The sequence below is a fragment of the Oreochromis niloticus genome, linkage group LG4 (assembly GCF_001858045.2).
Source record: "Oreochromis niloticus isolate F11D_XX linkage group LG4, O_niloticus_UMD_NMBU, whole genome shotgun sequence".
Classification (NCBI taxonomy): Eukaryota; Metazoa; Chordata; class Actinopteri; order Cichliformes; family Cichlidae; genus Oreochromis; species Oreochromis niloticus.
Window position 1 is genome coordinate 34,214,448 of NC_031969.2, and position 142,782 is coordinate 34,357,229.

The window sequence follows — 142,782 nt, forward strand, 5'->3', positions numbered from 1 at the left end:
GGAGAGACAGTAAACATCACCTGCTGCTGGACAGGAATGTTTGAAAGAGCTGGAGTGGCCTGGTTGAAAAATCAAACAGTCATTAAGAGAGAGGCCAAATTCTTTCAGTCTCACGGGTCTCTGAAAAAGGAGGCGAAGAACTGCTCATCTTTGAACATTTCAAACATCAGAACAGAGGATTCAGGAACATACATCTGTAAAGTGACTGTGGAGATTCCATCTTTATTTGAGTCTAAAGGAAGTGGGACCATCATCACAGTCAGAGAGAAGACCAATGACACTGACTACAACAACCACACAGACTCCAGTAAGTGAACAGCTGATACACAAAGTTCAGTTTGGTGACCAACACGCCTCCAAAATATATGAACGTGTCACCTTTTACAGATTAAACACTGTCACATAAAAGTTTAGTCTGTTACGTGTCTGTGCTGTTACCGTACATGTGGCAGCCTTTGGTCGTCTGACTGGACGATTAATAAACCTTGGCCCTTTCTCAATTCTAAGTACGCGAGTCCGTGCTCGCGTTCTCAGCGAGACCGGACTTGCCAAGAACGCGAGCACGGACTCCCGATTTGTACAATTGGAACACCAGCATACTTGATGATGTCACAGGTCCGGAGTTTTTACTGCCGTCCCCTCCTAATTTAACTGTGAGTAACATGTTATGAAGCTTAACTGTAATCACAGCCAAACCGGTTTACTCAGGAACAAATAAAACACTGAAATAAACCAAACATTAACATTTAGAAGTGATCTAAGTGACTTATATATCATTTTTAACCTCAGTAGTGAAACCTCTATTAATAAAAATAGTGTACATGTACATACGTGTACATACCTTAATAAAAACAAGCAGGTGAGATGTTAGAACGCTTTTATTTTTATTCTAGTGGACACTCAATACTATAGACAGCTGCTGGGGTTTCTTTAACCTGAGTAGTGAGAAGACCGCGGGGGGTTGAAAACGATGTGCCAGGAGTCCGCTGTTCTCGCCGGCTCTAGTAATCCTTGACCTCGCTGTCTGCTATGGAGCTGGCGGGTCACAGACGTCTCCGAAAACATCGGAGCGCATTTGGAAATATATGATATCTTGATAAATCGAGCAGATATTTGAAGTTTACACAGCTACATTCTCACTTGAAAATAACTTAAAAGTTTATTTTGTGACCCAGAAAGAGTAATATTTAAAAGTCTTTAGCCGTGCTCCTCCGTCTTTGCTGCGTTTGAGTTTTGGACGAAATGCATTCTGGGATATTTAGCTGTACCAAGTCCACACAAGTCACCACCAATGCATGCTCGATAAAACAGGCGGAGCGAGAACACCTCTGGGACTTTTTCGCGTTCTCGGCTTGATGCGTACTTCGAATTGGAACAGTACTTGGTCTCCGACTGATGACGTATCACGAGTACACGAGAACGCAAGTACGCACAAGTACACATATTGAGAAACGCCCATAGAATCATTGAAACCGGAGCGATTAAACTACCTGAATCTCTGTCAGCTGAAAGCCTTCAAACTTACAGACGTCTGTGACGACTGGCTTAGAAACATGTGAGCCTGTGAATCTACTACTAAAAAAGCTTTTGTTGTAGTGAAACTTTGATGGTGATGATAAAGAACGAATGAAGAGCTGAGCTTTGTTTTGTGTGAATTTCAGCTCCTTCATCATCGACTGTCATCTTCATCCTGAGGAGTCTGCCCTTCATTCTTCTTGTTCTCATCTTCTGCTGCTTTAGAAACAAGTGGACCACATCACAGCGTCACGACACAGGTGCACTACAACACATCTTAACCAGACTCTGTTACAGTTCATGTGTTTTGTGGTTCTTGTAGTTTGTAGGTGTGAGTTGTTGTTTGTTGGCGTGTGGCTTTGGTGCAGAGTGAGGTACCAACGATGGGATTTTATATTCATGCTCCTCAGAGGATAACCCTGTCCCTGAGGTTTGGGGGGTTTTAGTGACAACTACAACTTTTACTACTGAAAACTACGGATTATGTTCCCAATGAGATCGTCTGAAACTTTTCTTCATAGAGAAACGTTTGACTAAATATCTTAAAGGTACCATCAAACTTTAATTTATTCATGTTTAAAGCTAATTACTAAAGACAAGACAGATGTTACCAAGGTAACTGTTAGGATGCCTGGGTCGTTGACCCAGGGTTTTTGAGTTTATTATATGATTTATCATTTCTGGGTTTCTTTGAGTTCTGTCTTTTGGTTTATGTCTCGGTGTGATCCTTAGTTGCTGTCTCCCCTGTCGGCTCTATCCCCTTGTCTAGTTCGCGTCTTTGTAAATGGACTGCATTTGTATAGCGCTTTACTCAGTCCCTAAGGACCCCAAAGCGCTTTACACTACATTCAGTCATCCACCCATTCACGCACACATTCACACACTGGCAATGGCAAGCTACATTGTAGCCACAGCCACCCTGGGGCGCACTGACAGAGGCGAGGCTGCCGGACACTCGCGCCACCGGGCCCTCTGACCACCACCAGTAGGCAAACATGGGGCTAGTATCTTGCCCAAGGATATTTGGCATGCAGCCAGGAGGCAGCCTGGGATCGAACCACCGACCTTCTGATTAGTGACTTCTTTGTGTATCCTTAGTTACTATGTCCCCGTGTCCAGTCAGTGTCTGTCTGCCCTGGTCCCATGTCTCTGTTCCCTCTGTTGCAGTGCCTGCGTGTGAGTCTGTGTCTTCAGTCTGTGTTATGTTTCCTGTTTTACTTTGAAAGTCCGTGTCTCATGTATATGCGTCTGGTTTTGCTTCCTTTGTCTCGTTAGGCCTTGATTTGTCCCAGCTGTGTTTCCCTCCTGTTACCCATTCCCTGATTGCTCCCTCTGTGTATTTAAGCCCTGTGTTTCTCTGTGTCTGTGTTGTGGTCTACTGTTCATTTTGCTGTGTGTTCCGGCTACCTGTCTGTGTAAGTTTATTTTGTATTTTTGGGGGGGGTTGTTACTTTTTGCCTTCCAGCATTAAAGCTGAGTTTTGAAATACACCTTTGCCTCCGAGCGTCTGCACTTTGGGTCCTCCTTACCACCACTCCTGCCTGCACACAGCCTTAACCTGACAGTAACAGGCTAGCTTAAGGTGGCTAACATTAGTAGTTGTACTAATGGTGTTTTTTGTATTGTAAGGTAAAGATCTTTGGTTAGTATGTTTCCTTATTTTATTTTAAAATATATCATTTTTTAAGACCATTGTTGGTTTTAATCTAGTTTAAACCAAACCACTCCAATGGATTTAGCTACATTCTGGACCGTGTTTGCGGAATGCAGTAGCTAGCAAGCTGATTGGAGACTGTAACAGCCAATCAGAATTCTTGCATTCAAGTCTGTGATTGGTTGGTTCTGTGGCACATTTATTAAGTGTGCAGGGAGCAGAGATGTTGTGAGTGCGAACGACGCACTGAGAGCAGGTCGGCAGATGTCTGTGAGCACACAGAGTAGAGACCTGAGTGAGAGGGGCTGTTATAGTGTGTGTGTGTGTGTGTGTGTGTGTGTGTGTATGGATAACAGCAAACACTGAAATGCTTGCACGCAGAAATTTTTTTTTTTTTTTTCACTCAAAATAATTTTCTCCTCAAAATTCAACATTTGCGCTTGCAAATTTTTTTTACATGCGCTCAGAATAGAGGCACAAAAATAACGCCATATAGACACAAGGACAGCTCAACAGATGCTCTGACGAGGAACAGAGGAAAACAGGCAGTGGAGACACACTGGAACACAGCTGAACTGATTAAGAGACAAAGGAAGTAAAACTTAAGACACTACACAAGGAGCACAAGCTCACCAAAGTAAAACAGGAAGCAGCAGTGCACAAAGACCAGGAGTCGACCTGCAGGAGTTCCAGAATAATCCGTGAGACGTAAACTTAACGACTCAAAGAACTTAAACACTCATGAATTACAGGACGGTGACTCATCGTAGCAAACAGCGCTGTGAATGTGTTTCATTTACACTGTAACGCTGTTACTGTTTATAACATTCAGTTATAAACTTCTAGCTTTAAAATACGTGTTTTTATTGTTCTGTGGTGAAGTTATTTTGCAACAACAGAACATGTTGTCACACCATCAGTTATAATCTTGTAAGATTACAAACAGGTGCATCACTGTGAACATGCAAAGTGTAGCTCATGGCCTCATTCATGTTTCAGCTGCTGGAAGTGAAAGCATGTCTGCCCAGAGAGGAGAAGAAGAAGGAAGAAGTGAGAGAGGAAAAGTGGAAACATGGCTGTAGAAACTTTACAGACTTGTTCAGTGTTTTTGGTTTTGTTTTAAATTGATTCCAAAAAGGTTGCTAATTAAAAATGACTGACTTTTGAGTGATTGTCTCATTTAATAAATGAATACTTATCATATTAAACTCCTCTGGGTTACCATAGCAACATGACCAGCAAAAATGCTTTGGCATGGAGCAGCCAGGGATCAAACCACCAACCTTTCTGTTGTCAGGTGACCTGCTCCACCTCCTGAGCCCCACTTCTCATGACAAATGATGTATTTTTCCCTTTCTTTTATTCTCACTGACTCTTGAGGATTCATCATGTTTGATCAGAGGTTTTCTTATCACGTCTCTGTTCTGTGTTAGGCACAGATTACACAACACTGACAAAATGTTGGGGAGTCTGTGTAAACAGTGTTTCTGTGATGACCGCAGCTCACTGTCCTGATCATTCCCTCTGTTACCGTCCTCCCTGTTAAACATGTGCTCTTTGCTGTGTGTGATATTAGCATGACCTTTGCCCCAGTGTATCACCGGGTCCTATCATGCTCTGCAGCTCTGTGGGTAAAACTGAAAACACTTTGTAGGTGTTGTTTCCTGAGCTGCTGCTTATTCTGCAGCCACAGGATGTGCCGTCCAAGCCTCAGGGAGGGGCAGCCATGTGAGCAGTTCAGGTGAGAGAAAGAAGACATCAGAGACGTGCTGTGGAAGAGACAGATATGAATAATAACTAATGATTAAACACCTAGAGGTATATTAACACAGTGAGTGAAGAATAAACACCCAGTGCATCATGGGAGGCCCCCAGCAGCCTACACCTATTACAGCATACACTCAAAAAAATGAAATTGGGTGGTTGTTACATGCACAAGATTCAAACTTGTAATTTGATCTAAATAATTTCATGTTTCTATGGTGAACATAATTAAATCATGTAGCATCTGCATGAAATTCAGCAACTTAATTTGTTCTTGTTGAGGTGACAGGATACAATCTAGTAACAGTGGTTAGTTGCCTGGACTCACGAAATTCACAAGATCACATTAGAATTGCAGGAAAATCGCTGGAGTTATAAGAGGCAGACAGCTACACCCACACCACATGTTTGCTATCACTATTTATTGTGGTTTAACCTGTCAAGGACAAAAATGTACAGAAAATTCTGCATCAAGCCTTAAAATCATAGCTTTCCTAGTTTTGTTAAGCCTGCAGTGACAGCGTGGTGGTGTGATGGTTGGAGCTGTTGCTTCACAGCAAGAAGGGTCTGGGTTCAAATCCACAACCTGGCTGGTTTGCAGTGTGTAATTAGAGTTGGGTTAATTGGTGATTCTAAACTACCCATGAATGTAAGTGCAAATGAAAACTGAAGGCTCTGCCTCCCATTCTACTTTTAAATACTCTAGGAACAACAAGTAGGCCTGCAGTGTGAGAGCGAAGTGCTCTAATAGGGTGATATGGTACTACAACAGGGGTCCCCAACTCCTGGACTCCGGTCCAAATCGGGGATTTTGTCCGGACCACAAAGCAGTTTCTCATTTACTGTGTAGTTGGATATTTTATTCCTGCCGGCTGCCGTGGCTGACTTTTGAACTGGCGTGACATGCAGCTATGCAGGTTAGCGACATGCTGGTCCACTCTCCCAGCCAGCTGTTGGCGGTAATGCACCACCCACTGCCAATAAAACGACAAAGAAGAACAAGCTATGTGGGTATGCGGGTTGATAGGTTACTAGCGTGGGAGCTTGCGCTTGCTGAGTGGATGGATTTGTCAAAAATACTTATAAAGTTATGAAGAGTGGAAATCTGAAGAGCTGTTATGAAACCAAACATAAGAACTTCAACCAAAGCTGTCCGCCTGGGTCTGACGGTAGAACAAGAAGAATAAATGAACTGAGGGGACAGTATGAGCGAGCTGTAACACAGTCTGTTACAGCACAACAGCGAGCATACGAGTGTTCACTGTGAGTACGGTGGATTTTAGGAGAACACAAAAAGACTTTCACTGACTCGAAAATGATAAAGAGTGAATGGAAGCTGCAGCAGAAACACTTTTAGATGGAAAAGTAAGAAAACAACTTTAGGAAAAGGTGAAGCAAATTCCCGTGTCTGCCACAAACACAAAATGGCGAGCAGAACTGTCATCCCAAAATGAACAGACCCAGCTGGACTGTGCTATTCAAAGTGCTCCATGCACAGCGTTAGCAGCTGATGAATCAACAGATGTGAATGCCCAGCTTTTGGTATATGTCGGATTAAAGAGAGTAAAGCTTTTGTGGAGGATGTTTTAAGCGTCACATCACTCAGCAGAGGAGAGGACATTTACTCAGCCACAAAACAAATGTTAACTGAAAGAGAGATCAATCTGAAAAATGTTGTCTCTATTACCACTGATGGGGCAAAGGAGCAGTTACTCGACTAAAAGAGGACAACCCGAACCTGTTACCATATCACTGTGTTATCTTTCTCTGTGCTTCTTCATCCAATCAGCTTCGCCTGCTTCGTGAATTTTTAGCACAGGTACAGACTTACTCTTGCACTGCAATGTCAGGTAACTAAGCAAAGGCCGAGTGCTGGGGCTACAACCAGTGTTGGTCAAGTTACTTGAAAAAAGTAATTAGTTAGTAATTACTGATTACTTCTCCAAAAAAGTAATCCCATTACTTTACTGATTACTTATTTTCAAAAGTAATTAGTTACTTAGTTACTTTTTAAAACCATGATACACAACCCTTTTTAGCAGGAGTGGGGCGGGTGGAGGTTTCCAACGCAGGGACTCCAGCAACACTTAAAAGTAAAGAGGACCAACGCGTTTCAGCTTGTGGCCTTGTGACGTTGGCTTGTGTTCGGTGGCTGAGAGGAGGCGGTAGAAACTTCAGCAGGATAGTAGGAAGAATACACGATCAGAATCAGAATACTTTATTGATCCCCAGGGGAAATTATTTTTGGTTACAGTGCTCCATTATAAACAAACATTAACAAAGACAGACAATACACTAACTAAGAATAGCACAATATATACAGGCATATATATACATAAAAGTCACTTATTAATAAATAGCTGAAAAAGAACATGTGCAAGAAGGGTGTAGCTGTTGCAGTAAACAGTGTGTTAAGTGGATGAGTTGTACAGGGAGATGGCCACAGGCAGGAATGATTTCCTGTGTCGTTCAGTGGTGCATTATGGGTAATTTCAGTCTCTCACTCACCGTGCTCCTGTGACTGACCAGCATGTCATGGAGTGGGTGGGAGGTGTTATCCAACATTGTCTTTATCTTGGACAACATCCGCCTCTCCGACACCACCTTGAGGGAGTCCAGCTCCATCCCCACAACATTAGAATCAGAATCAGAATCAGAATCAGAATCAGAATCAGAATCAGAAAGGGTTTTATTGCCAAATGTTGAGCAGATTTACAACATTAGGTGTCAAGGGATTTCAGGATTTTGGGATTTTTATTATGTTATGCTTAAAAGTACATTTCATTATCTAGATGTGTTTGCTCTTTCAGTATTCAGCTTAAATGGGGAAGTTACGCTCTGTGCAGACTCCACAGGAAGCCTGCACGCAGCACAGTTCTATTTTATCTCTTCCTGTACGTGCTATGAAAAAGCTATGAATAAAGGCTGCTTTTATTGCAGGGTGCGAGTCTCCCTGAGTCTCACCCATGTACACGTTAAACCTGTCTGAGCGTTTTTATTCTGACCTGAGTTGCAAAACAGGAAATCTCCTGACAATAGGAAATTGCTGGCCTTACGGATCAGTTTATCGAGTCTGTTGGCATCTGCGACCTTCAGCCTGCTCCCCCAGCATGCAACAGCAGAGAGGATCGCACTGGCCACAACAGACTCATAGAAAATCCTGAGCAAGATCCCACTGGTATTGGGAATTCTCCGCGTATCCTTTAATGCACCTTCTCTTCGTCAACCATACAAGGCCCAGTTGAACAACTGCTGCTTATCAAACATGACACACAGTGTTCACACAACCCGTAACGTTGCAAACGTTTACTAAAGAGGTAAAACATGTAAAGTCCATGTTTGTCACAACAACAAAGTCACAAGGCCAGTGTGCTCGTGCGGTTTCTGGAGGACAAGAAGAACATGGATAGAATTTTCTTGTTGTTGACATCACACCTCAGTGATTTCCATTTGTGACTATCATGAAAGAACAGCTCTGTGGGTGATAACAGCTGTCCAGTCTTCTCAGAGAAAACTTGACATTTTAAAACAGGATCTTCAGCAGGACTGTGCACGTTTTCCCTCAGTGAAAGAAATCCAGGGTGCTAACATTACCTCACATGCTGCATTTGTACAAAAACTGACTGAAAACTTTAAGGATCACTTTGATGGCTTCGCTCTGGAAGGTCAGCTCCACCTTTTCATGAAGAATCCCTTTTTATCACTGCATTGTCACAGGAGGATGTGCATGTCTGGGTGGATGAAGGTTCTCTGCAAATGGAACTTGTGTATTTACAAGCTGATATACAGGAGCAATGTGTAGCGTCTGATCCTTCTGGATGCAGACTGTGCCAAAGACTACGTTTCCAGGACTTACCAAAGTTGCAGTGTAAACCTTGATCCACATGCAGTTGTGAATCAGCCTTCTCAACTGTTAGGATGATCTAAAAACAAACTTCGCTCACAACTGACTAACGAACATTTGCATGCATGCGTAAGAACTGCATGGACCCCATTTCACCCAGAGTTTAAAATGCTGGCTGCAAATTTCCCTCAGTGAGAGCCAGCACTGTGCTCTAAGTTACACTGTGATGAGTTTGTCAAACATTTTTCTGCACAGTTTAAAGCACTTCTTCATTTTCCTGAATATTGAGGCTTTTGTTAGGAGACTCTATTGCACCATAATGTTAGTTTATATAGATGTTGCAAAAATTATTGGATAATTTCAGTGTTAAACTGTTTTTGTTTAATATTGATGGTTGAACTGGGCTGCACTTTTCTATTCAGCAGGTGATTTAATGGGCAATGAACAAAGAATAATTGATCAGTAGTTAAAAGAAAAAATCTGTTAAATGTCAAACTGACTTTTACACTAAACTGCAGAACTCTGAGCTGTTTGTCTGAAGTCTGCAGCTTCTCTGCTGCTCTCATGGATTTATTCAGTCTAAAATAGCACCAGTGCCGCCACAGCACCATCTAGTGGTGGGTAGAGCTGGGCGATATAAGATTTTTTCATATCACGATATGTTTTTTTCATTTCAGGCGATAACGATATATATCACGATATAAGCCAAATAACTATATTTGTAAGATTTAAATGTGCCGTTGCTCACAAGTAAAATGTGAAATAATCAGCAGCTTGTTTTAATTTAAATATTTATTTCCCATAATAAGTTCAACAGGACAGATGTACTTAAGGAACATGAGACTTCAGTTTCAGATAAATAAAGGCAAATATTGCAAACTACACAAAAGGCAGCCGCTAAAGAGTTTAAGTTTCAAAACAGAACAAACAAAACAGACTAAATTGTCAATTCCACTTAGAAACAAAATATTAATTCTAAAAATAAATCTTAGTTTGTTTTACAGAAGAACAGACAAAATTGACTAACTTTTGTCAATATCAAATAAACTGAGAACTAAAAGGAAATTCTCAATCTCTCCTTGTTGTATAGCTTAGCTTTTCAAACAGTTTTAACAGTTACTTTAGTCTGACAAAAGCCGAATGACGAATCAGCGCTTTCAGTCAGAGATTGAGCATGCACCGCTTTATTGTATTTCCAGACTTGCTTTCGGCACAATTTACAGTGCGCGCTACTCTGTTTTTTGTCAGACTTGAAACAGCCGAAATACCTTCACACTACGGAACTTCTGTGGCCCTTCCGTTCGACAAGCTCTCCGGCATTGGACCCATCATCGGTTTTTTTCTTCGGTAACCTTCGCTCACGCTCTCGGCTGATTTTTCTCTATCAGGCAAACTCATTTCCTCCATTACCCGGGCTGCACGGTGGCTGGCTGCTTCCCAAACAAATACACATGTGCGCCTTGGCGCTTGTGCTGTACGTAACAAGTCACGTGACGTGACACTGCGGCTGTGATTGGTTCGGCTCTGTGCTACTTAATTTGGATTGGCTGTTCTTCTTCTGTTTTTAAGAGGACAAGAGAGATGAGGCCTATCGCAATAGTTTAATTTTTCTATCGAGAAAAAGTTATTTTGCAACACATATCGTTATCGTTCTATCACCCAGCTCTAGTGGTGGGTGACCAAAATTAAGTGTCACGTCTTTGTGTGCTCCTGTTCTTCAGGTTCAGGGGAACAAACCTGTAAAAGTCCTGTTTCACTATCACCTGGTTTGTTTTTCATCTTTATGGTTAATATTTATTATATTTTTTGCTGAACTACATCAGAACTGTGCGTTTCCAAAGATGAGCTTCAGTGAGTCAGTGACAGAAATTTGTTGATATTATATTATTATATTTAGAACAATTTCAGCACATTTACTAAGTGAAGTTTTTATAAAGTATTTTTACACTGTTACATAACAAAGCACTGTACAAAGAAATAAAGGCTAGGAATAATCACAGTAAAAGATCATAAAACATGAAAATACAATCGATAGCAATACAAACTGAGTTTAAACACGCAAGAAAACAATGAAAGAACAGATGGTAAAAAGAAAGAAAGTTATAATCAATAAGAATATCAACGGGAAGCCTCGTTAAACAGAAACATTTTCAAGTCCACAGCCTTGGTGCCACAGACTGAAACACTCTGAACCCCACAGGTCGTATAAATACAGGCGTGGATGTCCGGCACAGGGACATTTGATATTTTGATGATTTGAACTGCTCTGAATGAGCTGCTTGTTTTTTTCTCATCATGCATTTGTCTTAATACAGTTTCATAAAACAGAAAGTTATATTGCATTCAGAATAAAGCGTTATAATTTCAGCACCATGGACAGCGCATAAGCTCCACGCTCTGTGACCACATCAGATCAGTCAGACAAACACACAGCTTTGTCTTATTACTGTTAAGATGTATCACAACCTTCAGCTTTGTTGTTCGGGAACCTTTTCAGAGCCACGTGAAAAGCACAAAGCTGATGTATTTGTGATTGTAGAGTGAAATATTTTACACTGTAACCCATGTAGTGCTTTACATAAGCATGAGAATGTTTAAATGAATATATATTTAGGAGAATATAAAATATTAGCAATGTGCACTCCCTTATTACAGTCCAGTACTGATTAGAAGAAGAAACACGGAGCTCAGCATTGACGTCAGACGAAAACTGAAAATAATTGAGAAGAAAATGACAAATACAAAGTTGAGAAAAAGACTGAGTCATGGTCACTGAAGATGGGAGAGATCATGCGCAAAAATAAAGTCTCCAGGACATAAAAAGGTGTGAATATTTTTACATATTAATGCTTCAGATCATCAAACAAATTCTCTAAAAGATGTGAAACTTTATTCTCACCCTGCCAAGTTTTAAGCATGAAATCCAGTTTCTCACAATAGAACAAGTTATTTAAAAGAAAGTCTTATTCAGCAACAGTGAGGCCATTAATCAGCATCACTTCAGCACAGACCAAAATAATAACCTGACTGGGTCCAATTTGGATGCTAAGTTAAACCAAGACAAAGAAAATTAGAAGTGTGGTTAAAGTCAAAGTCTCTGCTGAGAGCAGGAGGGCAGACACCCATAAGGGGGTGATTACAGGAGTACACATGAGTGTAACCCTAACAGCAGTCCGTCCATTTAAGAGGCTGATTAATATTTAACATGAAAATAGCACATAAGCTAACCAGCTCTGGTCTGGTTCTGCTGGCAGCTGCTGAGGTGAGCTGGCTGTTAGGCTAACAGGACCTGACTCATCTGAAAACATCAGCTCGATGTTACAAAGAGGCTTTTTGATATTGAACAGACCAGAAATTTGACTTAAGCCACAACATTCACACACACGAGCACGTCAGAACTGTTTGTACAGTTTGGACTGTCGAGTCATGAAACAGTGAAATCATTAAAATGAATCATTATTTTAAATGATGACACATTTACATCATTATGTAATAACATATAGGATGTTTATCTGTAATCAGGTATGAGAGATTTACTGTCAGTGAGGTCAACAATCAGACCTTCAGGTGTAACAGATGCAGTGATGTGAACGTTATCCAAAGCCTATATTTACACACACAGACTCAGCTGACCTGTGATCAGTGCTGTATCAGTCCTGGATATGATGATGGAGAGGAAAGAAGGAGGGAACGAGAGCAGCAGCTCCTCCTCTGTGAGTCTGACTCAGCAGCTGAAACCTCTGAGTCCACATCGAGGATCCTGATAAACACCGAGCAGCAGTCTGCTCATCCTCTCAGGTAATATTGATAATCTGATCGAAGCTCTGTGTATTTTACTCAGATGAAAATGAGCAGAGAAGCAGCAAGCCGTCTCTAACGACCTTTTTCAAAGATGGATCATGTTTCAGACTCGCAGTAGACAAAGATCCGCAGGAAGCCGAGAGCACAAAGCTGCTGCAGCTTTATTTGTTGTTTAAGGTGAAGCTAAATCTAAAAAACAACCACCTGAGCTTCATGGATCAGGCAGCTCATTATGACAGGACAGCGTACGGCTAGCCAAAAGATTTTTATCAAACAGCACATTAGCTCACGACACAGAGCTCCTGTGTTTGCTGTTAGAGGTCAAATCCTGCAGAGGCCCAGGGACGACCCAGAAGCCTCCAGGGTTCAGACATTTCACAGATGTTTCACCAGTCTCACTTTTTGCATGTTTCAGAGCGAAGCAGCAGAATGGATCTGAGAATGTCTAGAGAGATGAAGAAGAAGAATACAGAGGAGGCTCTGAGAAAAATGATGAAGACGTGCGTGAAATGTCCAGATTTGACGGTGAATGAAGCCATAGTGAAGCTCTGCAGCACCTCAGCAAGACCAAACAGCAGAGCTATCCCGTTGATGATTGGCTCAAGGATCTCGCTGAGAAGCTGGCTAATCTGTCAGGTAGTGTCAAGCTGGCGGGGCTTGGAGCGCTGGCCTTCACCATCTTCATCGACATCATTTCAAGCTCAGAGAGCACAAAGGAGGCTCTGCGGTGCGTCTTTGCAGAGCAGAAGGCCTCTGAGGTGTGGCATCAGATTGACGAGTGTCTGAAGAGATGCATGATGCACACAAATGATGATGCAGAGCTCATAAACAACATCAGATGGATCGAGCACCAGCTGAGCATCGTGCTCACCAGGCTGAAGAGCTCCATGATGAGGGACGGACAGATGTCGTCACGAGCTCTGAGGGCCTGGGTGAACGGAGCCGCCTTCCACATCCAGGTGCGGATCCACCTGGTGAGACTGGGAGGGCTACAGACCTGCGGACCTGTGGACACTCTCATCTCTGTGTATGAACGCGAGCTTGAGCTGCTGTTCGAAAAGCACAAGATGGAGAATAAATACGAACTGGACAAAGAACGTTTTAACAAATTTATTTCAGAAGAGGGTTCACGTACAGCTATTGCTGTTAGCCTTGTCCCACTTTCTAAAAGGTTAAAGATTTATTATGAGGAAAATTACGACAGCCAGAAGAAGCAGATTGAGCAGCACTTCAGCAAAGTCAGAGAGGATCTGCCACAGCTGGTCAGTCAGAGGGGTCACCTGAGTGTGTCGGAGTTCACCTGATTCGTGATTTCACTTAGTTTGTCTGTTAAAGAACAAATAACTGCTGCTTAGGTCATCATCTCCTCTGTCTCCCTCTGATTGGTTGATAGTTTTCATGTGTTTTCAGGAACGTGTCTCTTTCTCAGATATGTGGTTAATTATGATTATCAGACTGAAGTTAACTCGCTCACATTTAAAGCCAGTTATCCACGAGTCTGTCAGTGTCTGTGTATCTGTCTGTGGGCACACCAGGTGATAAACACCAACATGTATTCTGGGGTCACTGAAAGGCCAATTATTTTCTTAATTGAGGAACAGAGTGTCAGGAAATTCCTAATTTTCAAAGTAAAGGTTCTGTTACATATGGGGAAAAGGCAATTATAGGAAATGGTCAGGATCCTTTAACGCTACACTTTTGCAAAACAATAGCCTTCGATTACCTGTTGGATGTTATCAGTGATCTAAAGCTGTGAAAATGTTGTCTCCCTTCAGCTTATTAGCATGATGATAAATGTGTTTACTCTCCTAATAAACTCAACTATAGGAACAACAGCAGAAGTGTCCTACATGTGGAGAAATGTGCATCACAGGGATAACAGCAGGGCTCTAGAGTGCGACCAATTTGGTTGCAAATGCGACCAAATTTTTCAGTGGTGCGACCAAAAAAAAATATTTGGTCGCACCGGTGTGACCAAATATTTTCGGGTAACAAAAAAAAAAAAAAATCTCTGCAACTGTCCGTGTGGTCAACAACAGACACACATTATGCCCCTATCGTGGACTAAACCAATCAGAGATAGTCAGGGGCGGGACCTCTCTGATTGGCCGTGGTCCAGTTGAAAGTGCAGGTGGAAGAGAGAGGTGAGTAGCTTGAATAAAGTGATATCATTTCATTAAGGATTCCACACAAAGACGTAAACACAGACCCGACGCATCAGAATCAGCTTTGTCTTTCTCGGCTTTCTCACCCCACGGCCCGAACACGGACACGCTGTCGGAGCTTAGTGATTCTGATGCGTCGGGTCTGCGCTGTGTTTCCTCTTTTTTGCGCTGATTCTGAGCTGCAGGTTTTGTCTCTCCAACCAAAATTCGCCGAGCCAGCAGCAAAAGAAGCAGCAAACTACGCTTCACATTTGATCAATGTCGTCATGAATTCCCTCTGACTTTTGCTGTTTTGCTTCCACCACGATAAAAATCACACTTCATGCACAGCTCTCCCTCTCTCTCTCTCTCTCTCTGTACTTCAAGAACAGTTTCCCGTCTCAAATCTCTGTTTTCTGCATTATTTATTCGCTTATTACCCACCAGTCTACCGTTGTTTACAGCGCTGTCGGCCGCTGTCTTTTTCTTTTCTTTTTCTTTTTTCACTTAAATGACCTCGGACAAGAAAGCCTAATTTCTGCTGTTCAGTACTGAAGAAATTTAAACTTCTTAAAATTATGCAAAATTGCAGAATATTTTTAAGGTTATCTGCTATAAAACGCCAGACCAGGAAAATCTCCTTCATGTTTTTCTGTGTTTTATTCTCAGTTACTTTGACACAAAGGCATCTGCTGTGATGTTCACAATTCTGATGAAGTCTCATGTGTATCAGTGCTGATAAATGATCAGAATTATAATATTTCTGACTGTCTGAGGCTAAATTGAATCGAATCAGGACTTTGAGAACCGGAATCGAATGGATTATAGAAATCAGTGATGATACTCAGCCCTAGTGAGCAGCCTAGGCCTGACAGAAGTGGATGTAGCTGTGGGTAATAAGAAAAGATGAAAAGAACTATTGATAACTTTTGTGTTAAGTTAAGGACTGATCCGTCTGAAATTCATAGCCAGCTCTGACACGGTGCCATCAATCTTTGAATGCTGAAAAAGCAGCAGTGCATCCAGAAAACACATTATATGCTGCAATAAATGCACTGCCCAAGTGTCCCCTCTCCCCACTGCCTTTCAGCAGCAGGCAGCAGCAAACAGGTCGTCAGAGGAGGCCGAGGTGATGATTAAGTTTAACATTTTCTACAATATTGACAAAGCACTTTAAGCACAAGTTTGTTAGTTAATAATTTAGAAATTAATATTGTCTGTATGGACTTCCCCCCAAAGAAAGTGCACATGTAAAACTGCGGTGTTAAGCGATGCGGTTGAAAAATTTGAGTGCGCCTAAATTTTGTGCCGGTGCGCCTAAATTTTTAAAGTTAGGCGTACCGGTGCGCCCATGTGAAAAAGTTAGTTTAGAGCCCTGATAACAGAGAGTACAACAAGGAGTGAGGCCAGGACACACTGACAGGGATGAAGGGAACTCAGGTCTGTGTAAACAGTGGGAACTAACTGGGGATAGGAAACAGACAGGGAACAGCACGCAGGTGAAGACATACAGGAAGTCAAACTAAAACAAACTTAAAGCTGCTGTCTGGTACAGGCAGATCCTTAAAAAGCACAGATGCAGTGCTGGGCTCTTCAGAGAGCGACGTGGTGGAGGGTTTAACCGATGGTGCTCACCTGAGGCCTCAGACTCACTGTGGAGACAGGTTATTCTGCTCTGAGCTCGGCATCTCTGCAGCTCTGAATGTAGTCAGCAGCGCCGTCTAGTGGTGACCGACGGAAATGCGCTACTCTGACGTCTTACCTGTTCCTCAGGTTCAGGTACATACCTGTAAAATATCACCTTTTTCTCGTCACCTGTTGCTGTGTCGAACTACAAACATGTAGCTTTTACTGCAATACAACAACACTGAAACTCAGAGCTCAGTATTAATCCAAACGTAATGTAAGCTTGACCAAAACGTTAAAATAAAATAAAATAAAAACAGACTTCTTTGTTGGTTTGGAGGGAGACGCTCACGTTTCAGATCCACCGCCTGTCTGCAGAAACATGCTGCTGAAGCTTTGGTGCATCATCCATCAGCTGCACATCCAGATACTTTAAATACTTTAAGTACTTTTACCTGAATACATTCTGCATGTCAGGACATTTACTTTACTAAAGTCAGACCTGCAGAACTCTGTTTATTGTTTCTGTTTTGATTTTTATTACCCAGTTTGTTTCGTTTCTGTTGTACAAGTTATGTTTTATTTTCTATTTATTTATTTTGTCGCATTTTCAAGCGTGTTAGTAAAAGTTTACAAACAGTAGATGGCGGTAGAGAGAAAAAGGTGCTCTTAATTATCTCACTGAAGAAGAACTCGGATACCCATAATCCTCTGCTTCTTCCGTTTCCAACCATTCGAGTCCTAAGATGGCGGACCGGCGGCGAAGGAGGAGGCGCGCGTCCCAGGACAGCGAGGATGACGATGAGTCCGGGTCGGGTTCGGACAGCGGGAGGTCCGGGTCCCCGTCCTCGAAGCCCCGGGGACGGGAGCCCGACCCGGCGGAACCGACCGCGAGCCGGGTCCCGGCGAAGAGCGACGTGGAGTCCGAGTGTGTGAGTACCAGCTAGCAGCTAACGTTAGCTCCCAGAGCTCACCCGGTCCCGGGCGGGAGATCAGAGCCGAGCTTTCGGGCGTTAGAGCATTTACTCCGGGCCCGAGACCCGCTCCGGGCTCGGGTCACTGTGGAAAATGAACCCTGGATAAAACAGCGGGTGACGTGTTCGAGTCCCACAGACAGCTCGGTGTTTGTTCGGCGTTAGCTCGAAGGTAACGGCTCCGCTCTGTAACCGCTCCGTCGGACGGTTCTGGTCCATGACCCCGGCCAGCCTGGCGGTTCGAGCTGGAACAGACCGAGTAGCTCGCTGTAGCGCTTGTGTCCGAGCCGGAAAGGCTCAAACTAACACGGACACCAAACGTGACACAACACCGAGGCGTGAGAGTGATGTCCGGGACCCCCGGGCTGGCTGCATCACGCACCTCCGCGTGACCCGAGGTCTGAGAGAGGCTCTGGGCTGAGCCTCCATTTTGTGGCCGTGGATCTGTCTGAGATCATCCTGGGCCCCTGTGGTGGTGTTTAGCTGCCGTTTTTGGTCCCCGCAGCGGGGGGAAACATGACTGATTCGGTCCGACCGCAGTGCAGGCTGAGGCGGGTTTATTGGCTCCAGGCTGTTTACATGACAACAAACATGAAACGACAGATTAGTAAGAACCAATCAGCAGCAGGCTTGTTGATAAGTGTGCTGAAGTGAAATGTGAGTCCTGCCTGTGATTTCAGACGTTTGCTGTGTTTAAGCTCTGTTACTTTGGTTCCCAGTTTACAGGCTTCTGCTTCATCTGATCTCTGCTCTTGTTTGGGTCGTCACGGCAGCTCATCTGCCTCCACCTCCTCCTGTCCCAGCATCCTCCTCTGTCACTCCACCCCTCTGTATGTCCTCCTTCACAACATCCATGAACCTCCTCTGAGGTCCTCTTTGTCTCCCCCTGCCTGGCAGCTCACTTTTTTTATCATCCGCCCTCCCTCCTCTGCACATGCTCAGACCCTCTGTGACTCAGAGTTGTCACTCATTTCTGACGCTCAGTCGCTGTCCACAAATCAAACATCACAGCAGGTCTCACGACCTTCTCATAAACCTTCCTTTTCACTCTTGTAAATTCTGTTTTTAATCCAGATGCACTTCCTGACACGACCCTTCCCATGTGTCTGTGCTTGGGACGGCACTTGGAGGGCAGTGGCCTGTGGCTGGTCTTCACTGTGAGGAAGACGCTGATCTTTCTTGGTCTGTGAGAGTCTTTCGGTCTCAGTCGCTCACTCACACAGGCGAGCTGACGGCACCTCGTCATGATTTCTTCACATATTTTAAATATTGGTTCTTTGCGCTGGTATAAACTCACTCGACCGTTTGCAGGTAAATTAACTGTTCAAACTCCCAGAGGAGCTGTGCTGGTGTTACAGGTGAGAACGCTCCACCCTGCTGTATCAGCGCTGCTGCTGAAAAACACAGACACAAAGTGAATCCAGCTGTTAGCGTGAGATCAGACCGAGCTCATCTGTAAAGAGGTTTAAAGAGACTGACTCTGTGAGACGTGCGATATGACCAAAATCTCATATCCCGATATTAAGACATCTATCGTCCGATAACGATATAAAATCACAAAAATGTAACATTTTCTGTAAATTCTGTGAATGTCGGGCAGCTCGACTTGCGTGAAGTGTTTCCAGCTGGGCGTCGCGTACCTGGAGTCGAGTGTTTTAACTGATGCATGAAACGATACATTTGTAGACATAGGTTGTAACGGCCGCCGTTTTCTTTGTGAGTATTTATTACACGGCGTGCTGCGGGGAAAAGCCTGTTCTAACGTTTGAGTATAAGGTTTATTTTTTAGCACCTGACGGCTCTTTTTTGCTTCTCATCCGTAAACACTCTGCATCTTTCACGTGATTCAGTTTATTTTGAAAAGCCTCAACAGGATCTTGAGCTTTATTGTGAAAGGTTTATGTGGAAAATAAACAAGCGGACACGAGGTGGTTTTACCGTCGTTGTTGCTAACGAAAACGCATAAAAACAGGCGCTTGTCCGTCTGTAGTGTGGTTATATTAAATATAAGAGAAAGAGAGAACTTTAGGAAATTCATATAGCCACTACAGTGACCATCAAAATAATGAAAAAATATTGCCGTAAACAGTTTATTTTGCGACACCACGAAACAAACGATAGCGTAAAATGAAACGATAGACGTTTTTCTATCGTCATCCGATATATATCGTTATATCGAACAGCCCTAGTGAGACGTTTGATAAACTCGGATCTTTGAGCTGCGTTCAGACTCTGCTGAAGTAATCCGAGCTGTGCTGTTGGTGGTCTGTACAGTTAAAGGTGGAAGCTGAATAATGTGCACGGCGCTCTGTGACATACTCGCAGCAGAGCTCAGGCTCTGACACACAGACGCGTCTGATCCTCGGCGCTTTGGAGCTGCAGGAGCTTAACGCTGGTTTTCTTCTTTGTTGTTGCAGGAGAGCGAAGACGGCGTTGGAGAAGGTAAGCGACTTCTTCGTGAGCACCACACTGAAGTCACAATCTGGGAAATCAGGCTGCTGTTGGGTGATTTCACTCCTCCTCTTTGTTTTTCAGCCGTCCTCTCAGATTACGACAGCGCCGACCCCGAGGACAACGGATCGCATTCAGAGGTACGACCGCCGACTCGCTGCTTTCTCTCGGCTGTGACGTCTTGTTTAGCCTCTTTAGGGAGTGTTTCTCCTAAAACTGTGTCCTCCTCAGGGAGTGGAGGAGGAAGAGGAAGCAGAGCAGTACAGCGACGAGGAAGCTCCGGCAGCAGCCAGCGAGCCCCAGCCCCCCACTACAGATGGCCCTGTGGAGGGAGCGCAGGGAGAGGAGGAGGAGGGCGGAGAAGCTGAGGAGGAAGAAGAGGCTGTAGGGCGGAGCAAAGAGGAGAGCAAAGCAGAGGAGAAGGGAAACCTAGCAGGAGAGCGACAGAGCGGAGACGGACAGGTGAGACAGGCACAGGAAGTGAGTCGTCCGTGTGCCACAGTGAGCCTCTGCTCAGACATGTGACGGAGCTGACACAGGTGATCAGAGCAGGTGGATGAGTTTGAATACCTGAGGTCAACCATCCAAAGCAACGAGGGGAGTGCAGACAGGGTTTAAAGATGGTACCTGCTGCCATCTGATTGGTCTGATCTGAACTTTCATACAGGAGTCGACGGACGACCCGGAGACGAAGGCGGGGGGCAAACCGGGGCAGCAGCTGGACGACGACGAGGACAGGAAGAACCCGGCGTACATCCCAAGGAAGGGTCTGTTCTTCGAACACGACGTCAGGGGGCATGCTCAGGAGGAGGAGAGGTAACCGTCACAGCACCGCCTCCAGATCAGCTCCAAGTCGTTTAAACGGAGACATTTAAAGTAAAGTGAAGGAAGGTGTCTGCTACGTGCTGCACGCTGACAAACTGAAGCGATAAGAGTTTAGGGAGGAGTTAGACGGGCTGAAACGATGCGCCCACAGATTTGCGTCACTGCTTGCACGGGTCAGTCATAAACTCTGAGCAGGTTAGAGCTCGTTTTTAAAGCCTCTCTGCTCTTACCTCATCGATGTGATGCGCACGTGCCTGTCGTTATGACCTTGAATTTCCTCTCCGTCTGTGTCTTCAGGCCAAAAGGCAGAAACAGGAAGTTGTGGAAAGACGAGGGCCGCTGGGAGCACGACAAGTTCAGGGAGGAGGAGCAGGCGCCGAAGAGCCGCGAGGAGCTGATCGCAATCTATGGTTACGACATCCGAAATGGCGGCGGCCCCGGAGACCGAGGGTACAGACAGCGGAGGCCCAGGTGAGCGGCGTGTCAGCTGAACGTTGAACGTCTCCGGAGCTGCGAGCTTTGGGATACCTGCGGGTCACCACGCTAAATAAAGTCACTTTGAGTGAGGTCATCGTACTTCCTGTAACGAGCGTAGCCGCTGTTGGTTTGATGTTTAACCTTCGTCTCTGTGTCTCCTGCAGACCGACTTCGTCTCCCAGCAGAGACAAACGGTGGAGAGATGGAGGAGGAGAGCGGCCCGTCCGGTCCTGGCAGAACAGGGGAGGAGGGGGAGGAGGTCTGAACCGAGGAGGAGCTCCTCCACCTTCATCTGTCCACCCCTCCTCTTCGTCGTCATCCTCTGCACAGCGAAGCGGCATCCCCTCCAGACCTCCTCCCTCCCGTACCAGACCACCCCAGAGTAACCTGCACCCCCCACCTCCGTCTCACTACAGGAACAATGAATCAAACGCACCCCTGGTGCACCACCGAGAGCGGACGGGTCCTCGGGCTCAGGCGGAGCCTACAGGGGAAAAGGGAGGTGTCAGAGGAGGGCGAGGAGGAAGGGCACCCTCTGTGGTCATTGAGGACATTACAGTCAGTCAGGGAGGGGTCACGGAGCAGGAATTGAGCGTTGGCGCCGTGACGCCGGCAGCGTCGCCACAGCCGGGCGGTTACCAGTCCACTTCACCGAGACGCCAGCAGGAGCAGCGAGGTGGCATGGACAGATCTGCGTCAGGACTGGCCGCTTCCTCTTCCGGCTCCGACCCTTCCCTTCAGTCGTCAGCAGCAGCGACCAATCGGGAAGCTTCCCCTCCCGCCGAGCGGCCAGTGGAGCGCAAGTCTTACTCACTGGCTCGCAGGACTCGCTCGCGTCCCGCAGACCTGGGCAGTAAACAGGCGTCTGTGGAGGAGTCCGTTGCCGGGGGCAACAACTCTTCTCCTAGCAATGTGGGGGGAAAGAGCTGGTCGGGTGGAGGCGACGCACCGAGCCAGGCGGGAGGAGGCGTGACGGAGCTGGACCAGGACGTGGCCCGGCTCAATCTGGCCAGGCAGAGCTGGAGCCCGACCTCGTACATGCGGTCTGAGATGAGAGGTGAGGGCTTTTACAAAATCACCTCACAGGTGGCGCTCACGAGCAGAGTCAGGTGGTTCATGCTAAATGTCGACTGAACAGGTTCACCTGAGGCGGAGCTAAAACTGAGGCTGTAAAGCGCAGCTACACCCAAATATCTACAGCGTTATTACCACCTCAGTGATCTTTGGTCCTTGTGAGGCTTTAACACATGCAGTCCAGTTTGTTTGTGTGTAGAGGGGCCTAAACCTGTTAAGCTTCCTAATGTGACGTCTCATATGAATGAAGCCTGCTCTCTGCAGATGTTTTGCTTTTTCTAACTTTTTCATTGTTCATTCTCATGCAGACTAAATCTTACGCGTTCCATAAAAATCAACATTTGAATGTTGTTGATGATAAATGTGGCTCCTGTTATTTGGCCCCTGTGATTGTCTGTCGTTAAACCAGTCTCTCTGTGCACAGGCCTTCCTAACCCCCTGCACATGCCCAGCGGCCCGCCACAGTTCTCCGGCATCGAGGAGATGGGTGTCGGCAACAACCGGGCCAAACGCTACTCCTCCCAGCGACAGAGAGCCGTGCCCGAGCCGGCGCCGCCTATGCACCTGGGAGTGATGGAGGGACACTACTATGAGCCCAGTAAGCCTAAGATCACATGACCAGCACCACATGGCTACATCACATCAGTTAGACACGGTTTGGGACGAAGTCGCCGGGCTCAATGAGCTCTCGTGACTGAAACGTTTCCAGCTGTTCTGGAACACCGCAGCGTCCTTTTATGAAAACGAGCTGCTGGAGAAGAAAACGTCACCTCTCTGTGATTAACCTGCTGTCATTTTCTGTCTCAGTGTCGTACCAGGGACCAATCTATGCCCACGGGGATAGCCCCGCCCCCATGCCACCACAGGGCATGCTGGTGCAGCCTGAGATGCACATCCCGCATCCTGGTGGGTGGAGTTTGGTTTTAATTTTGGAGTTTAATGGATGTTTTCATGCAGTGACCTCATGTCTTCGTCTCTGTTAAGGTCTTCATCCCCACCAATCAGGAGGCCCCATCGCTAACCCCGCCCTATACGGAGGCCCACCAGTGTCTCTGTCACCAGGGCAACCACAGCAACTGCTGCCACCGCCTTTCTACCCTCCACCGGGGGTCATGACCTTCCCCTACCCCACCATGTACCCAAACCCACAGGTACTGATGTCAGTTTAAAAGGTCAAAAGGTCACGTGAAATTCACTCTGATTGGTTCTGTTGTTTGTTTTCCTGTCTTTGAGCCTCAGTTTGTGGACAGTGTCGTATTCTGTGCAGGAACAATAGAGTGACAGTTTGAAAGTGTGTGATCCAGGAGCTTTCTGATTGGTTGCAGGGTCAGACTCAGGTGACCTACGGAGGCGTGACGTACTACGACACGGTGCAGCAGCAGGCCCAGCCCAAGCCTTCGCCCCCCCGCCGCACATCCCAGCCCGTCACCGTCAAGCCCCCCCTCCAGAGGTGCCCTTTGCCTCAGAGTGACTCCGCCCCTCACCCCTCCCTGCCACTCCATCTCAGCCTCACTCTGGTCCAAAAACTGTAGGTGAGTAACAGCTGAGGGGGGAGTGATAGGATTGTAGTGGGTGTTTTTAGGAGGCTAATGCGAACGAGGAACGCCGCCCCCTACAGGTGGACGCAGGAAGTGCACAGGTCGTTCTTTGTAGGCTCAGGCTACGTCCACACAGGTATTTCTGAAAACAAAGCGTTTTCTATGCATTTGGGCCTTTCGTCCACACGTAAACGGCATTTTGGAGTCTTCAAAACTGCTGCCAGTTTTTACGTTTACGTGTTGACGAGGAAAATGTAGATTTAGTCACACATCGTCAAACATGTGCGCCACTGATTCAGATCAAATTTACATAGACTTCTGATTGGCCAACATTTCGACACGGTTTGCATTATATCGCCACCTGTTGCTGTGGCGTGTTCTTCACAGCGTTTGACTTCGTTTTTTGTGTTTAGATGTGGACGCAGATCTTTTTGTTCCCCAAACTGTACGTGTGGACGTAGCCTCAGTAAGAACTCTGTGGCTGATGGAGGAGAAACGAGCGAAACGATCTGCAGGCACAGAACTGATCCAGGACTCATAATTAAAGTTTCATACTTGAAACTAATGAAGTCGTTTAAAAAAAAAAAAACCAAACATGATTTTTGTTTCTCAAAAACTGGACTCGCTGTTCTTTGATGTTCCGTGTGTCCCTCTGTCCGCAGGAGCGGGGTGGGCGGGTCGGTGAGGAGCTGCGGTCCAAAAACAACCACCATGGTAAAGGAGGGAGGGTGGGATGGAGACAGGCTCCGCCCACAGCATCACTGGTGGATTCAGACTTTCTCCCCCTTCCTTTTTTTTTTTTCTTTTCTTTTCTTTGTTTAGCCCGTGTAGCAGTCGGGCGGGTCGGCGGGTCGATGCTGTATCTTTGAGCAAAATGGGACTGACAAGTTCACGAGGAGTCGACCTCTGCACCGTCGGTGCTCTCAGAGTATTTTTATTTGTTTTCACATTTTCTGTTGAATCCTGGAAACGGTTTTCTGCGTCAGGCGCTCTTCCTGCAGGAGGACACGTCGTCATCCATCCGTCGCAGTTACAGAGTTTGAATGCAGCTCGGCTTGTTTTGGCTTCTGCTCAGTGCTCATTCCTCTAACTCTAAATGTGTAATCAGCAGATAAACATGTAATAAACGGTTAATAACACTTTATAAAGGTGCGGTAACTCCTGTGGGCGCTCAGAGGTGCAGGTAGAGCAAAAATCGCTTCCTTCGTGTTCGGGTGGCCGTAGTTTAGCGAGACGACACGTTTGTTTCAGCGTTCAGTTAAACTGCAGTTCAAACTTTAAAGATGAAACAAGACTTAAAACCTGGAGGAAACAAAAACAACTAAAATAAAATCCAGAGCGAGTACTTCTCTCTGACAGCATCACTGCAGCTAAACGCACTCAAACATTCCTGAATGTTCCTAATCTGGAATATTTTGCTGTGTTGTTTCATCAGAAGAACCGTCTCACACGTGCGACACACACAAACAGACGTGTGAAACTCGTGAACAAACTGAGTGTAACGACTTGTTTCTGTTTAAACAGATTGTTTTGACATTTCTGAGTGTTTTTGAGCAACTTCAGGAAAAAATTTCCAGCTTCTCGGTTTTCCTTATAATCATAAAGATTCAAACTGCAGACCTGTGACAGGGGGCGGGGTTTAGGGTTCAGCATTAAAAGAAGAGTTTTATGTATTTTGTGATAAATGAAGAGAATAATTAGCAGATTAAACATCAGATAGTTTAAGTTGAATTAAGCTGAACAGCCACGTCCCTTTAACGTGCGGCTGTCTGCCCTCCTGAGTGTACACGTGTCACTTCCTGTTGAGATGGGGAGTTGGGGCAGGTGGAGGCGGTTCGTGTTGCTGTACAGGCGTATGTGTAAATAGAAGCTGCAGAGTAGAAACATATTCTAATAGGCATAGAGGAGCTTCGGCAGGGACCTCGAGCGAATCGATGGATGGATGATGGAGAGCGGCCGTGTGGGTTTGGTTTCCTCTGTTCTCACGTCTGTTTCTTTATCATTGTTGTTGTTGGTGCGTGCCGCCTCGTGTCTTTGTTTTCTGCACGCAGGAAGCTCGAACTAAAACTTGATGAAGAACACCAGACTGTCATGTTTGTTTGTTTGTTTGCGCTCTGTGTTCTGGGAGCTCGTGGTTGGACGTTAGCGTTCCTCCTCCTCTCGTTAAAGTCGGGGAGTTGTTTGACTGATGGGTGAGGACAGAAGCGTGTTGCCGTTAGAAACGCCTGCCGTTCAGCCCGTTAGCAGAATCATTAGGAGAAAACAGGTTGAATTTAACAGGAACATTAATCGTTCCTGATCCCCGTGCTGATGTTTGATTGGGGGGATTCCTCTGATGGTGGGGCTCGTCTTCAGTGGGAGGAGGTTGGGGTTTTGGTGCTCGCCATCAGAAACGACACCGCTCTGATCTTCGGTCACCTTTATCAGAGGAGGCCTTCAGCTGTGACGGTAGCTTCAGCTCACTTCAGCTCCAACCGTTAATGTCCACTGATGTTTCAATAAAGTTTAAAGACGTTTCCTGTTCTCTGGGTCTTCCTCTTTGTTTTCTTCTCTCAAATAAATCCTGCAGAGCTGGAGTTGGGCTGACTACTGTGTGACCTTTGACCCGAGCCGCCCACACTGTTCACTGTAGCTATGTCCCAATTCATAGGCTGCATCCTTCGGAGGAGGCCGGAAGTGAGCACTGTGAAATGGGACGGTCTAACCTTCAGATTTGCGTCACCGCTGTCTTGGTGGAGTTTAATAGACTCAGCCGTCTGCTCCTTGCTATCTAAATATAACAGGACACTGGTGTAAACTCTCGACCGTCTCACACTTCTGTTTAATCAGTTCTCTGACGTTGATTCAGCTGTGTGAAAACTATAACTTTAATCTCAGCCAAGCCGATTTACTCAGGAACAAATAAAACACTGAAAAAAGCCGAGCTGGTGGGTAACAGACGTCTCCGAAAACGTGGGAGCACTTTTACAAATATGTGATATCTTGATAAACCGAGCAGATATTTGATGTTTACACAGCTACATTCTCGCCTGAAAATATGTTAAAAGTTTATTTTGTGACCCAGAAAGAGTAATAAGAGTAATATTAATGCTAAAGGCTGCCGCCATTGTTGGAAACTGGAATTGGCTGGGCCACGCTATGAATTCTGGGATATGGTGGGCCACAAAGGATACACCCGACCCATCCTTCAAATCTGGGGAAAAGGAGGACGCATTTGGAGGGGTCTTCGAATCGGGACAGCCTTCGTCACCTGGCTGTGATGTAATCGGCCTACAAATGCAGCCTATGAATGGGGACATGCCTTGTGACCGCAGGGCTGTTATTTTACAGTGATGATGATGATGACTGCATTGATTTGGTTCTGTTTCTATGTGGAGAACATCGTCCACGCAGAGGGTCAATAAAGAACCTAAAACATGTTTTTGCTCACTATTTAGTTTTTTTTTTCCCCCTTAAATCAAGCAGAAGCTTCAGGAGGAATTTGGGTTCAGCACCAACAGCTCTTCAGGTGTATTGAAACCACATCATTTAGCATCTGAGCAGGACGCCTCCTGGGCGAGCTCGGTGGATCCTGAACTGTCTGCTCACATCCCGTTGCTCCACTCTGGTGTCACCAGGTGTCACTGAGGTGTTCAGGACACTGAGTGACTGATGGGCGGAGCCACAATGAGGCAGACAGAATCATAAAATCACAGACTATAAAAATTACCCAGCATGCTGTCAGTTTTTGACTCTAATTATTCTGAAGCCTCAGTGTTTGTCTTTTGTTTGCTGCAGCCAACATTCACATATTTTGTTTCATTTAATTAGATTTTTGTTTTCCATGAATAACAATGATGATGATGATGAGAGCAATACAGTGAGTCAGGTGTCAATCAGCACCTGTAAAGAGGTAAACATCTCAGAAGCAAAAGAATGTGAAAAATGATGAAGACAAAATGACAAATGATCAAAATGGACATCACAGCAGTCCCTCTGCAGTCTGGGGTTCAGGCACCTCAGTGGGAGTTTGGGGGTTCTCGTTGGGCTCTTTGTGTCCTCGTGGCCGCCCCAGTTTTCCTCGGTGCAGTAACCATTCCGTCCAGCAGGCGGCGGCAGCGCGTATTGACTCAAGCCGCCATTATCCCGTAGCAGAAGGAGGAAGAACAGAGGGGAAGCATCCAGGAATTCTGCCACAGTTCTCCTGAAAAACCTCCTCTGCGCCATGGAAATGTCGGGAGCGGACAGCGACTGGAGGAGCCCGCAGTTCCGACAGAAAGTCGTGGCTCAGATGTGAGAATGTCTCTGTTTTTCTGTTTAAAGTCACTGTTTTGGTTTGTGTTAGCCGCTCAGGCTAAGCTAAAGGCGGCGCTGTTAGAAAATGCGTCATGTCTGAGCGAGCGTTTAAAAAACGTTAAATTAAGAAAAACCGGTAAAAAAGCAAAGCGAGCTCGGATCTGATGACACGATGGGACACAGAGAACGAAAGGTCCGGATGGTGGCTTCTATTCGGCGAAGAGAAAATGGACAAAATGACGTTAACAGAGAATTTCTGTCAACTTTCATTGTTAGCACCATTAGCTGCTGAAGCTAATGAGTTACAGTTATCTGCGCTGTGAGAACGTTAACCTGCATGACTGAAAGTCAGGCTGTCTAGTGTGAGTAAGCGGATACAGTCAGCGTGAGTTCACATGATGCTCCCGCTCTTCTGCCCGTACACAGTCAGGAAAGTAAACGGTTTATATTGAAAAAAATGAGCTCAGTGCTGCTTTGGTTTAACACGGGAAAGGTCGTTGGTTCGAAACCGGAGGATTTCTTCAGGAGGGTCGTGAATATGTCATATCAAATGTGCGGATTAATCCCTGAAAGCGGCATATTACAGCAGTGAGGTCCTTTAATAAAGATTAAACTCTTCCCGTCTTTATAGAGAGAAATGCTGCTCATCAGGCTGAATGGGTTTAAATCCACTGTCACAAGGTTCCATTCAGTTCATCAGGGACGCTGAAAAAAGGCAGACCTGAATCTAAATAATCTGAAAGAGGTGTTATGATCAGTTTGAATCCGGATACTCTGCTGATCCTGGGTTCAGATTAGGGTTTAAAGTGGGCACACTGTTTGAACTGTCCTCCAAAGGCTTCTGATACAGTGCATCAATGTACTGTCCAAGTAAAACCAGAAGCAATAGAGCTCAGCAGAGCGGCTCTGTAAGTAAAGATCACATCATAGTCTTCATCCAAACTCAGTGCTGTGGAGTCTGTGAGGTCGTTCATGTCACTTCTGGTGGAAAGAAATCTGTATGTCGATGTAAACAACAGCTCCTCGTGGTGTACCACAAGGCTCTGCTTTAGGTCCACTGCTGTTTTCCACCTGTGCCGTTTTTCCTTTATGCAGAGCAGGGAACGTTATTGTTGACGGTGGGAAAGATCTGAAAGCTTTTGTTGCATTTAGGAAAGACGTGACATCTCCTTTCTGCCAATAATCAAAAAGTTAGTGAGGTCTTAAACAAGTAACATTGGACCAAAATATACGAGCATGGGAACCTCCACCTGTCCTACAGCAGCAGAATTAACAGTTAACATGTCATTTATAGAAGCTATGTTGTTATTTTTCATCAAGATTTGAACTAAAATAATAAAAAGGATTGAAGATGAAGTTTTAGTTTTAGAAATGATTTTGATTTTTTTTTTTCATTATTAGGTATTAGAATCCTGTAATATACAAAGATTCCAGCAAACAGCTGACACGTGTGACTAATTTAACTGTTGTAGAAGAAGATCCCTATTTGGATAACAAGTGCTTTTATTTAAATAAAGAAGATCTAAAACCTGACCTCACAGCTGTAACAAAATAAACACATTTTAATACGTTAATAACTTATTGTAAAACACCTGTCCCGTTCAGCTACGTTTCCCCCGGCTCAGTGATCCTGACGGTCCCCATACAGTCTTTATCTGTCATGATCCTTATCCACATCCACATTGTGGTGTTCCAGGATTCCCGGAGGTTAAAATGGTTCAGCGTTGCAGAAAACATTTGATTTGAGCCGTGTTAATTTAACGTGTTCGCTGCTTAGAGTCATTTCTGTCGTGTCTTTCCAGAGGTTCGGTTCATGTGCAGCGTCGTGGTTTTAAATTATGTATGTGATGCTCACGGTGAATGAATGAATGTAACTGGGGAGGTGGGGGTGGATGCAGAGACCAATGAAGATATCAGTGTGTTTGTGACAATGAGTGTGATTCCTGCAGCGAAGAAGCCATAAGGAAGGCAGGAACCTCGAACACCACGCACAAGTCGGGCACGGACATGGAGAACCACGTCTACGTCAAAGCCAAATCCAGGGTGAGTCCCGCCCACCGCCGCGGCGTCTGGATTCACTGCAGTTGCTGCTGACGCTGCTTTCTGAAAATGATTGGCTTACAAAAGAAGTGAAAGTTGTTGTTACTGATCAGTGATAGCGCCACCTGCTGGAGAGGTTTGAGGGGCCAAAACAAACACAGGAAAGCTAGATTGCACCAGCAGACTGGTTATTAAACTACAAACTGGGACAGTTTATGAGTTATTTGATCAGCCTGTGACAAAATGATCTGCTTCCACACTGGTTTTAGAGGTTGTTTGAAGCTAGAGAGCTGCATTTTTATATCACGATAAAATGCATAATAACAGAAGCACAAAGAGGTTTAATGCAGACACTGAAGTATTTAAATGAAGCCGTGAATGTGTCGCCGTTCTCCTGAAATGTCCTCGAACGTCATTCAGGGAATGCAGCAGAAACTGCGATGTAAAATCTGCACCATGTGTCTGGTTTTTCCTCAGGAGGAGTATTTATCTCTGGTGGCCCGGCTGATCATTCACTTCCGAGACATCCGTGAGTATCCGAGGAGCGCATTGTGCCTTATTGATCTCAGATCAATGACCTGTCGCCGATCTTATGGGTGAAGCTGGCGTTGGACTGCAGGTCACAGTCACGCCCTAATCTGGTCATTTGTTGCTTTTGATTCATTTGAGCATCAAATTCAGGAAAAACAAGAAACGCAATTTTATATTTCATGTTAGAAAGAAAATGTGCTCAGCAGTCGGTCTGAGAGCAGAACACTCCCACTGCTTTACCTGCCGGCAGGCAGGAAGTGAGTCTTTACAGATTCCATTCACAAAAACAGAGTGAGCAGGAAGTTTCGTTCCTGTGGGTACAAACAATTTTTCAAATCAGCAAACGTGACTTTGACTCAGATCACTCATACAGTAACCTGTAAATGTCTGCTTTTTATTCAGACCTGTTCTGTTCAGAGAGGGGGCGGAGCTTGTCTCCACATTCATATAAATGAGATGCTTGTGTATTTTGCTGAGTGGATCTGCTGCTCAGCCCTGTTGTGAATCCTTGATCAGAGTTATTGACGACTGTGTCCTCTCTGCAGATAAGAAGGCTCTTGGAGGTTCAGGTAGGTGGGCTTCATGTCTCTCTGGTCTCCCCTCCCCCACCCCATTTGTTTTCTTTGCTGTGTTCTGTCCTCTGCTGGACCGGTCTGTACCGGGCTCATGGCGTTCATGATTTCTGCTGTGCATGTTGGAGCTGCTTAATATGGTCTGTTGTCTACCCTTCTGCTAGATCCCATGAATGCCCTGAATACCCTGACAGGGGTTGGAGGGGGTCCTGGCGCCATTGGCATGGGGCCTCGCCCCGCCGGTGCTCCAGTGGGTGGCATGGGGGCCATGGGGCCGATGCAGATAGGCCAGCATGCCATGGCAGGGGTGGCTGGAAACCCACAAGCCAGTGAGTGTTTCCTCCATGTGGTGTTTGCTGTAAATGCACATCTTCCGAGTGTTCGGTGGAGGCTGGCTGCGTCTACATGCCACGTTTCGGCGTCAGAGCCGGCCTGATTTTCAGTCTCTGCTTTAGCACGGTGTGTGTCTGAGAGTCCAGAGCTGGCCTCGGACGCTGGCCCGCTGCTTCATCTCCCCCTCTTTCCCCCTGCAGTCGGCGGACCGGGACCTATGCCCATGCAGCAGTTGGTGCAGCAGCAGCAACAGCAGCAGCAGAACGCCATGCAGTTCCAGCAGTTCCAGCAACAGCAGCAGAACGCCATGCAGCAGCAGCAGAACGCCATCCAACAGCAGCAGCAGCAGCAGCAGAACGCCATCCAGCAGCAGCAGCAGTTCCAGGTGCAGCAACAGCTGAGGGCACAGCAGCAACAGATGCAGCAGCAGCTCCAACAGCAGCAGCAGCAGGCCCAGAACCAGCAGCAGCAGAACCAGGTGAGACCAGGTCATACACCCTGCAGGCAGAGTGAATGCTGCGTAGGTGCGGGGATTAAAGTCTGATCCTCTCTGCAGTAATTCAGCGGCAGCATTTGTTCTGATGTGAGGCGTGTGCACGATCTCTGCATAAATCAGCTCTATCCAGAGATGGGATGAGTTATTGTAAACTGTAAGAGCAAATAAACAGCTAACAGATCATCTGCAGAGGAATGGCTTATTTGAAGAGTTTCAGTCAGGTTTCAGAGCTCATCACAGCACAGAAACAGCTTTAGTGAAGGTTACAAATGATCTTCTTATGGCCTCTGACAGTGGACTCATCTCTGTGCTTGTCCTGCTAGACCTCAGTGCTGCGTTCGATACTGTCGACCATAATATCCTATTAGAGCGATTAGAACATGCTGTAGGTATTACAGGTACTGTGCTGCAGTGGTTTGTATCATATCTATCTAATAGACTCCAATTTGTACATGTAAATGGAGAGTCCTCTTCACACACTAAGGTCAATTATGGTGTTCCACAGGGTTCAGTGCTAGGACCAATTCTGTTTACATTATACATGCTTCCCTTAGGCAGCATCATTAGAAGACATAGCATACATTTTCACTGCTATGCAGATGACACGCAGCTCTATCTATCCATGAAGCCAGGTAACACACACCAATTAGTTAAACTGCAGGAATGTCTTAAAGACAAAAGAAATAATCTGACTTTCAGTGATCAACAGTTTCTGCAAAATCGACTTAAAGCTAACCTTCCAGCAGTGCCTTAACTTGCCTTACAGAGGATAAGTTTAATGCCCCGAGCTCACAGCTGCGATCTGTCCACCCTGAAACCACCGCTCTGATCGCTGATGGCTGTGAGGGGAGACGAGTGGCTTTCCTCTCATTACTCATTAGCTGTGTTTGTCTGATGTTTACAGATGCACCAGTCCAGGCTGCAGCTTATGCAGCTCCAGCAGCACGCTCAGGCTCAGGCCCAGGCCCAGGCCCAGGCTCAGGCCCAGGCCCAGGCCCAGGCCCAAGCCCAGGCCCAGGCCCAGGCCCAGGCCCAGGCCCAGTCCATCCAGCAGATGGTGCAGCAGCAGCAGCAGCAGGTCCAGGCTCAGACGCAGCCAGTTCAGATGCCTCCTCACTCCCAGCAGCAGCAGCAGCAGCAGCAGCAGTCGGGCATGGTGCCTCAGTCTCTGACCGGACAGATCCCATCCCAGCACGTCTCTCTGAACCAGCAGCAGCAGCAGCAGAGGCTGCAGGCCTTCCAGGTGAGACAGAGCTGCAGGTTTGGGTCTGTAACTGCGACTGAATCACAGCCAGACAGTCGGTGCATCTCAGCGTTCCTGCACGAAAGTCCAAATTGAGTCAGAGAAATTGTTTTTAAGATTGTAATTCATAACATAAGTCAGCACAGTTTCACTCAGTGCTGTCATTTAAAGGACTGGACTGACACGCTGACGTCTGAAAAAGCAGCGAATCAGATTTTCAAAATAAAACAGGAAGTCTGCAATGAAAATCCGACCAGAGGCTGTGATCAGTCTGCAGTTCCTGCTCCAGTGGTCTGAGATTTCACAGCTCAGTGCTCCCTCCCTCTGCTTGCATGCTTTGCTCTGTGTGTGTGTGTGTGTGTGAGAACAGGCCCGTGCAGCCTTGCAGCAGCAGCAGCAGCAGGCAGCGCAGCAAGCTCAGCAGGCCGCAGCGCAAGCACAGCTCAACGCAGCTGCCGCTGCAGCCACCGTGCCTGGACAGGTGAGGACGCCGCCACAAACTCAGGTTCATCAGCTCTGAGTTATTTAGACAATCAGACAAACGGCAGGAAATTGTAGAGCAGGTGTCGGAGTACACTTCACTGCAGCAGAAACAGGAAACTTAAACTGACAGGTTGGCCTGCTCCAGGGCGACCGCTTCCACCTTCTGTGTGGAAACTGGTTAAAATATTAACTGTAGGTTAAACTGTCCACACCTGACATTCTCACTGCTCAAGTCACAAAACTGAACCTGCAGGAACATCTGACCTGGTCCTCACAGGTGTAGACAGACGGATGTCTCACCTGTCCTGTCTGCTCACCTGTGCTTTATTTCTTCTGAAGCTGGTTCGTCCTGGGATGCAGATTCCAGCCCGCCTACCTCGAGCACCTCTGAACCCCATCCCTCCTCAAAACGCCACCACTGCTGCAGCTGGCGTGGTGGGAGTGCAGGCCATGACACCGCAGGTATTTATCCCCAGTGTGACCTCTGACCTTCACCTGCTTGTCCTCCTGCTTCTTCAGCCATTCAGTCTGAAGCAGCTTCATGAGGTGGAGACAGTTTCTAACGACCTCATGGAGCTGCTTCACACACACAAACATCGTGCCTTCCTCTCTGTGCTCTGATTGGCTAGTTTGCCTTCCCTTGTCTGTCCAATCACCTCCAGCAGATGTCATCGCCCTCACCGGTGCAGGTCCCGACTCCTCAGTCGATGCCGCCTCCTCCGCAGCCGTCACCCCAACCCCCGACCTCACAGCCCAACTCAGCCAGGTACGTCCAGTAAATAGACTGCACCGCTGACCTTTCAGGACAGCAGTGGGTCGGCCAGTCGTCAGCCTCTGGGTGAGGCGAGTTCAGATTCACGTCTGCGTCTGGTCTCTAACCCGCTCAGTTTCACAGGACAGAATCAGCGCTGTTTACATGTCTGTGAGCGAGTCTAACTCCTTCTGGCTCCTCCCACAGCTCCGGTCCCACTCCGTCTCCGGGGGGTTTCCAGCCGAGCCCGTCTCCTCAGCCCTCGCCGAGCCCCGCCAACTCCAGAACCCCCCAGAACTACGGCGTGCCCTCCCCCGGGCCACTCAGTACTCCAGGTAACCTCACAAACATCTGAAACTTTTCACAGAGCTCAGAATAACGTGAACACAGCAGCTCCGTCACACTCACTGACTACACCGCTGAGCGGCACAGTCATGTGCACCTCGATCACAGCTTACAGCTACACACACACACACGCTGAGGTGAAGGTGAAACACATGTCTGTTTTCCCTCCTCAGTTTCACCGGCTTTTATTGTGAAAGTGTTTCAGCTTTTATTGTGAAACTGTTTCAGTGAACCCGAACTCGGTGATGAGTCCGGCGGGGCCCACGTCTCTGGAGGACCAGCAGTACATGGAGAAGCTCAAACAGCTCTCCAAGTACATCGAGCCGCTGCGCCGCATGATCAACAAGATCGACAAAAACGAAGGTGAGACGCTGACATCACAACCTCCTTACGAGACGCCACAGCACACACGTGCACAGGTTCCCAAACTGAGGCTCGTGGAGTTAATCTTTGGTCGTCTTTTATTGATAATGGTACAATTGGCGATTTAAAGGATAATTCCTCTTCTTACTAAAGAAACAAAAGCACGATGATCATGGCTGAAAGAGTCAGAAAGGAAAAATGTTCTGATAGGAAACATAAACAGGAAGACGACGTCGAGGTGGGGGGGGGGTGTGATGAGCTCATGATTACAGACAACTAACACAGGAACGGCAGTCATGTGACAGGAAGTGAGGACAAGACGAGACACATGATCAAGTCATTCATGTTGATGACGTTCAAACACGAGTCCACTTCAAAGTCACCGAATCAGCAGATCGCTTGAAAGAATAAAAACCGCTTCTGCTCCTGAACACATCGAAGCGTCCGCGGGGTTAAAGTTCAGCTGCTTTCTTCTGTGTTTTCAGACAGGAAGAAGGACCTGAGTAAGATGAAGAGCTTGCTGAACATCCTGACCGACCCCAGCACCAGGTGGGATTGATTTAAGCCTTTCAGTTTCGATTTTTGCGTGAAACAATCCAAACTCAGCTGACGTGGTTAGCCAACTCCACCCAGAGCCTGCTCCACGTCTTCACATCAGACACGAGGAGTCCGGCATTTTCCAGCTGTGGTCACATGATCACAGCTGGAAAACACAAACACTGTAGATACGGGAAGTGATGTCAGCCACATGGACATGATGCACGCCTCCAAGCTCACAGCTGAAGCTGCTGCTGCTCCTCGCTACACTTCCTGACCTCCTTTTCCTGACCTTTGACCTATAGGTGTCCCCTGAAGACGCTGCAGAAATGTGAGATCGCTTTGGAGAAGCTGAAGAACGACATGGCGGTGGTAAGGCGAGCTTCTCCTCCCCCTGCTCTCTCATTTCTAATCTTCAGAGGGTCGACGCCGGTCTGAGCGTCTGTTTGTGTTTCCTGTCCTTTCAGCCAACGCCCCCTCCCCGCCCGTGGCCACCAACAAACAGTACCTGTGTCAGCCGCTGCTGGACGCCGTCATGGCCAACATCCGCTCGCCCGTCTTCAACCACTCTCTCTACCGATCCTTCGCCCCGCCATGAGTGCCATCCACGGGCCACCCATCATGTAGGTACCACACACACGTCACGCTACACTTTACAGGTCAGAGGTCATATTCACAGCCTCACGTCCTCCTCAGGGGCCCGAACATCTCCGGGCGCAAGAGGAAGCACGAAGAGGACGAGCGGCAGACGATCCCCAACATCCTGCAGGGCGAGGTGGCACGCCTCGACGTCAAGTTCCTCGTCAACCTCGACCCCTCGTACTGCAGCAACAACGGCACCGTGCACCTCATCTGCAAGCTGGGTGAGAGCGCCGCTGCCCACTACTCCGCCCACAGCTCCGCCCACTTCAGATCACACAGCGAAACTTGATTGGTGTTTGATTTTTCTCTTTCAGACGATAAAAACCTTCCCAGCGTTCCTCCGCTGCAGCTCAGTGTTCCCGCTGATTATCCCGACCAGAGTCCGCACTGGGCCGACGACGGAGAGCAGTACGGTAAGACGCGCCCACCACCGCCGTCTTTTATCACCCAATAGAGCTGCGCATCCACCGGGGACGTCCACAAGCTCAATAAAAATATTAATAAACAAAATGCACAGATGAGTCGGTGAAAACACTCATAAGCATAAATAAACATAAACAAGCATAAATTCATAAAAGTTTCAGTTCAGTTTTCAGTTTTATTTGTCATATGCAAGTTAGCACAGGGTCAACATCGCAATGAAATGTGTTTGACGAGCAGCGGTCTCTCAGCAGCATGGTACAGTAGGAAAAAATATAATAAAATATAATATAATAAATAAAATAACAAATAGAAAATAGTAAAGAACAAAATATTAGAGAGACGTGGTAAAAGAGAAAAGATGACTAAATATATATGTATCTATAAATATAAATATATGTACACTAGTGATTAAATAAGAAAATCTTGAAAAGAAATATGACGGGGGGGCGCGATGGGATATTGCACAGGAATGAGCAGCAGAAAATTACAGTATTGCACTTTTTAAATATAAATATCAATAACAATAAAGTGAAGTGACCAGTGCAGATTAAACAGAGTACTTGTGAAGCTGCAGGGTAGCTTCTGAGTCCTGTGTTGTGTGTGTTTAAGTGTTGTGGTTGAGGTGTCGTATGGCTTGATGGTAGAAACTGTTTTTAAGTCTTGTAGTCCGAGCAGACAGACTCCTGTAACGTCTGCCAGATGGTAACAAGGAGAAGAGCTGATGTGCTGGGTGGCTGTGGTCCTTGATGATGCTGTGTGCTTTACGGAGGCATCGCTGGTGATAAATGTCCTGAATGGCAGGAAGCCTCATGCCAGTGATGTGCTCTGCTGCCTTCACCACCCTCTGTAGTGATTTACGGCTGCTGGCAGAGCAGCTTCCGTACCAAACTGTGATGCAGCTCGTCAGCAAGCTCTCGATTGCACACCTGTAGAAATTTGAGATGATGCTGGCGTTCATGCCAAACTTCCTCAGCCTCCTCAGGAAGTAAAGCCGCTGGCGAGCTTTCCTGATAGCAGTGTCTGTGTGAAGGGTCCAGGAGAAGTCCTCGGTGATGTTGACTCCAAGGAACTTGAAGCTGCTGACCCTTTCGACCTTGACACCGTTGATGTGGATGGGCTGGTGTTCCCTGACTGGTCGTTTCCGGTAGTCCACTATCATTTCTCTAGTTTTGCTGATGTTGAGAGTCAGGTTATTTTCCAGGCACCACTCGTACAGTGCCATCACCTCCTCTCTATAGGCCGTCTCATCATTACCTATGATGAGGCCTATGATGGTTGTGTCATCAGCAAACTTGATGATGATGTTGGACTCGTGTTTAGCAACACAGTCGTGTGTGAACAGGGAATATAGGAGGGGGCTAAGCACACAACCCTGTGGCGTACCTGTGTTAAGGATGAGTGATGAGGAAGTGTGCCAATCAGGATGCCACACGCAGGCGTGGCCTTGAAGAGGGAGGATGGAGTCAGAGTAGAAACGTTTCCATCAGATGGCCGTCGGACATTTTGTCTTCAAACGTAAATCTGGGAACTGTGACTTCTTTTGTAAGAGGAAACGATAAGGGGGCGTGTAGTGATGACATCATCGACTGTGTGTGTTTCAGGTGCGAACAGCTTCCTTCAGACGGTTCACAGGAACATGACGTCCAAACTGCTGCAGCTGCCCGACAAACACTCGGTGACCGAGCTGCTCAACACCTGGGCTCGCAGCGTCCAGCAGGCCTGCCTGTCTGCGGCCTGAGACCCCGCCCACTGCTCCCCTCTCAGACATGTGGGACTGTACTCCTTGTGCATGCTGGGTAAAACCTGCAGATGGGCATCATCGGAGCCGAAACCCATTACCGATTTCTCTGCTGCTCCTTGAATGCGTCATGAGTCTGTTTCTGTTAGTTTAAATAAAGTTTTAGTTCCTGTTTTGTATGACGTCTTTTTGTATTAAATAAAATGTGTTCACTTCAGTCCGATCAGCTGTTTCCTGTTTACCTGCTGCAGGTGTTAACACACACCTGTCAATCAGCCGTTTACTTCCTGTTCAGGAGTCTGTCTCACTCACAGGTTCATCTCTGTGTCAGTGAAAGAGGCGGAGTTTCCAGCATGTGACCAATCAGAAACACAAACAGGTGAAATGACAGCAATGTGTGTGTTTCACTCAGACTGGAGAACAGCTGCTGTGTTAATAAAGTTTATTTGAAAGCTGTCATAGGAGCGTCACAGTGCTGTTTAGCACCAACAAATCCTCAAATGATAAAAATCATCGTTTCATGTCAAAATCATCTCAAGTCATTAAAATCAGCTGATTTCAGTTTCAGTTGGGAACACTTTCATGAGCACACACCTGTGATCAGAACATCAAAGTTCACCACAGGGCGGGCACTTTGCTGGTTGGTTTAACCCAGGGGTCGGCAACCTGCGGCTCCGGAGCCGCATGCGGCTCTTTAGTCCTTGTACTGCGGCTCCGGGTGGTTTGGGAAAATAAATTAGAAGTATTTAGCTGAAGTGTATTTTATTTGTGTTTAGTCCTTTTTTTTAACTTGTAGTTTAAATTGGAAAGTTATTGTGATATTAAAATATATAAATAAAATTATACTTTATTTTCCATCGTTCAAAATAAGCGTCACACTCGTGGAAGCTGGTGTACCCGCCTAAACGCCGTGCATCTATCGAGACTTTCAACCCCAGATATGCCAGTTATGGATCTTCGGATCCACATTATGTCAGCAGCTGTTCTCCACCGTGAACACGCCTCACAGACGACAGCTTACAGTCCTGCGTAAAGATGAAAGTGACTTCATACCACGGCAGACCCGCTGCTTTTCAGCATCTCTTTATTGACCACTTGTCACACACGGTTGCTGTACGCATACAGCCGGCTGTAGCTTTTCAGCTCACAGCCCGACAACACAACAGCAGAGAGAGCACAGACTTTAAGGGCGCGACGCGTGATTGCGGGTGCCGCTCAGGTGCGTCCGACTCCCCTGCAGCGGCGCTGCAAACCACGCCCCGCCACACACATTAACCAGGTAAAATACATATTTAGGCAGAATTTTGCAAATATCTATTTTTCATCTTTTAGCAGCATAGTGCTTTTTTTCCAATTACTTTTTAAAAGTCAGGTCAAGGCTCCAAAAGCCCAAAGGCGATATAAGGGTGGCGGCTCACAACAGTTTTTGTTTGCTACATGGATCATTTTAGTTCAGCTGGGTGTCTTTCCTTTTGTTATATTTCTTTAAGAGTTCAAAATGTGTTAATTAAATAAATAGATGTAATAAATGTAATTTTCTCTGTAGCACTTCATGGATTTCATAAGCAACACACTTTAGTTGCTCTGTGGATTCTTTTAAAAAGCAGTTAAAAAGTTTTCTGTTCAAACAAGCCTTTTGTTGATCTACGTATTTTATATTCTTTACATTATTTACATTTGATCTTTTACATTGTGTATAATGTCTATTGATTGTATTGTTTATTATAATATTTGTGTACAGCGCTTTGTGACTGCCTGTCTGTGAAAAGCTCTTAATAAATAAACTTTACTTACTTACTTTAGTTGTTCACACAAAGCACAAAAACAGTATATACAGTGTTATCTTCATTTTAGATTTCAAAAAGTATTTGCGGCTCCCAGTGTTTTCTTTTGCTTGGAAACCGGGTCCAAGTGGCTCTTTGGGTGTTAAAGGTTGCAGACCCCTGGTTTAACCAATCAGAGCTCAGCTGGTGAAGAACAGTGAAGACGCAACGTGGCGTGCTTTTATTTTCATATGTTTATTCTTTAAAGAAGCTCACAGACAGCAGATACAAAATCCCCAAAAATGTCAGAAATGAATAAAAATATGGAAAATGTGAACAGACAGTTCAGTGTGTGTGTGTGTGTGTGTGTGGGGGGGGGGGTCTCATGAAGTTCAGAATCTGAGGGAGAAGGCTCTGTAGGAGAGGTTGGTGAACACGTCGATGTGGTCGCTGCTGCCGCCGACTGTCAGCACCTGAAACACGACACGTTCACTAACACACTGGAAAAAAGAAACCTGATGTTGCTCTGTTGTCATTCACATCCTCTCTCTTCTGGCCACACCCCTTTCTGACTTTACTTTTAATCTGTTGATTGTTCTGGTTGTTTTCTCCAGCTTCAACAATCAGCACTGAGCCATATTGTACTGTCCCGCCGTGTTTGCACACGCTCGGTTTATCCAGCGATCTGTGAAACGCGTTTAACTTCACTCGTGAACCTATCGTGTCATGTGACCTCCGTGTTTGCGTGAGGATGTGCGTGCTGCATTCAGGGTCTCACCCGGTGCTCGGTGCTGTTGTTGTTGAGCTGCAGCGTGTTCAGGCTCTGTGGCGTGCAGGGAATCTGAGCTTTGACCTCGCCGCCCAGCAGGCAGTGCGACACGAACGCACCTTCACCCACCGTTAGGATCTACAGCAAATGCATCACAGGAAGTGAACCAGAGTGAGCACCAGCACGGATGGACAAATGCTGACTGAAGTGTCTTACTCACCAAGTCCTGGTGGAAGGCGGCCTGTCGTTGGCACCCGCTCAGGTTAAAGATGGAGGTCGGTGACAGCGAGCGAAGGTGCCACAGAGACAGAGACGGTCCGCCACCACACAGCTGTGGGGACAGGAAGTCAGACATGTTCAGAATCCTGCACATCTGGAATCAAAGGAAACATCTGCAAAACAACACACCTCAGAACCAGAACGAAGGAGAACGTTTCATCTCGCAGTTTAACGTCACCTGAACTCACCTGGAGTCCATCACCTGTTTCTAACACAGCAACACGACTCCTCGCAGACTAAAGTCAGAGTCTGACTCAAAAATAAGGAAGACTTTCATCTTTAGAGGTTTAAACGGTTAAAGCTGCGACGCTGTTTCAAAGATAAAAGATGACATCGTTTTCATCAAAGTAAACTTTGAGGGAAGGAGGGGGAGGAGTCACAGTGATGCGAGGAAACGTTTTCTCACCATCCAGTCGGAGTCGGTGGTCACGCAGCTGATCCATTTACCGTACTGAGGCCGCGCACACACCTGAAACACACACCTCTGTTTATCCTCAGATAAACAGGAAAATACACCACCACAGGACGTCTGTCCTTTCTGGCACTCACCTCGTACTTGTAGACCTCGATGCAGTGAACGCACTGACCCGTCCTGCTGTCTGTAACAGCAACACATCACCTTCATCATCACTTCCATCACCATAATCCTCATCATCACTAATGTCATCACATCACCATCACCATCATCCTCACCATCACCATCCTCATCCTCACCATCCTCCTCACAGTCCCATGTTTCCTGTGAACTCACCCCACACCCTCACTGCTCCGTCCTCTCCCCCCGACAGGATCTCCGCCTCCCTCTCTCTTACAGTCACGCAGTGGACGTAGTCCGAGTGACCCTGAAGGACGGTCTGAAGACACAACACAAACCCGTCACCATGGAAACACAGAACTCCCCCAACAGATGCTGCCATGAAAATCAGATTGAACAGGTGTGAAACAGTTCAGTGCACACACGGACGTCCAAGTAAAAAAACTGCAGTTCCTCTGACGTCCAGCAGAGGCTCCAGCAGTGAATCGGTCCCCACAAACTCACACGTTAACAGCAGAAGTCATCATTCACACACACACACGGATGACAGTGACATGCTGTAAGGAGAAAAATACCTCAGCGGTTATAACATGAAACGTGGAGTCAGTTTTGTTCCCCACTCACCTTGAACACACCGTTTTCCAGGTCCATGACATGGATGTTGTTATCGCCTCCTCCAACCACCAGGCTGTTATCCTGACACAGAAACACAACTCCTTATGACACATTGGAGCGACACGTCCGACAGAAACACAAATATCCTCATTATCATCAGAAAAAAGGCCCAAAAATGGAACTAGCCCCCCAGTGCATGCTCCATCCCTTCTAAAAACACCAAATTAAATAACATTCAAACTTAAAAAAGAGTAAAGAGTAAAAAGAAGTGTTTAAAAAGTCAGAATAATAAAAGGACTTCAATAAAAAATACAAAAACAAACAAAGGGGTTTAGTAAACCAGCGGCTCTGACGATGACGATGAGGAGGATACTCTTCATACTGTCACAGGTTTGTGTTTTATTTCAGGTTCCAGTCTTTTCTGTTCGTAAAGGTGGGCCAGCTTTAATGCGATGAAGAAAAGCAGAGGAGAGAGGTGGAGGTGTACTCACTCTGGAGTTGATGGTCATGGAGTTGATCTCTGGGATCTCCAGGCTGGATCTGTAAGGAGACAGCAGATGTTTGAGTGAGGAAGGAGACAGGAGGCAGACGGGAAGCAGACAGGAGGCAGGGGTGGAAGGCTGGTTCTCACTTGTAGTTCGGTCTTCGGGTCCACAGAGGTTTGACGTTCTGAGGAAGCAGAAACACAAAAATCAGGCAAACTCGTTTTTCCTCTCCGTCTGTGTGTCCCTGAAGGCGTTCTAGGTTACCTTCTTGGTGAGCTCGCTCCAGCTCCAGGCGCTGATCTCTCCATTTCCCGCGCTCAGCAGGTGGCAGTCAGTGGACAGAAGGGAAAAGACCGGCCCCTCATGAGCTGCAGGACAACAAGACCAAAAAGGAATCTGTGAGGACAGTGTGTCCAAAATCAACACGGACACAATGAACGGCCACTAAAGTCCCAATGAAACCATAACTCCCCACAAAGCTGCAATAAAAATCACAATAAAATGAGCCTCAAAAATATTGACTCACAAACACACCTGGAACTCCACCTGGTGGTGTAAACAGGAACTACAGCATTATTTTTTACAGTGTGTCATATTTTTACTGTTGGTGAGCTGCGTCGAGCTTAGACTCAGAGGTTTCTCTTTCTACCTGTCTAAATCACCATGGTAACTGATGCTGAAGCCCTCACCTGGTCAGACGCAGGCTTAATCCTGAGTTTTGGTTTAAAATCAGCTGGAACCTTCACGTTTTCACTGATTCTTTATTTCTAGTGTCTTCAGCATGACGCAGATGTTTGTCACCAAAAGGACTGAACGACGCTTCAGCGCCTCACAGGAGCGTCCAGTGTGACAGGATGTTTAGCGCTCATGTGCAGGAAACAGATAAATGTTTGGTTCTATCACAGAAACAAAAGGCTGGAAAGGTGAGTGTGTTTCATGTGAGTGAGCTCAGACTTCCTCGGTTCTAATCACGTTGTTGTTTTTTCTGCCACTGTTCGAGTGCAGGTGTAAACACCAACAGGTACGCCTGTGATGTCCTCGCCATCCTGCAGAGGCTTCGTGGGTTTAGGGTGACCTTTGACCCGAACACTCACCTGTGAAGGTCAGAACGGGTTTCTGGTTGAGCGCGGTGGAGTCTGGACTCAGAGCTGCAGACAAACTGGAAAAAACAGCATTGAGAAATGAGAGGTGTGGCCCTTCAGTGCGAGTGAGCGCAGGCGAGTCGAACCAGGTGCGTTTGACTCACCTGAACACTGCGATCTCGCCGTAGTTGTTTCCAGCTGCCAGGAAGCGACCGCAGGGAGAGAAACTCTGAGAGAACACGGACATGTGCAGCAGCTGCAGACACAGACAGGTGCGTTAGTCCAAGCACCACAACACAGGTGAACAACCACACCTGTGCAGGGACATCTGGGTAACTTAAAGTTACCACGTGGTGCAGGACATGCAGTCATGTGACGTCACCTTTATTCGCCTGAGTGTAAACATTCCAATCAGCTTTAAATAAGCAGTTTGTGAATAAACGTGCATGTATCTATAAACAGATGACTCGCAGCAAAGGTTGTTACTAATACTGATCACTTCCGGTCAGTAAATCTATCGCACATCACATTCACCTCAACTTTTTAAAAAGCGACTAAAATTTAAATTCTTAAATTTAAATTCTTAAATTTTAGTTAAAGACTCGAATTTAAGTTCAGTGGAATTTTAAACGGAGTTCGTTTTGAGTCCGTTTTCCGGTAAAACAGAGAAAACCTGAAACTAATCTGAGCTCGTTCACTTCTTTGTTGATTTTTCTATCGTTCAGCACGAAGCTCGCTTTACTCTCAAACATCAGCCGGTTTCTCTATTTCCTGTTTCCGCTGAGATAAACGTTGTAAGCCTCACCTCCACGGGACCCATGCTGCTCACACAAACTCTCCGAGCTCCTTTAAGGCGAACACGGCACAAAACACCGAAACAGAAGCAAAGGAACCAAAACTCAAACAGAGGAGGGAAAGAGCGGACCAGGGCGAAGGAATGTGACGTCACCAACACTAGCCCCGAGGATTCTGGGAGATGTATTTTAGAAGCGACAAGCCTCTTCTCCTCAGCGGCTTGTCCTCCTCTGCACATCCTCCTTCACTGCATCCACGAACCTTCACTGAGCTCTTCCTCTTCTCTTCCTGTCATCAGCTTCATCATCATCGTTCTCCCTCCTCTGCACACGTACAGACCGTCTCAGCCTCCCTCCTCCCTCCTGCAGATCACAGAGACGCCTGCCTGGTCTCATCAGCCATCCCGTCGATCAGCATTGCAAACAAGCAGCGGGTCAGAGCAGATCCCTGATCTACTCTCACCTCCACCTTCAACCACCTCACCGCTGTCCTCATACGTGTGCTGCACCACCCTCACATACTTCTTCATGGTTCCTCGTGCAGTACCGTCAATCATCTGCTTCCTCTGATCCACAAACACACAGAAGCTCCTTCTCATCTAAAATTCTCCATCAGCACTAACATCACAGCTCTTCCTCAGCATGAAGCCACACTGCTGCTCGACAATCATCACCTAGCTTCAACATCTCTGTTGCACATGTTGGTGGTGTGGCTCACCAGTGTCATCCTCTCTCCTAGACGTCTCCACACCTGCACAGGTACACTGTACTGCCAAAAGTATTCACTCGCCAAATCATTGAATTCAGGTGTCCCAGTCACCTCCATGACCACAGGTGTTTAAAGTCAGCAGCTAGGCATGCAGAAAGAATGTGTGAAAGCATGGCTCGCTCTCAGGAGCTCAGGGAACTCCATCGTGGCGCTATCATAGGATGCCACCTGTGCAACAGGTCCAGCTGTGGAATTTCCTCACAACTTAACATTCCACAGTCAGCTGTTAGTGGAATTATAACAAAGTGGAAACAACTGGGAACACCAACAGCTCAGCCATGAAGTGGTCAACCGTGGTGCGAGGATGCGAGGCGCAGAGTGCACAGGGGTCGCTGACTCTCTGCAGAGTCAGTCACTACAGACCTCCAAACGTCATGTGGCCTTCAGATGAGCTTAACATCTGAATGCAGTGGTGTAAACCACGCCACTACTGGACTCTAGAACAATGGCGGCGTGTTCCCCGGACTGACCAATCATGCTTCTCCATCTGGCGATCTGATGGACGAGTCTGGGTTTGGCGGTTGCCAGGACAACGGTACTTGTCTGACTGCGCTGTGTAAAGTTTGGTGGAGGGGGGTTATGGTGTGGGGTGTTCTTCAGCAGTCTTCGTGCTTCAGCAGACCGAGACACTGTGGACACCTTCATGTTCCCAGTATGTGGGAACAGTGTGGGGATGGCTCCTTCCTGTTCCCACATGACTGCACACCAGTGCACGAAGAAAAGTCCATAAAGACATGGACGAGCCGGTTTGGTGTGGGAGAACCAGACTGGGCTGCACAGAGTCCTGACCTCAGCCTGATCCAACACCTTTGGGACCAATCAGAGCGGAGGCTGTGAGCCAGGCCTTCTCCTCCAACATCACTGTGACCTCACACATGTGCTTCTGGAAGAACGATCAACACTTCCCATAAACACTCCTGAACCTGTGGAAATCCTTCCAGGAGACGCACAGCTGCACACAGACATATTCACTGGAGTTCATGGCAGAACGATGGATCTCATCCGGACCAGTCTCTTTCCACTCTCCACCCTCGTCTTAGCTGCTCTCAGAGTTATCATAGTTTTATACTCTCAAATGATTTTGTATTTTTATTTCATTTTGAGTTTTTAATTCACTTTAGTTTCCAGAGCACATTTTCTTGTGTCGGTTCAGTTCGGTTCACAGCACAAAAAATCATCAGCTGCCCCCTGCCCTCCTTGTCTGCTGTCTACAACTCCTGTTGTCTCAGCAGGGCCAGAAACATCTCAAAGGACACTACCCATCCGGCTACCATCTTTTCAACCTACTGCCGTCTGGCAGGCGCTTCAGATCCATTCAGGCCAGGACAAACAGACTCAGGGGCAGCCATCAGCATACTCAACTCAAACTTGCACAAAAGTGATCTGCACTGAAATATCATCAATTCTCTGCCTGTCTGTCTCTGTCATCTAGTACTGTACTGTGTATTTATATTTATATTAAGTGTATAGTTAAATTATTGTATAGTTTTTATAATGTGCTAAAGCACTTGTGCACTTTTATAGCACTGTTTCTAATCTCATTATACTATGTATAATGACAATAAAGGCTTTCAGTGGCTCTGACCTCACATGTCATGAAGACGCTGGAGAGACTCGTCCTAAAACATCTGCGGCTGCTGGTGGAGCCTTGGCTGGACCCCCTGCAGTTTGCTTATCAACCTCGTATCGGTGTGGAGGATGCCATCATCTACCTGCTGGACCAGGCTTATTCTCATCTGGACATTGTTGGGAGCACTGTGAGGGTCATGTTCTTTGACTTCTCCAGTGCTTTTAACACGATCAGACCATCACTGCTGGGGAATAAGCTCACGGAAATGCAGGTGGACGCCCCACTGGTAGGTTGGATTACGGACTATTTAACAAGTCGACCACAGCATGTCCGACTGAAGAGCTGCCGCTCAGATAACATCCTGAGCAGCACAGGGGCGCCACAGGGGACGGTCCTATCACCCTTCCTTTTCACCCTCTACACATCTGACTTCAGGTACAAGTCTCAGTCATGCCATCTGCAGAAATTCTCAGATGACTCTGCCATTGTGGGCTGTATCAGGGATGGACAGGAGGAGGAGTACAGGAGTGTGGTGGACAGCTTTGTCGAGTGGTGTGAGCTAAACCACCTACAACTTAATATCACAAAGACAAAGGAACTGATTATGGACTTTAGGAAGCAGGCTCCTCCTCCTACCCCTGTCACCATCAGAGGGGCTGACGTGGAGATCGTTGAGGACTACCGGTACCTGGGGGTACACTTGGACTGTAAACTGGACTGGACCAAGAACACCAATGCTATCTACAAAAAAGGGCAGAGTCGGCTTTTCCTACTGAGGCGGCTCAGGTCCTTCAATGTTGGTAGGAAAATCCTGACCATGTTCTATCACTCGGTGTTGGAGAGCGTTGTGTTCTTTGCAGCTGTGTGCTGGGGAAGTGGGGTGAAGACAGCTGATGCCAACAGGCTGAACAAACCGATTAGAAAGGCCGGTTCTGTCCTGGGTGTCAGACTTGAGAACCTGGAGGAGGTGTCTGAGAGGAGAATGCTAAAAAAGCTTCTTTCTATCATGGACAACCCCTCCCACCCCATGCACGCCCCCATGATGGACCATCGGAGCAAACGCGGCAAAAGACTCATTGCCCCGAAATGCAGAACTGACCGCCACAGGAAATCCTTTGTACCGGTGGCAATAAGACTGTTTAACTCTTCCTCACTCTGTAGGTGATTCTCCTGAGACTATTACCTATGTTATTCTGTTCCCTCCCAGACCGTGCAATATTACCCAAGAGTACTTATTGAATATTTGTTTTCATCCCCCCATCATACGCTGCTACTCCCTTCATTCTATTGCACAATACTTTGTCACTTTCTAGAATCGCCTGCACTGATAGTTTAGTTATTTATTCACCAGGATATAGTTATGTATATTACTTTGTTAGAGTTATCCGATTATTTGTCTTGCACTATCCTACTGTATATTACTGTACACTATTCTTATTGTATATATATTGTATATCTTATATCTATTTCATCTGTGCCTCGGTCTCTCCTGCTGCTTTGAGCATGTACATGACAAAAGAATTTCCCTCGGGATAAATAAAGTTGTTCTTATTCTTATTCAATTCAATTCAAGTTTTTCTTAGTTTTGGTCTTTCTAAGTATTATTATTGGCATGAGTCAGTGCAGGTATTAAAATAAAACAGGATTTTTTTAATTTTTTTTTTTTACCAAACTTACAAACACATTTCTTCTCTATTATTGTTTTATTTTGTTTTATTTTGTTTTGCAAGTTTACAAAATAATTCAATTTTTACTTGAGTTGATTAAAATGATTTTTCACACTTGGCTTCAGTTAGCTGTGATAACCTCGGCTGACCTCACTTCCTCCATCCTGCTCTCTTGCTTCATTCATCAGCTCCACACAGAGCTCCTTCCATCTTTCCGTCTCTATCTTCACCTTACCACAGGTGCTCGTTAACCTGACCATCTCATCTTTACGATGTGCATGTTTGCTCTGACATCAGATGGACTTCCTGATAAAACCCTCCTAGTTTATCTGAACCAGGACTACACTGGCTTGTGGTCCCCGTGTGGCTGGGAGACATTGTGATATTTTGAAAAATAATAAATATAAGACAACAAAAGGGAGATAAACAGTGTTCAATCTTCATAATGTGGGAAATTTTGTACAAAAAAGGGAAAAAGTGCCGATAAAATGTTGTTTCAGTTTAAAACATTTTGGTATTTGCCACCATCTCACCAGTGCAGCTGAATCATGTCGATTAGATCTGATTAGACTTTTATTGTGAAGTATTACTTGATGGGATTTTTGGGATTACTTTATCTTCTTTTATTTTGGTATAAGTTTGTTTTTTCTGACAGTCAGCTGACTGATGAATGGACCAGCTGAGGATTGCCTTTCTCTTTTACACAGCTGACTCACATCAGTAATTAAGGGGATTTAAGCCCAGGGACAGGTGAGCTCTGGGCCAGAGTGCCATGTGAATGGTTACAGCTACTGAGCGGTGCGTTTGGTGTGTTTGCAGCTAGTGAGCTGCTCTTTTTTTTTTGGACTTACCTTTCAGTTCATCGACCAACGCTTGGGTTTTTCTTTTGTTTCTTTAAATGGTAATAGTGGCTTGTCCGTCTCTTTTAGTTAGTATTAATAGAAACTTTAATAAAACTCTTTAATTGAACCCTTTTGCCTGCTTGTCTCCTTTTTCTGACCCGGACACTTTTTGTTACTTCCCCCTCACCGTCTAGACCCCTTAGGGGAACGTAACACTACAGTGTGTAAAAGTCCCAAAGTTACCGTTATGATACAAGAAGAAGGATGCAGAGTGTAGCATATTTCAGGTGTGTGTGAACCTGCTGCGGGGACAGGACAGCACAGGTCAGTGTTTAATGGTCACACTGCAGACTTCCCAGTCCTGAGCACGAGTCTGTGCGTCATGCAGACCGGCCTCACCTTCACCTGTGTGATCGGTGCACGCGCTGAGTGGGATAATAATCGGAGGCTGATTAATGGGGACCGACACAGAGGTGACTGCAGGGCCCAAGGTGTGAGCGCCTGAAGGGGTCCCTCGGCTCGGTTCTGTTTTTCCCTGACGGGCCGAGCTGCGGTCGGTGTGTCTGCGCCAAAATGGACACCGCTGAGTCCGAGCCCTGAGAGCCCGGCGCCGCCAGCGCGCCGTGCCGCTACAGCGGCGGGAGGACTTCACTGTGCGTGTGATGACGCGCGTGCGACCGCGCGGCGCTGCGCTCGGCTAGCAGCGGCAGGAAGTACGCTGCTGAAGCGGCGGCAGGGGGACCGAGCCAACAACCAAAAGTCGGTGATGAGCAGGGGAGGAAAAATAATCATGCCTAATCCGTGAAAGTGGCCCATTTTGCATCTCCGCGCCGTGCATCGTTCACCCTGCGGGCGCAGAGGCCATTTGAGGGGTAAGTGTGCGCTGCGAAACGCCTCGAAAACGCGGTTTTCCATCAAAGGGGGCCGCGGTGTGTTGAGATCTTTGTGTCGCTCCGGACTAGCCTGGGGTTGCTAAGGCTAGCTGGGACGCTAACCCCTGCGAGTTCCTGCAGCTTCTCCTCGCTTGTGAGTAAAGTGCGGTGGCGTGTGCGGCCCGGCCACGGTGTTTTTGTGTCTGTTTGTGCTTTTCTTGTGTTGAACTTCCGTTATACCCCCTTTCTGTCAGAGCGGGGGGTTGCTAACGGGCTAGCCGCGCGCTAACGCTAGCGTTAGCTCGGCCGTATGTGCGTGTGTGCGTGCGCGTGCTTTCAGCGCCTCTTCTCCACAAAATGCGTCTTATACAAAGACGGAGACGGCCGGGACTCACTCCGCCGTCAATCTGCGTCGTGTTTCGCTCAGTGAACTCCGCTCGGCCCGCAGCTGGAGACCACCAGTGGGCTCGTTTGCGGGGCTAAAAGGCGAGCTAACCCCCGCTAGCTGGGGGAAAATGGCTCGCTGCTCGAAAGCCATTTTCCGAGTGAGATGGGGTCTCAGTGAAAGTGGGCTGATGGCTGCCGGTGATCTCCCAGCTCTGCTGGGAGCATCATGTCGGAAAACAGCCACAGGCGTCTCCCCCACCGCTCACCCAGTCCTCCTCCAGCGGCGGAAAGCGGGGGTCTGGAGGAGGAAATGTCGGCCGAGTGTCGAGGAGAAGATGCCCCGCTTTGTCCCAGCAAATCCCGACCGAGAGGAGACAGGCCAAGGTCAGGGAGCCCCGCTGCGCACATTGGAGGCAGACCTGCCTTCGCCGGGCAGAGAGGAGCGGGGAACACCGCGGCGGGAGGGAGCGCAGCGGCTCTTTTGATCCTGCGGTAGTTTAACGAAGCAGGGCGGTTTGTTTACATGATGGAAGGAAAAAGTGACAGGCTGCTGATTGGCTGCTGCTCTCGGGCCCGATCACATCCCAGTGTGAATGAGACTCTTCGTGTGGAAAACCTGACCCACATCGCCGTGGACGTCTCTGTGAGCAGCCTCGGGTCCGTCCGTGGGCTCCCAGCGTGGTTTAATAACGGGAGCCCAGCCAGAAAGCGGCTCTGTTAAGTGTTAACAATGTGTTGCAGTTCAGAGTAATCCTTCAAGGGTGAAACGCCAGATGGGCGTTGAGTTTATTTATTTATTTATTTATTTATTTAGTTGTATTAACTGGGGAAGGGGGGTGGCCCACAAAAATTCAGTTGTTTATTTTACTTTTAGTGGAGAGGTGTGTAACTACACAAACATTTAGTTATGATACAAAGTTGGGTGGAGCTTCTGTCCACTCTGTGTGACACATGAATCCATGTGTAGAAAAACACTATGAGCTTGAGTGTCAGGTATAATTTTAAACTCTTGTTTGTCTCATTATTCAGATATTTTCTGTTTTAACATGAAGAAAATGAGTTTGTTCTTTTCTTACGAACACAGGGGAAACAAAACTGAATAGGAAATGTTGAGTTACTCGGGCAGGGGAAGGGTTTAGTTTTCCTAAGACATTTTTGCTTTTGATTTGCTGTAACATGAAAACACAAGTTTCTAAAGCTGTGATGTTCGTGGGATGGAGGTGAAATCTTTGGTTCAACTAAAAGTTCAGAGACGCAAAGGGAAAAGCAGGAAAATTAAATGTGGACACTAAAATCTCAAATAACTGTCTCTCTCTTTCTTATACAGTTTAGTTATTTAGTTTCTTCCTTTTAATTGGATGTTGTTGAACTGAAAGGATTTGAAGCAGATTGCTTGACTTGGTCCTCCATAAATTCACTTTATTGATCGTGTACGAGAGAAAAACAGTCTTTTTGTCTGAAAAAGGAAGTGATGCATTGTAAAAATAATTGCTGATTTTTCTTTTATTTGAGTAATTGAGCTCTAATCAGTGTTTAACTATTTAATAATATGCAAATCTGAATACTGTAAGATAAGCCACATGGTCAAATATCAGGACTGTATTAGCCGTTATTCTCATTAGGTAGGTAGGTTATTCTTTGTTACTTCATTTTAAAAAAAAAACAAACCAAAAAAAAAAAACCTCAAAGCTGAAAGTGTTCAAATCAATTTCTTTGACTTTAGCCTCCAAATATTCACTTTATTGATCATGTATGAGACAAAAGCAGCAGAGAGTCAGAATTTGGCTTTTTCTACAGGAATTTGATTAAATGTGATTATTTTCAGTGTGGTCTCTGTAAATTTGTCCTCTGATTATTCTGCAAAGTACTCAGAGGTAAATGTGCGGAATGCATTAAAAAAATAAAATGCAGATATTCTGAAATAATTTATTCTCGATCATACGCAGTTTGACGTGGTCTGAGTGTATTACAGAAATATTCCAGTGTCTCCTTTAAGTTGGAGAAACACTGAAGCTCAGTGAGGATCTGAGATCCACCGTCGACCGCACACACTTCAGCTGTTTGAGTCATGTGAGTGAATCCAGGTGAAAATGTGCTCGAGAGCTGCGCGCCTACCTGTGGCTGATGGCAGAGCGCTAACGAGAAGGTTTAAATTTCAGGTCCGTCTTCGTGTTTCAGATCGGCCTCGACGCTCAGCCGCAGCCGATAAAACATGAGCACTCCAGCTGTGAGCGTTTGAGAGTCGAATCACTGATATTTAAATGGAGTGTGTGATTTGTTCATGTTTGTAAAGGAGAAATACATTTGCAGCACTTTTATCTGCGGTCTGTGTGACTGAACAGCGAGGAAATAAATGCTGGATTACTCTGTAATGAAATCACGGCTGGCCTGTGTTTCCCTCGCCGGTGGCGTCTCCTGTCGCCTCTGCTGCTGCCGTTGGCTTTCTTTGTCCTCACATCAAACATCTGGCCGAATGCAGCACCTCCTCCCTGTTTACTCCCCCCGCTCCTCCTCTCCATCATTAGAACCCGTTGCAGTGTCGGTCTGAACGTAACCTTGGCATTTAAGGGCAACCTGCTTGTTTCCGTTTATTCCTGGACTCTGCTACAGTAGCACGATTCACAGAGTCCCTGTTTAACACAGCACACTGGGAGGCTTCACACTTTAATGTCTTATCTTCTCCTCGATCGTTTCCTTTACATGAAAGTAACAAAACACGCTCAGGTGTCTGCTTTAATCCTAACCAGCACATATTTAGGCAGGGAAAATGTCTCGCTGCCATATTAGAATAAAAGATTTATTAAATTTGTACAACAAAAGTCTTAATGTAAATCAGCTGGGGGATTTTTCACTGATTGCTAGAAAGCAAATTTTGGCCTCATTAGGTTTAAAAAAATAATAATAATAGAAATATGTCCACATCTTCTGATTGGCTGTCCCAGCTGGACAGCTCTGTGATCTCGTAGAGATGCAATAGCGTAAAAAAAACTGTGATAAACTGAGTGTCAGTCAGTCTGCAGCCTGAACTTGGGGCTCTAAGGGATTACTGTACATACAGTGGGCTCATTATTAGAAACTTGGCTGTGTTTAAAATGGACATCCACCAGTGGAACAGGAGACGCATGACAGGAAGTAACGGGCAGGCTGGCTTTAAACACGTGGCTGGTAACAAGTCCATCTCTCCTTTACACGTCGGTCATGTGTTTTACTTCCTCACACGTGCAGAGTGGACAGTAAATCATCAGCGATGCAGTGTCAGATGCTCCGTTTCCTACTGAGAGTCTGAAAAATACGTTTAAAAAGTCAACTTTTTTTCAGCTGTTTTTTTTTCTTGAGTAATGACTCATCAGTAAATGGTCCTTACAGATATGCCAAACTTTATTAGCAACTACTGCTGTCGTCTTTATCCTGCCGTAAACATGTCATATTCTGCTGTACAGTTTTAACTTCTATGGGGACTGAGTCACTGCTGCCTCTGCTGGACCCCAGAGGAACTACAAGGAGAAAAAACTAGAAGCAAAAAACAGAAAAGTGCCCAAGTTCACAAACGAAAAGCTTCATAATAATCAAAAATGATGGTAAAGATAACAAAGTCAGCTGAACATGTTGATGCACCGCAGCTCTGATAAACACAGCACTCGCCTGCTCTGAGGCGATGGTGGGTCATGTGCAGGAAAAGGCACTGATCTGGTTTTTGTGTCCCCGCTGGTGAATGCATCGTGCCGCCTGTGGGCTGAGGCGGGGGGATCTGCAGGTAGAAGCTCTGCAGGGAGACATAGAGGAAGTTTTCCCCTCACATCCTTCACTCGCTCCTGCTGCTGTTTATTTTCCTCGCTGCCTTCCTGCCTGTCAGACTGCAGCTCGTCAGCACCTCCCCTCCTCTTCCTCAGGTTACCTCTCCTGCCAATCAAACCCTCCTCCACACCTTTATTTTCCACTGCAGCCCCCACCCCAACCCCCCTTTTCCCCCCTTTCTGTTTTTCCCCTTCCTTCATTCCTTCCCCTCCCCCACGCCTCCCCTCGTGTCTCACCTCGTTTCCTGCTTCTTTCTTTCTTTCTTTGTTCTTCTGTTTCTCGCTCATTACCGGTGAATCTGTTAATTGCTCATTAATGAAACGACTGGGGTGTTAATGGTACGACGGTAAATATTTTTGTGTGGAGATTGGCGTGTTTTTGTTGTGCAGACAATCCGTCGCTGCTTCCTCTTGAATCGTTTTAATTTAGTTCCTGGACCGATTTGTGCTGCTCAGTTCAGGTTTTCATGCTCATGTTTTATATTTAACAAACATCCAACAAAATGTCGACTAAATCACAGACACGTAAAGCTCCAACCTGCAGCACCACATTTGAAACCCGGGTGACCTCTGTCCTCTCACAGGTAGCTCACCTTTAATGAGACATGCACTGATCAAACATCTGTGGTTGATTGGGAATATTTGTCTCTGATCAGTCCTGTGGTTTAGCCTCACCGCTGATATATTCGCTGCTGACTGAGTGCTGTTGGGTTTTAGAGCAAGTGTGTTTAGCTGAATTCCCATAATTCCTCTCTCTGTTCAGCCAAAGAGAACATAAACACAAACCCGAGACCTTAAGTCCCACCTGACGACCAGGTTGTGTCCTCGTAGTGCTGACGCTATCGCCCGTGATGGCTTGTAAACCATTCCGTCCTCCTTCTTGTCAACGCTGAAGTTAAAACAGGCTCTTTTCCCGTTAGCCAACATCTATACTCCAGGCCTTTCCTGCTCGTAGAGATTCTCCAGTGGAGACTACACACATAACTGTGATATGTTATTTAACACAAATCTGGGTGTTTCCTTCTTCACGAAACACCTGAGCTGTGGTCCATAAAGTTAAGCTTTAAGATTTATACTGTCTGCTGCTGCATCACAGTCGGCAGTTTGAAGCCGAGGTGGTGATGTTTACGTAGGACCCAGGTCTGCGGTCCATCACTATGTCTAACAGGAGGCTTCGGCCTTTCAGTTTGCTCACATTTAAATTAAGCTGAAATCTCAGATCAGTCGTGTTGTTGGCTGTTCTATAAAACCAGATCGTAAGCAAAGGCTGGTTGAGTTGTAATGCCGTCAGAAAATCTGCCCATGAGACCCTTTGTGTTCTAAACGCTTCAGTTCCTCTAACATCCAGGAGAGGCAGCAGTGAGTCCGTACCCATTGACCCCCATGTTAACAGCTTGATACACAAACTGTGTAGGTTTATGTATATATTTCCTTTTCATAAAGTCCTGCACACGGGACGATGTTTGGACTGTGGCTTTGGAGGACTTTTATTTTAAACGATTTTAAGTTCTTTAACTCCCTCAGAAAAGGTAATAAACAATATTTTAAGTTTTCACTATTAAAAAAATAATAATTCTCTGAGGCATTAGTTGTAGAAAATCTAAATCTGTGCGTCTCTGCTGTGATTCATGATGTTCAGATTTGTTTATGTACTCGGTTATTGACGTCGTTGACGTTATGAACGATGTTTAAACCAAACACTGGCCGAGGCTGGGTGTTTGAACCTGCAGAGATGAGCTTGTGTTGGAGTTTTATAGGGATCTGTGTTATCAAGAGAAACCTGGAAAGTCTTTGAGCGGGCCTCGAGCCAGTGTTTGAACCCAGCCGTGTGTAATGAGATGAACACGAACGGCTGCTGTAATCTGCCACAGATTACAGATTACATATGAGCCTGTTAAAAAGGACGCAGACACTTTAATCCCACTGAAGGATCTGTTGAACTGATCCCCGATCAGTTCCACCAAATTTCTCACTCAGAAAAATAATCACAAGCATTTTAAACTGTTTTGCGACTTGCTGTGGCTGAATGTGACAATCAGTTTTTTGAGATATAATTTTGTATAATTCTGCGAATTGTGGTTTTAGAGAGCACATTTTAACGAGCTGTAGTTAAATTTCAGCAGTTTCTGAGGTAAAAGTGGAGCTATGGCTTTTGTAGAGTGAGGATGTTTGAGCTGTTGGTGGAACAAAACGCGACACCTGAAGGCCAAGCTGACCGACATTTCCTCCACTTGTGCTTCTTTAATCTGGAAAATAAGGGAATTCTCTGACTGTGAATATTTCCCAGTGAAACTCGCTGACAGGTGCAGTGCTCACTGTCACGTGATGTCTGGACAAACCTGAATCTCACGCCTCCACAACCAGCAGAAACACAGAAACTGCTCCTGGAATCATAAAATAAACCGGCTTTGGAGCATTTTCAGTCCCAGCAAACCCAAACAGGACCGATTCATCAGCAGCATCAGCGCGTCCGCTTGGACTGCTTTCTTGTCTTTAACTGGCTGAGCCTGTCCTCTTTAAGTGTCTCATTTTCTTCTCACTCGCTTGGCCAAAGAAGCATTGAGTGAGCGCTATGCTGCCATCCATCCATCCATAATTCACAAAATTCACTCCTTCTCCTGCATGATGGGTCTGAATTTAATCCAAACGACGTGATAATTTGTGGGTATTTACTCACGTTGTGCTCAATGCAGGGGTCCCGTTTGTAGTTTTATAGGTGGTGCAATGCACAGTGAGGCGGATCAGGTCCTGCATCACTGATATTCTGGTTTTTCAGTCATACATGTAAAGTAGAGATGGCATGATACCACTTTTTTATGTCAGATACCGATACCGATATCATAAATTTGGATATCTGCCAATACCGATATGAATCCGATATAGTGTGTTTTTTAATCAATAAAACTGTTTTTTTTAATATCTTGCTGCATTTTGTATAAGTTAATACTCAAGTTTAAATAAACAACAACACTAAAGCTATTCTGTTATACCTGTATGTAAAAAATACACTGCACCCAAAATATTTCATAGTTCAGCAACACTGATCAATCTAATAAACCTTACCTAACTTAAACCTGCTCCATCCTCCCTATTCTGGTATTTTAAAGAGTACTTAGCAGAAATATTAAGCAACCTAACTAATAGGGTTGCAAACTCCCAGCAAAAAAAATAAGGAACCACCCCCCACCCTCCACCTCATGATGCTTAATCGATGTAATCAACTTTAATTTGATGCAGGGTGAAAAAAAAATGCACAGAAACAAATTATTTTTCAAGAATAATTAAATAGATTCAACATCTTTCTTCAACAGAATTGCAGACTGCACAGATGGAACCTTCCCAAAGGATAAAGTACTATAGCTTACTAGGGTATATTAGACTTAACAGTTACTATATACAGTAATGGACTTCTATACATTTTACATCAGATTAAAACTTTGGGTGTAAGATTCAGATAATTATTTATTAAAAGCTAGACATTTTAAATGAGAATAAGAAAGAAAAGTATGTCTTTGTGCCCCCTTTTCCCTGTTCATGCCCTATCGGCCCCCCTGGCTACACTTTGCTAGATCCGCCCCTGCACAGTTACCAGCCGTCAGCTACGTAGAAAAGGATCCTGGTGTAGAAAGTAATATTAAATACATTCTAACAACAGCTTATCAAGCTTAAACGTGCTGCTGTTGTTCAGCCGCTGGTTTCCTCTTTCTGGTGCAAAGTGGGCCAAAAACAAAGAAGAGAGACGGACTCGCGACAGAAAAGCCGATCAGCTGATCATTGATCAGTTTCATGATTGAAGTAGCAGCAGGAGAGAGGGAGAGAGAGGCAGTCGCTCCATATATCGGTTGTTAAGCTTAACGTGGGAACGCTTTACAAACATTCAGAGATGAACTTACACACTTGCTTTACTTCTCTCTGGGATAACTTCCTCGGAGATGAAATGCTGGTTTGGTAGCGAGGCTACAAATACACACAGCCACTCTATCATGTGACGCACACTGCTCCGACGTGCTACGGTTATGAGCCGAGTTACGCCGTGTCGCAAGTTTTGTGAGGTGCTTTTTTGATATTTAATGGATTGGATTACATTTTTTTATTTTTCGCCGATATCCGATCCAGTAATTTAGGTCCGTATCGGACCGATACCGATACGTAATATCGGATCGGTCCATCTCTAATGTAAAGTCCAACTAACCTGGACTTTAGAGCTTCAGTCTCTGATCGGTTAGACTGCATCCCACCGGGGTCCTTACAGAAAACACAAATTATTTGATCGAGGCAGATTTGAATCAAACTGTTGTATCTAATGAGTGAAAAATAATCTTTTACATTTTTTCCCTTCTCAGAACATAAAAGTGATCCAACTTTTACTGACACGGAAAAGCAGGACTTTTTTCAATCTTGTGGAAATTGATGTTTTAAATATCAAAATAGTTCGGAATATTTCTCTTAAAATATAAATGGAGTTGCGTGGCCTGACACGTTGGAGGGGATACACAAGTTTTAACAAGTTGTCACATTCAAATAAATCAGTAGGTTGAATTACACCTCACGTGTTTCCTAAAGTTTGGCCTGCTGCTCCGTTATCTTTGTCATCGTGCAGATCAGGTGGTTTTCTGCTCTCACCCTGCTGTGGTGACTAGGACTGGATCGGGCTGCTGGGTTTACCTGACCGTGGACGGGGGAGGGTGAGAGAGTGAGGCTATTTAAACTGTAAACAAAAGTGTGCCCATGTGTGGAGTCTTAAACTGAACCCTGTTCTTTGGTTCAAGGATAATTTGAGGCGTTTCTCGGGTCGCTCTAATCCGATGTGACCATTTTCTGTCAGGTTTTTGGGGTTTTCGGTGGGTTTTCGGTGGTCAGTTGTAGAGATCACTGATCTCCAACAACTGAGTCCATGAACTCTACAAGACATTTTTAGAGATCAGCTAAAAAATTAGTTTCTATAAGATGGGAAATGTTTTTGCAACCACAGGTATCGCTGTCTGATGGCCTTCAAATAACATGAAGATTTAAAGCAGTTACCCACTGCCTTATTTTTTTCTGACAAAGAAGTTACATCCATTTAATGGTAATTTATTAGTATAATCAAAAATAATATTTTGTTTCTAGAGTCTTCCAGTTAACCCTTTTAAACCGGTCGGAGCGGGCACGCTCCTTTTTGCGTAACTATTTTTAAATCCCGGTAGCTCTGAAACCACGTAAGCTAGAGCAATAATTTTTTTTGCATATGAAACTGGAGGAGTTGTACTTACATCTTGTGCCATTAGCTTGTCCTAGGTCACAGTTTCCTTCCACATATAGCTTTGCAAAAACTGCATAAAAAGTGCTTGCAGCAACAAAAACATAATATTCCAGAAACACGCTTTGCCGATCCGATCAGCTGTTCGCAAAACACTTCCTACGTTGGAATAGACGTCAGCGCGAACTTTCGCATGTCCGCCATTACCTGCCAGAAACCGGAAGTGACGTCATTTTCGCGGAAATGTATTTTTTTTTACTATCAGGACCTCAGAGCCTATACTGGTGTTTTTAAAAGTTATCTTTGACTTTATGACTTTCTGTGTCGTTTCTGGGATGCTTAGAACTCAAATTGCACTGCTGGAAATAGTTTATTTTGATGCATATGCTGCTTTTTTGCAAATTTGCATTATAATATTTATTTTCGTTTTTTCTGCAGTATATAAAAATTGGTGTATTTCAAAAATAAAACTATGAAGACACTCAAAATAAATTTCCTGTGGTGGGAAACTATTTTGTGCAACTTTTTTGTATTTACAGTTTTGAGGGATAAGCCTCTTAAATTTCTCTAACTAGAAATATATGTTAAAAAAAACAAAAACGATTTTTAATTTTTTTGTAGTTTATTGCACTTTTTTTGCAATTTATGTAATTACAATGGACTTAATGCATACATATTATTAAAATGTGGGCTATAATGGTTGTATTGATGTATAGCAACTTGAAATGCTCCCAAAATTGGCACTACAGCATATAAAAATATAATATAAGCTCTGGCGGACTTGGTTCTATGGTAGGTCTTAAAGGGTTAAACTAATTTGAAATGTTTGGTCTGACACTTTACAGCTGATGCTTGTGCAACTGCAACATAATAAAGAAAATTAAAATGATAACAGAACCTAGGACCAAACTATTTATATTAAATGATCTTTGGGATATTCAGGAAAGCCCTACAATCATTTTGAGATTCTGTTATAATCACTAGCAAATAGCTGAAGCTTAAACTGAGGGATCTGGACTGAACTTCGAGGTTTAAAAAAAAAAAAAAAAAGATAAGTAGGTCTTTGAGTAACCTGTTTTGTTTTTTTTCTTCTTTTGTTTCTCCACAGTGATACCTCATTGGCCGGTGTGACCCCCGCAGGCCCGCCACCTCCTGGGGTGGGTCTTGATTGACCTGCGCTGACGGCTCCTAGGGAGAAAATGGCCTCCACTGCTGCCCCCAGCTAAAGAGCTAAGCCCTACCGTTTCCTCCCCCACCTCCTCAACATCACAGTTCATTGCTCTGTTGTGAACCGTGATTCCCTCCAACCGATTTGCTTTAGAGTACTATGGCAATGCATGATATGAGTCGTGCCAAGGGTTTCCCCTGTAAAGAATGTGATATGGTTTGCCCGAGTACTCCAAGTCTTCTAGAACATATGAAAGCACATTATCAGCAAGAAGAGACCGGTCGTTTTGAGTGTGAACAGTGTGGACGAATTTATAAACACGCAGCTAGTCTAGCCAATCATAAAAAATCTCACGAAGTTGGCTCATTCCAGTGTCCTGTTTGTACACGTACGCTACCCAACGCAGTAGCTTTGAAAAATCACTTACGGATCCATACTCTATCCCCTAGTAGTGCACACACAGAGGAAGAGAGTGAGGAAGTGCCCGAAGAAGCCGGCCACGACGAGAGGGACTACGGTCTCACCCAGGACCTCTCGGACGGGTTTGGGCGCTCCCATTTGAACAATAGTGGTATGGGACATAGTGTCCTGCAAAGCCACGAGACAGACGAACACGCAAAAAAAGGCTCCCCTGAATCCGACGACGCTTGGGACAGACCTTTCAAGTGTGATCAGTGTGACAGAACTTACCGGCACCACGGTAGCCTGGTGAACCACAAGAAGTGTCACCAACAAGGAACTTTTAAGTGCTCTGTGTGTTTCAAACAATTTGGCAACCTGGCTGCCTTAAACAGCCACGAGAGAACTCACTCGAAGTTCAAGACCCCTGGGGCCTCAATGGTGAGCAGCAGCAGTAGCAGCAGCAGCCTCCACGACTCGGAGCGCAGCACTGGCACCCAGTCATCTCAAAGTGAAGACACCACCGCGTGTTTCTGCCACCTCTGCCAGGTAGCACTGCCAAATAAGGCAGATTTCCAAGAACACATCCTGCTGCACAACACTGCTTCACCCACCCTCAGCCTGCCACGGAGTTTTCCAGGAATCATGCCTCATAATCTGAGTGCTGTTCGATCCCCGGCATACACGCCGGCGCTGGGGGACCCTCTGCCTCTGCCTCTGCCACCTGTGCCGACTGAGAAGAGGGGCCCCTATGACCCCATTATGGGCCCTCCAGTCAACAACCCCATCTATACATGTGCATACTGTGGCGCAGGACACCCAGATCTGGAGACACTGAAAGTCCATTATCTAACTCATGATCCCCACCCTCCCTCCCATAGTCAGGACAGCTCCATCCTCAACTCGGAGACTCTAAGTTCCGGATCCCAGAGCTCAGTGGCCTCCCCGTCAGGAGGTCGTGTGCCCCAGGCTAATTCTCCAGATGATGAAGAGCGGCGCTTTAAATGTGGGGAGTGTGGCAAAAGTTACCGGCATGCAGGGAGCCTGGTCAACCACAAACGCTGCCACCAAACGGGCCACTACCAGTGCACCATCTGCTGTAAGCAGTACCCTCACCTGGCAGCACTACATAGCCACCTACGAAGCCACAAGGGTCGTCCTTCCAATCAGCCTATTAACAATGACAGCAATGACTGGCTATCCCCAGAGCCCCTGACTCTGGACTCGCAGCAGAGCTACGTCCAGGAAGGTAGTGGTGCCACCACTCCAATCTCCCTGCCAGGAAATCTCGGCGAAGCTGCCCACTTTGTACCAGATGGAGGCCACAGCAGTGGGCTAGACTCTCTTGAGTTCCATGATCGCTTTGATGGCAGCTCACTCTCTCAGAGCAGCTCTGCTCACCGGCAAGCTGACAGACACGTATGTGCCGACTGCGGTGAGATGTATGGCGATGTGTCTGGCATCAAGTCGCACATGTGTCCCCGCCGTGGCCAGCAGCAGCAGCAGGCCAATATGTCCAATGGTTTTATGGGGAATATGAACTACCATAGCTCCAGTGGAACCTCGCTGCCTGCTGGAAGCTCCAGCAGCCTGAAAGAAGGCGGCAGTCAACGACAGTATCCTCAAAGTGGAGGCAAGAGAATGGGAAGCAATGACAAAGATGACGATGATGATGGAGAGGTGTATCAGTGCTCAGTTTGTGGCAACCACTATGCTAGTCTGAGAGCTCTCAGAAGTCACCTGCGTAGTCATGCCAACAACCCCACAGGGCCAGGACCCTCCAATCTGCAGCAGGACTGGAGGATGATCTGCTCTACCTGTGGCCAGACTTTTGCCAGAAAGCAGGATCTCCTGAATCATCAGTTAATCCATGGGCCCCAAAGGCCAGATGGTCAGCAACAGGGTATTGCAGGGAGTTCAGCCAATGGCAACGAAAAGATGGATGGCCGGAGCCACATTTGTGTTGACTGTGGCATGTTTTTCGCCGATCGCCACCACCTGATCACCCACCTGTGCCCTGGGAAGAATCGAGGTAACTCGATGAACAAGCCCGGCCTAAATGGAGCCAAAGGGATGTCTGGAGGAGACGGCGTTGGCGGTGGTGTCGCTGGAAGAAGTTGTGACGTTGGCGCAGATGGACGTAGGCCAATGGTTGATCAGAGTGACAAGCCCCACAAGTGTGACCAATGTGGGCGAGGATACAGACATCCATGCTCTCTCCTTAACCACAAGAAGTCCCACAAGACCGGTGTTTTCCGTTGCCTTGTGTGCCAAAAACGTTACTACAACCTGCTGGCGCTCAAGAATCACCAAAGGACCCACTTTGACTTAAAGAGGTAGGCCTTCTGCCAGTTTCAATTGTCTCTCAACAAATTCTTTAGAAAGTTAACATTAGAAACAGTTAATGGTAGTGCCTACTGGAGGTCAAATCCAAAATTATCATGTTACTCTTGCTTTGTAAATAAAGTAAAGACGTTAATAACGTTTTGTTTATTTTTTATGTAAAGTTTGTAGCTATTTTATAGTTATAGGTACTGAGCACCAATTTGAGGCATGTGACAAATTATAACTGTTTGGCTGATAAAGATCTCATTGTGTCAAAGTGCGTAGAGTTTTTTGAGTTTAGTTGGTAAGATTTCTGCATAACATTTTCATTGGTTTTTATCTAAACTTTGAAGTACAGGTGAATTGTTGCCAAAGTAGGTAGGGTGTCCGAGCCTAGTAAAACTACTGAGAACTGCTAACCTTATTAAGAATCTGACTTAGGCCACCCTAGAAATCCTTACAAAGTGTAATTTTGCTTTTGAAATGTACTGAAAGAGATTTTGCTGTTTTTTGTTTTTTTCTTTACCTTTGCCTATTTTTGCTACAGGCACAAGTGTGAAGAATGTGGCAAAGCCTTCAAGATCCAAAAGCAATTGATCAACCATCTCCGTCTCCATGAAGAACACCGAGCCAAAGGCCTTGTTCGGACTGGCCCAAACGGTTCCCGCTTCCAGCAGCCTGACCCATCTCAAATGCAGACTATGAGAGGGGAGCCATCGAAGGGCCAGGTGATGGGGGTCAAATACAGCCACCAAGGGTTCAAAAAGCCCTACTCGTCAGCCGGTACTTCCAGACCCCAGAAGTTTGATCCTGCCGAAAGTGCACGGCGGCCGTTTGCCTGCGAAGAATGTGGGAAGACTTACCGCCATGCGGGCAGCCTGGCCAATCACAAGAACCTTCACAAAATTGGAGAGTACCACTGCAATGTTTGCAACTCTACATATCCGAACAGGCTGGCAATGAAAAACCACCTTCGTCTCCACTTTGCCCAAAAGAAGCACAACTGCCAAGAGTGCGGCAAGGGCTTCCGCACCCAAAGGCAGCTCGCTACTCACACTACAGCTGGCCTGTGCAAAGGCCCACAAGGCCCTGGCGCTCAGATGGATTTCGAGTGCGACGGCTGCTGCGAAGGCTTTGCCACAGCTGACGAGCTTGCGGCTCATGACTGTCCAGCCCAGCACCTGCCTTCATCGTCCTCCACTAACACCTCGACAACCATCAGTACCGAGAAGAACTCGGTAGACATGGACTCTGACGAGAGGCCCTATGCCTGCGACCTATGCAGCTGCGCCTACAAACACGCCAGCTCCCTGTTGAACCACAAGCACACCCACAAGACCGGAAACTTCAGGTGCAACTTCTGCGACAAGCCCTATACCAACTACATGGCACTACGCAACCACATGCGCATCCACACACAGCGGAAGAAGCACATCTGCCACACATGTGGGAAAGCCTTCCGACTGGCCCGGTTCCTCCGCAACCACCAGAAAGTCCACGAGGAAGGCGCCACCCCCTTTGGCTGCCCCACCTGTGGGAAGAGCTTCCAGGGGAGGTCCGGTCTGGCCAGGCACCGCTGCGGGGACAACCAGGTAGGCATGGAAGTCAGGAGGAAGGCCACTGCACCCACGGGAGAGGGCGAAGAGTGTCGGTACACGTGAGTTCTCGTCAGTTGTTTGTGATTCTTCGAAGTTGAAACAAACAAATAGTGAAGATAAATTTAGGTCTCTACATGTCTATTACAGGTATATGATCTCCAATCCGGCTTCCTTGGGACCATACGCGTGCCGGAATTCGGATTTTTCTGAAGTTTGGACAAATTGAATTAGTGGAGAGACCAGATAAGTCAACCCCGTTTGCTTACAGTTAGCATATATCATACTTTTTTAGGCTAGCCTCAGTCAAACATGTCATGTTCAGATGTACTGTTTACATGCTTTGTTTTCTTCGAACTCTTTAAGTAGTATTTTGTGTGCAGCATATTGAAGTGTTGATGTTGTGTGTTCCTTGCTTCTGTTCTGATTTTGATTGCAGTCTTTGTGTTTATTCTGACACTGGTTAGCTAATAGATAAGAAATTGCAGTTATGTGATGGGGCTGTTGCATTTTGATGTTCTGAAAGGGAAGATTAGAAAGTATTTGGAGCTAGCTGCACTGCACATGTCCACAGGTCACCAGTCTTAACACCTACAGGAGTCTTGATACATGGTAGTGGTTCTTTGAGCATGTTTGATGGTTTCTCATCACTACATTCAGTATCCAAAGAAGGCTGAGACAGAAGGTTGTTTTATTTGTGCAGTGCAGGGAGCAGCAGATACCTTCCAGTTCCCTACACTTGTTTCTCCATAGTTTCTCCCATGTCCCTCCCTCTCTCACCCACCCACCCAGCAGTCCTCTCCCCTATGACCTGTGTAGAAATAATTAATGGTACACCACTTTGTAGACTTCTTTGAAAGCTTTGAGCCGGATTTCAGATCATATACCTGTATGTGCAACATCTTAGATGATGACTAGTAAAAATACTTGAAATACTTCTCCAGAAAAAGTGGTACCCAGATGAATTTGGCTACAGCATTGAAACCGGACATCCATGTTCCGTTGCTAATCTCCTTCCTCTCTCCTCCACCCCTCTTCTTCTTTGTTTGTCCCTGCACAGATGTGATCAGTGCGGCCGTTCCTACCGCCATGCCAGCTCCCTCCTCAACCACAAAAACACCCATACTGTCGGCATCTACCACTGCGCCGTGTGCCTCAAGACCTACTCCAACCTGCTTGCCCTGAAGAACCATCGTCGTATCCACTCTGAGACGCGGCGCCACCGATGCCATGACTGCGGAAAGGCCTTTCGAGTTTCCTCCCAGCTCTACAACCACCGGCGTGTCCACCAGAAGCAGCGGGAGCTGACCTGCCGGTCCTGCCAGCGAGCCTTTCCCACGCAGGCTAGCTTCAGGCTCCACATGGAGATCACTCATGGCCAGACACCGCAGCCCCGCCAGCCCAGAACCCAGCAGCCCCGCCCAGGGGGCTCCCAGGACCTGGGCTGGGGGTCAGGCCTGGACCTCACCCTGATGCAAGAGCAAGGACTCAATCCCAGCAGCGTGGCCAAAGCCCGCAGCCAAGGGAGCAACAGCGAGGTCGTCAAGTCCCATGTCTGTGACCAGTGCGGTCGCTCGTACCGCCACGCCAGCTCCCTGCTCAACCACAAGAACAGCCACAAAACCGGGACCTACTTCTGCAGCTCGTGCCAGAAGGAGTTCCCCAACCTGATGTCCCTGAAGAACCACCGGCGCATTCATACTGAGCCCAAACGCTACCAGTGCCCCGACTGCGGCAAGTCCTTCAGGGTGTCCACCCAGCTCATCTGCCACCGCCGCATCCACACCAAGGAGAAGCCATTCTCCTGCCAGCAGTGCGACAAACGCTTCTCCTCCAAGTCCAACCTGAGGCACCACATGAAGGTGCACTGGAGCGGCTCATCGGCGCCTCCACCCATGTCCATGGGAGCGCCCAACTTCCTGGGTATGCCTGGCGGCCCCTTCATATAAGCTGCAGGGTGAGGGTGGGGGAGGTGGTGTTGATGATGATGATGGTGTTAGTGGGGTGGGGGGTGGGGGTCACATGCCGAAGATTGTGGAGGTGCCAAAAATGTAACGTAGCCTTCCTCATTGACCATGTGTGGCTGTGGTGTGTGTGGAGGACAGACTGTGATGACGTGACGCCCCACACACACGCACGCACACACAGACACACACACACCCTCATAGAGCGCTATGCTGCCCCGCACGCTGACTGACAGGCAGACTGGACTGACTCCCTGCTGCATGTTGCCTTGTGATGTTTCCCTGCCATGGACTGGCGCCCCACGAGGCTGCAGCCATCAAGCTGCACCCAGACTGCTTCTCGAAGACTTGTGGTCTCGTTGTGGCGACTCTTGGGGGCTCTGAGTGCCAAGATGGAGCGCGAGAGTCTGATTGGTCCTGTTTCCGATGGTGTTTAGAGGACATTTTCTTCCCGTGGTTTTCGTCACAGTGTTTTTAATCTGGTCTGGAGGGACTGTTTTGATCACCAGCGTGCAGGCCAGATTTGTGTTTCTTACCTTTATCCTTTTGGCCTGGAGGCAGCAATGACTTGTGGGAACTTTTAGGACTGAACATGGACACTTTGGACTCAGAGGGACTGCTTTAAGTGTGTGTGTGTGTATGTGTGCGTGTCTTCTTGTGTGTTGCAGCGGTGACCACTTCCTGACTTTTTGTTCACACGTGTGGACCCGGAGCTGAGAGACCGCTGCGTCTCGCGTGCGGTTTAAAATTGCCTTTCTCCCGTAGCACCTGAAGTTTGATTAAAGACGTGATCAGTTTTTAAAAAGAGGGTTTTCAGACTTCCTGTAGCGCGTCCTGTTTGTGAACACGCTAAAGCTGTGAGCATATGTCATATGTTCAAACCAAACGTTCTCATGTGAAAATGACTGTTGGAGTGGGTGTGGACCATTTCACCGCCCACTAACGGGCAGCGACAGGGCGTCTGCGTAAGATGAAGAATCACAAGACTCCTTCTTTTAATCTGATCATCAGCTGATTGGCGTTTAAATATTTTTCCTCAGGCCTCCGTCTTATCACACCAGCAGAGTTCATACCTCAGTCTGATTTTATATCTATTTTTTATATTATTTAAACTTTATTTAAACGGGGATGTTCATGGGTTGGTCCGAGCTTTCATTTAGGAAACTGTACATACAGCTAAGTGTCCTGATTTAATTTCACCTCTTTGAAGCAACAAAAAAGAAAAGAGAGAATCGCCTCCTTTCATCACGTTTCCTCACCAATCAGCAGACAGCATGACACTAACAGGAAACAACCTGATCAAAGTATAAAACAACACGGAGTAAGTCCAAGTCCACCAAACTAACTGAATGTATTCAGACATTTGCACAAAGTCGAGAGTAATACGTTATGTTTCGGTTATAGTTTGGGTCTCGTCTGCCTCCATGTCAGCCTCACGAACCGTTAAAAAGTTAGCGTAGTTTAACAAAAATGATATAACAAAGGTTAACGGTGCCGCCATGTCATTGCATAAGAACGTTGGTCTACACACAGCTGATCACTACACATCGTTTATTATCCTTTCACTGTTAAATATTAAAGGTTAATTAACTGTCAGTATTTTAAAACGTTTGCTTCCTTTGCTTGAGCTCCTTCTACAGATTTATAGATCAGAGACTTCCTGAAGGAGGAGGTTGGAGGAAACACTCAGGAACATCAGCAGGAATGACGGCTGCTTCCCTTATTTCTCGTTTTAGGCGTCGTTTCATTTTCAGTGCAGGAAAAACAAAAAGTTTTGGTGGATGAATGCGTCGAACAGTTCAAAGTGAGCAAAAGACTCGGAGCTTCCAAACGGCCCTCGACCTCACGACGGACGCTAAAATAAACGTGTCAGGGAGTGAAACTGAATCCAGCTGTTTTACCCACAGCTGGACTAAGCTTGGCGACGATGGTGTAATGGCATGGCCTCGAAAAACAGTTCAGTGAACACAAATGAATGAAATTAGAATTTGGCAATTATGGAAGCACGATGATCATTCTGCTGCGTGCTAAACTCTCGTTTTGTCTCAGGTTAAGTCGAGTTAATGTTAAATAATCGTGTTCACGAGGTCCGCTCTGTTTCACACGGAAGAGGATTAGGGCCACTGGAAAAAAAAAAAAAGTGGGCACGTCTTTTTTTTTCTTCTTTTCCTGAATTCTGAGAAAAAAGTCAGAATTCTGACTTTAATCTCAGCATACTGACTTTTTTCTGGAAAAGAAGAAAAAAAAGATGTGGCCACTTTTTTTTTTTTCCCAGTGGCCCTAATCCTCTTCCGTAGTTTCAGCCCCAGAAGGATTTGTTTTTAACAGATGGCATTAACCCAACAAACCCATGGACTTCCTGTCTCACGGGGGCGCTCTCGAGCTCTTCCAGAATAAATGAGACTGTGGAGCTGAAAAGCACTCGTGTGGTTTTAGGTAGAAATCCTCAAGACAGTAGATTCACTTCCATTTTTACAGTTCTTGTAGTAAAACATATTTTTGTGAGTGTGATGTCACAGCGTCACGAGCCAGAAGCAAGCGTAGCCGGTGTGATGTCTCCCGTTCTCTTGCCGCCACGCCTCCATCTGACCCGAAGGCGTTTGATGAGGAAAGAAGAATGTTTTATTGGTGTCTGCAGGTGTCGCCTCCTGGTGGTCATTACGTAGAGTGCAGTTTTAAGGCACGTTTTTAAACCCAGAAGCTACAAGCAGCTTTTATTGCGTCCTTGCCGCAGACAGGACCCCGTGTCCTGCCAGAGTCACAGGAAGTGGAAATCTCAGCAAAAACCAATAAAAATCCTTCAACTTTCATTAAAAAAAGACACGAGGGAAAACAAACCCCTGTGATCAATCTCCATGACAACACTCAGACCTCTTAGCTGTTTGCAGTGAAAACAAAGCCCGCTGCCCCCTGGTGTTCAGTAGGTGTAACTGCAGTGTAAAAAGCTTTCAGGAAACCAGCAGCTCCGCCTTGAACTGTCCGCTCTCGCGCTTGCGTCCACACGTATGAACAGGAAGTGACCCCTCCCCTCCCCCCTCTCTCCAGCCCTGATAAGACTGATAAAACAAAAAGGCGAGGCCTGAGCGGCGGGAGGCGAGCGGCTGTACGAACTCGACGTTTCTGCAAGAAGGAAAAAGATGACCTATCATGTAGTAATGCATTTATTTATATGATTATTATTATTATTATTATTAACACTTGTAATGGACAGCGCTAGTGTTTAGGATGTGAGTTTAGAGCTGTGTTGATGTAAACACCCCCGCCCTCCTTTTACCCACAATGCCCCTCTCTGTTGACTCCACTGAGGACCTGAAACACGCCGAAGACGCTCTTCTTGCCTTCTTTCACGAGTGATGATGTGACGCTCGTTCATCCCTCTCTTCTTCCATATTTATCTCCTCCTCCTCTTCATCAAATCAGACTGAAAGGGACGCCTCGGTGTGCTCGCCGACCTTTCTGTTCCTCTTTATGGTAACCTCCTGTATTTATTGGTGTTTTGTTCCTTTTTATTTAATTGTTTGGGAAGCGTGTGTGTGTGTGTGTGTGTGTGTGTGTGTTTTCAGCACTGGTGCTAGTTTAAAAAAGAAAAGTTAAAAGTGAAGCCGTGCAGTGACCGTCAAGTGCTGTAGGAGTCCGTGTGATCTAGAACACAGAAGTAATAAATGTCCATCCTCCGTCTGGTTGTCCTCACCATGCCTGCTCTTCTCTGTGTCACACTTCCTGCCTGCATTTCAACTAGTTTGTAGAGAAGAAGAAGAAGAGGACTGGTTTGGAACAACTACTACCCCCCGCCCCCACCCCTTTTTTTCTTTTGTTTGAGTTCTAACTTTTGGTTTCCATGCATATATATGTAATGCTTACTATACACTTTTATAAACTATGTTTTGATAATTCATTTCGTAACAGAAGATCTTGTCCATAAACTATAACCCTACTGCTGAGTACTGAAAATAAATAGCTGAAAAACACAGTGACACTCGGTGTTTTCACTCCGTCCAGATCGGCGTCTCGCCCGGCACCTTCGCTGGTGTCGGCAGGAAGTTGGTGCAGAACGTCTGGAATGCATCTCCAGCTTTTAGTATCAGAGTGCAGACGGTCTAAAGGTCTTTACAGCGTCAGTGAAGTAAAGTCGTTTTCACACAACTGTATGAGTCTAATGTTTGTGACACACACACAGCTGCTATTACCGTATTTTTTGGACCATAAAGCGCACCGGATTATAAGGCGCATTAAGTGAAACAAAACAGTCAGATAAGTCAGTCTTTACTCAACTCATTCTTCTTGCTTCCTCCACTTTCCTACCATTGATTCATTATTGTTGAATTCTCTGGCAGCTGCTCTATTCCCATGTTGTTGCAGTATATTAATGACTAACCTCATATTGTGGATGGATTATCTCAGTTGTTCTCCTGACTGAAGTTTGGTCCGTTTACAGCATCCTGCCATGCGATTGCATTTGTCCCTAACCATCGGGAACCCTCACGTTAACTTTTATCGAGTGGGAAAAAGTTAGCATTCATCCTCCAGCTTCACTGTGTTTATGTTGTGCTAACATAGGCATATACCAGCTAGCCCAACTTCAGTAACCCTACAAACGTCACTGCTGTTTAGTTTTCTGTCTTCATTTATGTTGGAAGTGATAGCAGAGCTGTACCTTTGAATTTTTCAGAAATCTCTCAGTCAGAACATGCTATATCATGTTTAGGTGGAAGCTAGCGAGCTAACTTCCTGCTAACTTCTAACTCCATTAAATGTAATAAATCCTGTTTTCATGGATGCCTGGATGTTAAACTTAATTGTTACACCTGGTAAAGCAGCAACGCTGATCATTTTATTACAGATGAAAGGATTTAGACAGATTTTAACTCTCAGTGATGCTGCAGTGTTCGTTTGACTTTGGGACCTGAAGCGGACGGAGTTTAGGACCCAGATTACTCCGTGAGGCTCCTGACTACGGCAGCCGTAATGCTCCGACAATCCATCAAGCAGTGCGGCTTCGTAGCTTAGCAAAGTCGGAGTAAAACATTTTTGACAGATTTTTGAGTGCCGTGTACCACATAAAATCAGTTCAAGGTCAGTAAGCACAACCAGATATCATACATAAGTCACACCGGATTATAAGGCACACCGGATATTAAGGCACACTGTCGATTTTTTAGAAAATAAAGGATTTTAAGTGCGCCTTATAGTGTAGATAGTACGGTAATAAAAATTCATGTTTCACTCACTGAAGGAAAAACTGCAGTTTTTATCCCATAAATGATGTTTACTCATTATTACATGTTTTTAATTACTATTTATAAGTTACACTGAGTCACAATAATAATTCAGCATCACTATGTTGTTAATATAAAAGCTGACAGCACAGAGTTCCCATATGAAATGTGTGACAGAAACTTTGTAAGGTTTTTCTGTGTCATCACTGATGATTTTGGATCTTTGGACACTTTTCTCCCCCAGAACACAGCCGAAGGTGTTATCATTAAGTTATCATTAGTTCATAATAAGAGCAAACATACAACTTTAATCTTCGGTTAAAAGATGATCGAGTCGCTGACATATAAATGGGTTTTTTGTTTTAAGGCAGGGGTGGGGAACTCCAGGGCCGGTGTCCTACAGATTTTAGATATCACCCTGAATCAAATGAGTTCATTAACAGGCCTCTGGAGAACTTCAACACATGTAAATCATCTGTGTGGATCAAGGACACGTCTAAAACCTGAGCACATCGACCCTCGATGCCTGGAGTTGGACACCCCTGATTTAAGGCACCAGTAATTATGATGTTTGTTAAATGAAATGATTTGTAATTTTCCGATGTTTCTCTGAGGATTTAATTCATGTGTTTCTTTTCTGCAGTCTGTTGTTGATGACAGTCTGATCTTTAATTCACACTAAAAAACATAACGTAATCATAGTGTTTTAGCGTTTATCGGACACGTTGTCGTGTGACACGTTTGTAGTTTATCAGTTTATAATGAAACTCTCCACATCCTGTGACTTTAATTCCTTTTTTTAAAAAAATCTCACGATCGTCAGAATCCAAAGTGGGTGCACGTGATGCCGTTCATTATGGTCCTGCACTGGATCCATATATAACCCATATATGTGTTCACGTGGCTCACACTGCTGTCGGCAGTCACGTGTGGCTCTGACAGTGGGGCTGAGCAGACAAGAGGTACGGAAGCAGCCAATCACAGGAGCTGCAGGCAGTACGTGACAGGTGTAACACAGGTGTTACTGTTCAGATATTTCCCATCAGTGTTACCTGAATGAAGCTCGGGATGATTGCACAGCACACTCCCTAAAATAAACCCTCCAGCTTTGCTTCGTATTCGGTGGCAGGTCGTTCTCGTCACTGTGACTTGATAAAGGGCACACTCGAGCTACTCGTTTCAGATTTCCAGAGAGAAGTTTGGAGACTTTGGGGGTGTTTTCCAGCTTTTCCTGCATGGAAAATTGGAGTGACAACATAATATTCCGACTCTGTGATTGGCTGATCTGACAGTGAGCTTCAGAGCCGACAGACCCTTTGTGGGTTACTCTGAACTGAAACCTTCGTGTTTCTCTCCTCCCAGATCTGAGACCGGTGGTTTCGAGCAGCAGCTCCAGGAGCTTCGTCTGCGGCCAGTGCGGTCGCTCGTACCGCCACGCCAGCTCCCTGCTCAACCACAAGAACAGCCACAAGACCGGGACCTACTTCTGCAGCTCGTGCCAGAAGGAGTTCCCCAACCTGATGTCCCTGAAGAACCACCGGCGCATCCACACTGAGCCCAAACGCTACCACTGCCCTGACTGCGGCAAGTCCTTCAGGGTTTCCACGGCACTCATCTGCCACCGCCGCATCCACACCAAGGAGAAGCCGTTCTCCTGCCAGCAGTGCGACAAACGCTTCTCCTCCAAGTCCAACCTGAGGCACCACATGAAGGTGCACTGGAAGAGCCCACTGCTGTCCAGAAGCCGGTCTTCGGCCTTCCTTGCCGTCTCCTCCAGACCTTTCTGACCATCCGGCCTCGCGATTCTCCTCCGAGCTCGTCCAGTCTGACAGACCCGGACCGCATCGTCTCCTCCAACATGTTACGACCCTGCTCAAAAGCCGCAACATAAAAAAGGCGACGAATACCACACCATACTAGGTGTGGCCAATTAGCACCAGCTGAACACATTGAGGAGATTAGGGGCTTGCTAGGGGCGTAACAAACAATATGACCGTAATTTAATCCTTCAGGCTGAAATCTGAACTAAGATCCACATTCAGGAAAGTTTCCCCAAATCCAAAGTGCTTCATTTGTGATGTGACAGTTCAGAGGGCGAATCAGCAGAGATCCTCGTGTACCTGTTAGCTGCCTCAGCAGGCTGTTATCCTTACATTAAACTAATGGAGAGCTTGATGCTCATTCATTGGCTGGACTAACCGTGTCAGACTTTTGGTTTACGTCCGGTTTTGATTTTTTCAGTTCCTGTTTGGTGAGATTAGGGCACCAAAACTACCTGATGAGGCTGAGGTTCAGCTTAGATTAGCTAGACACAGATGTCCTGTGGCGGATGGACGACGTGGCTCGGCCAAGCCGTAAATATGGTGGTGACGATGATTCATAATGATCTTTTAACAACCTGATGACATTTGAAGTGGCTGAGTTTAAGCAGCGGCCTGTAGTTTGTGTAGTTATCAGCCAATCTGATGATCTTTATATTTTAGCCAGTGTATAAACGATGGATGTCGTCCGTTGGTTTCTGAATATTTGAACCCTTGGTGTTGGTGCCATGTTGGGTTTAAAGTGGTCATATTTGAATAACAGCTAGGTTGTTATTACAGACTGTTTGGGAGCGTCGCACAGACTGAGTTACCTGCTAACCAGTGCTCAGTAACATCCAGTGAACAACCTCAGATTTCACTGTGCACCTAAACTCTTGCCCCGCCTCCTCAGACCGTCTCTTAGCAGCAGGCATTTTATTGGTCTGAAGCCTCACAGACAGCTAGCAGCCACAGCCGCCTGTGTCACCATCCACCTTTCAGTCAAAAAGGCCACGCCCCCATACATAGAAGGCCACATAAAACTGGAGCCATGCAGCTGTTTTATTGTCTCTAGTGGATGTTAGAGGAACTGCAGGTCACCTGCTTTGCCCAGGAGGTGTAAAACTAAATGTTTAGCATTTCCAGCGTTTCTTTGATAGAATATTTCATCATGTTCACCAACTGCAGCAGATTTATGCAAGTCAGAGGAAACTGAAACCCTCACAGCTGGTGTTCAGGTTTGCTGTGTGACGATGACCTCTCCGGACTTTTGCTCCTGGTGGGAACTCGAATTCCTCCCCAGCGATACTAACGGTGCTCAGGTCTTTGACACCGCCTCAGACAGACCTCTCTGATGGATGGCATGTTCTGGCTGCTCGGCAGCAGACACCATGTGGATTGTGGGTCTTTTTAAAAAATGTTCTCAGTGTTTCTGATTATTGCTGAGGATGAAAACGCATCATCTTCCTTAGCTGTTGCTGTTCCCCCGAGGGGAGGTTGAAATCTGATGTGTGGTTTGTGAACTTTCTGGAGGCCTCTGTTCACCTTCCTCCTCACCTGGTCCCCAAAATAATATCCAGTTAAATATGGAGGCCCAGTGCTGTCACTTCAAAGGAGAAAATCGATCTTGTAATAATAATAATGATTTGTTTCTGATAATGATGTGAAGTTTTCTATTTTTTTCTTTGTAATTATAACATCGAGTAACTGTTAAGGTTTAGATGTTTGTAGATGAGCTCTGGTGTGTAAATTAAAGCTCTGATAGGTACTTAGGTGATTACTATTAGAGAAATAAATTACGTCATGCTGTGTGATAATCTGGAGAGTAATTTGGGAGATTATATCGGTTCATTTATCTCCTCGCCGTCTGGATTTTGAGGTTTTTTCTGTGATAAATCTGAGAAAAACTGATGAAATGCAGAAATGTTTCCCTTTACACCGTCCATCAGAGGCTGGACGCTACTGTGGGTTTCCTCTGTGGACGAAGCTCGTGTCGGGAGCCGCACAGTTTTGACTCTGAGGAAAATCACTGAAAAAACAGACGAGCAGAGACAACAATTCACCCTCGTCTTCATCAGTCGGACTAACTGGACTTTGGACCACAAGCCTGTGACTGTGAGACACAAACTAAGATGGAGAACGGTACTGATGTGATGCGTTTGTAGCTGATTCTTTAGGGACTTCCTGCTCATCTCTGTGTTTATTTCCTCCCGTTAGTGCTGTATTATTCATGGTTTTTACAGTTTTACATTCACAGTTGACGCTCTGTCTTTACAGCTGTCTGGTAACTCGTTCATGTCTAATTAAAGCATAGTGGACCCAAAACTGAACCTTGTGGAACTCCCGTTTTCTGATGTTCGAGGGACGTGAAATAACATGCTGCTGTAACCTCAGAGAGCCGTGCGAATACATGAGATCAGGTTGGTTCAACCCAAGTATCAGTGTGATTAATTACTTGTTTAGATTTAGACTTTTCTGTTTGTTGCCACTTCTTCCACTCGTTTGATAAAGCGGATTGGTCAGCGTCTAGAAGCCTGCCGAGGGGCTGTACCCCTGTCATATGTATATGTTTTGGGCGTGCCCTGTTGTCAAAGACGTCAGGGGTGGATCTAGAGAAATTTCTTAGGGTGGCAAAATCAAAGCTGTTATTTTACACACTTGCAGGTGTTACATCCTGTAATATGAATTATACACGGTTATAATACATCAAATGCAGTAAGTATACACACGTTTCATATAAATATACTCTATAACTTTATTTTCTTACCCTACAAAATTAAGCATTTCAGTTACATAAAATGTGAATTTTGATTTTATGTATAGCCTGTATAGTCTAAGGAGCTTGGAAAGAAAGGTTGGGAAAAAAAGCATCTGGACTTCTTTTTTAAGTTTTCTTGAAGACCTTTCATTCAAGAAGCTTCTTCAGTTTTAAGCGCAATTGGTGGAGAGTCCCAGATTTTAAGCCATATGGGAGTGTCCGCAAGAGGGTCATGGGGTCAATAAGCTTAATCAAAAATCTAACAATTCAGAACAACACTGCCACTATTATTGTTCAATATTCATAGGAATACCATACTCTTTCTGAGCAGAGTGGTGGCATTTAAAACCATTATGAATCAATAATCAAAAACAGTGATGAGTAGTAATAATAAATCGTATAGGCAGTAGTACAGTTATAACAATAGTGATAATCAAAGTGACAACGAAACATAAGAGAATAAAAAGCAGATCTGTTGGTCTATTGGTCCTCTACCTAATGGGGGGGTCCATGACTGAAGAAGCTTCTCAGATGAGAGGTGGGATGTCCAGACACTTTTCTTTCCAAGCTCCTTAGACTACAATAACCTGGATGGATGACTGAGAACCTTCACAAACATATAGCCTGTATCATAAATTAGCATGCAGCCCAATAGGTAGAAAATATAGAAAGCTACATTAGAAATAATCAAATTGTTGCTTAAATTTACACAAAATATCAGAAATCTACAGTATCATGAAACATTTTTCACCAGAAATTTAAACCTATTTTTTCATGATGTATCAGGTTAACCCTCTGAGCTCCAGGGTATAACTGCTCAATGTTTACTACAGTTTGATTTCACCTTTAACAATATTTTTGCCTCACGTGTCTGAATTTGCAGTTATTTTTTCATTGACACATTGTAAAAAATAAAAACCAAGTAGGGAAAAAGTTATATTTTTTACTGTAAAAACCACAAATATGTTTAGTGAATCATTTTCATAACTTCAAATACAAACTGTAAATTTTATTAACTTATGCACACGTTGTAAACAAAGTTCTACGAAACCATTTACCCTGATTTGCAGCCACCGCAGCAGGCGTTGTTTATATTAGAGATGGCACGATACCACTTTTTTATGTCCGATACCGATATCATAAATTTGGATATCTGCCGATACCGATATGAATCCGATATAGTGTGTTTTTTAATCAATAAAACTGTTTTTTAATATCTTGCTGCATTTTGTATAAGTTCATACTCAAGTTTAAATAAACAACAACACTAAAGCTATTCTGTTATACCTGTATGTAAAAAATACACTGCACCCAAAATATTTCATAGTTCAGCAACACTGATCAATCTAATAAACTTAAACCTGCTCCATCCTCCCTATTCTGGTATTTTAAAGAGTACTTAGCAGAAATATTAAGCAACCTAACTAACAGGGTTGCAAACTCCCAGCAAAAAAAAAATAGGGAACCACCCCCCACCCTCCACCTCATGATGCTTAATCGATGTAATCAACTTTAATTTGATGCAGGGTGAAAAAAATGCACAGAAATAAATTATTTTTCAAGAATAATTAAATAGATTCAACATCTTTCTTCAACAGAATTGCAGACTGCACAGATGGTACCTTCCCAAAGGAAAAAGTACTATAGCTTACTAGGGTATATTAGACTTAACAGTTACTATATACAGTAATGGACTTCTATACATTTTACATCAGATTAAAACTTTGGGTGTAAGATTCAGATAATTATTTATTAAAAGCTCGACATTTTAAATGAGAATAAGAAAGAAAAGTATGTCTTTGTGCCCCCTTTTCCCTGTTCATGCCCTATCGGCCCCCCTGGCTACACTTTGCTAGATCCGCCCCTGCACAGTTACCAGCCGTCAGCTACGTAGAAAAGGATCCTGGTGTAGAAAGTAATATTAAATACATTCTAACAACAGCTTATCAAGCTTAAACGTGCTGCTGTTGTTCAGCCGCTGGTTTCCTCTTTCTGGTGCAAAGTGGGCCAAAAACAAAGAAGAGAGACGGACTCGCGACAGAAAAGCCGATCAGCTGATCATTGATCAGTTTCATGATTGAAGTAGCAGCAGGAGAGGGAGAGAGAGAGGCAGTCGCTCCATATATCGGTTGTTAAGCTTAACGTGGGAATGCTTTACAAACATTCAGAGATGAACTTACACACTTGCTTTACTTCTCTCTGGGATAACTTCCTCGGAGATGAAATGCTGGTTTGGTAGCGAGGCTACAAATACACACAGCCGCTCTATCACATGACGCATACTGCTGCAACGTGCTACGGTTATGAGCCGAGTTACGCCGTGTTGCAAGTTTTGTGAGGTGTTTTTTTGATATTTAATGGATCGGATTACATTTTTTATTTCTCGCCGATATCCGATCCAGTAATTTAGGTCAGTATCGGACCGATACCGATACGTAATATTGGATTGGTCCATCTCTAGTTTATATACTGTTAAGGGTCTGAAATTGAGGACGAGAGTAAAACAATGATGGTCCAGAAGAGCTCGATCAAAACAATTGATTTTAATGAATACACGCAGCGTGGGGAGGTGTAAACTGCAAAACACCAGTTGTAAACCTCCGCCCAAAAATACACTCCAGATTGCTTTTATAACATCAGGGTATTATAACGCCCCCTCTTGCGTTTACAAGCACATAATTTGCATCTTAAGAACATTGTTTGCCTCTTTTACAGACAATGATCAATTCTAAGAGATAAATGCAGACACAGAAGTTCCCCTTTCTGGCATCCTTTTCCAAATATGGTGATGAGGTCCCCATGGACTTGTCCTCCTTCCGTCACCTGTTGTCAAGTAAACTCTAGTGCAATATGTTGCTGAATACACTGAGGCCTTTGCTCAGCTACTATTTTACTGTAACAATATACTCAGCATATAAGCTTTTAAGATTATAGATTTAACTCAATGATTTAAAGTGGTTCTAATGGCACCTGTAATAAACATGTTAATATGTGATTATGATAACCCCTGTAATACAAATTATAACATAATGCCAGCAACTTCAATAAATGCTTTGATGAAATGATAATTAATGCAATGATAAAGATGATGGTTATGTAAAATAATCCCTGTAATTCTACAATACCCATTTTAAACTAAAATGAGAGAACAATCAGGTGTCACAGTTAAGATGATACAGAAATTATTTGTGTCAGTGCAAAAAAAAAAAAAAAAAAAAAAAAAAAAGTTTGTCCACAGAGGAGAGCACCACAGGCCTGACAGGAGGTGCATCACTCAGCGTTTACACTGCAATCTGCCTTTGGTGGCTTTTTGGCAGCAACTGTGATAGTGTTGTTCTGACACACACAACAAAACAACAACTACACACTAACTACACACTCCAAAAATGCTACACATCCCAAACTCGCTCTCAGCGCCATCATTCCCAAAACGTTTCTCTGTTCCTACCAAATAATCAAATCCCACATTTTGCCATATTATTTTTATTGGTCGACATGTTTACACTTTTCCACCATTAAGAAAAGGTGGTATGTGATTTGGAGGTGTGGCATGTCGTTTGACCCCAGAGGGTTAATAACACTCACCTTCATTCCATTTCCACAGTGTAACAACTGGAAATCTGAAAATGCCCACGGTGTTGATTCAAAATGTGCTCTGGGACAATCGCAGGCATCGGTTGCTACTGACAACAAGAAATAAAGGTAATAAAAGTATGGGCTGAACCATTTTTAGTGGTGTTGTAATATATTCAGTTTTAGAATTTATATTCAGTGCTAATTGTAGCTAAGCTCAAAGTGTTAATGTTAGCTTATGTTAATAAACTTAATTGTAATAACCAAAGCACAAAGGGTGGCATGAGATTATTTTAGGGTGGCACATGCCACCCCATGCCATCCCTGTAGATCCGCCCCTGGCAGACGTATAAAAACGTGAATTAAAATGTAAAAACCTGAGCTGCATGTTTAAAGCCGGACTTTTATATAAAACTAAATTATTTATGAACAGTTGATGTCATAAAACCTATACACGTGAGACCTCGAGATCAGCTGTCCAGGCCCTAAACCAACAAAACCAAAGATAAACCAAGCATATCTCAGACTAAAGAATAAATGAAAAGCAGGAAATAATTTGAAAATTAATGTTATTTGTGTTGGGTTTTTTTCAGTGCATTAGTTTTTTTTTTTTACACTTCCACTGATCTAAAGTAAAAACTGAAACGAGCTGCAAAATAAAACTGAAAAATGCTCTGGAAGAAAATAAAGTCACAGAAACTAAAATAAAAGCAGATTATTTTCCTTTGGCTGGATGAGGCTTCTGGTAATATTTAAACCTAAACTAATGAAACGAGACAGATAAACAAACAGGAACCTAACAATGGAGCACAGAACTGTTCTCGGGTCCACGTCGTCAGCGTCCTCGGGATGGTTTTAGTGGTGCTAGAAGAAACGTCGGCTCGCAGTTTTGCAGTGTCCTGAGTGTCCGATTCCTCCATTTCAGCGTCTCTGCAGTGGAAGTCTGTAGATTCAGTTCTCTGCTGATGACCACTGTTCAAGAACACACATAGCAACCGCGTCATTTTATTAGGTACACTGTGCTAGTATCAGATTGGACTCCACTGTTCTTTCAGTGGAGTCCAAACAACATGAAGAATTCATCTTTATGCTCAGATTCAGCAAGCTGCTGAGATTTAGCTCCATGTTGATGTGACATCATCGTGATATCATCACACAGCTGCTTCATCCATGGTGACAATCTCCTGATCCTCCACATCCTATACCTCCTCTGTCGGACTGATCTGTGACTGAGTGCAGTGAACTCATCGTCATTTTCAGGAAATTAGTCTGAGATGATCGGAGCTTTGAAACATGAAATCCCAGAAAGCTGATTCTGTTCATCTGGACGTTTTCAGTGGGAGAAACATTTCATCATCATCATCAGGTGACTTCCTCAGTCTCAGCTGACGGCAGTACATTTGCATAATGACTGAAACCTGCACCAGTGAATGAACAATGGGCTGTGAGGTCAGTTTATGATCATTAATATGTAAATTGTCATGACCATTGATCAACAACCACTGAACCACAGAGAGTTGGAGAATGGCTACAATCACAGCATTGTAAGATGGTGACAGATGTACCCTTAGGTCCCCTCCTCGATTCAGAGATGGTCTTTACCTTTTCACGTAAATGGCCTCCTTGACTCCGCCCTCAAACCAGTGTTCCTCCCTGTCCAGGATGTGTACATCCTCATCATTGAAAGAGTGTCCACTGGCCTGTAGGTGTAAATAAACTGCAGAGTCCTGGCCTGACGAGGTAGCTCTTCTGTGTTGTGCCATCTGCTTAGCCAGAGGTTGTTTGGTTTCCCCGATGTATTAATCCTGACAATGCTCCTGGCACTTGACAAATGTCCAGCTGGGATAACCACATTTACTCGGGGCCTTCTTGATGGTGCCCCCATGTTTCTACCTGTAGTACTGACCCTTGTAGCCTCAGTGTCCTGTTCTTACTGACAGTGTGACATCTGTGTGGTCTTCTGCTGCTTGAAGACTCAGAGATGCTCTTCTGCATGTTGATTGAGGGTTTAGTTGACTGCCTGTTGCCTACCTATCAGCTGAAAGTCATCAACAACCATGTGCCACGTTCAAGGTCTTTGAAATCATGTTTCTTCCTCACTCTGAGACTCAGCTTCATCACGTCCACATGCCTGAGTGCACGTGCTGCCGCCCTGTGTTTGGATGATTAGACATTTGCGTTGATGAGCAGCTGAACAGGTGCAGCCAACATGCAGGTACTTTCCCAGTGAACGGAGCCTTTAAATACTCACATGTGCAGCCAGGTGAGTGTGAGAGATTAAAGAGAGACAAAGCAAAAAAGATCCGGAGACGCTGCGAGGGTACACTGAACAATCCTTTTCTTTATTCTTTTTTTGTTATCATTTCAATATGTCTGTCAGGGTTTGTTTTTTTAAAGTTTTTATTTTAAATTAAAATTTTGACACACTTATAAAAGACAGCATCTGCATAGAGTTGTCATCTTAAAGATCCATGAAGAGAGAGAGAGAGAGAGAGAGAGAGAGAGAGAGAGAGGAGGGGAGAGTGAGAGAGGGCAGAGGGGGAAGGAGAGAGGAGGGGTGGGCAAGGGGTGAGGAGGTGGGGGAATACTGGCACGTCACATGAACTAAACAGAACAGCCAACAGCAGTACGAGAGAAGGGGAGGACGCGGGAGGCGGGGGCTGGAGGGGGCAGGGTCGTGGGGGAATTTTTTTTTTGGGGGGGGGGGTCGGGTGGTGAGGTGGAGTGGGGGGGGGGGACAGATCGCTTTTACATTACGCTACGCACACATACACACACAAAAAAAACGGGACACAAGTTGCATTTCCGGTCAAAGTTGCGTGCGGCGCCCCTGTCCTCTTTCTGATTCTCGCTTTGCTTTTTTCTGACCTCACTCCTCTGCCTCCCACCTGCCGTCCCCCTCCCCCGAGATAGCTTTGTTTCTCACTCATCTCACGCCCTAAAAATCAGGTGTGGTTCACGCTTCTGCTGTCGCAATTGCGGCATCTGAAGTTCCCGTGCCATGGCCGGCGCCTCTGCATGATAAAGACAAGCCCTTGTTTCTCTGAATATTGCACGCTTCGTCAGGTTAGGCCTGTGTGAGGCTAGAGAGCGGGCCTGAAACCAGGTGGTGGCGCTGGCAGCCGTGACGTGGAGGTGACGCTGAGCTGTCAGACCAGGTGAAACCACAGGAAGTGGACCACTTCACCTGCATGTCGTCTGGAGCTGAGACCTCCTCCAGGAACTCGTGAGGACTAAACGATGGAAAAGCCACGCAGAAGGAAGACTGCAGCGGCAGACCGAAGGTCATCTAACCATCTGAGACGATGATTCTTCTATTAAGATGGACGACTCCATTAACGCGCTGAGTCTTGGTTCTGACGGGCGTAAGCAACATGGCACCGTGACACCAAGCCGCTTTCGCCAGTCAGATTGTTTGCAGTGCAGCAGGATGATCTTGGATATGGCTAAGTGCTGGCAGGTTGAGTCTGTTCTTTTAGACCTAGGCTCAGGCTAAACTCCGGGGAAGCAGTCAGGTAACGAGGCGGAGCTTTCGGTGTGTCCTTTGGCAAGCTTGCTTCGGCTGAGATTGAAGAGGACAGCGAGAGAGAGGGAGAGTTTAAAACTGCTAACTTGGCTTCCAAAGTGACGTGTAGGTGTGGCCTGGAAAGCCCTGAAGGCGGGCTTAATTTTCCTAATATGGAGGGAAGCACTTTCATCAGAGGAGCCAGTGGGTGGAGCCTCTGGACCTGGGGTAACAGATGGAGGCGTGGCTGCATTTGTGCCGCAAACACCTGTGTGGTGTTTTCATTCGCTCCTTCAGAAAGAAACGAAGAGACACGGGCACTCAAAGGGACGGCGGTGCTGCTCAGTGGGCGTCCTGCTACTAAAAACACCGCCGTGCCTTCTCTGTCCACAGGCGGGCGCAGACACAGCTTCTGAACTGAGCATGTGCAGACGCGACAATAGGAAGCCAAGTTTCTCCTAGTCTCTGCTGTCGCCACTCAGCTGCACGGTACGAACAGAGGGGGCGCCACAGCGAGGGCGGGCAAAAGAGGCGAAAGAGGACAGAGGCCGGCCTACATGCAGACTTTGACGGGAATAGATATCTCAGTAGATTTATACATAGACATGCAAGTCATTTTTTCTCTTTGAAGTTATTTACAATAATTACATAACACAAAGAATCCAGTTTCAGTTTGACAAAATTGCGAGCATTCAATATTCAATATGACTACTATTATTATGATAACATAACTCCTTTGTACTTTTTTTAAATCATTGCTATTATAGAATCGTCATCACCTCCATTTTTAAAGTTGATTCGATCACATTGTGTGAAGCCGTTCGGTCTCCCTCCGGGTTTTTGCAAATGTTTACTGCATCTTTATTTGTCTGTTTGGTAATAATCATAGTAATAACAACAGTAATAATGAGGATAACGATGTTATTTCAGGGTTTTTCCTACTTGTTATGGCAGGGGTGGTTATGGGCGTGGTCTGTCTGTATGGCCCCTCCCCTAACTCCTCCCACCCCTCCCACTAGAGAACATAAACACTGTTTAAAGTGAATACTGTCGGAGAGCAATGGGACGAGCGTGAGCGTCAAATAAAGAACACAATAAAGAACACTGAACATGTTTGTGATGTCATCACTCAGAGCGGGGCGCCGAGCATGTTTTGGTTTTTGAAAATAGTTTCAGGAAGACAAAAATCAGCGTGGAGGTGGTTTAACTGCGCCACAGTGGAGGAGCGACAAAGCGCCGAGCTCGGCGTCTGCTGAAATCTGGAAGACAGACGCCGCTGTGCTCATGAGTCAGCGTGCAGTAATAACTGCAGAGCGCTGGAACGCGACCCCAGAGTCCAGGTCGGCCCATGCCACGTTACTCCCACATGGGCTAACGGCTAACGGCTAACAGCTAACGGCGAGTCAGTCTTTGGCATCTCGCGTGTCGCGCTCAAACGCTCTTCACGTGATTTTTTCCAGCGTTGTACGCCTGCTCTGTCAGAAACGGAAACAACAGAAAGGCTGAACAGCGGCAAAAATCCGGATGTGACTCATATTTATCTGTTTGTATTTTTGTTGCGTACACATGTGATGTCACACGACTGCAGTCGGCCTCTCGCACAAGAAGAATGCTCGCTGGAGGATGATAGGGGCGCTCTCCAGAGAATCTGAGATCAACCTTTGACCTTTACCAAATTTGCTGATGTTTAACTTTCTCTCTCCGGCTGTTCGGAGGTATGTGGGGGGCGTGGCCTGTAACCCTGCAGCGGAGCGTTGATCCTGCAGTGTGAAGACTGTGTGGAAAATGACGACGCAAACAAACTGGGACTCACTTCATGGATGTGTCATATTTTCAATTAGGACTCTGAAGGTGGATGGAGAGAGGCGGGTTAGTCTGATTGATGGCGGTGGGCGGGGCAGGGGCGAGGCTGGCATTTAATCTTTTCTATTTGTATATTTATTCTCTATTTGTAAACTCGACTCGCGTTGTGCTCTTTGAGATTAGCGGCGAACATTTGGAGGGGAGGGCGGAAACGCTTTGGTCTGAATCGAATCAACGCCACGGCGGTAACAGTGACCATGGCGTCTGCAAGCTTCTCTCCTTGCTTCTATCGCAATCTAAAAAAAAAAAAAAGGTGGAATTTTGAAACCTGCTGCAACCCGCCCACCTGCGATTGGACGCTTCGCACACTGAAACACACTCGTGCTGCTTCAACACGCACACGCACACACACAAATGCAACAGTGGAAGCGAACACACAGACATCGGGTGGTGACGGAGGCGTCCGAACCCGGTGGGAGGGCTGGAGTTCGCGGGATGGGAATTTAACCTTTCACATTTATTTAAACATCACACCGTTCTCTGAAGAAAACATCGTAAAAATGACGCGTCACAAACGAAAGTCACTGTGAAGTGTTTCCGTAGAAACCAAACAGGGTCTGATTGGCGGTAAAGTGCACGACGTGAAGGGCGAGGCGGGGATGTGGGGTACAAAAAACACCATCATGCAAACTCCACAACGCTTTTGCATGCCTTTTTTATTACCATTATTATAAGTAGTACACACAGTGGGATGGGCGGGGTCTGCAGGGCGAAGGGAGGGGGCAGACTCCGACCCTCTGCGCCATCTTTTTGTACAACCAAACATCTACAGCACAACAAGAAGAGACGAGAGGACGGGGCAGGCAGACGCGCCGACGCGCCAACGAACATTTGAACCTTCACTGAGCTGAATCTCCAACTGTTGATGCCTGCGTGGGTTTCGTAAGGTTTTGTCCATGTTTTCAAGAGGATGGCGGCGGGACCCAATGAGTGACCGCCACACAGCGGGAACTTTACAGAAAACTCACACTCACACACTCACACATGGCAAAATCAGTGTCAACAAGCTGGCTGGTGCTATGACGGCATCCTCGCATCCACCACAATCACCAACCCGAGACTGCCGTGACGACTGCGACGCCACCTGGACAACCGTCGACCGCTTGAATGAACAAAGAACGATGAACGAAGCAGCCAATGGGGACGTGGGATTAGGTTCACAGCGGTTCATATTGAATTGACAGCTCTACATGTGAAAACACCTAAAACCAGAATGGATCCAACAGGGGCAGAGAGAAAAGTGTGAGATCGACCTAAATCTACGGACATGTCACATGACCACACATCTGCTGGGCTCTTTGGAGGAGTCAGGGCAGGGGTGGGGACGGTATCTGCAAAGCTTTGGTGAACACGCGTTACATTTTGGGAAGCCAAGAATGAAACAAAACCTAACAATCGTCTACACAGCACCACAGACATCTAAAGCTAATGTTAACTACTGTGATGGGTAAGAAAACACGTTTTCCACAAAACACCATCTGCTTTCCAACGCTCGAGCTGGCCGAGGATGACGCACGACTGTCAAACGGAAGCTAACGTCAGCTTCCTGTCGGCAGGTCTCTACAGAGCGAGGAAGCCAAAAACAGCTTTGACTCGTTATGAAAGGCGGCGTGTTCTGTTTTTTAAAGCCCTGTCTCTGAAAAGCTTCAAATAATACATTTCTCAGGAAACATGAAACAAAAACTATAAGTCAGGGACATATGAAGCCCGATCAGGGTCCAGCTAAAAGATCCAGAGCAGAACAGGTGAAACCAGAGAAGACGCCGTCAAACAAAACTAATCATGAGCGCTGAGCGGGAGGGGACCGTGAGGTTTTAAGGTGGTATTTGGTTGTCCACCGAGGCCTCAACAGAAGCAGATGAACCTCCGTATCACAGAGCCTGAGCGTAGACGACCCTTCCTCTTCAACGCCGCGGTCCTACATGTTAGCGCAGGCGGTGGCGCGATCACAACACAGCACGCGGTCCTGAGATAGGCTGTTTGCTGTGTCACGTTTCTGTTTTAATCAGCAATCTCTGTAAGGAGTGACAGTCCTGCAGACGTTCAGCTAACCGCTAATGCAACAAATTCTACTCCACATCTTCAGCCACCTTTGTCCCGTGCCAATCTGGACAGAAACGTCTTTAATGTTTAAAAAAGGAAGAAAACTGATTACCGATCTGTAACGAGCAGCTTCTACATCATCTACACGAAACACGAGCTAACGCTAAAGCATGCTATAAGCGATGCAGTCACTGGTTCGATATGTAACACTTGGAATTTGCGAGTTAAGGGGCGAGTGTCCAGTGTGTCTGCATGAAAAGTTAAACATGGAGTTCATGCATAAGCTACTGCTGCATTTAATATACCATGGAATTTGGAAATCAGCACTTGGAATGACATCCGAGCCGTCAACGTTCCCGCAGGTTTGCTTTGCTGCTTTTCCACAGAGAACATAAAAGCAGACAAAGGCGTTCAGAACTGATTTGAACTCATAAACAACGTGATATTAATCAGAAACTTCCCAGGTTAATGAGACTGGAAATTCCAAGTTCCCAATTGCAATCGAAAGCAGCATATGTTGGGAATTTATATGAATGTATGTGTGTCACATGTTCCACCTTCCACAGAGAAAATCCACCAATAGGAACACCGTCTGCTGGTCAGTAGCACCTGTGCAACTCATGCATTCACACAGCATGGATGAATCGCACACACACTCACACACTTGGGGCTGCAGGTAGGATCTGGGCGAATGCTTTAAAACGTACAGACTAAACATTAACAGCTAAATCGTGTCAGGCCGATACGTCACGGGACGCGTCACACGCACCAAAACAGCAGCACCACGGAAACAACACAGCAACAAACGTTCCCCATCGAGAAACGGGAAAGCAACGATATCACCGCGACACTCAGGTAACCAGGGCAACCAGCGCTTCTTAGTGTTGTAGTTACATTTGTTTTTCTTCTTTACTTTTTAATGCATTCTCTTCATTTTTTAGGATCTTCCGGAACAGCTGTGACAGCTTCGAGATGACGACCGCGGATCTGATCAGATCACCGAAATGCCCAATCCTCATTGGCTGTCCCAGTGATGGGGAGGCATGGTTTTCTAAACTGCATAGATTGACTCTCGCTCGTCCGAACCCTCCTGCCCCCTTCCTCCCCATCGTTCACCTGTCAGTCAAACATCACGTTCTTTTCTGCCGCCGGCCAATCAAATTCAGCCTGACAACCAGAGGCCCTCCCCCGGCTCTTTGGTTGGATAGGTGTGACAAAAAAGGGAGGTTCTTGCTGCGGACACGCCTCCCTCCCCCAAACTCAGAGGGAAGCGTGTCACGGTCAAAGTCCTTGATGCATTCTAAATAACGGGTGGCAGGCCAGGCTTCGCCAGGTTAAGCTAATTTCATTGGCTGACTGAGGTGAACACCAGGAGTGAGCAACCAATGAGAGGTGGTCTAAAGAGGCAGCGGTGAAGCTCCTCCTAGCAACAAGGGGGCAGAGCGTGTTCTGCCAATGCCGGAGGGTGCTCGTTCTGCAGGCTGACATTCCGGAACCTTCGGCTGCTTGTTCCCGTCTGCGCTCTGGAACAGAAAGTATTCCAGGGCGCAGCTCAGGAACGCTCCAGAGTTCCAGAATGTGATAGAAACATGTTCTCTCTCTTTTTTTTGCCTTTTATTTTGTTATATGAGCTCGTTCCCAAAGGCGCTGAGCTCCGGAGCCTTGACGGGCAGAACTCCCACCCGGCAGCCGTTGCCGTCACTGTCCTCGGAGACTCCGGAAAAAACGAAAGAAACTTTTAAAAAATAAGAAAAGAGGCAAAACAAGCAAACAAACAAGTAAATGTCATATTATAGGTCATCAGTTTTTACAGGTAGCTAACCCACGTGTTGCTTCATGTTTAATACATTTACATGTACATCTGTAATAAATAGGTTTATCTGTACCCTCTTTTGTATATGTAGTGTAGTCAGTCAGCTATGATGTCATGGCGTTTTCTCATGATTTTTTCTTGTTTTTTGAACCCCACCCGAACCCGTGATGTTTCCTCTTATCTGTGATTGGGTTGTTATCTCTTCCTAGCTGATTGGTTATCTGTCTTGCATTTGTGTTTCAAGTTTTTGTGTCGTCGTTGGTGTTTCTTTTCTCTGCTGGCTGTCGGTTGGACGGTCGGTCAGTCGGTGTTCGGTCGTCATGGCAGCAGGTGGCGAAGCGCGTTACATGCCCAGCGTGCCACCGATGGACGACGCCAGGACGACGCCGAGGATGACACAGCAGATGATGATCATGATCTTCTTCTGCGGGGCGAAGACAGAAAACAGAGCGGTGGTTAAAGATGTCAAAAGTCTTCACACCTGGATTTAGCGTCCAGCAAGGGGCGACTCTGAGCGTACAAAATTACTCTACTACACATCATCTCGCTCATAACACAAATGGGGGCTCATCCGGGATTCCTTACCTTGCGAGCCTGGCTCTGGTATTTGACGGCTTTCTTGGTGTCGGAGACAGCTCGCTCCACGTAGTCGACGGAGTGCTCCACGTTGTACTCGATTCTGTCAATCATCTCGCCCTAAAAAAACCACACGGGAGGCAGAATTTAACTCGCACCGCCCCATGTCAGCCCTTTGACGGGCTGCATTAATTTCCTGTTGCATCACGGGACGCACCTGGCTCTCGACCAGCATGGCCATGTCGACGAACATGTCGTGCAGCTCGCGGATGCTGTTTTCCAGCTTGATGATCTCAGTGTGCCGGGTCTCGATCTCGTTCAGGGCCTGCTTCGTCATCTGAGAGTCCATTTTGATCTGCGGGGCAGGTTCACACAGGTCACAACTCAGTGACCAGTGAGCAGTAATTGAGAAAGCAGTTTAAATCTTTCGATTTAATTGATACTAAATGAAAGATTTTAGCGGTTAAACCTTCTAATAGCACATGCTAGATACAGCCGTGACCTCTGACCTCCAGTCCTGTCAGAATGACTTACCTGTGTGCTGTAACCGAACACCTGCTGTCAGCCTGTTTCTTCCTGAGCTCCTCTGGCGTCCCAGTCACTATACTGTGACATCACAACCAGACGAGCTCAGTGCTGATTGGCAGCTCAGTGTTCAGTTACAGTCACCAGCAAACATGGGAGCTTTTAATTTGAAGGAGGAGGAACAACATGACACAACTCCTTCAAATTAAAACCTTCTGCGGCTCCCATCATACCCCGCGCCCTCAATCCCCTTTCTGTCATGTGACAGTGGCCGTGTTCACTTGATGTCTCAGCGCACCTCGTGGCCGTTCTGCATCCCAGACACTTGCCGGGATGCAGAACAGCACAGGTAACGTAAGCCGCGTGGGCTCAGGTGCGGTGCTTACATCATCAGTGAAGATGGCCAGCTTGCCACTCTCCAACATGTCCTCGAGCTCCTCGTTGGTAGTGGTTCTTCCAGCTGCAGAGAGAGAACACAGAGCAACAGAGACACTGTTAGAGTCGCACAGCATTGCAGCGAGAAAACATCAAATCAGAAAACAAAAGGTGACAGAAAATGAGGTTTTGCTAAACACACACCAACAGAGGATACATAATCGAACAGCTGGACTGATGGAAGACGGTACTCAGTCACTTGAGAGTTAAACTGAATCCAGCCCGATGTTAAACAGTAAAGCTGGGATGCTGTTCTTGGACACGTTATCTTACACGCCTGAACACGATCTAATAGGAAATCTGTATGAACATAACTAATACAAGCTCTTTGGTAATGTGTTCTGTATAATCCCACAGCCGAGAGACTAAACTTACGTAGGATTTAAAAAATAATCAAGGCCAGAGTTTTGGCTCATGATGAAAACGTTAATATGTTCTATGTTTTCACAGTGGCCATGTGTCCACAAACTTTTGGCCACACAGGGTAAGTCTGGCAGCTGTGTGAAGGTCAGCTGATGCTGGACTGCTGAGAGGAAAGTAGCTGCACGCGCCCTCTGCAGTCTGTGTGTGTGTTTATCTGTCTGCATCAGTGTGTGTGTGTTTGTGTGTGTGTGTGTGTGTGCGTGCGTGTCTGTGTGTGTGTCCCTGTGTTTGTGTGTGTGTGTGTGTTGTCCTGTGATGTTTATCTACACACTGTGTTGACCTCATTTATTATTTACAGCCACCAAACTGAAGACTGAAACACCAACAGCTGCAGTTCCTGAGACGTCCAGCAGAGGCAGCAGTGAGCCAGCCCCACACAGACAGATGTAGGTTCAAACAGCAGCAGCTGCAGCTCTGATGTTTAGACTGTCATTATCTTCCATCCACAGGTTTGTGCTGCATTTGCCTTTCTAGTCTCACTGACCACTCAAAGCTTTATCACACCTACAGCCAGTTGAATCATAAAGACCTTCGAGGCTTCAGGTTGAGAGATGACCTCTGACCTCTGAACAACCATGGTGCTGAAATACAGTCAGCATGTAGTAAAACTGTGTGTTGCTGGCGTGTTGTGTACTCACTGATCTCCAGCTGTCTCTGGATGCGGTCCTTGCAGCGGTCGCGGTACTTGGACTGCGTGGTGTTGTACTCAGTCATCACCTCCACGAACTTGCGTGACAGTGTCGAGTGCTGCAGGAACACAGAACACTTTTACCTGGAGCATCATTCCAGCGTCAACGTCTGGATTCATAAAAAACATCACTGCAGTTTTGTGGTTCGTTCGGCCTCCACCCTGAAATCTACACCCGTGTGTCACACATTTAGACAAAACTATAAGATGACAATAAAACAGCATTAAAAAGCTTTAAAATGTATCAAAAGCTTTGTCTCATCAGATCTTTTGTCTGTGCATTCAGACATAAAAAACACACACTGATGGTTATACAAGCTGCTGTCAGTGGTGTTGCAGTTCTTTTTCTCCGCCACCAGGAGGCAGCAGGGAGCAGACTGCTGGAGAGGAGTGGGGGAGCCAGGAGCCAATGACAGAGCAGAATATTGCAGGGTCAAATTACAGACAAATCACGAGACGAGCTGCGGAGGCGAGAGGGCGCCTGGAGAACACAAATAGCACCGAGTCACATGGTTCCTGTGAGGAGGCGCACATGCTCAGTAGGACGTTAGAGCAGAAAGAAGAAAGGGAGGATCCCTGAGTGGGTGACAGCACGGGGTCAAGGGTCACCATTTGCATGAAGGGGCTGTTAACGTTTCAGCTGGAAAGGCAATTAAACGACGACAAAGAGCAGACACAAAATAGCCTCCTAACATCCAGCAGGGTCAAGGGTCAGGGGGAGGGCTTTTTGCTTTTTGCCCTGTTTGAAACTGTGATGTCAAAACAAACATATGAGGTTTCACTTGAAAGGTATGAATTTATTGTCATGCAGCTGAAACACAACCCCATACACGTGGCTTGTTTCAGAGGTCAGATGTTCCACGTCACATCTGCTCTCCTGATAAAAGCACGGCTCACCTGCGTCTTACGGATCCTGAGGTCCGCTGATGATCTGTTGAGCCCCTCCTCCTGCTCGATGCTCTGCTCGATTGCTGCGGGAAAACAAACAGAGCAAGTTCAACACTGAAGCAAAGCTGGCAACGCACAGACGCGCTTACGGGAAACAACAAGGGTGAACGAGGACCGAACGCCTCGCTCAGAGTTCAGCAGATTCACTGAGAAAACCGCTAAACAGCTTCAATCTAAGGTTACCATAATGAACTACAACCGAAGACTGAAAACGAGTGACAAATTCAATATAAATTACAACACTAAATTACTGAAACCACCAAAACTCAAAGTAACAGCAAACAGATGATGATCTTTTATCCTTACACCAGCTTACCGGTTTGTGTCCAGTGTTTCTGCCAAATGTTTTTTGGCCTCTTTCAGAATTAATGCAGGAATCTAAAACTCGCTGCCTTTGGGGATGTTTAGCAGCAGGGAAAATGTTTTTTTTCCATATGACAAATGAAAGAATGAGACAGTAAACTCTGGGACGTTAAACAGCCTGTTCACCAACACTACCCTCCTCATCCTCGCCCTGCTTCATCACCATCGCCTCAGCACTCGAATGAAGTTGAATAATGTCTCAGCAACACCAAAGAAGCTCCACAGAAACAAACGGATCCCATCGATGTACCAAAGTCAGTTAAAGTTATGTTGTCATATATTCAGGCTGAAATCTGTTTTCTCGCTGCTCTGACCATAAACGACGTCCATGATTTGTACAGCTGGTGTTAGAGATACTTTCTAATTCTCAAACATGAACTGTGTTTATAAAAGTCCAATTTCACAGATTAAAAACTTTATTACAATCCAAAAGCTCAGAAGCAACCTAACTGCTCAGTGAACACAAAGACTGTTAAACCTACATTACAGGAATAACAAAAACTAACAAACACTAAACTTCTGGCTGCAGTAACAGGAAAAGACACGTTTCTCCTCGTCTGCTGTTAACATTTGTTTGTGTTACTTCAGCACAAACTCCGCAGTAGATTTATTTGATTTGATTTAGTTATTCATCTTAGTTTCTCTTTATATTTGGTTATTATTGCCAATTCTTTAGTGGCTTTTTGCCCCACGGCATGAGAACCGCTCCTGAAGTGTGGATTTTGTAATAAGCTCGTCAGCCTGAAGGGGGCGATGCAAAGACTATGGACCTACAGTCTAGCTGCAGATGAACTCATGCAAGGTCAGACAGACTGAGATCTGTGAGGAATGTAAAATGAAAAGAACGTCACAGCTGGACGTAACCTCAGTGCAGTGTGTGTGCGTGCGTGGACACCATGGTAACCGGCTCCAGGTCTGTCCTGTGTCATGTGACTCTGATGTGAGTTTGTCTCTGGCATTTGATGAGCTGAGCTGAAATGCTTACATAATGTTTTCCACTCAGTCACTGTTCTTGTTTTAGGTACAATGTGGGGACCCATGTCTGTTGGGAACACTGTGGGGACAGTGCCCCCGTAATGAAGATGATGAAATCTTATGCTAGGACCTGCTTTAAGTCTCCATGAAATTAATGCAAGTTGATATCTTGTAATGTGAAGTGATAAAATCACAGTGTGTGTGTGTGTGTGTGTGTGCTTCCTGGCTCGCGGCCCAGCTGCTTGCTGCTGGATCCACGATGACTCAGCAATATCACATAGCACTGATGGTGCGTGTGCGCAGTGTTGGTGTGCATTTGTCTGTGTGACAGTGAGATGAAAACCCGGTGAGTAAGCAACAGATTGTGGGTCCTTGTGTGTTTCGGGATGACTTTAGCATCTTTAGCTTATTAAGAAAAAAAAACATGTTTATTTGTTCTTACGTAAAAATCTGTTGCAGGAATATGAGATTCATGCTGACCATAGTAAGAGTCCAGGAGCATGATGGAACAGAAAATCAGACACATTGATGAACACACTGATCACTTATTGATATTTTTGATACAGATAGAAAGAGGAAGCAGAATATCTGAAAAAAAGGAGCTTCATCCCCAAACTTTGCTCTTCTTGGTAAAAGTCCAGCAGATGAGTGAAACCTTTGAATGAGGGCTTTATCGCACACATCAAAAACACCTCCATAATATTGACTCGCCACGCCAGACCACCTCAAACGTGGTGTGGATGTGCTTGCCCCCGTCTCTGTAAGCTGCTTTGGAACCCAGGCTGCGCTTATTTCAGATGTTATTCAGAGGTACTGCCTCTTTAAAAACTGGACAGCTCCACAGTCTGAACCCACAGTCGCTCAGACAGAGACAAAGACTTTTTAAGAACACAAATCTGCTGTGGGAGGAGCCTGTCTGTACCCCCATCCCTCAAACACACCCCGAGGATGACAGATCTACAGTAGGACATGCTGCAGTGTGTGTGTTGATAAAAACACTCGTTGTAGCCTCGCAGGGATTCCAATTATAGCTTTATCTCCAGCATCACTGCTATTCTCAGACTGCGCATGTACAGTCTGTGTGCGTGTTTTCACACACATATCGTTCTGGTGTGTGTGTGTGTGTGTGTGTTCCATCCTCAGGGTGTTCATATTAAAGCACTGATGTCCTTGAACCTTCAGCATGAACTGACTCAGTAGCTTTAAGCTCATTGGCCTGCGAGTGTGTGTGTGTGGCTGCGAGTGTGTGTGTGTGTGTGTGTGTGTGTGTGTGGCTGTGTCTGTGTGTGGCTGTACCAGCGATTACTGCTCGATATACCGCCACGCCTGTTTCTGAACATTGTCTTCTTTTGCTGAAGGTCAACAGAAAACACCGTAAATCCTCCAGTAAAGCTGGACTCACATTAAAAACTCACGGGTGTAGGAATGACGGTCCCATCAGGCGTGGACTCCTGTGTCACCTGTTCAGAGGTGAATTTTTTGCTGTGAATGTCACAAGGCCTCAGAAATCCTCCACTGAGGAGCGAGAACTGGTCACATGTTTCACACGGGTGAGTTTAGAAACGAGAGAGGAGCTTTCAGAGGTCAGTGTCCAAAATATTAGGAACGGACAAATAGACAAAACATCCTGGGTGAAGCGTACAACTTACTCTAAAAGTTATACTTAGATGACATCGCCACTTCTGGGTCGACTGTAAGCCAGCTTGGCTGTGGATTTGTTCTTTGGGTGCAGGGGGCGGGACAATGGCAAGCTTTACATCCTCTGACAGACGCGTCATTTACAGGTAATTTAAGGACCCTTCTCCTCATTTCTACCTCCATCTGCAAGTTCTTGGACTCTTTGATATAGCTGCTTTGCATGAATCCGTTCAGAATAATCCTTCTCTACCTTGTTCTGGGTCTTTATTTACACCTGTATGTGCGCTATCCTGCTTTTAATTGAAGAGTTTTACAGCAACCAGCAAAACTCAAATGTTCACATCAGCAGACACTGAAAATCACCTGCAAGCTGCGTACTGAGCTCATGTTTGACTGTGTGCTGAAACAAGCTGCTCACAGCGCACCGAAATAACCTCTCAGGCTGCAGTATGAAGTCCTGACTCTTCAAACAGCAGCAGGAAACGGATTCATGCTCCTGGGATGGGACAGGAATATAAATACACTCGTCCTTCAGAGATTTCCCTGAGAACCCAAACTGACTTACAGCGAGTAATGTGAACATCTAGAGCCTCACAGTAGATACTGTAAAGTAATTAAAGAACGTGTCGTGAATTTACTCGGCTCTGTCTGCAGCAGGACGTCGATATAATTGGGTTTGCATACAAGCGTCTCCGCTCTGTCTGAGAAGATACTTCCTCATCAGAGCTCCTCGCCTGCACCGTGATGTTTCCTGCATCTGCAGCAGCGCCAGGACGTACCTTTTAATTTTGAGCGAACTTTATTGGCTGTCTTCTTGATGTCAGCTGTGAGGTCCTCCAACTCCTGCTTGGTCTCTGCAGAGAAAAGAACCAACACAGTTTGCTGTGAGTTTGTGGCACCAACAGCAGAGATCTGAAGCTAAAGCTGAAACAGTCTCACTCTTTAAGGCTAAAGCTGTTTTCTGATTGGCTGCAAAAAGTTTGAAGAGCGGGTGGGCGGGCTTTTTGGTCCTCTCTGACATCATAAAGATCCAACACTGTGAGCCTGAGCCTGTTTCCTGTCTGTGTCAGCTGACGCACACAAAAACAAATGACACCACCTCGTGTACAGGTGTTCCTGACTCAGGACGTCAGGTACGGCCGCTCAGATCTGGCCCTAACCCAATAAACCGGTTGTTCTGGGTTATCATCAGGTTTTTATTATTCCTCATATTTGACGAGCTGCTATTTGTGAAACGATCATGAGTAAACAAAAATGATCCAAATTTGATCTCAGAGCTTCAGGAAGCTTCAGGAAGCAGGCCGGAACGCCAGAGAAAGACAAACATCTGTATTTCCTTTCATGGTCAATTTAGTTTATATTTCATATTTTATCATTTTTATTAATTCCAAACAAACTCTAGGATCGATCGGACTCGGGTGTTTCACCCGTCAGAAAATTACGAGACCTCCGCTGGAACTGACAAGGTTAAAAACAAACTGGTGTTCTGAGAGCAGCCTCTTCAAACTCCACCTGACCTCCACCTCTTCCCTTCAACCTCCCAGCGATGAGTCACAGTTGAATTCAGAGGCTCTGATTGGCTGTTAGCTTTTTTTGCTGAGCACCTTTTGTCCTCTTGGTTTGGTGTAGAAGCTGAGCTGTCGTGTTTGCCTCCCCCTTCACTGCTGGTGTATCGAGGCTTCCACTAAGAGTCCAATCAGGTCGATGCACGCGCAGTCGTGTAAGCGCTGAGGCTGGAGGAAGCCTGTGACTGTGAGGAGGAAGCAGACGAGCAGGAGGGCGTGCAGAAACATCACATCCTGCCAGCCATGATGGAAGAGGACAGCGGAGGCAGCAGGCGCCAACTGTAGCTATCCGTTGAGATTTACAAGCGCTGCAGCGCCGCTTGGCCTTTCCCGCCACTGACTTGCCTGCTTCACTCCTGCAGCTCTCATTAGCATGTCATGCTAAAGCTGGAGAACAGTCTGAATCCTCCACGAGTGGGACACGAACATGACGCTGAAGGATTTCTGCGGTTTTTCCACCGTCAGCACATCCATGTCTGCAGAGGCTGCACACAGCTCAGTTTAGCCCACTGATGACCTTTTTCCACTCATTTCTGACGAGTCGGCGACTTTATTTAATCTGCTGGTAAAGAAAAGACATGTGACGCTTTAGCGGCGGCCCCAGCGAGGTCCTATCCACGCGTGACGGTTAAACACTGACTTTACTTTTCTGTGCAGCGAGCCTCTGTCTTTGGTTTCCTGAGCTCAGGTGTAACGCAGGATTTTATTGGTTAACAGTCAGAGGGTTTGATTGGTGGGTTGGTTTAAAGGACCAATCAGCATTAATGAGGCGGAGTTGATGTCGACACGCCGCGGTCGGCATCGTTGTGCGATTGATTTTATTGATCAGCAGCTGACAGTGAAACATGTTCAGCATCTGCAGACTCACATCAAACAGCATGAAGACAGATTTATAATCAATACAAGAACAGACGCTGATCATAATCACTCATTTTCTGCCCCTTTGTGGTCGTCGGCCATATTATAGACCTACAGGAAGTTGGTCTCCAAAGTGACCTGAAGCTTCATCGGTTTGTTTTTATATCAAAAATCGTTCTTTACACTTTCAGGTACTTTTATTCTGAAAATCAGGACAAATTCCTACAGAATCGAGATCACATGACGTCGGTCCAATATGAAGAAACGAATGATGCTGAATAGCTTTGGTGCCCATTTCAACGTGTTACCATAACAACAGGAACTTGTTGTACCTCCAGTATGCCTGAACACAGGTGCCTACATTTTGACTCCACAGGCTGTACATAAAAGATGGAAGTACCCACAGTACTCTTGGACTATGGAGGCGTGACGACGGAGGGATGGCTCTGCCTGAGAGACTGTGGATCCGTGCGGCAGCGACCTGTCAGCAACACAAAAAATCCTGCTTCCTGCTCCTTCCTGACGCCGATGAGACCATCACGCCCAAAACAAACATCACGCTTTATTCAGGGAGGCCTGAAACCAGCGACTGAGACCACGAGCTAGTCAAGGTCACAGGTTTGTTCCTCTTCCTGTCAGGTGATTGCTGAGACTTTCCCGCCTTTCAGGCGATGACGACGAGCGTTAGACGGATATCGGCCAAGCGGGGTGTTTATGAATGGGCTGTGGTTTGGGGAGCTACATCTCTCTGCTCTCACTATTCCCATCATGCATTATTCAGGCAGAAACACAGGGAAGCATTTTGCAGGACGGCCTGTCGGCAGCTGAGCGCGAGCTGACCCAGAACTGAGGAGGAGAAGAAGACAGAAAGCGACATGTTTTCACCAGAAGGGAGAAGAAGAGTTGGAGGTCAGACGAACACGAAGTGATGCTTAAAGACATCAGAGATCCAGTCTGAGCTCCAGAACCTCAGCTGCTGTTTTTACTGCAGACGTCACTGAACATCCTTTAACATTCGATCCGCTGTAAGGTTTAAAGCAGCCACAGAAGATATCCACCTCTCTGCTTTCATGTAACCTAAAATACTCAGAGACCGTGTGGCTGCGCTCGTGTTTTAACTCTGTTAAAGTTCCTTGCTGTCCCGGTCTGACTGCAAACATTTAAAGCATCACTAACATTCAGGATCACTGTGATGTCACACAGTCTATCGTTCGATTGCTCTGGAAACTTAAACTCTGGAAACATTCAGACTTTTTCCCAGGTTTAGTTTTGAGGACTTTGGGATCCTGAATGTGGTGATGCTGTGATTGAGTCTTGGATCTGTTTACTAATGACAACCTTCGGCTTCGCGATCCTCTTTGGTGTCTTTTTTGGTTACTTCCTGGTTTACTTTGGCTTCCTTCCTCTCTGTTTGCTCTGTCTCTTTTTTTTTAGTTCATTCATGTTCAGCCTGACCTTGTTTCCTGTTTTATTTTGATAGGACATAAAGGTTTTCTGTTGTGTATCCTTTTCTACCCGTCAGCCCTCAGAGTGTATAAATAGTGAGTGACTGTGGTTCACGCTCCTCTTTGTTTTCCTCAGACTCCGTTTCATTTGTAGTTATTTCAGCTGTTTGGATTACGAGCTCGTTCCTTCAGATCTCACAGAGCGTGGACTCTGCTGATAGGTGACCCACAGTATAGATATCAGTAGTCAATACTTATGATGCAGCAATGATTCTGCGTCATGTAGCATCTGTGTGCTGGAAGAATTCTTAAGTTAACACAAACCAGATTTAAACTTTGTTTTTTTCAGAGATTTTTCTCAGATTTGTGGATTATAAACGTAATATTTGAATTTCTGCCCCTCCCTGTCTGACAAACTCCCAGGATGGATCTGAGAGTAGCTCTGCGGCGAGGGCGCGTTTGGTTGGGGTCACCCTGTAGACGCAGCGTTTCTTCGTTAGCCTGTATCGACATGTAACAGCACTGACTCTCAGGTAGAGCTGCGCCCACCCGTTCCCGTTCATTCATGTCTGCACAGCTCACGCCGACCGAAGGGTTTCACATGTCACTGCACACTCACAGTGTTTTCTACACACACTTACGGCAAGGCAGCCGAGGCTCGTCATCTCCTCCGAGGTTAACGTCACTTCATGCAGTTTAAACAGACTTCACAGCACGAGGGCGGGGATCAGAGGGAGCGACGGCGATGAAGGAGACAAAGACAGCGAGAGAGAGGGAGGAGAGGGCGGAGGAAAGGAAAAAGGAAAGGATGGAGAAACAGGAAAAGAACTTAAATCATGCAGCAACAAAAGAGAAAAACAGCGTGCAGACAGTCAGACAGCATGCAGAGCAAACAGAAAAGGTGCAAACATGAAGCCGCAGCTCAAAATGACTCAAAATCCCAGCATCCATCTGTTCTTCAAACAGACACAACACAAAAGGTTATAAATCATCTCCTCACAAACGGTCTTGCTCACACGGCTAAACAGGAGCGGGCTGCGTGCAGGTGCTACGAGGTCACAGCAGGTGGGTCCAGCTGATGACTTCACAGTCAGCTGTTCACAGTCAGCTGTTCGACACTAAAACGAGCTGCAGCACAAAGTCGCCGTTCAGCGCCTGTTTACGTTTCCTGCTGCTAGAACTTCCTCAGAGGCTCATTTTGCTCATGCACGGCGTTAACCAGCATCAAACTCCACATTACATAAACACAGGCAGTTTGCTACATCCTGATTGGCTCGTGCATGGAGACAGAAATGTCTCTGGACCTCTTCGACACCGAAGGAAACCTGACAGCAGGCGGCTTCTGCTCAGGAGGATTTCAGGGGTAAAAGGCGTGGACGGTGTCTCGCCAACAAAGAGCTAAAAAGGGGCGGAGCCCCTGAGGCGGAGACTCTGACGGCGCAGACGTAGCTGTCGGTGCCAGCGCTGACATTGAGTCATTGTTGCTGAGTCACAGCACGCCGTGTCGAGGTCGGGACTCGCCAAGCCTCGTGCTCTCAGACTGGAGACGCTCTTATCGTCCCCCACAGTGTCGGGACGAGTGACGGAGCGACGGAGGGGCGCGCTCAGTGGCGGTTTGCCAGCAGCGAGCTGCAGCACTCGTCAGCGAGCAGTTAATGGGATTAGAGGTCACTCTGAGGTCGGGGGTCAAGTTACTGAAGGGTTCTGACACGTGGAGAGCGTTTCAGGTCTGAGAGCGCCCGCCGATCGACCAGCACAACCTCACACAGCTGCTGTGGCGGAGGGATACGCTGCGACGCGGCTCTTCATACCTCCCTATATTTAACCAGTTCACGGTTCAGTCGCCTTCTGATGCTTGTTTTGTGATTTTTGAAGCTAATTTTTGACTTTTTTTAGCGACTTTACAAAAACGAAAGTCGTCACAGCTCGTTGTTAAACTCTCGTTTGTAGCGGCCACAGTAACATCACCCGCTGTGACATCACCCGAATCAATTCTGTCCGAGCTCCTTAGATAACAGACTCCTGCAGAACCGCAGATATCGCCACCTGCTGGTCACTGCATTAGTTTTACTCTGCGGCGATGGAGTCGGCACGTTATCGTTGTTTAGTGTCTGCTCTGCTGCCTCCACGTGTCCTGTCGGTGACACTGCAGCTTTCTGACGCTCTGGTTTCCAGAAAGAAGCTGAAACTGAGACGTTTGCGAGACGTCGCAGTGGCTCAGCGGCTCTTACTTTCGTCAGGGTTGGGTGCGGCCAGGATGGCGCTGTGCTGCTTCTTGACCTGCTCCACGTCCTCCGACAGCTTTTCTATACAGCCTCTGATCTCCTCCACCTGAACCAAAAACACACAAGAACAAAATCAGAGTGTTCAAACACGACAGGATCATTACTGAGGTTTTATTTCCCATCATGAGCTGGTTTTAGGGCCTCAGTCAGTGATAACATTAAACCTGATCACAGCTTGTTTAAGCCAGGCTTTAGTTAGCTTTAGTTTTTTTTAAAGCTTCTGTCGCCTGTTTCTGAAGATGTTTATGACTTTTACCTCACTGAATGTTTTCATATTGATGTTTATGTTCTGTTATTCTACTCTGGGACGTCCTGATGTCCACTGACTCTTTTAAGGGTGCACGCTCCGACTCGTGCAACTATTTTTAAATCCTAGAATTGCAACCACATAAGCTAGCGCAATAATTTTGTTTGCATATGAAACTGGAGGAGTTGTTCTTACATAACATGTATTCAGCTTGTCCCAGGTCGCAGGTTCCTTCCACAAATGGCTTTTTGCAAAAATCGCATAAAAAGCGCTGAAAACATCAAAAACATTATAATCCAGAAACACGCTTTGATCCGATCAGCTGTGTGTCTGCCACACAGGGCCGAAGGTTTACTGGTGCTTTGTGTATTCTCTGGGCAGCTTTTGTAAATTGTGAACAATAATATTTATATTTGTTTTTCCTGCAGTTTATAAAAATTCTTGAATCTCAAAAATGAAACTGAAGACACTCAGAATAAATTTCCTGTGGTTGGAAACGATTTTGTGCAACTTCTTTGCATTCACAGTTTTGAGGAATGAACCTCGAAATATGTGTAAAAAAACAGAAACGATTTTTAATTTTTTTGTTGTTTACTGCACTTTTTTTTCAATGTATGTCGTTATTATGAACTTAATGCAAACATGTTATTAAAATTTGGGATGTCACGGTTGTATTGATGTAAAGCAATGCTCCAAACAATGTCACTACAGCAGGTAAATATACAAAGGTCTGGCAGACTTGGTTCTACGGTGGACTTTAAAGGGTTAATGTGATTTTGCACGTCATTACTTCTTTGTCTGCTTTTGCTGATATTTTTGAACGCGGCGTGCAGCCTGAATCCTGAGCTCGCTCCATCGCAGCCAAAACATTTTGATTTCTGGGTTTTCGGTCGCATCTGCCTCAGAAGGAGACCTTTGTGTCTTTGTTTCACTGCAAACAGCGACCTCTACAGCTAAACCAGCAGTGGTCACATGACTGTCTGCTTTCACCTGAGCGCGCCGTCACGTCTCACCTGTTCGAAGAACTCGTCCATGAAGTGGTCCCTGTCCACCTGCACCACCTCCTCATCGTCGTCGCTGTCCTTAGCCTGCAAACAGGAAACATGATGTCATCAGTGTTGTGATGATGCTTCAGTGATGAAGACTGACGCTGAGGCCCACAGACGGACACACAGACAGAAACGAGCTGACATTCAGCTCTCAGCTCTGGAGGAGGGAAACCCGTCCATAAAAGCAAACAGGACGTTTCCAAGCAACCGCAGCACAGCATCACCACGCCAATGACCGAGAAAATACGTTTCAGTTTAAATATGACATTATTATGAAATAAAATTGAAAAATGATAAAATATTTAAAGAAATAATGAAATAAAAATTTAGAGACAGCAAATAAAAAATATTAAAATAAATTGAATACGACAAATATGACGTAATATTCTTTCAAATAAATACATTTAAAATTAAATAATAAATCATCATTTTAAGGAAGAAAGAGAAGAAACAAAATGTTAAAATAAAGTAAATTAACAAACATGTTAAAACATTAAAAATTCAAATAAAAATATTTTAAAAAATTAAAGAAAAACTAACACGGGAATAAAAGAGATAGAAAAATTAACAATACTATTGAAATATGTTTTCAGACAGAGTCCAGGATGAAGATGATGGAGCTGTTTCACAGATGAACGCAGGAACATTTTATTAAACTCGGATGTTTTCCATTTCGACTTTCACACAAAAGAGACGGAAAACTTAGCGGAGAGGTGGACAGGTGCTTCAGGCTGAAACAGGTGTTCAGTGCAGGTAAACAGTGTCCAGTTACACTGAATGGAATTCTGTTATTGTTAATACAGACGTGTGTGTGTGTGTGTGTGTGTGTGCCCGCTGACCGCAGACGACAAAAAGCACAATCCCTGATGTTCAGCAAACTCTCTGTAGATACCGGACACACGGACAGGTGGACAGGCTGAGGGCGGGGTCAGGTTACTGTATCTGTGAGGCCCATTCTTCACAATATGAAGCTCCGCCTCCATAAAACCATAAAAGCTAAAGGAAAATAAAAGAAGTGAACTTTGTTTGTGTGCCTGCTCAGTCAAATCTAAACCAGCGTTCAGCACGTCGTTAAAGCTCCATTAAACCCAACGACACCTGCAGTTCCTCTGACGTCCAGCAGAGGCAGCAGCGAGTCTGTCCCCATAGACTCCCATGTTAAAATAAACGTGTTTACAGCCTGACACACAAACTCTCCTGGTCTCTGACGATAAACTGACCCTTCATAACAACTGTAAGGCTGAAAGTTTGCAACATCAGGGGTGTGGCCTCTTTGACTGACAGGTGAATGCAAGTGATACACATCCATCTTTTATCTACAGTCTGTGTATACAAAATGGTACAAACTTTTAAAAAGTTGATGTTGTTTTTAAAACTCATCTTCCTCACTGATTATGAATCTCCACCATCAGGTTGAGCATAAACGTGATCACAGATGTCAGCTGAGAGCACCTGCAGCTCCCCCTGAAGGTCTGTGGTAGGACTGCAGAGGTGGTGTCCCTCTGCACCCTCTGTCCTCCCCCCTCCTTTTATCAGCACTATCAATTGTTTCTGCTGTAAACATGTACTCTGAGTCCCACTCAGGTGTCTCCACCTGGCTCCACTGCCCGCCCATAGAGGCTGTGGCAGCTTCCTCAGTCCATCCTGCCAACAGCTCTCACTGTGGGCGATGCTAATGATGTCAGCTAGCTGCAGGCCTGATGCTCATCTCAGCCTGAGCCAAAGACCCGAGGCCACGGCATCAACACACGCCGACACACCAGAGTGAGACAGCCAGACATCAGCATCGCTCTGTTCCCGGACCTGAACTCTCCCAGTGTCAGAACAGACTATCGACTGTAAATAAAAGACGGACGTATCCATGATGTCACCCGCTGGTTTGCAAAGGCTCGTCTGGAAGCTTCGAGCCGTACAATTCAGGCTGAACCGAAAAACCCAGCGTTAAACCACATGATCGTAGAGTAGCCCCGCCCACTCACAGGGTACTCCAACCCCCTGCTCTTCGGTCCATTGTGACTGACATTACCAAAATTAACTTAATGAGACAGCTGCTGCAGTGATGTAACACCTGGCCAGGTAAAGGTGCTGAAGCTGTTTCAGACACCCTCAGCGACACTGACATCACCGTCAGGTAATTCTCCTCACGTCTGAGTGAAGTGCTGCTGAGTGCACAGGTCACGTTTTACCTGCTTATAGATTGTTTAATTCACTTTTATTTCTTTAGCATCTTATACTGTCAGACCCTGCGATAATACACAGAAACCTGAACAGTCATGTGACCCCTGTGGGCAGGCACTTTGGCAACAGTAGGAAGGTAAATGGACTGATTCTTATATAGCGCTTTTCTGCTCTCCTGGAGTTCTCAAAGCACTCTATACAACACGCCACATTCACCCCATTCACACAAGCTCTCTATGCTTTTTGTCAGTGTTTTAATTAACTTACACATTCATACTCCGATGGGGTTAATATCTTGCCCAAGCATATTTGGCATGCAGACTGGGGGAGCCAGAAATCGAACCACCAACCTTCCGATCAGTAGACGACCTGCTCTACCTCCTGAGCTACAGCCACCCCGAGGAAAAACTGTTAAAAGGAAAAACTCCCTTTTTACAGGAAGAAACCTCCGGCAGAACCAGGCTTAGGGAGGGGCGGGGCGGGGCCATCTGCTGCGACTGGTTCAGACTGAGGGGGAAGAAGACAGGACAAGGACATGCTGACTTGCTGACCAATCACGGTGCACTATGTTCTTCTTCCTTGCTCTAAAAACCTCGGTAGTCTGGCCTCCTGCAGAGCGGACGAAGACACACAACTTCCTCCAACAGTTACTCGAACACTGGCTTTGTGTTTAATGGGACGGCCGACGGTTTAAGAAGATGTAAATGTGTCTGTTTGGGGCCAAGAACTTCTGGAAGCTCTCACTTCCTTTTAGATCATGCAGTTAAAATCACTGATCATGGATTCCTGCAGCGTGTGCTAAGCATGTTACTTTGTGCATATCTGACGTGAATTCATGGCGATGAGGCTATGAACTCATTGCAGCACCTCATCTGTCACGTATGGGGCCATCCTCTGCGGTTTGTAAAGCCGGACTCTGTGCAGGAAAAAGGAAAAGCTTCAGATTGAACGTACAAGCGTCTGTTCATGACCCGCACAGCACCAACTCCATCTTGCAGATGGTTCGTTATTCCCGATCCCCCCGGCAAAAAACACCACGTCTGAAACTGGGTCGCTCTACTTTGTCAAGAAAAAAACACTACAAGAGGAAAAATAATAAAAATAATAAAGTGAGCATCTGCAGGCAGAAATGAGTTCATTCATCGCTTCAGCGCGGAGCCGATCGACCAGGAGACGAATTTCTCCTGAGCTCTTGTTGGTTCCTCCTGATAACGAGTCGCCGGCCTTCAGGGCGAATGTTGGACACGATGCACCAATTTCATGTTTTTAAAACCCGTAAACGTCGCTGTCATCTCGCCTACGGCTGCAGTAAGGTTGTTAAAATCACTGCGTTCTTAGTACAGTCCCTAAAATCATCTGATTCTTCCAGCAACGAATTTCATCAGAATGGTTTCACTGCTCTGGTCCAGAACGACTGTTTCAGGTTTTCAGATCCAGGTCAGGGTTGAGGGTCTGTGGATGTTCAGTACAGATGTGTACGTGTCAGACGAGGTCCCTGAAGGCACCGCAGGGCGCCTCCCTGTGGAAATCTTCCACCGAGGATGTGACAGCAGAGAACTCGCTGACCTTCAAACACACCCAGGAGATAGATGCCCCACCCCTCCACACACACACACACACACACACGCACACACAAAGCTAAGATCAAATCTGAAACAAATAATACATAAAATACAAAATTACATGAAGATAATCAAATTTTAAACTGGCTGTTAGATTACAGATTTTAAACATGAGCCAGATTAAGTAATTACACAAAACTTTCTGAAATCTATCAAAGAAAATGATCCTGTAAGATTAAATGTTTAATTCCACCTTAAAAATATGTTTTATATAATAACTCAGCCAGTCTGAAAACAGCTCCATCAGTAGCCAATCAACATCATCCCTGCCTCCAAAACCAGCCAATCAGAGTCTGTTCCCTCACTGCTGTTCCTCCACAGAGCGTCCGCCTCACCATCCAGTTTAGAAATGCACACACACACACACAGAGTGAGAGGTCAAAGGTCAGGGGGTGATGGAAGTTAATGGACAGAGTTTGATTAATAATTGATCAGTGAAACATTCTCAGCTTGCAGGTCTGCGTGTGACCCGGTCAGGACGTCAGAGGACGTGAAGGCCCTGACGGTAAATGCTGATCTGAGACCAGCAGGAAGAGGCGGGAGATGCGGCGCTGTGATGGCGGTATAAATGTTTAATCAGCTCTGCAGCATCGCTTCTGCTCTCGTCCAGGTCGCGAACTTCTCAGATGACCTGACGAGGGCGCTGTAGCAGAAACCTGCCTGTGCTGGGTGGGTCTGCACAGGTTGATCCAGGAAATAGCCACAGCCGCACCTACACCGTCCCCTCTGGTGTCTGCACTGACACAGCCGAGCCAGAAACAACAGAGAGCAGTTGATTGGAAGCTTGGGGGCGGGGCGGGGGGCGTGTTCTTATGTGTGTTCAGTCTGACATCACACAGACACTAAAAACAACCAAACAACTGAAGCACCCCCGTTTCTCACATGAATGAATGAGCCGATCGGCAGTTACTGGTTTTCACTCATGGATGGGCACAGCGTTTGGTCACTGCTCAGGTGGGAGGAGCCAAATACGCTGGGGGTTTTTTCTGTTAGATTATGTAAATAAAGTTTTTGAGCTGTTTCATTTTTAATCAGATTCGATTCGATGTCATGTCCATCTTTTATATACAGTCTGTGCTCCCCCCTCAGCAGGATATGCGAGGATGCTTCAGGGTGTTTCCACATTAGCATTAGACGACCTGCAGGACCCCGGCGAGAGCGGCGCGAGGAGCTAAGGTGGGTCTTCGATGCCTTGAAACTGGAATGTCGGGCTGTGAGTCAGGATAATCCCGCGCTGAGGGGTTGGCGGGTAAAATCTGGGTGAAGGAACCTTTTAATCAGATGAAATCCAGCACTCAGTTTCTCTGCAGGGTCTCAGCTCTGAGTGTAACAAGGAGGCCGGCCCTGACTAATATCTGAACACTGTTACATAACAGCAGAGGCTGAGACACACTCGGCTGTTTTCTCCTTATCCAACCATCTGAGGAGGAGGAGGAGGAGGAGGACGAGGCATCAGAGCACAGAGAGAGAAAAGAAAATCAGTGAAGAGGCTGAAGTTCCTAAAAATAAAAAAACTGCACAAAATGCCGACCTTCACGTTTCGGTGTCGGCTCGGCTGTGATCGTGTTCTTTGGGTTTCCTTGAGTTCATTTCATACATTAGCAGGATTCTGTTTATTAGTGATTCATTACATAACATCGTGTTATGTCATAAAGCCTTCAATAAAAAATAAAATGGACAAATGTGAAATATACACACACGTATACAAAATCAAATATTTAAATAAAACAGACAGCGATCACGTGACACACATCCACATCAAACATGACGTTTACGCAGGGTCGTTTATTTTTGAGTACGAACAGAAACAAGGTGAAATGAAGATGATGAAGAGGAGTCAGACCAGTGAAGAACAGGAGGTGAGCGTGTGGCGGCCGCTAACATGTCGGCGTGTTCACAGTTTGTCACATGTAAACACAGAAACACGTTTCCGTGGTTTCGGAGGACAGTCAGGTGTTCCACATCATTGTCTGCAGCCTTAGATACGTCGACCTTTGACCTCAGCCACCTGACACATCCAGGATTATTGCAGCTTGCCGCCATCCCAAAATGATCTGTTTTGAAGAAACGAGCCCAGCTGTAGGTCAAGTCTCGATCTGCGTCAGACCCCAAATATAATAAATCTACGTTCAACTTTCCCATAATGCACTGCACACGTGACATGGATTACACCAACAAACCGAAGTGAACCGGAATGAGCTTGACTTGCTCGCGATCGATAAAACGTGTTTAAAATGACACATATGGATAAATAATCCAGCTTTAAAGCTTAAAGCTCGACCAGCTGGGTTTACATGACCGCAGAGAGGAGCACCTGATTGGTCTGTTAGGGATTGATCATTAAATCCGTTTTGAATTGTAATCCATTAATCGAGCAGTGTTTTCACTTCACTGGTTTCTGTCGAGTTCTTTTCTACTCTGAGCTCCAACATGCCTCCTTCACACATACAAGCACTTTTCACTACACTTAATCTAACATTCACACTCCAGTGCATGCAGACAGGGATCGAACCAGCAACTTTCCGGTCAGTAGGTGACCTGCTCCATCCCCCTCCCCCTTTTTAGTGGAAACACAACATCTTTTCCCCCTTTGGCCTCAGAAGGTTCATCTGAACTCAGGATCATGAAGAGTCCATGTCGCCCCTCCCTGAGCCTGGTTCTGTTCTGCTTCTCTAAGCACTTGAGGCGACTGTTGTTGTGATTTGATAAAACTGAATTGAATATTGTGCAAAAATAATCCATCTTAACATTCAGTCGAACATTAAATAATTTCATAAGTAAACTTTGTTCGTCATGTTTGATGAATAAAAAAACAAACAAATGTTCGACTTTGATCCCCGCCTCCAAACGAGTCGGATAAATGAAGTTCAGATCTCGGCTCATGATGTCACAGTTTGAATAAATCCCAACAGCACAGTCAGCGAGCGGCTCCTCGCTCATCATATTTTTATTATACTGTACAGACGTCCACACGTAGACGAACACGCACACGTGTGTGTGTGTTTACGGCCAAGTGAATGTGATTAACATGAGCGAGCGAACACAAAGCCCGCGGCTCTGCAGGGAGGAAGACGAGAGAGCGAGGAGACGAAGAGGAGGCGCAGAGAGGTGGTGGATGACGTGGGGGAGGGGAGGAAGAGGAGGGTGATGGTGAAGAGAGCAGAGACCGCGGGGTGGGGGAGGGGGGCGAGGACAGGAGCTCTGCAGCTGTAAATGCATCCAATATCTGTATGATTCTGACCACATGACCTCATGTCAGCGCCTCCACCTGTCAGGTCGAGTAATAACGAGGAAACAGACGTCTCGTAACAACAAACACTTTGTAACAATAACAGTAATCAGTAATCTGTTTTCCTTAATGAGAAACATTTTCATTATGTCAGGATCCATTTCTTGGTTTTAGTAACGAGCCGTTATTAATAAACATAATGAGACTGTTTGTGTATGCATGTTTTATTCTTTATCACCTTTTAATGAGGATTTATTTATCCCAGATATCCCAAACCTGGGATAAATAAAACTTTTAAAGTCTTTTCTTCTTTGTATTTCTTCCTTTTCTTATTTGCTTTCCTTTCTTCCATTCCTCCTTTCCCCTCCCCTCCCTCCCCTCCCCTCCCCCTCCTCTTCCTCTCATGTCATGCAGACTTAAATCAGGACGCTGACCTCAGGTGTCAGAGTGATGCCAGCAGAGTGTGCGTTTGTGTGTTTGCACGCATGAATAAACACTCTATGTGTGTGTGTGTGCATGTTAGCAGTAAACCATGCCAGCAGTGAGCCACGTTACCCACAATCCCCTGGGATCTCTGGCGCTACCCAGAGTCCATCTGTGCTCCGTGTGACCGCTTGCGTTCCCCCACAAACCGACTTCATCCGATTTTTAAAACCTGAAAAGCTCCTTTAATCGTTCACTTTCAGAGCTGAGGCGCTGATTCAGCAGCAGACGCTCAGATTTCAGAGCTTCTCATCAGCACACGAACGCAGCGCTGCACACAGGGCTGCACACAGGGCTGCAAATGTTTTCAGTCTGAAGATTAAAACCAAATAAAAAAGCTGCTTAAACATTTGGATATTCTGACCTTTTCATTCGCACAGATGAAATTTATGTGATTCTTCAGTTTATCTGTTCAAAGTGTTTAAAGTGAACTTTACAATGACACATTTTGCTGTAATAATAATTCACAGCTCATTGAACAGGCAGGACCAGGAAGCTGGAGGCTGTAGATCGACACTGGCTCAGAGAACAGAGACAACGGTCCAGATCCTCCGTCATCGAGTTTGGACAATAAAGTTTTTCCCTCAGGTTGGCATTCATGCGTCTCCTCCAAACATCTCTGTTTGTGTCCAAGTATGAAAAAAAAATCGATTTCTTTGATTTTCTCATGTTAGTCTGAACTAGAGATGGCACGATACCACTTTATGTCCGATACCGACATAATTTGGATATCTGCCGATACTGATATAAAGCCGATATAGCGTATTTTATAATCAATGAAACGTTTTTTTTTTAATATCTTGCTACATTTTGTATAAGTTCATCCTCAAGTTTAAATAAACAACAACACTAAAGCTATTCTGTTATACCTGTATGTAAAAAATACACTGCACCCAAAATATTTCATAGTTCAGCAAAACTGATCAATCTAATAAACTTAAACCTGCTCCATCCTCCCTATTCTGGTATTTTAAAGAGTATTTAGCAGAAATATTAAACAACCTAACTAACAGGGTTGCAAACTCCCAGCAAAAAAAAAAAAAATAGGGAACCACCCCCCACCCTCCACCTCATGATGTTCAATTGACGTAATCAACTTTAATTTAATGCACATGTAAAATGAAAAAAAAAATGCACAGAAATCAATCATTCAACATCTTTCTTCTACAGAATTGCAGACTGCACAGATGGTACCTTCACAAAGGATAAAGTACTATAGCTTACTAGGCTATATTAGACTTAACAGTTACTATATACAGTAATGGACTTCTATACATTTTACATCAGATTAAAACTTTGGGTGTAAGATTCAGATAATTATTTATTAAAAGCTAGACATTTTAAATGAGAATAAGAAAGAAAAGTATGTCTTTGTGCCCCCTTTTCCCTGTTAATGCCCTATCGGCCCCCCTGGCTACACTTTGCTAGATCCGCCCCTGCACAGTTACCAGCCGTCAGCTACGTAGAAAAGGATCCTGGTGTAGAAAGTAATATTAAATACATTCTAACAACAGCTTATCAAGCTTAAACGTGCTGCTGTTGTTCAGCCGCTGGTTTCCTCTTTCTGGTGCAAAGTGGGCCAAAAACAAAGAAGAGAGACGGACTCGCGACAGAAAAGCCGATCAGCTGATCATTGATCAGTTTCATGATTGAAGTAGCAGCAGGAGAGAGGGAGAGAGAGGCAGTCGCTCCATATATCGGTTGTTAAGCTTAACGTGGGAACGCTTTACAAACATTCAGAGATGAACTTACACACTTGCTTTACTTCTCTCTGGGATAACTTCCTCTGAGATGAAATGCTGGTTTGGTAGCGAGGCTACAAATACACACAGCCGCTCTATCACGTGACGCACACTGCTCCGACGTGCTACGTTATGAGCCGAGTTACGCCGTGTTGCAAGTTTTGTGAGGTGATTTTGTGATATTTAATTGATCGGATTACATTTTTTATTTTTCTCCGATATCCGATCCAGTAATTTAGGTCAGTATCGGACCGATACCGATACGTAATATCTCCGTGAATCGCTACCTTATCGTGGTGGAGGGGTTTGTGTGTCCCAGGGATCCCAGGGGCTATGTTGTCTGGGGGCTTTTGCCCCCTGGTAGGGTCTCCCATGGCAAATTGGTCCTGGGTGAGGGACCAGACAAAGAGCGATTCAGAAGACCCTTATGAAGAAAACATCGAGGGAACAGTTTACCCTGCCCGGGATAGGGTTACCGGGGCCCCGCCCTGGAGCCAGGCCCGGGGAGGGTGCCCGAGGGCGAGCGTCTGGTGGCCGGGCCTTAGTCCATGGGGCCCGGCCGGGCACAGCCCGAAGAGGAGACATGGGCCCATCCTCCCGCAGGCCCACCACCCGCAGGAGGCGCCATAGGGGTCGGGTGCATTGTGTGCTGGGCGGCAGCCAGGAGCAGAGGCCCTGGCGGACTGATCCCCGGCTGCCAAGACTGGCAATAGGGACATGGAATGTCACCTCTCTGGTGGGGAAGGAGCCTGAGTTAGTGCGTGAGGTTGAGAGGTACCGGCTAGATATAGTCGGGCTCACCTCTACGCATGGCTTGGGCTCTGGAACCAGTCTCCTAGAGAGGGGCTGGACTCTGTCTCAGTCTGGAGTTGCCCCTAGTGAGAGGCGGCGGGCTGGGGTGGGTATTCTTATATCCCTCGGCTTGCTGCCGGTACGTTGGGGTTTTTCCCGGTGGATGAGAGGGTTTGTTCCCTGCGCCTTAGGGTCAGGGAAAGGGTCCTGACTGTCATCTGCGCTTATGCGCCGAGTGGCAGTTCAGAGTACCCAGCCTTCTTAGAGTCCCTCGGGGGGTGCTGGAAGGTGCCCCACCGGGAGACTCTGTTGTCCTGCTGGGAGACTTCAATGCTCACGTGGGTAACAACAGCGAGACCTGGAGGGGTGTGATTGGGAGGAACGGCCTCCCTGATCTGAATCCGAGCGGTGTTTTGTTATTGGACTTCTGTGCAAATCACAGTTTGGCCATAACGAACACCTTGTTCGAACATAAGAGTGTCCATAAGTGCACGTGGCACCAGGACGCTCTAGGCCGCAGGTCGATGATCGATTTTGTAATTGTATCACCAGACCTGCGACCATATGTTCTGGACACTCGGGTAAAGAGAGGGGCTGAGCTGTCAACTGATCACCACCTGGTGGTGAGTTGGATCAGGTGGCGGGGGAGGACGCTGGACAGACCCGGTGCACCTAAACGCGTAGTGAGGGTGTGCTGGGAACGTCTAGCAGAGGCCCCAGTCCACGAGATCTTCAACGCACACCTCCGGCAGAGCTTCAACAGCATTCCGAGGGAGACTGGGGACATTGAGTCCGAATGGACCATGTTCAGCGTCTCCATCGCCGAAGCTGCTGCATTGAGCTGCGGCCGCAAGGTGGTTGGTGCCTGCCGTGGTGGTAATCCCCGAACCAAATGGTGGACACCAGAGGTGAAGGGAGCCACCAAGCTGAAGAAGGAGTCCTATCGGGCTTGGTTAGCCTGTGGGACTCCGGAGGCAGCCGACAGGTATCGACAGGCCAAGCGGAATGCGGCTCGGGCAGTGGCTGAAGCAAAAACTCGGGTGTGGGAGGAGTTCGGAGAGGCCATGGAAAAAGACTTTCGGACTGCCACGAAGAGATTCTGGCAAACCGTCAGGCGTCTCAGGAGGGGAAAGCGGTGCTCTACCTGCACTGTGTATAGTGCTGGCGGAGCGCTGCTGACGTCGACTGAGAAAATTGTCAGGCGGTGGAAGGAATACTTCGAGGACCTCCTTAATCCCACTGACACGTCTTCCGAGGAGGAAGCAGAGTCTGGGGATGAGGGGAGTGACCCGCCAATTTCCGGGGGCGAGGTCACTGAGGCAGTTAAACAACTCCTTGGTGGCAGAGCCCCTGGTGTTGATGAGGTCCGCCCCGAGTTCCTGAAGGCTCTGGATGTTGTAGGGCTGTCCTGGTTGACACGCCTCTACAATGTTGCGTGGAGATCAGGGGCAGTACCCCTGGACTGGCAGACCGGGGTGGTGGTCCCCATCTTTAAGAGGGGAGACCGGAGGGTGTGTTCCAACTACAGGGGGATCACACTCCTCAGCCTCCCTGGGAAAGTCTATGCCAGGGTGCTGGAAAGGAGAGTTCATCCGTTAGTCGAACCTCGGATACAGGAGGAACAATGCGGTTTTCGTCCTGGTCGCGGAACACTGGACCAGCTCTTTATCCTCTCAAGGATACTTGAGGGTGCATGGGAGTTTGCCCAACCAGTCTACATGTGTTTTGTGGACTTGGAGAAGGCATTCGACCGTGTCCCTCGGGGTGTCCTGTGGGAGGTGTTGCGGGAGTATGGGGTGTCTGGCCCATTGCTACGGGCCATTCGATCCCTGTACAACCGTTGCAAGAGTTTGGTTCGCATTGCCGGCAATAAGTCGGACTTGTTCCCGGTGGGTGATGGGCTCCGCCAGGGCTGCCCTTTGTCACCAGTTCTGTTCATAATTTTTATGGACAGGATTTCTAGGCGCAGCCAAGTGGCGGAGGGCTTTCACTTCGGTGGCCTCAGAATCTCATCTCTGCTTTTTGCGGATGATGTGGTTCTGTTGGCTTCATCAGGTGAAGGCCTCCAGCTCGCACTGGAGCGGTTCGCAGCCGAGTGTGAAGCAGCGGGAATGAGGATCAGCACCTCCAAATCTGAGGCCATGGTTCTCAGCCGGAAAAGGGTGGAGTGCCCAATCCGGGTCGGGGATGAGTTCCTGCCCCAAGTGGAGGAGTTCAAGTATCTCGGGGTCTTGTTCGCGAGTGATGGGAGAAGGGAGCCGGAGATCGACAGACGGATTGGTGCTGCGGCTGCAGTGATGCGGACGCTGCACCGGTCCGTCGTGGTGAAGAGGGAGCTGAGTGTAAAAGCGAAGCTCTCAATTTACCGGTCGATCTACGTCCCTACCCTCACCTATGGCCACGAGCTGTGGGTAGTGACCGAAAGAACGAGATCGCGGATACAAGCGGCAGAAATGAGCTTCCTCCGAAGGGTGGCTGGCCTCTCCCTTAGAGATAGGGTGAGAAGTTCGGCCATCCGGGAGGGGCTCAGAGTAGAGCCGCTGCTCCTCCACATCGAAAGGAGCCAGTTGAGGTGGTTCGGGCATCTGACAAGGATGCCTCCTGGGCGCCTCCTGGGTGAGGTGTTCCGGGCATGTCCCACCGGGAGGAGGCCCGGGGCAGACCCAGGACACGCTGGAGAGATTATATCTCTCGGCTGGCCTGGGAACGCCTTGGTGTTCCCCCGGATAAGCTGGAGGAGGTGGCTGGGGAGAGGGAGGTCTGGGCTTCTCTGCTTAGGCTGCTGCCCCCGCGACCCGGCCTCGGATAAAGCGGATGAAGATGGATGGATGGATGGAATATCGGATCGGTCCATCTCTAGTATGAACCATAACTGTATATAAAAGATGGACATAACCACCATGACAGTCCATAGAGATTGAAAATGTGACGTTATTCCGGGGTAAAACCGCAAAGGATTCTGGGAACGAGTGGCAAGCGGTACTAGCACACGCAGGCTTTCACATGAAAACAGTCACACGGTGATAAAAAGAAACACAAAAAATGGCAAGAAGCTGTTGTATTATTAACTGCAATAGCCAGTCGCATGACAGCCACGGGAAGCCGACGGGTAAAGAGATCGGTTTTTATCGGATTACGCCGTGAAAGAGAAATTGTTCAAGCCATATTTCCGAAGTAACAAAGAGCCGACGGATGGCCTGGATTGCAGCCATTCGAAGACCAAATATAACGTCCCAGAACACTCCAGCTCACATGTTAGTCTGCTCCAAGCATTTCCACAAAGGTACGTCTTCAGTTGTAGTTATTACGTAATTTATCATAACATAATTGTTGATGTAGGTTACAAATAAGTCTTATATTGATTTGAATTGAATACGTTGCGCTATGCTGCTTTGTTCACTGTGGCTTTGTGGGCTAATGTTTGTTGTGTTTTGTAGGAAAACCAGCCTACAAAATGCTGGAATGGGATCCAGACTGGGCGCCTCTATCAGCCTGGGTCAGACCGAGTTTAAAGCTGCTACCACAGCCAGATTTGATCGGTTAAGAGAGAGAGCGACATCAAAACAGCCACGAAACGTCCCACATATATGTGCCCAAGGGTTGTATTGAAGCAATCAAGTAATGAATAACTGTTTTCCAGTATGTTGTTTTGATATGTTTTTTTTTTTTTTTGCATTGTTGATTTGTTTTTCACTGAAGCAGCTAATAAAGCATGATGGATTTTTACAATTTTGCCTCTTTCTTGTAAGATTCTATAATAGAATGAAACAATAATGCCAGTTATAAATACAGACAATAAGTTGAATGAATTATGAAACACTCATTTTATTTCTATTAGATCTGAAAATGTTGTGTAATACTACAACCTGAAACGACAAATAGATGCGTTGGCCTGTACAGGAGATAAAGGAAAAGAATGTAACAACAGCTGTGAAATGGAATAGTCCAAATCACCAAAGTAAACTGGACCTGGGCTTGTTGCAGGGATCTGAAGTTAATAAACATCTTGTGAGTGTCTGCACTCACACTTAGGACCATATAATAATAAATGTGTGCGTGATGAAAGTTGGGCAGCACGCTGACGTCCTTACTCCGCTCCGTACGCTCGTACGGGTCTGACCCTTTCACTCCTTTGATTTTTTCCTCGTCCTTTTTTTTTGCCTTTTCGTCAAGTCTGTCTTTGTACGGACCTGCCGTGTTCTCCGTCGTTTTGTACATAACTGTTTTTGGGGCAAATAAAATGCAAGTAGGGATTAAAACCGCAGAATTAATGATTACCGGTGCTGGAAATACTCGCGCCTGATGCAGTGTTTTGATTTTGTTGCCACGGGTACCCACAAAGCAATGCGCGTAAGTCACGTGGTCTGTCAAGCTCTATAGTGAACTCATTGTAAGACAGTTAGTCTCCCTGCCTGTTGGTCCCGCCCATTGGTTCTTGCACTCGTGCTACGATCAGCTGATCTCGGTTTGCGTGTCAGGAGGAAGTATGGAGATGGACATCACTTTGATTATTATTGCACAAAAGGATGAGAGTGCGTGACGGTAAAGAGGAAACTGCATGCAGGACTGAAACAGATGCTAACACTGCTAACTTCAGCTCTTTGCACAGACAGCACGCTAACGCTAAGCTAGCAAAAAACCCAGCCCAGCAGCCAGAGCCTGAACGTCAGCTAACATGCTGATAATCTGCATGAATGCAATATCTTTGATGTGCTGCTTAGTGATGCTGTGACTCTCAAAGCGGAGCCGATGAGAATCGATAAGACAATCGGAAAAATGCGTTCTCATTGAAGTTCGCAGCACTCCTTCCTGCACAGCTGTAGCAGCGCTGCTGTTTCCTGTTCCAGCCGTTCGGTGCTCTGTTTGGATCTTTGGTCCAAGCTTTGGGTCAGACGGCCTCTCGAACACTTTGGTGTAGAGAGGAGCTCAGGTCGTCCTCCCTCCTCCGTGCTGACAGCTGTCTTTGGTTTTGTGCATGATGGACAAACATGTCTACTTTGGTCTGTGTGTTTGAAAACCTAAACCACGCTGCCATGTTGGTTCAGACAGAGGAGGCTTTCTGCTGCAGCCCTTTCAAACAAACCTGTTCAGCCTGTTTCTAACTGTGCTGTCATGAACTTTAACCTTTAACCTGCTCACTGAGGTCCTCAGGGGGAAGCTGCTGGGACGTTCACTCCTGAGAACGAGCCTGTCTCAATATGCGTACTTGTGCGTACTTGCGTTCTTGTGTACTTGTGATACGTCATCAGTCGGAGACCAAATACGGTTCCAATTCAAAGTACGCATCAAGCCAAGAACGCGAAAAATTCCCGGATGTGTTCTCGATCCGCCTGTTTTGTTGAGCATGCATCGGTGGTGACTTGTGTGGACTTGGTACAGCTAAATATCCCAGAATGCATTTCATCCCAAACCCAAACGTGGCAATGGCGGAGGAGCACGGCTAAAAACTTTTAAATATTACTCTTTCTGGGTCACAAAATAAACTTTTAAGTTATTTTCAAGCGAGAATGTAGCTGTGTAAACTTCAAATATCTGCTCGATTTATCAAGATATCATATATTTACAAACGTGCTCCGACGTTTTTGGAGACGTCTGTGACCCGCCAGCTCCATAGCAGACAGCGAGGTCGAGGATCACTAGAGCCGGCGAGAACAGCGGACTCCCTGCACATCGTTTTCAACCCCCCGCGGTCATTCGCTACCCAGGTTAAAAATGATATATAAGTCACTTAGATCACTTCTCCGGACCTGTGACATCATCAAGTACACTGGTGTTCCAATTGTACAAATTGTGAGTCCGTGCTCGCGTTCTCCGCAAGTCCGGACTCGCCGAGAACGCGAGCACGGACTCGCGTACTTAGAATTGAGAAAGGGCCAAGGTTAACACACCTGAATGCTGCAGACCTGCAAACAGCCAAAGCTTCAGCTTTCACAGAGACGATGATCAGTTAATAACGTTAGCAGCGTGGAAGCTATGAGGCGAGCTGCAGGGAGGTGTCACAGAGTGTTGTTTCTCTTTCATGTTTCAGGTATGACCCGTCCTTTCATCTTTACACCTCCCGACCAATCACAGAGCTGCTGATCGTCATTTCCAGCATCGATGTGTTTCCCCTCGTCATGATTTGTTTGAACCCAGCTAAGCTAATTCTCTGGTGGCTCTGATTTAAAAGGATCAACAGGATCAGCTGATTCTGCGCCGCCGCCTGACGTTTGACCTTTGAAGCGACATAGAAGCACGTTAACGAGGTCACGCATACTTAAGCATCACATTCAGGGTTAAAGAAGGAAAACAGTGTGGCTGCGCGACTCCAGGAGAATCCAGGGAGGCAGATTTATTCCTAACAGCTGATCCGACCACCGGCGCCTCTGATGACAGCGACCTGACCAGGTGTTCACCTCCAAGAATAGTCAGACAACAAGCCGAGTGACATCAAACCGTCCTGACAAACACACACACACACACACACACACACACACACACACAGACACACGCACACACACACACACACACAGACACAGACACACACACACAGACACACACACACACAGACACACACATACAGACACACACACACACAGACACACACACACACAGACACACACACACACACACACACACACAGACACACACACACACACACACACACACAGACACACACACAACACACACACACACACAGACACACACAACACAGACACACACACACACACACACAGACACACAGACACACACACACACACAGACACACACACAGACACACACACACACACACAGACACACACACAGACACACACACAGACACACACACACACACACACACACACACAGACACACACACACACACACAGACACACACACACACACACACAGACACACACACACACACAGACACACAGACACACACACAGACACACACACACACACAGACACACAGACACACACACAGACACACACACACACACACACACAGACACACACACACACACACACACACACACACACACAGACACACACACACACACACACACACACACACACACACTGCATCTTCTTTCTTTATTTCTTTGGATCTATAAATAAAGAGTCCGACTTGTTCTCTGCTGAGGAGACGCCAGAGGGACGAGCGGGCGAATAAAGAGACGGAGGACAAAAGAAAGGCCTGCGAGGGTTGGTTGGGGCTTTTAGGGGTCTGATAATGGTCATGTGTGGGTGGGGGCGGGGTTTGAGGTAAGAAAGAGGAAGGATGGAGGAGGTTGAGGGTGAAATCTGAGATTTCACTTCTTTATTCACAGATTAAAGATCATTTTATCCCTTTTAAACTTTTTGTTTTCTAATTTCTACTTTTACATACTATTAATGTAATTACAGGCTGATTAATTAATGATTAATTAATTCACTTGGATTCGTTTTATTATCATCTTTGTATGAAAATTATATAAATACATTTTGATTGATTAACTAAATTTTAGCTTCATTCAAATATCGTTTTAAGCAAAACATCTATGACGTGTCCCGGATGAAGGTTAAACTGAAATAACTTCTTTATTGGTCCAAATGTGAGCTACAGTTAGTCCGTGAGAATCCAGGCTTAAATTATCCTAAAATTAGCTAAGCTAAAATAAAGCTTTAAGTAAGGTTTAGATAACGTCCTCGGAGATAATTTTAGATGAGCTCATTTTAAAATAAGGTTAGACAGGATCACTGAGGATAACATCAAGTTAAAATAAGATAACATTTCATAAGCTTAGACATATCACAGTTATACATAAAGTTGGGAACTTGTAAAAAAAAAAAAAAAGCAAAATATAATAAAGTACAATAAGCAGTGAAAAAATCTGTCAGGCTAACTTTAGCCAATCAAGGTCTTAAACAACAGCCAATCAGAAGAACCCTGCCTTAAAGGGGGAGGAGCTGACAGAGCGTTTAAAGAAAGGATTATTCTGATCTGTGGCTCATGCCGAGCCGCTCTGCTCGAGCTGAGAGCAGAAATTTTGACTGCATGTGCAGACGCAGCGTCACAGCAGCTCAGCCTGAGCGAGGCGCTCAGTGTCATCAGAACATGAACCAAGCGCACGTGGAGAAACAATCACGCCAACAACACAAGCCCTCCACAGCAGCACCGAGGCACTCTGGGTAATCAAGTCGCTTTCCCAGGATGCAGTGAGTCAGGGAATCAATGATCTTCCTTTAGACGACTGGCAGGCGGCCTCAGACCGGCGCTCTCAGCTAACCTGCTCTCATTTGCACCGTTACCCTCACACGTCGAGACGAGAGGAAAAAGCAGAGCATCAGCCGAGGGTCGATCACGAGAGCGGCATCGCTCATCGCATCTGAACCCGAACTGTCAAAGTTTCCATGAAACAAAACGACGATTCAGTTTCAATGACATCAGCTTTTCTGCCTCGCTGCAGTTTCACGGGGACATCTCTGCCTCTGCTGCTTTAAAATAAATGGAGTGGGTTCACTGATCCACCACCATCATCATCATCATCATCATCAAACAGGAGGCAGCAGGTGTTTCTGCTTCTGTGCGCTTTCATACAAAACTGCAAGTTTTTGTCCTGCTGTAATTATTACAGGTTTTTTTGCATTGTTAATTTATCTTTATTGCAGCTTCTTCTTTTTTTGTTCTGAGCAGCCACCACATCAGAGTTTACCCAGAATGCACCGATAATCAGAAACAGCTCAATCATCATCAGGTACGACGCTGGTTTCTGCTCGTCTACGTCACAGACATGAAACTGCTGCAGGTTGTTGACTCTCTGCACCTCCTCCTTCACCACATCCATGAACCTCCTCTGAGCTCTTCCTCTTTCCTCCTGCCTGCCAGCTCATCTTCATCATCTTTTGTTTTGTTCATTCTTCTTTTTGAGCTTAAATGTATGCGTGGATATCAGCTGTGCTTAGAAGTTATGAGGAAAAAATGAGCACCAAACTTCAACCCACTGCTCTTTTATTTTGAAAGTATTCATAGTATGAAAGTAAAATTCTGCATGACGTCATTAAATAAACTAAAAATACTGCAGAGAAAAAACATTCAGGCAGCTGCTTTTCATGTTTATCTGTAGATAAAGGTCTCAGCTACGCTCACGTCGTTCGCTGCACATGAATTCCTACATAAAAAGCTGAATTTATAAAGTCTGAAACCAGAAATTATCCTGTAGCATGTCTTAAGAAAGGAGAGTCACAGCCCTCCTGATGGGTTTCTCTTCGAGCAGCTCTTAAACACATGCAGCACCGCACCTGCTGCTGATCAATACAGCATTGATCAGGTATTGAACCACGGCAATAAGCATCAGAGTGACAGAATCAGGACCTCTCCTCTGAGCACTGATCGACGGAGGATGTGTGATCTATTTTTACAGCAAACGTGATTTTAATCTCATTTACTCAGATTTTTGCATCAATAAATAACGAAACACTAAAACCTGACAGAATGCATTAAATACACTGAAGCCAGAGGAAAGTTATTTCGACAGTGGAGACTAGGACTAAACATAATAACAGAAGTATGTCAATAATATTTTTAAACACATAATTAGCCACATTGTTTATATATGAAGCATTTCCTGTTTCCTGCTCTCCTCTCCTTCTGAAGCCCCGCCTCCACAACAACAATAATAAGTAAAAGTTAAACATTAGTTGAATGTTAATCATTTCAGTCTGATTTTGGGAACCTCACAGTAAAACACACACTGACCAGACTACAAACCAACATATCCAGGCTTTGTTTGTGATTCATCCAAACTTAACCCCGCCCCCCATGAGTGCCACTTGCTCCAATCAAAGGTGAGATGATCTGTGCTCTGAAATTTTGAACTTATTGTTCCACAGCCTGATGAAGGACACGTTTAAATCAGATCAAAGATCAAGTGCAACAACATTTTGGACACGTTTCTCCCCGCAGGGCCGCTGCGCACATAAAACATGTTCCCACAGCAGAGACGTTATTGCCCTGAAAACATGAAAGAATCAGAGACAACCCGACGCTAACAGAGGATTTAAAACTGAAACCCTGAACGTGATGTTTATGGCATCTGTTACCGTGGTGATTTAGCCAGGTAAAACCAGAACCGTTTCATGACACAGAAAACATGTTTTTATGAATGGACTCTGCTGCACTTCCTGTCTGAAGGCAAGTCTGTCATCCACTTAAACCCACACTGATTCTCTCAGGTGTGTAAAATCTGTGTCAACAGCTGTAAATGGCTCCAGGTTCTGTCTGTTTGGGGGCGAGGCCTACTGCCTCCTGCTGCAGGCGGCACAGTGACTGTGGGTCAGATACTTAAACAAGGCCACTCCAAAGAAGCTGAACCGTCTGCAGCAGCACAGGTGAACTCACACCGGACACACCTGGGTGAAGAGGCAGCTCAGGTGATGAAGATAAATGACTCACTTCCTGTCTGGCTGCTCACGCTCACACTGATGCGGGGACGTTTGATTCATTCATCACCGCCTAACCTCGCTAACCCAGGCCACCCGACTTCCCTTCCATTAACTCGTTAATCCTCCGCTCGTTCCTCTGTGAGGTACAAATGATGAAGAAATCATCCGAGGCCTTCGTGCTCATCATCATCATCACCATCATCGTTATAATAACACTGCTCTGCAGTCCTCTGAGTAAATTAATGAGAGCAAATATCTGGTTTTGTTCGACCCAAACGTCCTTCAGGATCAATTTCCTGCATTCCCAAAACGTCCTGATTCCACTTCCTGTTCCCTGGAGAGCACAGCATGTCACTGTGTGTGTGTGTGTGTGTGTGTGTGTGTGTGTGTGTTCAGGTAACAGTGACCCAAATCTGATTTTTCTCTCATGCGTGATGTGATCTTCTGTAGTGAGTGGAAACAGAGAGAGAACAGTGAAGTTATTACCCAGAATCCTCTCTGCTGTGAAGTGTGACCTCACCGTGACGCTCTCTGATCTCACGCAGTGTCCCGCCCTGATTTTTAGCCAATAGAGAAGAGCCGTTAGAGAACAACTCATCTGCAAAAACTGCATTTCCCATAAACCTCAGCAGCTGCGTCTATAGTTGAAATCAAAAAGTCATTTTAAATGTCGGGTAAAGTTCTTTGGTCTAATTCCAGCTCAGCTCTGGTTTTGTTTGGAAACAATCATGTTTCCATGATTAATGATGATAAACCGAGTTTAGTTTCCATTCATCCAAAAACCCAACAGAGGCTCGAGTCCTTAATCATTCGGAATGTCAAGTCACGAAAGTCTGAGTCAGTGGGTTCATTTAAAAAAAACTTTCAAAAAGTCAATTATGGACAAGTCAACTCACAATTATGAAAAACCAGAGGCAGGTTTTAAGTCAGTCATTTATAAAAAATCCCCAAAAAGACTTCATCGTCATTTATCCAGTTAAAAACATCAACTGGGAAATCAGTCAGATCTGTCATCTGATAAACAAAGTTAAAGTAGTTCCAGGTTAAAATCAGTCCTTATTTTTCAGAGCAGTGTTGAATGATTCTAGTTTTAAAACGTCAAGATTAATCCAAAAAGTCAGTCAATTGAAAAAAACCCAAGTCAAAGTCATCAACATCAAGTCTCAAGAAAGTATCCACATCTGAACGAACGTCAAAGAATCTTGGTAAAGAATCTTGGTAATATAATCGCTCAAAACCAAAACAAGTCTCCATATCACCTAAAATAATCAAACCAAGTCTCGTTATTCACTTAAAAAGATGAAAAAACAAAAACCAGTTAAACTCTAAAATCCCGTCCATTTAATTCAGAATGAACCCGTCACATCCAGGCTATTAAAATAAAGAACTAAGTTATGTAAACAGCGTTAAAAGCCTGAGCCTTTAAACATTTAAAGCAAAGTCGAGGCTCGAGTATTAAAGAAAACGTAGGTCCTTCGTACAAACTTCTCTAAGTCGTATTCAGGACCTGTGAGGTGTGCTGGGGCTGATTTTATCTGAATACTTCCAGTAAGCAAACATGACCAGTAAACGGCCTCAAGCTGCCGTTTCTTCTTCTTCTCTGAACTTTGAGGATGAGGTAATGGTTGCTCACAGCTCGACTTCCTGTCAGGCATTAGCTGCAGGAATCTATTTAAAGGAAAGGCACGCTCCGGCTGAGGGAGGCGAGTTCAGCCATCCGCCGACCTTTTAATGCTCTAATTCAATTCAATAACTGCCTGTAATCACTTTGGCTCGGAACTATTTATACTGCGTTTTCCTGCACTACAGACGGTACAGTAACAGCAGGCTCTTCTGCCAAAGTGCCCACAAGCAAAACACCAGACATTCCCCTGTATACTCCATCTGCATCTCTGGATGGGAGCCATGAAAACAATGATTAAATGTAGGACAAAAGCTGAAGTGATGAGTCAGCAGGTGAAACTGTGAGCAGGTTTTAAACGTTTATTTTTACGCACGTTCCTGAGACGCGTAGAAGGAATCTTACAGGCTGATTTACACATGAGTAGGCGGAGCCAAACCACCGTGGCATCGGTCTGTTTTACCTTTTCAAAACTATGTTAGATTTTCTAACATGTTCATAAATCAACTAACTGATCATTGAACGAAATACTCGCTGGACATATGAGGACGAAAGGGATTCGTGGTCACAAATGCAAAGAACTTAATATTAACACAAGAGCTGCAGTTCAAAATGACTGAGCCGTAATCATTCAAGTGATTCATCAACTAAATCCCAAATGTTTAAATCAGAAGGACGTTTGATCGTATCACCCCGGGCTGCTGTCAACCTAACAATCAATAAAGACAGATGTAGCACACTTATTTAACACAGAGAGGAAACCTTTCAACACCAAACATGCTCTCAGCGTTTCCTCGGCCAGTTTACTGCTGGACTGCTGTCACCATTAACCCCAATCCACCAGTCTTTAAAAAGTCTTCCTGATAAATAAAATATATAAAAATCCAACCTTGTTATTTTAATGTTTTTAATGTTATTTTAATGAAATGTCTTAGATGCTCCTCCACCCAGGTATCCTCTGGTTAATGACAGTCCTTCCTCCACAAACAGTCAACACGAACGTTTCTGAGCTGGTGGCAAAAAACTGAAACGACTTAATGCTTAATGCTGAGAGCAGGCTGTGACATCAGCATGACATCACTGCCCCACGTACGTCTCCCATCACAGATGAGCACAGAGCAGGTTTGCGTCCATGTGTCTCACGGCTGATTACTTAAACTGAGCCGCGATCTGATTGGCTGAGCAGATTAAAAATGAGATGCTGAGTGAAATAAAGGAATGAAGTTCAGACAAGGAGCTGATGAAGAGGAGGACGTTTGCCGCTGTCAGGAGGCTACTCTCCGAGCTGTGGTGGGGGGAGGGGTACATCTATAATGCATGAGGACTCACACACACAGACGCACATAAGCAAACACACAAGAACACACACACAAAGGAGGCCAGGGAGGACTGCGGGGCCATTAAATGGAGACGCAGCCATAAATCACGTGACTAGCCTCCTACTGACCAATCAGCCCCCACACAGGATTGTCTTCAGTCAGCAGATACTGCGCAGTCGATAGTACGTGGGAGCGGTGTGTATGTGCGCTCGTATTGCTGCCATTGAGGGGATCAGCTATTAAAGCTTGTAAGTGAGGACATTTTAGGAACTGGGGACATTTTAAGGGAAAAACTGATTTATAACATTTAGAGATGGACCGATCCGATATTACGTATCGGTATGGGTCCGATACTGACCTAAAATACTGGATCAGATATCGGCCAGAAATAAAAAATGTAATCTGATCCATTAAATATCAAAAAAGCACCTCACAAAACTTGCAACACGGCGTAACTCGGCTCATAACCGTAGCACGTTGCAGCAGTATGCGTCATGTGATAGAGCGGCTGTGTGTATTTGTAGCCTCGCTACCAAACCAGCATTTCATCTCCGAGGAAGTTATCCCAGAGAGAAGTAAAGCAAGTGTGTAAGTTCATCTCTGAATGTTTGTAAAGCGTTCCCATGTTAAGCTTAACAACCGATATATGGAGCGACTGCCTCTCTCTCCCTCTCTCCTGCTGCTACTTCAATCGTGAAACTGATCAATGATCAGCTGATCGGCTTTTCTGTCGCGAGTCCGTCTCTCTTCTTTGTTTTTGGCCCACTTTGCACCAGAAAGAGGAAACCAGCGGCTGAACAACAGCAGCACGTTTAAGCTTGATAAGCTGTTGTTAGAATGTATTTAATATTACTTTCTACACCAGGATCCTTTTCTAAGTAGCTGACGGCTGGTAACTGTGCAGGGGCGGATCTAGCAAAGTGTAGCCAGGGGGGCCGATAGGGAATGAACAGGGAAAAGGGGGCACAGAGACATACTTTTCTTTCTTATTCTCATTTAAAATGTCTCGCTTTTAATAAATAATTATCTGAATCTTACACCCAAAGTTTTAATCTGATGTAAAATGTATAGAAGTCCATTACTGTATATAGTAACTGTTAAGTCTAATATACCCTAGTAAGCTATAGTACTTTTTCCTTTGGGAAGGTACCATCTGTGCAGTCTGCAATTCTGTTGAAGAAAGATGTTGAATCTATTTAATTATTCTTGAAAAATAATTTATTTCTGTGCATTTTTTTTGACCCTGCATCAAATTAAAGTTGATTACATCGATTAAGCATCATGAGGTGGAGGGTGGGGGGTGGTTCCCTATTTTCTTTTGCTGGGAGTTTGCAACCCTATTAGTTAGGTTGCTTAATATTTCTGTTAAGTACTCTTTAAAATACCAGAATAGGGAGGATGGAGCAGGTTTAAGTTTATTAGATTGATCAGTGTTGCTGAACTATGAAATATTTTGGGTGCAGTGTATTTTTTACATACAGGTATAACAGAATAGCTTTAGTGTTGTTGTTTATTTAAACTTGAGTATTAACTTATACAAAATGCAGCAAGATATTAAAAAACAGTTTTATTGATTAAAAAACACACTATATCGGATTCATATCGGTATCGGCAGATAGTCAAATTTATGATATCGGTATCAGACATAAAAAAGTGGTATCGTGCCATCTCTAATAACATTCATGAACATCTGGGAGCAGCACAAACATCAGTGGAAAAACAACGGAATATTTGGAATGTGAGGTGTTATTTAGGAACATCATATAATGGGACAGCATTAAGGGAAGTGTTTGAATATGTTGTAAGAAAATGAACGTGTAAAGCAATTTTTAGAAATGTTTTTAAAATAGAGTAATTAGAATAATTAATGAACAATGAGCCATTTCCAAAAACCAAAGACCACAATTCAACGTGGAGGACGTACAGAGGACATGTTGTCTGTAAGACATGTGGGGGACATTTGGCAGATGTTTAAGAAAACCTGCTTACATTTTATTTTGAAAGTGTTGCTCGTATGTTAAAATGGGATTGTGGACCAATGTTTGGGACTTACTGGTTTTTTCTGAAGTGAAGACCTTTTTGTTGTGTGAGTACGTTTCATTTTTGGAGCTATTATTCAGTCTTCAGTCTTACTATTCACAGTGTAGCTGCACTGTAAGTTTAGCTTCCTGTTTTATCTGCTTTATTCAATTTTAGCTCATCAGAAGAGGAAAAAACAGACGAAGAAGATCACGTATTTGTAAATTAGATTCAATGATGCCTTTTTAATCAATGAATAAAGAAGTTATTGAAATCTGCTTTAAAACTTTACGTCCAGCCCTCCTTCCTCACAGGCGAGCTCTGTAATGAAGCCAGAATTAGTTCAAGCTTATGAAAATGAGCGTCTTCACAAGTGCAGACGTACAAATGTGTGTTTGTGTGTGGACTAATAGGAGGAAATTGCTAATCTAATCAGACCGCAATCCAATTGAAATCAACTGTATCTCACCTCTGTGAACGTTCAAGCGAGAAAACGAGTCAGTTAAATGACGGCTGCCTCCGAAACACACCGCGCTAATTAAATGAGAAAAAACGTCCATTTAAAAAAGGAAAAAGAAAAAAAACCCACCTCAGCAAAAAGAGCAGCACAGAAAGTGCGAGCAGGAAAAGTGACCTCCGGCGTGCCAGCAGTGATGAGGGTTTGCCCTTGACTTGGCTGAACGATGGCCACTGACACACACACACACACACACACACACACAGGCTTTCAGACTGATGAGCTAGCTATCATTAGTATCAAGCCTTCAGCCAGGACAGTATCTTCAGAGCTACAGCTGACTGCAGTTTATTCGGTGAAGTTAAACTCTCCGAGGCTTCGTTAACCTGCGCAGACTGTTGGTGGCAACAGGCCCCATGCAGCGCTGCAGCTCCACCCAATGTGTCACTACCTGCAGATTAGCGGGAGACACAAAGCAGGGCTACAACAGATCCACAGTGAGACTGAGCCGTGAGTCCACAGAGCACCAGACACTACAAGAAAGTGTTAAAGAAAGGGCTGCTGTTCAAACATCTGTGTACCGTGAGGCTGAAACATGGAGCAGGAAAAGGAATAGAAGTCTGCAGTTCCTTCATCGTCCAGCAGAGGCGCCAGTCATGTTTACAGCCCGACACAAAAACTGCTCTATAGATGACACCTGTACAGCGCAGAATGTGTTATGACTCACCTGTGTAAATGATATTAAGGTTTAGAGTTTGCATGATTAGGGGCGTGGCTGTCTGCGAGGCCTTGTTTTATTATTTCAATTTAAAGCTTTTAAAATAATTATTCAAATAGATAGAAACTAGTGTATGTTTGTCTGTGGAGCCACTTGTGTTGTAAATGTGATTTATGTGATCTGAAAACATCCTAAAAATCAAAAGGCCGTGATGCTGTCGTTAGGAAAAATGATCTAATGATCAGGACATCCTGTTTAAAAGGCTCACACACATTTAAACAGCAGCTCTTTCTTTATCAATCATTTGTTTTAAAAGAAGTTCTGTTGAACTTTATTTTGAAAGTGCCAGACATCTGCCATCAACGTGCCCTTGAGCAAGTCCCTGCTGCATGTATGTGTGTGTGTGCATGTATGCGTGTGTGTGTTCGCTGGGTAAATAAAGTCAAACAAACACAGACCACCCACCTGGTGCTGCCAGGAGGACAAAACAAACCACAGCGAGTGTCTGACTGAGCACGCACACACCTGAGGTTAGCAACACCAGCTACAGAGTGAACCATGTGACTGACCAGCAGCTGCACACGTGGGTGATAAGGTAACGTCACGTTCAAGGACAACAATTTAAATCAAAAATGAGAGAACCTGAGTGTGTCTGTGTTACTGAAGGGACACACACAGACGCTCACACAGTGACACTGTGGGGACCGCTCCCTCTGTGGACACCACGTCCCCGTGAGGTCCATCATTACATTTGATCATGAAACCTGCTTTAAAGGTGAGTCTGCAGGAGAGGCGATGGAAACTAGACTGTGTGTGGCTGCAGTGCCCCCCCAGCCCCCCCCCCACCTGCTACAATCAATGAAACTGAAATAGGATATGCAAACACACACACACACACACACACACACTGTCCTTCTGTCTCTGCATTTGCTCAGAAATATCGTTGAAATATTTTATTATTTCATTTGATTTAAAATCTTTCTCTCCTGCAGCATCAAAACCTGAAGGCCGCCTCGACGTCCAGCCAACGGGGACCTGCAGCATCGCCAAAAATGATGGCAGCATGGAAATGCTGCTACTGCAGGCTGAAGCAGCGTAACATGACAAAGCGTTTTGCAGGAGCAGATGGAGAAATGATGCAGCACTTTCTTTGCTGGACTGATTTTCTTGCAGAGTTTTCAGGAAGGTGCTTGTATGAAACTGTTGGTTGTGAGGTTTTCAGCTCCGTCCCTGAAGATGTTCAGTCTAAAACTGAGCTGAGGAGAGACTACTCGTACATTTTATCCATTTTCTGCCACTTATCTGGGTCTCGGGGCCAGTGATGCCTAGACCCCCCCCCATCTCTTCTGGAGGAGGTGGCTGGATGTTCCCATGCTAGCTGTGAGACATAATCTCCTCCCATGTGTCCTGGGCCTCCTCATGGTTGGACACCCTGACACCGACTCCGAGGAAACTCCTTTCTGCTGCTTCTGACCTCAGTTGTTCACTCACAGCTCACGGTTACAGGTGAGGCTCAATCAACAGCTTCACCATCACCTGACTGCGGCACCCACGGTGAGGGATGGAGAGATTTCGCAGGTCTTTCCTCCCCACTGCTGTCAGACTCCACAACAAAGACTTTAACTGATCAAACACACACATCCACAAATGTGCAATAACACTAATGTGCAATAATCTTTTCTGGCATCGTTGTATTTTTACTCAGTTGTATATAGCATTTGTATTCTATTTTTATCTCATTGTATATAGTATTTTATTTTATTCTATTCTGTACAGTTGTGTACTGTATTTATTCTTATTTTATTTTATTCTAATTTTTGCTTCATAACTTTTGCACTGTCCACTTCCTGCTGTGACAAAACAAATTTCCCACGTGTGGGACTAATAAAGGTTATCTTATCTTATCTTACCTCCACCACAGCAGACCAACGCAGCATCCTCATCACTGCTGATGCTGCACCATTACAACTGAAACACTGGTTCCACTCTTTCCCAACACAAAGCAACCACTTCACTGGCTTCAAACCAACAACCCCGGTGCAAACCATCCCAGTGCACGCTGGAAGCCACAAATCATCCTCACACCTAAACCTTTCCATGCCGTGGTAACAAAAACGTACAGATACTGCCCAGGTTCAACGCCGGGGAACTGGAGGGCATTCCTGGAAGAGTCCATCTCTCACCAGGAACAGGTGTGACCCATAACCACAGAGCACACTAAAGAATCACCAACAGGTTAAAAATCTGCTCCTGAAGCTGAAGCTGAAATTCAGATATTCCTGGGACAAGCACAAGGATACAGCTCCTCCTGGAGGTTTGGGTTATTGAACAAATAACAGCAAGTTAAACTCACAACAATCATATGTGAAAGCAGGTCGTGTATCAGCACAGCATTAGCATGAAAACTAGAAGTTAGCCTGGTGTGTGTTGGAATGAAAGCACCACAGCAGGTTTGTACCGTCCTCACTTGCAGCTTTTGTTCAGACTTGTGGAGATTGGAGGAGGAGGAGGAGGAGGAGAGCTGGCAGCATCACTGTGATGTGGACGATTACATAAAAAAATAATTATTACTACAGAGCTGCTGCTGCTGCTGCTGCATGATACAGCAGCATCTGTTACCGGCAGGAGTACGTGAGCTGGATTTCACTCCGGTGATCATCCAACATGGCCGACAGAGAGGAAGAATTCAGGAACAATTGAAAAGGAAAAGAAAAAAGGAGCGAGAGATTCAGTCACCAGGAAACAAAAAGACTGGTGCTTCACACCGACGGGAAACACGGGGAAGAAGGAAAGCTGCCAGGAGACGGGCAGAAATGAGAGAGGGATGCAGAGAAGCAGCAAAAAGAGGAAGAGGTGGAAGGAAAGATGGAGGAGAGGACGAAATGGAGGGAGGAAAATCATGAATAGGTGATGGAGAGCTGAAATGGAAGAGGTGGTGGAGGAGAAAAGAAAAGAAAGACGCAGAAAGCACGTGCACAAATAAAAGGTGGAGGAAAATCTGAGAAAATATTCGGAGAGCAAAAATAAAGTTAGGCCACAGCAGCTGATCCATCTTCACATCTCTGTTTCATCCTTGGATCTGTATGAGCCACGATACGCATTCCTCATGTGGTCATCTCAGGCTCAGAAGCCCCGCCCATCTGCGGTTTAAACTTCCAGCTTGTTTCAGACAGAGGATGAACTGAGGCGCTGCACGGAGGCCCAGTGTGAAAATAGGAAGGATTATTCTGAACCGTGACTCATGCATAGCTCCTCTAACAGAGTCCAGGAATAAAAGTCAGAACAGGCACAGACAGAAACTCTGACATCCTGAAAAGTGTCGGTGAGTTTTACGTCAGATTTATTGGGTTTAGAGCGCTCTGTCTGCAGCTAATAAAAGCATCTTCCATCTCCACCTTTGGTTTTTACTCCAGCTTCAAACATGAGCCTGAGATCTGATTAGCAGACTGAATGTTTGAGACTCAGATTTGGTCCAAATGAAGCTCATGCAGTTTATGTCTTATTCATGCGACGCCTCTAACGAGAAGTTATTAAGCACTAAGTGGAAACAGAAGGAGTAAACTCTATCCTGAGTCGATTATTTGAATGAATCGTGTCTTTATCACAGTCTAACATCAATCACAACACAAATCTGCCACGGCGTGAGGTGCTCCGACGGCGAGCTGCGTGCTCAGCAAGACTGCTGATGGGTCTCTGGTCTTTGTACGATTTGAGCATCAGAGGTGTTTCACAGGACGTCCTCGGCACAGCCTCGCCTAAACACTGTCTGACCTCATTACTGCGTTAAAGTGAACTCTGTGAACTTTGAGTCTTCAGGGAGCCAATCGTATATCAGATGGAGACAAAGTACAGGGACTCATTTTAATTCTCACACTGCAGCAAATAGCCTAAGCCCAACAGAAAGTGAAAATAATGGTTAAAAAGTGATTCATGAGAAAATAGCGACTTTAAAAAATGGTCCCACACAGCGAGGGAGCCCCCGTCTGCTGGCCTCACATAGAAACTGTTTGTTTTTTATCCTGATTTAAAGACTTTTCAGTTGAGACTGCAGCTCAGACGCTGAGGGAGGTTCATTATGTTACTGACTGAACTGAGAATGAAGTCGTAACATCTCCTGTCACGGACAGGCTCGTCGATTCTCTCCAAGACAACGACATGAAGAGACAAAGCGCTGTGTTTCTACCATTTTAGCCTTTCTGTTAGGACACAGCCTTGTTGGAAAGCTTTTATTTCACGTATATTAAGCTAGCATGTTGCCTTTAAATTGGTTATTTCCGTTCTCTGGTCTCCACCTGCTCTGCTCCATGTGGGTGAGAAAAGGTGGCGTTCGGGCTTCGGCGTTTCAGTTGTTGAAGCAAAGGCATCAGCCAATTCACATCGAGTCAAACGCTCCCATGCAGCCGTCAGCCAATGAAATCGGGTTACCAAAACCAAGAGAGCGAGCGGGCAGTGTGACCCGCTCACTAGCACGACTAGCTTGCCTCGTGGTGATTAGTTACTGACACTGTGACCATGAAGGCAGCAGAGATACACCCACAAACATGAAGAACACCAACATCAAGCACTGAAGCGCTCACATGAGAGCAGGGAAGCGACAAGCTTGGCCCTCATCACCCAGGCCGCCTAACAACCATCGGTCGCTAGGGAAACGTGCTGGCTGTCACTGCGTGAGATCGGTTGCAAAAGATGGGGCACCAAAAACCTCTGTGCGATTGCTTTGGTCACCAGCAGGATGCCAGAGTTGCACTTAGATGCATTGAAGAAGTCAACTCGTGTCCATGTTAGCATCTTTCTAACGAGCGAGCGGTGAGACCCGAGAGAGGGCGACACAAGTAAAGACTGTGTTCTTTCAAAGTAAAAGTTGTGCTTAACTGGTGCAAAAAGGTGCATCTTTTACTTTGAAGGTGACTGGTTTTCATTTCCAATTTGTGACTCTTTGCAGACTCACCGCTTGAAGAGAAGTTGGCGGGTGTTTGCAGACAAGTCGGCGTCTTGCATGCAAATTATGGGCGACCATGGCAACCTGCTAGAAACCAAAGCAACCATCTTTCGACCACTTTCACCTGCAAACTACCAGCAACCGCCTGCCAACTGGTCGGCTGGCAGGTGTCCACAGTAGACGACCTCATTCATCTTTGTCCTGCTGACTTTTATTATTCTTCGTTTTTATTCATCACATTTCATTTTATAAAGTTTAAGTCTGACACACGAAGAATGATGCGCAGTGATTTCACCAAAACAAGTTTCAGAAATGACTTCTCAGCAGAACGGACGGATCAGTTTTCTGGTGACACATCAGAGGGTCTGGTGAGTCCAGGATTCGGGGCTGGGACCAGTTTTAGCAGACTGAGCGGCTCATTGTAAAGTCTGAGCTCATCTATCAGGCAGAATCGTCCTCTTTACATCAGGTGTGTCTCTTTGTTCACACAACAGGAAACAGTTCAACAATTTTCTGATAATTCAGTGAAATCTGGCTGATAATTCAGTCTTTCTGTCTGAGGAAAGAGTCAAATCTGTGTCTGTCCAGGTGCTCTTAAGTTCCAATCACTGATTTTCTTTTTTATCAGGAAGCAGGAGGCAGAAGGAGGAGAGAAGAGAGGAAGCTAGGAAGATGTAGGAAGGGAGGAGATAAGGAAATAAGAAGCAAGATGAAAAATGAGGTAAGGGAAAAGGAAAGTATGAAAGCGGGGCCAGGAGAGAAGAAGTGATGGAGGTAATACATGTTAATGGAAGGATAGGTGGAGGAAAAAGGGGTGAAGATGGAGGGATGAGGAAAGAATGAGAGAAGTGCGGATGATTGATTCAAGATTCAGGAAGTTTTTTTGTCATTCGGTAAGTTATTCACAGAAATAAACAAGTGAGTGTCTCACCTACCTACAGAGCAACAATAAGAACACAGCAACACAAGCTAACATTAGCACAGCCCACCAGCAGCTGACCCACACAGGTGTAAACAGCCACACCACTCAGGTACAGCCGACCTCACAGGAGGCAGAGAGGAGGCAGAGAGGAGGAAGAGAGGAGGCAGAGAGGAGGCAGAGGGGTGGATGGACAGCAGTGCGGTAAACTCAGGCGCTGCTGAGCCCCTCACTTTCTCAATGCAAATTACCTCAACACACACACACACACACACCACTCAGCTGCTGATTTATTGATCACATATTATTGATCAGGCTCCTCCCAGAAACACAGAGAGGTGGAGGAGAAAGATGGAGGTGAAGAAACCGCAAAAATGAGGATTCATTCATAAAAACAGAGTCGATCAATAATCGGTGACACGCGCTGATGGCGGATCGATGCGTGTACGGGTGTGCGCGTGCAGCTCTGCTCCGCCTCACGCGAACCCGGCTGAACCCGGGGTGGTGTCGGCGGCGGGAGGCGCGTGGAGCTGCTGCAGTTTGACTCGCTGATGTGACACCCCCACCCCCGCCCCAGCATCAGCTGTTCGCTCGCGGCGGCCGCATAAACGCCGCATCTCTCCGCATTCCGCACGCGCGTCAAAACCGCACAGGACCGTGACCCCCCCCTCACGCGGAACCCTCCTCTTTACCGTGCCCCCACACTCACGCGGCTCCGTCAGGGAGGAGGCGCGCGCAGCTCCAGGATGCGGCCTCGAAAAAAAAAAATCTCTGCATTTTGGTGCCCCCCCCATCAGGTCACACAGGCACGCGCGCCCTGAATGCGCGCGGATGGGCGCGTGTTGAAGCCGTTTTCCCATCATGCACGGGGGGGCTCTGCGGCGGCCTTTGATGTTAGCGCCACAAAACCCCAAAAACAGCAGAAATAAAAAAGCGGGAAAGTGTCCGGCCGCAGCCGTGACCTCCACTCACGCACGCGCACGGAGCACGCGCTCACACCGACAGTAACGGTCCGTCCTCGCGCTCTGTATTCACAGCATGAAGCTCCGCAGAGCCACAGACCCCTCCCCCCTCCCCCCCGCTCCTCCGGAGGCCGCAGGAGGAGGATGTGCGAACATGATGGAGGCCGACAGGGAAGAGGAGACGGAGGAAGAGGATGAGGGGAGCTTACGCTTCGCAGTTCCGCCGTGCGGTCCTTCATCGTGTCGCCGCGCCGCTGCTACAAACGGAGAATTGTCCCTGGTCCAGGGGGTTGGGGGGGAGGCTTCCGGCTCCGCGTCGTTCGTCGTTTTCTCCGCTCCGAGGTCCCCGCGGTCCTCCTGCTGCTGCTCCTCTCGGCTCTTCTTCACGGAGGCAGAGATGGAGGGAGGAACGCGTCTCCGCCTTCTGCTTCTGCTCCTCGGGCTCGCTGTCCGCTCCTCCTTCTTCCTACCGCGTCCTTCTTCTTCTTCGGATTTTTTTTTAAATGTCCGCCGCTCTGGCTCGGCTGGCCCCCCGTCGGTCCCCGGCTTTCTTTTCTTCCTCCTCGGTGTGGTCGCAGTGTGGCCCCGCAGCGCGCAAAGCAGCAGCCCGGCAGGAAAACCGAGCGAGAGAGAGAGGGGAGGAGGCACGGGGGAGGTGGTACTGATGCTGCAGAAAGAGAGAGGAGGGAGGGAGGAGAGGGGTGGGGGCGATGCGGAGGGGATGGAGAGACAGGGCGCAGGCGCAGTTCCTCCCCGCCCTCCATCCGCCCTCCCTACCTGCTCCCCTCCTCCCCCTCCGCAGCAGAGGCAGGGAGGAGGAGGGGAGGAGGTGTGCTTGAATTCAGGTGAATCGGGTTCAAGAAGGGGGTGGGGGGGGTCATACATGTAAATCACAGCAGGGTGAGAGAGCAGAGGAACGTTTCACCATTTAAACTGCACTTCCTGCTGGATCATCATGTGTTCATAAACATATGAACGAACATCCCAAACACATCAACATACAAACAGTTCACACATTATTAATAATTCATATGTTCCGTGAAGTAATGACACACACTCATCAGCCGCTTTGTTAACTTTTCACCTGTTCATTAACCCAAACAGCCAATCACGTGGCAGCGGCAGCATTTAGGCTGAAGACGAGCCGCGCACTGAGCATCAGAACGATGAAGAAAGGTGGTGTAAGGGACTCTGGGCGTGCTGCGATTTTCACAACTACCGAGTTTAGAAAGCAGCAGCTCGCTGGGAGGAAATGATAGCTGAGGTCAGAGGAAACGATAAGAAGGAAACAGGAAGTCAAATAAGTATGTTTTACAAGGAAGGTCTGCAGAAGAGCATCTCTAAACAGAGCTCCACTGTCACAGATCTCAGAGCAGCTTTGGGATGTGGAGGGGGCGGCAGATTCCCATCATGGATGCAGCAGCTGTGTGATGATATTGTGATGATGTCATGTCAACATGGAGGAACATTTCCAGCAGGTGTTGAATCTGATCCCTGAAAAAACACAGGTGTACCTAATAAAGTGTCCAGTGTGTGTTCGGTGCGATATGAGGTCTGAGTGTGGAGAAGTGAGCTTTCAGGAGGGCGTGATAAACGAATCCTCGGTCTCCTAAATGAAGTTTTAATGGTGGAGATGAACTCTGGATCTCCAACAGGCTGGCTCAGCGCCCGGGAGAAACACCACCAGCCCCCACCCACCTCCATTACCACCCTCCTTTCACCCCCTCCTCATCCTGACTTGTCAAATCGTTATTTAAATGTTCGGTGCGCGACGGGAAAAAGGAGTTCTTTGAATTCGTGTGATCGGAGAGGAGGAGGAGGGAGGTCTGTTTGACGTGATGGTAAAAGGACTCTGGCGTCCGGTGTCATCAGAGATTCACCTTGCCATCTCGCCTCGCAGGCGAACAGTGTGACCCATTATTGAATCATCCTGACCTCAGTAACACTGCTGACCAGTTTCTGGGCTCAGTCACTCATGTCAGGTCACAATGAATGAAAATAAAAGTAATCTGTACAAATGCTGGTCATTGGAAGATTACCCAGGATACGCTCACTGATTGGTGACTCCAGCCAATGAGGGTGTCGTTCCACAGCAAGCCCTCACTCGTCACAGCTGGCTTCAAAGCACCAAGGTGGCATCGGCCAGATTATTCACATCCATGCTGGAAAACTGGACTTGAAGTACCGAGGTGACAACACAGCGGCCAACGGGACATTGGTGTGGCTCGGTCATCGCCGAAACCCTTGCTGTGGCTGCTGACGTCTCCAGATTTCTGAAGCAGACAGTTTGCTGTTTGCTTCTTCTACCTCGAGCCTTTGTTGGAAAATAATTTCAAAATAAAAGCTGATCAGAATGTTTGAATGCTATTACATGTTCTTCTTCCCCTCAGTAGCTTTTTCCTTCTCACTGTCTTTTATTATTATTTTTATTCTTTATCATTGTTACTTCTTTTATACTAACAAAATATTTAATTGTTAGATTGCTTTTACGTCAGCTGTGTTTAAATGTGCTACAGAAATAATCTGAGCTCACCGACTTCTTCATGAACTTTGCTGGTCGTCCACTCTCATTTGGATTAAAGCTGTTTTGTTGCTTCTCTTAATATTTTAAATCTTTTAATATTTTAATCTACTTCTGAACTTTTTCAGTAACCACTGGTCCAAAGTGGAGTTTGTATATTTTAAAAGCATGAACAAAAGAAAAAGGACAAAAGGATGAAAAATATAAAAAGTCAGGGAGGAGCTGCATTAAATGTGGTTTTCAGGGAAATCTGTGAAACAATAGTAAAAAAGCAGTGATGCAAACCCTGCAGCCCATTCAGAATGTATTTAATCAAGCCTCTACGACTACGACAACTTCTAACCTGAGGATGTCCTTCTCAGGCCCCCGTACCTCTGAAGCAGGCCTTCCTCATCCTCCCAGCTGCCTCTTGAGCCTTCAGATATCCACAGTTTTAATAATGCCCTGTAACTGTAAATATGTGAAACAGGGTTATTGCTGTGAGGCAGGAGAGGGCGTGCAGACGTGTTTTAACAACGAAGATCTCAGCCGTCTGACGTACGTTTACTCGCACCACCGTTAAATGTAAACGAGGCTCTCTGGACCTCCTGACTCAGTCGGCCAGAGGTTAACGCTGTGAGTCAGAGCTGAGTCACAAGTCCAGGCCGCTCTGACCAATCAGAGCACAGAGAGATGGCGCTGGAGGGCCTTACAGAGCTGATGGTAAAAACCAGCTGGGGTCTTCTAAAAGATGACAAAACATTTGGAGGTCTGCCAGTTTAAAGTCTTTTAAAATGAATCGAGCTTCTCAGATGCATGATACTCAATCTGTCCATGTTAGCATGCATGCAACTGCTAGCTAACATTAGCTGAGGGTTGGATTTGAACCTCCAAATCAAAGAATTCCTTCATGAATCAAATGTCCTGAGGATGTTCACAAAGTCTTTAATTTTACTCGGTAGCTGTAGGGGTGAGAAGCCATTTTTCTTTGGGAACCTTTTCTCCTGTTTTTGGTTAGGGAGGCAGGTAAGACACCTGTAATTTTCTTTTGGGGTTTTCTGTGAAGGTAAGCCAGCTGCATTTCATTTCTAGAGTTTTTGGTTTGTTGTTTTGGCCATGCTCACCCTGACGCCCGCTACCTTTTGGGCCTTAATAAACTGACTGGCTGTTGTGAAATCCGTGGCAGTTGTTTTTTTGGTTCGTCTTCCTTGAGAGCAGGGAGTGTGGGGGCAGTTCTCCTTATTTTTATTTTCCTTATGTCGCACGCCGGGTTTCCCTGGGCTGGGGTGTAACATAATTGGGGGCTCGTCCGGGATATGAACCCAGGACCTCTCACACCCCAAGCGAGAATCATAAGCCTAGACCAAATCCCGGACGAGCCCCCATTTATGTTACGTTCTTGGTCTAGGCGTATGATTCTTGCTTGGGCTGCGAGAGGTCCCGGGTTCAGATCCCGGACGAGCCCCCGTACATTATGATTCAGTGTTATGGATATTTTTTGTACTGTGGTTTTTGGTCTGCCACACCAGAGGGTGGCATAGTTTGTGTCCTGTGTTATTGCTGCTATGTGAGTTCCAGGTGGAGGCTGACCATTGGTGGAGGACTGGGAGAGGCCGGCTATAAATGAGGACCCTTCTCAACTGGCACGCCCCCCCGCCTACTTCCCGTACCCAACTCTGTTTGGTGATATCCCCACTCAAACGCATGTACTAAGGCACGATATTGATGTGGGTGATCATAAGCCCATAAAGCAACATGCATACAGAGTAAATCCCACTAAGCATGCCATAATGCAGCAAGAAGTCCAGTATCTTCTTGACCATGGTTTTGCTCTTCCCAGTAATAGCTCTTGGAGCTCACCCTCACTTCTCGTCCCAAAACCCGATCAAACCTCACGTTTCTGTAATGACTTCCGAAATGTAAATGCTGTTACAAAACCAGACTCTTTCCCACTCCCACGCATGGATGACTTGGTCGACCGTGTCGGATCAGCAACCTTCGTGACCAAGCTTGATCTCCTAAAGGGATACTGGCAGGTTCCGTTAACTGACCGTGCATCCGAAATCAGTGCCTTTGTTATGCCTGACCATTTTTTGCAGTATACCGTCATGCCGTTTGGATTAAGAAATGCCCCAGCCACCTTCCAGCGACTGATGAACACTGTGTTACATGGAGTCAGAAATTGTGAAGTGTATCTGGATGATATAGTGGCCTATTCATCCACTTGGACTGAACACCTCAAAACCCTTAGCGAAATATTTGACCGCCTGCGCGATGCCTCCCTGACACTAAACTTGGCTAAATGTGAGTTTGGAAAAGCTGTGGTAACCTACCTAGGCAAGCAAGTAGGACAGGGTCGAGTCCTCCCTGTTGCCGCAAAAGTGCAGGCAATAGTAGACTTCCCAGCTCCTCAAACGCATCGCGAGCTGCGTCGTTTTTTAGGCATGGCCGGTTACTACCGCAGTTTCTGCAAAAACTTCTCTGAGGTAGTAGCAGAGGTGGGACCAAGTCATTGTTTTGCAAGTCTCAAGTAAGTCCCAAGTCTTTATCCTCAAGTCACAAGTCAAGTCTCAAGTAAAGTCAAGCAAGTCAGAGTCAAGTCGCAAGTCAAGACAGACAACTTTCAAGTCAAGTCCCAAGTCCGAAACTTTGAATTTCAAGTCCTTTCAAGTCTTTTTTTTTAACCCTCTGGGGACCCGGGTATAATTCTTGACTACTTTTGATTTTACTTCTATATTTCACTTTTAAAATATGTTTTTCTTGCCTTGTTTGGTATCATTATTTACAGCACAACCTCAAATATCTGAAATTTGAGTTATTTTTTTCATTTTGGTATACTATATTAGCACAGTTGATCTAAATTCAGACAAAAAATTCAGAATCCGAGTAGAAAAAAGTTATATTTTTTTACATGTTTAACGAATCATTTTCATA

General features: G+C 46.0%; 7 protein-coding genes and 1 long non-coding RNA gene across 9 annotated transcripts in view; 6 read left to right on the forward strand and 2 right to left on the reverse strand.

The window, feature by feature from the left end:
• The window catches only part of LOC109201800 (receptor-type tyrosine-protein phosphatase-like), a 5,167-nt gene extending 831 nt beyond the window's left edge, over positions 1–4,336 (forward strand). The window contains exons 2-4 of the mRNA XM_025906495.1: positions 1–307; positions 1,662–1,775; positions 4,169–4,336. The exon at positions 1–307 is cut by the window's left edge and continues 56 nt beyond it. Coding sequence (XP_025762280.1) covers positions 1–307; positions 1,662–1,775; positions 4,169–4,251 — 504 coding nt within the window. The 3' untranslated portion in view covers positions 4,252–4,336. The remainder of the gene's footprint in view (positions 308–1,661; positions 1,776–4,168) is intronic.
• Positions 4,337–17,058: 12,722 nt separating this feature from the next.
• Positions 17,059–26,211, forward strand: casc3 (casc3 exon junction complex subunit). The gene is made up of 12 exons (XM_003442441.5): positions 17,059–17,280; positions 19,740–19,764; positions 19,858–19,913; positions 20,005–20,235; positions 20,441–20,589; positions 20,896–21,069; positions 21,240–22,132; positions 22,574–22,747; positions 22,957–23,055; positions 23,134–23,300; positions 23,475–23,681; positions 24,350–26,211. Exons 1-11 carry the CDS (start codon positions 17,095–17,097, stop codon positions 23,679–23,681), a joined length of 2,361 nt encoding a protein of 786 aa, XP_003442489.2. The 5' UTR covers positions 17,059–17,094; the 3' UTR covers positions 24,350–26,211.
• A 1,526-nt stretch (positions 26,212–27,737) lies between these two features.
• LOC106098032 (mediator of RNA polymerase II transcription subunit 15) lies at positions 27,738–32,025 on the forward strand. Its single transcript, XM_019357412.2, has 6 exons — positions 27,738–27,959; positions 29,912–30,005; positions 30,480–30,531; positions 31,079–31,102; positions 31,639–31,876; positions 31,995–32,025. Exons 1-6 carry the CDS (start codon positions 27,892–27,894, stop codon positions 32,023–32,025), a joined length of 507 nt encoding a protein of 168 aa, XP_019212957.1. The 5' UTR covers positions 27,738–27,891.
• On the forward strand, positions 31,876–38,676 carry med15 (mediator complex subunit 15). Its single transcript, XM_013269862.3, is given in 15 exon segments — positions 31,876–31,916; positions 32,839–33,177; positions 33,548–33,658; positions 34,000–34,122; positions 34,323–34,426; positions 34,619–34,746; positions 34,985–35,119; positions 35,605–35,668; positions 35,962–36,028; positions 36,124–36,142; positions 36,145–36,240; positions 36,243–36,279; positions 36,353–36,519; positions 36,613–36,711; positions 38,323–38,676. Coding segments are annotated over 14 exon segments (1,626 nt in total). The 5' UTR covers positions 31,876–31,916; the 3' UTR covers positions 38,460–38,676.
• Positions 38,677–40,457: 1,781 nt separating this feature from the next.
• thoc6 (THO complex 6) lies at positions 40,458–44,951 on the reverse strand. The gene is made up of 13 exons (XM_003442555.5): positions 44,793–44,951; positions 44,152–44,243; positions 44,000–44,064; positions 43,170–43,273; positions 43,052–43,089; positions 42,912–42,960; positions 42,430–42,501; positions 42,022–42,124; positions 41,820–41,869; positions 41,677–41,739; positions 41,212–41,322; positions 41,001–41,129; positions 40,458–40,695 (listed from the first exon to the last, which is right to left on the reverse strand). Exons 1-13 carry the CDS (start codon positions 44,805–44,807, stop codon positions 40,615–40,617), a joined length of 972 nt encoding a protein of 323 aa, XP_003442603.1. The 5' UTR covers positions 44,808–44,951; the 3' UTR covers positions 40,458–40,614.
• Positions 44,952–49,998: 5,047 nt separating this feature from the next.
• Positions 49,999–76,717, forward strand: si:dkey-89b17.4 (zinc finger protein 646). Its single transcript, XM_005469154.4, has 5 exons — positions 49,999–50,501; positions 61,030–63,824; positions 64,361–65,470; positions 66,469–67,331; positions 73,951–76,717. Exons 2-5 carry the CDS (start codon positions 61,249–61,251, stop codon positions 74,373–74,375), a joined length of 4,974 nt encoding a protein of 1,657 aa, XP_005469211.1. The 5' UTR covers positions 49,999–50,501; positions 61,030–61,248; the 3' UTR covers positions 74,376–76,717.
• Positions 76,718–84,435: 7,718 nt separating this feature from the next.
• On the reverse strand, positions 84,436–137,952 carry stx1b (syntaxin 1B). The gene is made up of 10 exons (XM_005469157.4): positions 137,558–137,952; positions 103,927–104,001; positions 102,613–102,712; positions 97,293–97,367; positions 93,487–93,560; positions 92,540–92,648; positions 91,430–91,503; positions 90,736–90,873; positions 90,528–90,638; positions 84,436–90,366 (listed from the first exon to the last, which is right to left on the reverse strand). Exons 1-10 carry the CDS (start codon positions 137,585–137,587, stop codon positions 90,286–90,288), a joined length of 867 nt encoding a protein of 288 aa, XP_005469214.1. The 5' UTR covers positions 137,588–137,952; the 3' UTR covers positions 84,436–90,285.
• LOC112846642 (uncharacterized) lies at positions 128,933–132,524 on the forward strand. Of its 2 annotated transcripts, XR_003219753.1 has the most exons (3): positions 128,933–131,303; positions 131,521–132,034; positions 132,450–132,524. It is a non-coding gene; the product is annotated as an uncharacterized LOC112846642 (long non-coding RNA). The 2 variants fall into 2 exon arrangements; XR_003219752.1 differs by having other exon boundaries at positions 128,933–132,034.
• Positions 137,953–142,782: the final 4,830 nt, after the last annotated feature.

Bases quoted from the DNA above. Each gene is read 5' to 3' on its own strand.
- LOC106098032 (XM_019357412.2), top strand. From the start codon at position 27,892: ATGGAAATGTCGGGAGCGGACAGCGACTGGAGGAGCCCGCAGTTCCGA. The intron at 30,006-30,479 runs GTGAGTCCCGCC...GTTTTTCCTCAG, and splicing joins ACGTCAAAGCCAAATCCAGG to GAGGAGTATTTATCTCTGGT. The intron at 31,103-31,638 runs GTAGGTGGGCTT...TTCCCCCTGCAG, and splicing joins GAAGGCTCTTGGAGGTTCAG to TCGGCGGACCGGGACCTATG.
- thoc6 (XM_003442555.5), bottom strand. The intron at 43,090-43,169 runs GTAACCTAGAAC...CTGCTTCCTCAG, and splicing joins GGAGCGAGCTCACCAAGAAG to AACGTCAAACCTCTGTGGAC. The intron at 42,961-43,051 runs GTGAGAACCAGC...GTCTCCTTACAG, and splicing joins ACCCGAAGACCGAACTACAA to ATCCAGCCTGGAGATCCCAG.
- si:dkey-89b17.4 (XM_005469154.4), top strand. From the start codon at position 61,249: ATGGCAATGCATGATATGAGTCGTGCCAAGGGTTTCCCCTGTAAAGAA. The intron at 65,471-66,468 runs GTGAGTTCTCGT...GTCCCTGCACAG, and splicing joins GGCGAAGAGTGTCGGTACAC to ATGTGATCAGTGCGGCCGTT. The intron at 67,332-73,950 runs GTATGCCTGGCG...CTCTCCTCCCAG, and splicing joins GGGAGCGCCCAACTTCCTGG to ATCTGAGACCGGTGGTTTCG.
- stx1b (XM_005469157.4), bottom strand. From the start codon at position 137,587: ATGAAGGACCGCACGGCGGAACTGCGAAGC. The intron at 90,874-91,429 runs GTAAGCACCGCA...CCTGCCCCGCAG, and splicing joins TGGCCATCTTCACTGATGAT to ATCAAAATGGACTCTCAGAT. The intron at 90,367-90,527 runs GTAAGGAATCCC...TTCGCCCCGCAG, and splicing joins ACCAGAGCCAGGCTCGCAAG to AAGAAGATCATGATCATCAT.
- casc3 (XM_003442441.5), top strand. From the start codon at position 17,095: ATGGCGGACCGGCGGCGAAGGAGGAGGCGCGCGTCCCAGGACAGCGAG. The intron at 20,590-20,895 runs GTAACCGTCACA...CTGTGTCTTCAG, and splicing joins CATGCTCAGGAGGAGGAGAG to GCCAAAAGGCAGAAACAGGA. The intron at 23,301-23,474 runs GTACTGATGTCA...GATTGGTTGCAG, and splicing joins CCATGTACCCAAACCCACAG to GGTCAGACTCAGGTGACCTA.